General features: G+C 36.6%; 10 protein-coding genes and 1 long non-coding RNA gene across 18 annotated transcripts; 7 read left to right on the top strand and 4 right to left on the bottom strand.

Annotated features, from left to right (window-relative positions):
• Nucleotides 1-4,970: 4,970 nt before the first annotated feature.
• On the top strand, nucleotides 4,971-6,435 carry LOC130727528 (uncharacterized). Its single transcript, XR_009015327.1, has 4 exons — nucleotides 4,971-5,240; nucleotides 5,424-5,613; nucleotides 5,713-5,772; nucleotides 5,902-6,435. It is a non-coding gene; the product is annotated as an uncharacterized LOC130727528 (long non-coding RNA).
• An 8,166-nt stretch (nucleotides 6,436-14,601) lies between these two features.
• On the bottom strand, nucleotides 14,602-19,622 carry LOC130727527 (indole-3-pyruvate monooxygenase YUCCA6-like). The gene is made up of 4 exons (XM_057578682.1): nucleotides 18,470-19,622; nucleotides 17,366-17,614; nucleotides 16,138-16,260; nucleotides 14,602-15,613 (listed from the first exon to the last, which is right to left on the bottom strand). Exons 1-4 carry the CDS (start codon nucleotides 19,169-19,171, stop codon nucleotides 15,386-15,388), a joined length of 1,302 nt encoding a protein of 433 aa, XP_057434665.1. The 5' UTR covers nucleotides 19,172-19,622; the 3' UTR covers nucleotides 14,602-15,385.
• Nucleotides 19,623-34,247: 14,625 nt separating this feature from the next.
• On the top strand, nucleotides 34,248-39,712 carry LOC130710747 (uncharacterized). Its single transcript, XM_057560102.1, has 7 exons — nucleotides 34,248-34,317; nucleotides 37,103-37,251; nucleotides 37,525-37,608; nucleotides 38,146-38,218; nucleotides 38,512-38,591; nucleotides 38,698-38,903; nucleotides 39,441-39,712. The coding sequence occupies exons 1-7, from the start codon at nucleotides 34,248-34,250 to the stop codon at nucleotides 39,688-39,690; spliced, it is 912 nt and encodes a 303-aa protein (XP_057416085.1). The 3' UTR covers nucleotides 39,691-39,712.
• A 14,893-nt stretch (nucleotides 39,713-54,605) lies between these two features.
• Nucleotides 54,606-57,501, top strand: LOC130727525 (BURP domain protein RD22-like). Its single transcript, XM_057578681.1, has 3 exons — nucleotides 54,606-54,726; nucleotides 55,150-55,258; nucleotides 56,318-57,501. The coding sequence occupies exons 1-3, from the start codon at nucleotides 54,688-54,690 to the stop codon at nucleotides 57,268-57,270; spliced, it is 1,101 nt and encodes a 366-aa protein (XP_057434664.1). The 5' UTR covers nucleotides 54,606-54,687; the 3' UTR covers nucleotides 57,271-57,501.
• A 4,900-nt stretch (nucleotides 57,502-62,401) lies between these two features.
• On the top strand, nucleotides 62,402-64,826 carry LOC130732190 (transcription factor LHW-like). Of its 7 annotated transcripts, none has more exons than XR_009016959.1 (6): nucleotides 62,402-62,615; nucleotides 62,711-62,836; nucleotides 63,230-63,301; nucleotides 63,931-64,020; nucleotides 64,130-64,191; nucleotides 64,451-64,826. XR_009016959.1 is itself a non-coding variant. In XM_057584297.1 (6 exons), exons 1-4 carry the CDS (start codon nucleotides 62,604-62,606, stop codon nucleotides 63,966-63,968), a joined length of 243 nt encoding a protein of 80 aa, XP_057440280.1. In that variant the 5' UTR covers nucleotides 62,402-62,603; the 3' UTR covers nucleotides 63,969-64,020; nucleotides 64,130-64,191; nucleotides 64,519-64,826. The 7 variants fall into 7 exon arrangements, 6 of the variants coding, with proteins under 6 accessions (XP_057440280.1, XP_057440279.1, XP_057440278.1 ...); XM_057584297.1 differs by having other exon boundaries at nucleotides 63,235-63,301; nucleotides 64,519-64,826; XM_057584296.1 differs by having other exon boundaries at nucleotides 63,235-63,301; nucleotides 64,489-64,826.
• An 8,935-nt stretch (nucleotides 64,827-73,761) lies between these two features.
• LOC130727524 (protein ANTI-SILENCING 1) lies at nucleotides 73,762-85,825 on the top strand. 2 transcript variants are annotated; one of them, XM_057578679.1, is made up of 12 exons: nucleotides 73,762-74,384; nucleotides 75,145-75,313; nucleotides 76,167-77,005; nucleotides 80,412-80,438; nucleotides 80,598-80,690; nucleotides 83,894-83,972; nucleotides 84,107-84,197; nucleotides 84,413-84,478; nucleotides 84,763-84,868; nucleotides 84,979-85,095; nucleotides 85,187-85,278; nucleotides 85,455-85,825. In XM_057578679.1, the coding sequence occupies exons 1-11, from the start codon at nucleotides 74,034-74,036 to the stop codon at nucleotides 85,238-85,240; spliced, it is 1,992 nt and encodes a 663-aa protein (XP_057434662.1). In that variant the 5' UTR covers nucleotides 73,762-74,033; the 3' UTR covers nucleotides 85,241-85,278; nucleotides 85,455-85,825. The 2 variants fall into 2 exon arrangements, with proteins under 2 accessions (XP_057434662.1, XP_057434663.1); XM_057578680.1 differs by lacking the exon at nucleotides 84,413-84,478 and having other exon boundaries at nucleotides 73,764-74,384.
• An 8,954-nt stretch (nucleotides 85,826-94,779) lies between these two features.
• LOC130727523 (protein ALTERED PHOSPHATE STARVATION RESPONSE 1) lies at nucleotides 94,780-99,471 on the top strand. Its single transcript, XM_057578678.1, has 4 exons — nucleotides 94,780-95,886; nucleotides 96,000-96,175; nucleotides 96,381-96,604; nucleotides 97,245-99,471. Exons 1-4 carry the CDS (start codon nucleotides 94,992-94,994, stop codon nucleotides 98,035-98,037), a joined length of 2,088 nt encoding a protein of 695 aa, XP_057434661.1. The 5' UTR covers nucleotides 94,780-94,991; the 3' UTR covers nucleotides 98,038-99,471.
• Nucleotides 99,014-99,340, top strand: LOC130710736 (uncharacterized). Its single transcript, XM_057560090.1, has one exon. It carries the CDS (start codon nucleotides 99,014-99,016, stop codon nucleotides 99,338-99,340), a length of 327 nt encoding a protein of 108 aa, XP_057416073.1.
• Nucleotides 99,472-108,146: 8,675 nt separating the features above from the next.
• LOC130732188 (two-on-two hemoglobin-3-like) lies at nucleotides 108,147-109,638 on the bottom strand. The gene is made up of 4 exons (XM_057584292.1): nucleotides 109,404-109,638; nucleotides 109,145-109,275; nucleotides 108,751-108,895; nucleotides 108,147-108,674 (listed from the first exon to the last, which is right to left on the bottom strand). The coding sequence occupies exons 1-4, from the start codon at nucleotides 109,538-109,540 to the stop codon at nucleotides 108,578-108,580; spliced, it is 510 nt and encodes a 169-aa protein (XP_057440275.1). The 5' UTR covers nucleotides 109,541-109,638; the 3' UTR covers nucleotides 108,147-108,577.
• Nucleotides 109,639-115,409: 5,771 nt separating this feature from the next.
• Nucleotides 115,410-117,532, bottom strand: LOC130727522 (uncharacterized). Its single transcript, XM_057578677.1, has 2 exons — nucleotides 115,790-117,532; nucleotides 115,410-115,541 (listed from the first exon to the last, which is right to left on the bottom strand). Exons 1-2 carry the CDS (start codon nucleotides 117,033-117,035, stop codon nucleotides 115,516-115,518), a joined length of 1,272 nt encoding a protein of 423 aa, XP_057434660.1. The 5' UTR covers nucleotides 117,036-117,532; the 3' UTR covers nucleotides 115,410-115,515.
• A 1,823-nt stretch (nucleotides 117,533-119,355) lies between these two features.
• Nucleotides 119,356-121,207, bottom strand: LOC130727521 (glycine-rich cell wall structural protein-like). Its single transcript, XM_057578676.1, has one exon. The coding sequence runs from the start codon at nucleotides 120,832-120,834 to the stop codon at nucleotides 119,572-119,574; it is 1,263 nt and encodes a 420-aa protein (XP_057434659.1). The 5' UTR covers nucleotides 120,835-121,207; the 3' UTR covers nucleotides 119,356-119,571.
• Between the last annotated feature and the right edge of the window lie 8,230 nt (nucleotides 121,208-129,437).

Below are 129,437 nucleotides of genomic sequence, written 5' to 3'. Positions count from 1 at the left end.
AATTTTAAAAAGCATGAGCATGAGCATGATAATGCTACAAGTAATTGCAAGACCACTCTACAAAGGTGGTTCAGTCACTCAAAAAAAAATTACAATTCACTTACATATCAATTAAAAAAGACATGTTAAATTAAATTGATTATGATAATTTAATAAATGATTTTGCATTTCAAAAGGCTCGAAAAATAAATTTTAAATAAATAATTATTTTTACATAAAAAGTTTTAACTAAGAAATATTTTTCTAAATAAAAAAAGTCTCACTTTAAAGTTAACTTTAGGTCTCATTTAATCTTAGGCTGAGTTAGATAATAACTTAATCAAGCTATGTTAAATGCTCTAAATAAAATAAAAACCTAGCTAAGAATTATACGAAGTTAAAAAAATGGGAAGGTGAAATAAGAAAAATCAAATTCAATACCCAATTTAATATATGTTTCTAGTTGTAGGAAATTGGAAAGTCAATTTTGGTGTCTATCTAATTCTAATGGCTTCGTAAGAGGTGATCAATTCATTTCATTCATTCCATGACAGACATTCCATGGAACTCCAATCATTTGATTCAACCCCTAATCGGAGATTGAGAACAATATGTTGATGGATGACTTTTGTCGTTGACTAATAACTGCACACCATCTCACTTGATGTTGACTTCTCTCATCCACCATTATAAATATATATTGATGATCATTTATTTATATGTTAAATTTGATCATTTATTTATATGTTAAATTTGATACAAATTAAACATTAATATTAATACTATAATCAAAGTCTCTTATGTTTAAATATTTTAAAAATATAAAGATGCAAAAATGTTAAATGTTGTAGATAAAAAATTTGTGTATAGACCAACATATTTGGTAGATAATTAAGTTTATTAAGCTTTTAATCATCTGAGGTTTGATTTTTAAGCGATGTGTATGAAAAAAGATTTGTTAAAAAAGCTCTAACCGCTTAATGTAATATCATGATCTTAAAAATATTAGTCTTATAGCTGTTGGTTGTGTGATATATTAGTTGAAAATATATATGTATTGAAAAGATCAAGGGAGAATTAGTTAACAAGATTAAAGTCAGAGAATGAATGATGTAGTGGTCCATATATATAGCGAAATCCACCGCAAGGTGTAGTGATCAAAGCCGTTAGAATAATGAATAATTTGGAGTTTTGGACCACACGCAATTAAGGCCTTTTAACCAGCATGGTCCTGGATCAAGTTTAAACTAATTAGCTTCCATGTGCACCATGTGTTTGTGAATTTCCCTGCCAAAGCTTGTGGATGTACTACACTATAGTCTATATTCCGTGCCTGGACCACCTTAATATTTTTTGGTTTTCCTAAGTTGCAACACTTTGCGATTACGAGATACTAATTTTTTTCTCAAATTCCCATTAGAAGTAGCTGCTTCAAACTGGTTGACAGAAGCCTAATCTCATTTTGCTTTGATTGAAACCTGAAGTGGATCGCTTTCCAACACATTACAATACACCCGTCCTCATCCTATTAATCCAAAATTAATTCTTAAGTGGGTATTGGGTTATGTCTTAATTAATAAAGTACATATCTTCTGTTTTCTTGGCTAATTCATGGGGTGGGTGTGTATGAGTACACATATATCCTTTTGGAGGAAAATATAGGGCCAAGATATTAATTGAATGGAGTACAATATGCTTATGGTGTAAGCTGTTCTTGCCTAGGGTAGAGAAGACGAGAGCTATAGGACGAGAGGGTAAGGTACGTATAGATTATGCAACTTCTCTATGCCTGTTGTTAATCTGATTTATGCTAATAAATTGTTCCATGGAAAGCATAAGATAGTCCAAACCACATAAATACCGCTTGTTTTTTTTTTTGGATAAGCATAAATACCGCTTGTTTATTCCATTATGGAAAAGAGAGACTTATTTTAGAGTAAAAACATTAACATCGGTTATGATGTCGACTTTATTTCGCTATTTATCATCAGCCAAACCGACACAAATTCTTGATTTAAAATTTCGATCCACTAAAGACCAACGCAAAATAGTGTCGGCTCACCCTCCTTAGCGACAATTTTTAGTTGACGTTAAAATCAAAGGCTAGCATAGGTCTACCTATCATTCATTAGAGGTTGTTCATAGCCTAGCATAGGTCTACCTATCATTCATTAGAGGCTGTTCTGGTCTATCCCTTAATTAGTCCCAGAAGTTTGCGTAAACTTGCACAATGTTACGATGCTAACATTAAGTGGTTTCTCTGTTTGATTATATTGTTTTAATAAGCCCCACCTCTCTACCACCCCTTGACCTCAACTCCCCCACCCACCCCACATCTCCCCTTCAAAAGCTCATAGTTTCAGACCCTCACCGAACCTCTCCGCTACTGCCGGAGTCACTAGGTGTGACCAAGCCACCTCTTCAAGCTTCATTTGCTCCTTTCTTGCACTTCGCTAGGTTTATGCGTCTTTAGGACTGAAATTACGTCTTTATTCCCTGCTCTCACAAGTGCTTAAGATTTCCTAAGATGATTGCCTAAAATAAAATTGTTGATGGAATTGAGTTTTGTTAGCAATGAACACTACTAGAAAACAGTCGAATTAAGACGGAATTTTGCGACGGGAAAATATTCCGTCCCAAAATAATTACTTTGAGACGTAATTCGTGACGCTTTGTCGTCGCAATGATTTTAAAAAAAATAATTTTACATTTTGGGACGGAATATTAATGTTGTCACAATTTAGGGACGAACTTATATTTATCGTCGCAATTTGGAGACGGACATCAATATTCCGTCCCAATGTAGACATTTATTTTGGAGGGAAACATGGCGCCAACTTTTACGACGCAATAATTTAATTACTCCGTCCCAATATGAATGTTTTATAGAAATATAATATTTGGCGGGACGGAATTTATATAAACCGTCACAATGTTGAGACGACATTTATTTTCCGTCCCAAATTAAATATTTATTTTGGTGGGAAATCAAGGCGCCAACATTGGTGACGAAATCTTTTAATTATTCCGTCTCAATTTGTGACAGAATGAGCGATAATATTCCGTCACAAATATTTTTTTACAATAGATTCATTATTGTGGGACGAAATTTTAATTCTGTCACAATTGAGAGACGGAAATATTTTATTTGTCGTGATTTAGGGACAGAATATAAATATTGTCACAATTTTTGTTTAAAGTTTTTGGTGGGAATCATGGCGCCAAATTTTGGGACAAAGTTTCGTAATTATTCCGTCCCAACTAGTGACGAAATCTGCAATAACATTCCGTTACAACGATTAATTAACAATATATCTATTAATTTGTGACACAATATACATTCTGTCACAATTTATGGACAGAAATATATTAATTGTCGCCATTTAGGGACGGAATATAAATGTCGTCCCAAAGTGTTTCTAAATTTTTGGTGGGAATCATGCCGCCAAGCTCTGAGACAGATCTCGGTAATTGTTCCGTCCCAACTAGTGACGAAATTTACAACAACATTCTGTCACAAGGATTTATTAGCAATATATATCTATTAGTTTGGGACAAAACGTACATTCTGTCACAATTTAGGGACAGTTTTAAATTCTCCGTCGCAATATGGGGACAAAAATTGATATTCCGTCCCCATTTAAACATTTATAATTAATGAAAATCATCTTGGACCCGTTAACCAATATTTTTTGACACATTAAAAAATTAATTAAAATTGTAAAATGAATCATTTTAATATTTTACTATTTTGAAAACAAATACATATTTATTATAATATTAATATTAATTTTCAATTTTATTACTTGGTCGGTCCATATACAGGCTTGCTAAGCCTCACACTTAAGCGTTGCAGACTATGACCTATGATAGGCCAACTTATTTACTGGACCGACCCAATCTAGTTCGTTTATTTTCTTCAGAGTTGTCAACTTGTCGAAATGTATAGATATGGAGTTCTTGATATTGTTTGAGAACGATAGCTAGATGATATTTTGATTCACAAGTATGTAAAGATGGCAATAGGAAAAGTTACAAGATGAGACAAAGACTAGTATTAATTTTATGATTTATGTAATATTCTTTTTAAGAGAAAGTAAAAAATTTTAAATTTAAGTTGTGTCTTCTCAGCTTCATCTGATCAGAATCAAATGTTCATCATCCTTATTTTTTCCTTGCCCATTTCACTTTCTTATATTTTTTGTGCTTGTTTAACAAACATGTTGGACATGAAGAAGCTTACCCCTTCTAGTTTTGTTGCTACCCTAATTGAAAGTTGCTCTTCAGAGGTGCCTATTGGAGTTTGGATCGTGGTTCAGGGGGTCTCAAATCGAAGGACCTTCCAGTGAAGTTTTGAGTCCAGAGAATGAGTTGACCGTTAGCAACGATCGCCTCAGTGTCGTTAAGGAGGAAAAAGAAGCAGTAGATTGGCTTCCATGGTCTCTTTGGAGATCCGAGTGTTCTCCATTCAACGAGAATCTAAAGAAGTTTGTGTATTCCATAAGGGATTTTGACCATTTGGGAAAATGATCCGATGTTCACATTTTCAAAGCTAGTATGCTTTAGACGTCGCAAGCAATCACTCTTGAGTCGTGGATACTTTAACTGATTTTTGACAAAGTGAATCATTTATAAGCTCACATCAATGAGTTAAAGGCGAGGAGGGTGCAAGTCAGTAATAATTTTCTAGTCTAATCTAATTATTATATAGTTCAAAATACTAGATTTTGCTTGGTAAAATAATAACACACTATTTCATTGCATATCATTGCCTAATTAGACAATTAATTAAAAAGTTAGTTAATTAAATATTTATATCTCATCTTGATTAATTAATTAATAGTTTTACCAACAATTTTTTTTTTTCTTTCAACTTCATAAACCTATTCGTTTTATAATTTCTATTATTTTTTCACAAAATAATACAATAAAGTAATAATATTATTATTAATATGTATATTAATTATTAAAACAAAACAAAAAAACACAAACCTAATAGAGAGAGCCGCATAGGAAAATAGAAAGAAGAATCGCTGCACAACTAGGTCGCTGAAATCAGGTCAAACCCGTGTAGCAGTCTGCGATTGCTTTCGCCGGTTGCCGCTAACGGTGGCGGAAGAGAGATCGAGACCGGTGCCGAAGGAGAACAACGACAATCATGATTCATCTCTATTTGCCTCAAGACTGTCTCCACCATACGCTCCGTTGGTGCCTCCGTCGCCGCTTCAATTTCCTATGCTTCTGAGGATCACAAAGATCAGGTACTACTTCCCTTCCGCTCAATCAATCAATTAGTAGATACTAGATACAATACAGTTCAATACTCAATTTGGCTGATTTTACTATTTTCCTTTCTAGTTGCTTAGTTCATTTGCTCATGTATGTATCTGGTATCATGTTCCTTGTAATTGTTTTTTTTTTACTTTCTACTACATTGTGGGCAGGGAACCTGGGCTGGATTTGATAAACTAGAGATTGATCAATCTACCTCCAAACATGTCATGTTACTTGGTTATCTAAACGGGTTTCAAGTACTTGATATGCGGCTGATATGGTTGAGTTTGATTCATTGAAGAGGAGTGGAGATGAACTAGGGTTTCCCTCAACAAAATTCAATGCCCTGCTACCGTGTCTGTGAGTGGCAAAACAGGGGACACTGAAGAAGTCTCATTTTCTTTTAAGATTATTTCTTTGGATTATATGATCATCAATTGATGTCTTTTCTTTAAGCAGATTCAGAAGATAAACATGAAGATTAAGTAGGAAAGAGGCACAAGATACTCTTAAGGCAAGGTGCAATTTTAATGACCATTTATCAAATTATTGTTTCTGATGTGCATGTATATATACTTGTAATTACTATGCATGCATTTCTTACCTTTTAGTAAATTTCAAATATCAACTCCACAAACATTTTGGCAGGATTTTCACAAATCGAAGGTGGCTAGGACATCGATGTTTCCTGCGACTTCATATAGTCCACCTGAATATTCTTTGAGTCAAGATGTGATTGCAACTATAGGGAAGAGTATGAAAAGTTCTGCAGACAACCTCATGCAGTGGCTAGAGGGATTTAGTTCAAGGCTATCCAAGTTGGAATCATGCTGCTATAATCTTAACAAATCCATTGGATAAATGAAATCTGAATTAAATCTTGACCACGGGGTGCAAGATTTAAAGCTCAAATCTCTTGAAAATCACCTTCAAGAAGTAAGTCACAACTTGAATTGATAATATCTGTAATAGCATTCTAGCATTCAAGTTATAATACTCTATGGTTTCATTCATTTTGATGTTATTGATGAATTGTTAGAGTTCTAGGTTTCACAAATACAATAGGTGTATTGAGGTGTATTGCACTAATGGTACTGTCCTCGTACAGTAGGTGTATTGTCCTCATAGTCCGAAGATCTTTTGTCATGGATGTGCAAGATTCTATTATACTCTGTTCATGTCTTTGTAATTGTTAAACAAATGCCCAATACCTTCCATGTTAGTGATTATTAAGCTTATTTAACTACACCTGATTTTTTGGAAATAGAGAAAGAGAGAAAGGGAAACTCACCTCTTTATATTCCTCAAAGGGCCTTGAAGGAATTCTTATGGCTAACAACTTATTTGTGGCCTAATCCTATGTTGTGGAACAATTTTTAAGGCTTAAAACCTTTAATCCAACATTTTGAACCGAACCCATTCCAGAAATTGTGGCCTTTTATGTTATTTTAGACCGCAATTTATTCTATTCGATTAGGCAAATTGCCCACTTGAACTTCAGGCCACATTCTGGCGGCTGTCAGCGATAGTAAATGCTGTATTGGTAGTTTGTGACAGAAGCTTTTCGTCCCAACTGTCATCAGAATTTTTTTTCAAATCTTCACAATTCTGTGACGGAATTTATTCGTCACAAAATTTGGGACGGACTATGTGATTTTCAATTCTGTCACAAACCTTTTTTATGTCCGTCACAAATTCCATCATCAAATTATTACTCCCTCCGGTCCTATTTATAAGCATGAAAGAGAAGAAAAATCTTGGTCCTTTTTATAAGAACCAAATGAAAGTTTGAGCTATATTAATTAATTTTTTCCAATGATGCCCTTATTAATTCTAACTTGTAAAATGTGTCTCATTAATTATTCTCTTTCTTTTCCACTTTCCAACACTAATAACAAAGGGTAATTTTGGAAGTTCATTTTAATTTAAGACAAATTTAATGCATTTTATCTAGTTTAACTACATTTCTTAAACTATGTGAATTTTTTTTTTGTTGCTTATAAATAGGACCGGAGGGAGTATTTAAAATTTTTTAAATTATTGGATTCCGTCCCAAAAGTGCGACGGATTAAAATTTGCCGTCACAAAATGTTAAATTATTTCCGTCACAAATTGCGTCACAAAATTGTTATTTAAAAAACTACTCCCTCCGGTCCTATTTATAAGCATGAAAGAGAAGAAAAATCTTGGTCTTTTTTATAAGAACCAAATGAAAGTTTGAGCTATATTAATTAATTTTTCCAATGATGCCCTTATTAATTCTAACTTATAAAATGTGTCTCATTAATTATTCTCTCTCTTTTCCACTTTCCAACACTAATAACAAAGGGTAGTTTTGGAAGTTCATTTTAATTTAAGACAAATTTAATGCATTTTATCTAGTTTAACTACATTTCTTAAACTATGTGAATTTTTTTTTTGTTGCTTATAAATAGGACCGGAGGGAGTAATTTATTATATCCCGTCTCTATTTCCGTCTCAATAATGCGACGGACAAATATATTCCGTCCCAAAATTTTTGCGACGAGCAAAATCGCGACGAATTGTTTTAGTCGCCAATTCCGTCCCAGAAAAGTTTTGAGACGGAAATTTTAACTACTGTGCGACGGATTTTTCCGTCTCAAAATAGTGTTTTTGTGGTAGTGGAATCTCTCTCAAGGTTAAATTTCCTTGTTTTGTTGTGGTTTGGCTCTTTTTCTATTTGCAATCTCATATATATGCACTAGTACTGATTTTATGTATATTTGCTTTTCTTAGTAAACTTGTTTTTATAGGTGTGTGGATGTTTGTGTGAATCACTTTCCAACTCTCTTATTTGATGAGCATGCATTATTTAATCTATTTTTTATGATTGTAAAAAATTAAAATAAATAATTATGGTTTGGTTTGTGGCATTGAAAAGATTCTTAGAGTTAGTATAATTGTTAGGACAACATTAGTTCCGCTGAAGCATCCAACTGAGTGGTTGCATTCATTGCTCTTTAGCTCTTTGGGCGACCTTTTGGGTTGGATTTATGTTTTATTGAATTAAAAATGATGACTCTATTTCTATGTTTATGCCAAATTATATTTAGATTTAAATTGTAAATTTTTTCAATATTATCTTATATGTTATATATATTCTTTAAAAATATTAATATAAGGAGGCTGGGGTAGCAAAAACTTGATTAGGCTTTCGCTAGGTTGTAGTTGGCAGCTTATTCCAAGAAGATAAGTATAATAGACCTTGCATATGATCTTTCAAAACAGATTTCAAAGCTTGAAAGATTGCATGGTTGAGAAGCTTAAGATGTAAAAAGATGAAAGTGTTTGATCTAGTGGTGGATCTTCAGAAAAATCTTTGAATGAGTCAATGTAATAAGACGAGTTAATTATATCATATTATATAATGTTATAAATTTTTTAAATGAGAATAATAGTTTATCCATGTTTTTTTTAAATAGTTTAGCTAGAATAGAAAAACTTATATAAATGATTTAGGTGCTATAAATTTAACACGTCAATGTAAATTTGGTAATGAAATTACATTATTTTGAGGTCCCTAAATTGTCATTCTTATGCAAGCCAAACCGTACCCATAATTTGGAGATACTAGACGTAAGAATTTCAAATTCGACATATTGTTAGACCTAGTTAAGAACGACCAATTTAAGTTCACGTAATAAAATGTGATTAATTGATGTGTAACCCATCATAAGTTTTGCATTGACAACTAATATTTTTGTCAGTCAGATCATGTTAATTAGCATCAGCCTATGTGGTCAGTGGTCACCACTAATATTTAAGAACGAGCTTCGATTGCATTTCAGGCGAGTTACCTTGAGATTTTTTTTTTGAAATATGTTGCCTTGAGATTAACATGTAGTGAAATGAGAGATTGTATATGTGGATTATTAAATGTAAGAATGCATATATTTATTGTATGTGAAATATTATTTTCTATATATAACATCTCTTATGTTTTAGCTTGATATGTTTAATGGCATTATTAATTATTAAAGATTTGGTATGGGATGATAGATGTCATGTGAGAAGGGACACAAGTAAGGAATAGGGAAGGGCAGTTGATGATATTTAAGGCCCAAAGGGGGGCCCGAGTCATGATTTATTGGCAATGTGATAAAACAATTGGTAGCCTCTCCTTCGCTTGTTTTGATTAAATGCGCTGCACAATATGAGAACTCTTTGACGTGTGTGCTTCTGTCATGCAATATATATGTAAGCAATTGCAATTAATATTCCTAAAAATTAATAATATATCCTAACCTACTTTCCATGTTGATATACATAAAAGAACTATATGCATTGTCAAATTCTTCAACATTCCGTTACATGATAAGTTCACATCATATTATATATATGATATATACAGATACTGATATACATACCCAATAGCCACTTCAAGTGTTATTGCATGCATGTAGGGGCACCCATATGATGACTCATTATTAAATTTTAGAAGTATACTACCATGTTCCTTTTATTGTTTGAAACAAGAGTACAAGACAATGTACACGGTGATGGCTTAGGGTGCGTGCTCTTTTTGTTGTAAATAATTTAGTTAGTAGTCACATTAGGTGGTTAATAAGTGTATTTAATGGGTGTGTTCAGTATTATAAGTAATTAATATGTGTTGTGTATTGAAACATAGTATGTAAATGTGTGTGTTCAATAATAATAGAGCGAGTTGATTCGCATTCATTCAGTTATTCTCTTTCTCTGTGTGTGATATTTTATGAGTGAGTAACTGGTTTTCACAATCACTCAATTCACTCGAGTGAGGTGTTCAAACACCCTTAATATGTTATCCACTTATGTATGAGAAAAAAAACCTAGCTATACTCAATTGGAATTAATTTTTTTGAATAACAAAGTTGGTTTTACGGCTCTAACACGATTTTTAGGTTGTTAAAGGAAAGCAAGTTCTCCACATTTCGAAGTGCAAAGTTAATATGAGGTTTATAATTGCGACAAAGGAAAACGTGAGGTACAAATGACAACTAATATAGGTTAACTTTGGTACGGTAAAAAATTATATTAGTGATTTTTCTTTGGGTTGTCGGTTTAGACACCGGTTATTTTTTTTTTAATTTTAGTATTTTTTAACATAATATTCTTGTGTTTTGATTGTGCTTATTTTCTTCTTCAACTTTTTTATTTCTTAACAAATTTGTTATGATTTCTTCTATAACAAATTTTTATAATTTTCAACATTGTCCTTTATACAATAAATAATGAGTTGAAAAGTTTCAAACTCTCTCATTTTAAAAGGGTGCCAAAGGAAGGAATGCCCTTTTATACATTCTCTTCTTTCTAACATTTCCTATCATTAATTACCCCTCGAGTTTAATTCAAGTGTTTATCAAATTTTCGCATGTTAACAATTATATCTTGTTTTAGTTTGATTCCTTTTCAATCTTGATGCTTGTAATACAGTTTATTTGAGCTCTTACTTCTTTCTTCTTAGTGCCTCTTTTGCTAGGCTCTTAGCCCTTGTTGAAATCACAAGAAGTTATGCTAAATTTGGGGGTAAAAAAAGCGATGTTGGAGCTGTAAAAAACGGTAGATGCTTTAGAAGCACAAATTTGGAAAAGGAATAAAATAAACACTAACAACATTGCGGTTCCAAGTTTCTAACCTTCCATAATTGACAGTTTGACATTGGAGTAGTGATGTTGACTCTAGACATACTCATCTTTTTTCCTTTTTTGGACAAATAGCTCGTGCCTTTTCCTATTATGATTATAGAGATTCAAAATCAAATCAACGTACGTACGTGATGACTGACTAGCTAGTGTTTAATTATCTCCATTATGTCACTCTGCACACTGCTCTTTTTCTCTGACAAAGCTGAATGGCAGAGGCAATATTGAAATCACTTTTCGAGCTAAATTATTGCTCAAAACATACTGTGGGTCATCAATTATGGTAAGTGGTTTATACTTTATATAATGCGTGTTTTTTAATTTTCATGGTTGCAAAGGAAGTGAATGTGAAAAAAGTTACTCTACTCTATACGTGGTGGTGTTGGCTTCAGTGGTACAGTTAAAAACTGTCACATGGTGGTGCAGTTGAATGAATACCATTGGATATAATAATTAAAAATTGAACGGATATGATCTAAAAAACAAATTTACTGAAATGACTAGAATACCCAAATGTACCAACCACTTCCCCACCAGATCTGACTAAGAATACCCATGCCTGATGCTGCTGCAACAATGGTGTCGCAGTCGAACGCTTGGGATTCGATGGCGGAGACTGTTTTGTTGGAAAGTTGCTGCAAGATGATGCTCTTCGATCGTGAGGGAGAAGAAGGGGGTGACTACGACGTCGTTTGAGAAGTGAGGAAGGGGAGGGAGTTGATGTAGTTGGCTAAGAGAGGATCGGCGACGCAGAGGTGGTTGAGAGCGGCTTCGATTTCGCCGGTGGAGGTTAACGGCTTTGAAATGGCGGTGGTAGAGGGTGTTGTTGAAGGCTCTGGTTCTGGTTCTGGGTCTGAAGGCTCCTAAGCCCAACCTTCCACAAACAGCTAGTGTACAAGATTGAAGTTATTTTTTTCAAAATAAAGCATCAATCATGAAAAGATTGAACCTTTTTCCAAACCTTCCACCAAAAATGAAAAAAAATCAAGCTTTCTTGTTCAAAACAGCTTCAATGAACAAGATTCAAGCTTACTTTTGTTCAAAATAAAGCTTTAATAATAAAAAAGATTGAGCCTTTTTTTGTGCATGTCACTGTTGGTGGTGACAGATATGAAGAGAAAGGACAAGGTGGAGGCTCTGGTGGTGGGTTCGCCGGAATGGTGGAGGCTTTAGTGGTGGTGGGTTCGCCGGAATGTAAAAAGTAAGAGAAGAAAAGATAAGGATATTATTGTCTAAAAAATAATAATTAAGGGTATTACTGTCATCACAGTCTAAAATTATAAGTGAAGCACTGTGAGTCAGTTTGTAACTGACCCACCAAAGACGCCATCATATGTGCTAATGTGCACATGTTTGTTTTTACAATTTGCACAAGTAAAAATGTTTGGTGAACATCTAAATGGTAATGATAGATATATACAAAATGAGATATAGAGAGAATAAAAATAAGAGAGAAATGTAATATATACAATGTAATTAAATAATTGCTAAAATTTGTCTTTATTCTTAGGGCGTTTTCAATTAGGTTTATATTCTTCACTTTGTCACGGTTAAACCGTCGTTATATGGTCTTTATCCTTCAAGTCATTGACCAAAATCATGGCTAGTACGTCGGCTGTTGGTGAATTGCCGCGGTGCGATGGTTATAACCATTTGTAAACATACAATATGATGCAACACATCATTACCCAAAAGTTAAATTTTTTCTTAAGATTCAATCATGAGACAAGAGAAGCATTGGAAAAATTTACACAAGGAGTGATCTATTGGGTGAACCATAATCAAAGCTAAAAACTCACCCAAATAGAAACACAAAAACCCCATAATGTAAATAAACGTTTGTCTAATTAATTCAACCTTTCACATCGATCCATTGACTTTTTGTTGACCTCAGTGCAAATAATCTTTTGGGAGGGATGCAACGACTTTTTTACCACCATAGTGTAGTTTTGGAACATATTTACCATTATAGTATACCTTTTTTTTTATTTACCAAACTAGTGTAAATCGCCACTTAGAGTGGCGATATATATATTTTTTTGTTTTTTTTTAAGAAATCGCCACTTACCGTGGCGACACTTTAAATTTTTATTATATTTTTAAGAAATCGCCGGTACTAGTGGTGACACCTAATTTTTTTTTTTGACTTTCTATTGTAGTGACGGAAATAAATCCGTCACAAAAGTCTTAATTGAAAGCAATCAGTGACAGAATATGGAGAAAGAAATTTTCCGTCGCAAAGGATATTACGTCCCAAAATCCAAGAGAACAATATTAAATAAATTAGCGACGGAAATTTGAGAAGGGATTCTACCGTCGCAAAAGGGTTAGCGATAAAATATCTTTTTTGTGACGGATAGTTTTTCAATCCATGTTCTGTCACTAATTCTTTTAAATCATATATCAGGATTTTGTGACGGATTTTTTCTAGAAAGTAAAAAAAAAATAAAAAATAAGGTGTCGCCACTACCAGTGGCGATTTCTAAAAAAAAATATAAATAATTTAAAGTGTTGCCACTAACAGTGGTGACTTCTTAAAAAAAACAAAAAAAATATATATATATGTATCGCCACTTAGAGTGGCGATTTACACTAATTTGGTAAATAAAAAAATATACACTATAATGGTAAATATGTTTCAAAACTACACTATGGTGGTAAAAAAGTCGGATGCAACAATGAAGAAACAAACAGAATTCAGTTTCTTGTTAGATTTAATTTTGATATTTAAAAACTATACACACTACTAGCCTCTCATAATTAATTTTTACTTCATCCGTTTCAAAATAACTGTTAAGAAAGAGAAGATACACACATATTAAGAAATTCAATTAATATCTTTAACTTTTTAAAACATACTATAATTTGTTTATCTATTTTACAATTTAAATTGTATTTTTATCTTTCTTCATTTATTTTTCTCATAGGCGTATATGTAGAAACATCAATTAATGCTTCATTGAAATTTTAAGTGGACGGTTATTGTGAAACAAATTTTTTTTTTTAGCTCTAAATGGACAATTATTATAAAACGAAGGAAATATTATATTGAGAAACTTCCCGCTTAAACTTGCAATTTCTAACTAGATCATTGAAACTGAACATATAACTAGTAGTATCTTTTTTTGGAACATAATTGAATCCAAAGATGCCAGTAAAAGAGTGGTTGCAATGTATTAATGCCAAGCCACATATTCCTGTTGTTCTTATGAGTTATGAGCGGTGTTAATGAAGTTGGTGAGTAATAAATGTCATGACCAATCCTACTGTAATTCCCTTCCCTGCAAATTGAATTGGTACGTTCTGGCGGTTTAATTTCAAACGCACATTCTCAAAGAAAAAGCGTGACAAAGTGGTCCTGATTCCTACTTGGAAAGATGAAATAATCATTTCAACAACGAAACTGCATGGGAATGGTAATGAAAAGGGTACAAGCAATCTAGGCATCTAGCACTTCAGCCTCATATAAGAAAAGGTTCTGTTTTTCCCCAAAGAGTACTCACAAAATAAGTGTAAAAATTAATTCATACAATAAAAAAATACATATCGCTTGCGGTTCCTAATTATGTTAAATGTCGGTGAAATTAGTTCACTTGATAAAACATTACTGAATTTTTTAGCTGATATTTGATACAATAAGGAACCATTAAATGTTTTTTCTTCTTCTAGGAACTAACTTACGTTTACACTTTCAGAAACGATATTAAGCATTCACCACCGGTGGTTTGTTTCCTTGTTAGTCATTTCACTTTCTACAAAGAGTACACACGAAATAAAGAAAAGAACATTATAATGTCACGAACCAAACAATTGAAGCATTCACAATACCAGACAGCCAACCAAAAAAACATCAGAATGTCATACTCCATTCCACAAGAACAACAAAAATGACATCAAAAAATGAAATATTATGTCACAGCTTTCTCAATCACATGCCAAAACACTTGCTCTATTGAACATCTTCCATAACTCCCTTTCCCTGTTCCTCTCTACCTCTCTGTTTTTCTCTCTGCTTCAATGCACGTACAAGAAGTACAGAGAGTTAAGGGGGCCCCCCCATGAAAAAACCACAAATTTTCTTTCCTTCAACTTCATTTCAACATCTCGATCTCAATGCATGTTTTGACACAAAGTGTGAAATTACAGTGAAACCAAAATTACCATAGACACGCATTTGCTTATCTGATTTTGGCTCACTGTGTTTTTCTCTCGTGTATCCAGACATGCATTCATCCCGAACATAATGAATGCAATGGAAAACTTCCCATGATTTCCTTTCACTCTTGCCCACTTCTCCATGCCCATGCATTGTGGAGCTCCATTTTGGTGGTACTAGCATTGTGCACATGTGTGAGCTAGTGTGATGATAGCACCACAAAAAATCTCTGTTTTCCATTCATGTGCAAACTTCAATATCAATTATGATTTTTTTCTTTTCAATCCCCTTCTTCTTCTCTTTTGTTTTCTTAGCCAAAACCAAATATCAATCATGAATTTGATTGTGGCAAAATTGATCGAGCAAAAACAGCTATTTCCTTTGCCTCATCACCTTCCCAACACCGTTTAATATCATCAGCAATTTTCTTGGCGTCCATGGATGCACCTAGTAGTCCCTTTTTGGTAAAACCCACTGCATAGAGTCCATTTTCACCTTTCCACCCATTTGGGAATGGACTCTTTGGGAATCCATCTTGCTTAGAGAACATATTCTCTTCCTGCAAAAGTATATACCAACCATTTCAAATATATCAGTTTCTGCTGCTTTTTATCAATTTCAGAATTATTAACCCTGTATAAAATCAATTCTATTATGAATGAAAATATTAATGTTTGGTATACTAGAAATCTATTTTGATAGAAGCTAAAGAGAGTAGAGCTCAGATTGAAGATAATTAATTGTTAGATCTTACAACTAAATTTCATAGTATTAACAAATAAAAAAAATTATTTTTTCATAAATGCATCCAAACATAAATTATTTCACTTTCCGAATGTTAATTTTAACAAAATCAATTGTGACATATAATCCAAACACGCACTAAAACACCCTTCTATAGTTAATTGATTCTAAAGTCAACATCAGTGTTTCAAGATTGATTATGATAAAACAAAATATCAACAAGCTAAAATGTGTTTTTGTTCTTTTAAAAAAGTGAACTTAATTGCTAAGCATTTGTATTCAATATTATTCAATATATATCTGAAAGAAAAGAAAGGGTAAGTGATGGATGTATCATACCTTAAGCCAATAGGGCACATTGCTTTTGTAACCAGTTGCTAAAATGATGGCATCAAAATTTTCTGTCCTGCCATCTATGAATTCCACTGCATGATGTTTTAGCCGCTTTATACCTGGACGCACCTGTATCAATATTGAGTTTGACATGCTCAGATTTCATTCGTGCTTTGTGTTTTAACACCCCAATCTAATGAACATTATTAAGCATGATTAAGATAATGACTGATGAACATGTTTTGTCGATTAGCTTTCGGATTTTTCTTTATTTTTTAGAAAAATAAAAAATTCCCAACCTTGTGCTATTGCGCACGATTTGATTGAAAACAAAACACAATGATGGAAGATCTTGCACAAATAAAATGAGGGGAGTAGGGAAGCAAAGGAGTCATTTCATTAGGGAAAATGTTTCCCCAACACCCAAATTGAAATAGTGGAGATGTTCAAAGTAAGATAGGAAGAACAGAGAAATAAATAATAAATATGATATAAAAAAAGACTTAGAGAAAAAAAAATAATGTTATTATGAAATAGTGTTTTCAGTTTCGATTTAGTTTGAACGATTACATATCAAATTGTTTCATTAAATATAAGAGGGTCTAAGTTATAGTCTTCGTCTTTCCTCGATTTTAGTCCTTATATTTCAAAATGTGCCGACGTGGGGTTTTTTAATTCACTTAATTGGTTTTCTAATTATTTTGTGAAAAAATCAAAATAAAAAATATTTTAAAACTTGAAAAGGATATTTTTACAAAATTGAAAGACATGATATTCTTAAATTCAAACACCAAAACAGAAATTATCTCCAACATGTTTTGGAATTTTAATTTAAAAAATTACAAAATCAATTAATAAGAACAGACGTTTGTTTTATAAAACAATAATCAAAGAAATTGATATCTTTATTTTGAAAATAGCTTAATTTTAGTGCCTCTTTTTCCCTCTACTTGTAAGCACTAAAATCATGTTGTTTTATAAATAAGAGGGATGAAATCCACCAACATATTTAAGCCAATAAAAAAAATTAAGAAAATGCATGCTTCACTTGATTAAAAGCAAAAGAAGAAATTAGGTACCGCCAATAGTTATTTTAGAAAAAAGCTAGTGTACTCTAAGTTAACATTGTTGAGTAGTGACCCCTCAAATATGAAGATTTGGGGTCATGAAAAAAAAAGTAGAATCTGAATAATAGATAGATAAAAAGGCATATGATGAGAAAGTAACAAAGTACCTTAATGTCTCCACCTTTAATCTTGGCAAGGGTACCCACGTCTAGTACAGGGGTCTTCCCAGACCGGTTTTTAAGCTCAAGAGGACCCAACTGAGGCCGGTCCAACCCGAGCCGGGCCGTGTCGCCAAGCATGAGCCATGACACTATCAGCAAGAACCGGTCGACAATTCTTATGGGCAACCACTTGAGCAACCACATGGACAACCCGAAAGTTGATTTTCCCAGCATCTCTCGTGGTAGGACGTGTACCTTAAACCATACCAAAAACAATTTCAATTTCTCAATAATTTCACCACCTTGTAAATCAAATTAAATCAACTTCATTATACACTATGCAGAGAAACAATTGTGTATAAAATATAAAAAAATTGTGGGGTAAGAAAAGGAGCAAAGGTACGAGGACTTTGGCCACCTAATTTTATGCAAGCCATGCTCTGTGTGGGGATACGAAAACACTTCATGGGGGATGGGAAAGATGAGAAAAAAGAGATTTTGAGTGCCAAAAATCACCATCATATCCAAGCTGCACATGCTTTGAATCTAAGAAAGTGCAAGATCAAATTTTTAAAGATTTGTTTCTGAAAATTTAGTACTTGAAATCTTATGAATCATCTTTAAACGACAGTTGTAGCTTGAATGACCCTCGCTCAATAAAGTGCATGTTTGAAAATTCTTTTATAATTAATTATAAGCTCTAAATCAAATCTAGTGAAAAGATTTTGTGTTACAGAGTTAGTTATATGCTAGCAATAGTGAAAAGAGGCCAAAGTTGTGGAAGACAAGTTTGAACACTATATTTTGTAAATATTGAGTTTATTTAAGAGGAAAAAAATCCCATCTGGAGTTAGCAAACCAAGTTATGCATATTTCCAAAATTGACAAAAGTCACAAATAAATTTTCAAAAAAGATGTAGCAATATTGCTGTGCTTAAATTAGCTTTTTAATATTTAATAAAAAATTCCAAATCAGGAGGGACATGAACTTTTGAAAAGAAGAAAAAAGAAAAAAACTTGCACAATTTTTTTCCTTCTTCATTCTCTCTGCATAACAAAACCATTTTCAGAACCAGAGAAAACACAAGAGTTCTTAGTTGTTGTTCTTACCGTGTCTCTTGCAACAAGAGAAGGAGTAGCATTGTGATTGCAAAGATCCAAACACACTTCCATGCCAGAATTTCCACACCCCACAACCAAAACCCTCTTCCCTCTAAATTCCTCACCACTCTTATACAAACTAGTGTGCTTTATGGAACCTCCAAATTCCCCTGTTCCTTCAATCTCCGGCACCACCGCCTCCGCATTCTCTCCGGTGGCCACTATCAGCCACCGGCAGATATACTCCGTGGTGATCTCCGCCTTGTGGTCAAAACTCTTCAATCTCCAACACCCTAGCGTGGTGTCAAATTCAGCATGCTTCACTGTCTCATTGAACCTTGGCCTAATCCCATACCTCGCTGCATAGCACTCCAAGTATTGGATGAATTGCTGCTTTGAAGGGTATGTTGGGAAATCTTCAGGGAACTCCATGAAGGGTAGTTCACAGAATTGCTTTGGCAAATGAAGACGAAGACGATCATAGGTTTTGAGTTGCCATAAAGAAGCTATGCAATTGGATCTTTCAAGGATTACACTTGGAATGTTTTTCTCTTTGAGACATGCTGCTGCTGCTAGCCCTGAAGGTCCTGCTCCTACAATCACTGGCCCTGGAACCCAGACACATCTCTCAGTTGATGATGGTGATTTGTTCTTCATGAATAAAGGGTCATGAGCTTGCTTCCCTTCAATTTCTCTCAGGTAATAGTCCATCAAGAATGCAATGAAGAAGAACAACAAAAAGAAGAAGAGGAAAATGGAAGAGTTTGATAAACCAAACTCTGATTTTTCTTGTTGGTGAGGGTGAAGACAGCAAGAGTTAGCTAGGAACAAACACACTTGCTTTTGTTGAAGGATATAAATAATAAGGGTGATTGAGTTAAGTGGTAAAATTTGAACTCTGATATATAAAGAAGGATTAGGCTTGTGAAGAAAGTAAACTTGCTTAAAATTAGGAGTGGATTAAGAGGGTCTTATCCACTTTGTTAAAAATGAATTTTTCCTTCTCTCTCTCTAATTGTTTCTTGGTGGTAGATATGGATCAATGGAGGAGGGTTAAGCGGAGGGATGAGCACCAACTACGGGGCTAAATCAGCATTCATAACAGAGAGAGAGAGAGAGAGACTGAGAAGGATGGTGATATCTCTCTGCATACATATATTCCTAATGCCATGACACAAGAATTTATATGGACAAAATCCAAGTGGTAGAAACAGAACTAACACTAGTGGGTCATTTTATTATATATATGTATATAAATATATATATGTTGCTATTAATTTAATTTGAATAACCACCCACGCATAAATCAACCAACACATGATATTGTATATTCTGTCTCAAGCAGATGTATTCGAGTTCCTTATCCAATATGTTACATATTTTGTAGGAAAAGTTTTGCCGCTCATAATGATTTACCCGACTCAATCAGGATGTGGCGGTTGTTGTAGTTAAAATGAGTTGTTTGAACTTTTAGTGGTTGTTACCACACCCAGATTAATTAAAAGTGATTTTTTGAACTCTTATAGATTTTTTGAAATTATGAGGCAAATTATACAATAAAATAATTTAAAATACAGTAATCATAAAAAAATCAGAATATTTAGTTTCTTTTGTGATTAAGGTTGAGGATTTCCCAGTTTTGACCCCAGACAGAAACGTCACTGTGGTCGTCAACATTAGAGATTTGATTAGGAGTGTTTTGAAATTTGAACAACATAATCATTCGTTTTAAGCACTCTTAATCGGTTAACAATATCCCAAGAAGATACGAATTACAGTTACAAGTTTTGTTTTAACAGACAATAATGATCTAGAAGATAGCTCAAAGTAATCATTCTCAGTGGAGGATGTGGAGTGACTCAGCTTGGGCCGGGTTTTCAAAGTTGACAAGAAAAAAAAAACAGAGTGAAAGAGGTTTGACAAAAAAAAGAGTGAAAGGATCGGAGCTATTTCCTGTCTTTCTTTTAAGAGTATTGTTTTCTTAGATGTACTTGAAAAACTATATTTACTTTGTTGTAGGTAAGTTGAAATTTTTTAGGTGTCGACTAAGAGTATCAATCAGCATAACTAGAGATTAATCACTTCCAAGTTGTAGGGTTCATTCAAGAAAGTTGATTTTGCCTCTTTTAATACATCATTTTTTAAAAGGATTTTCTAAATGATACATGAGAAAGGTTGAGTTTTTTTTTTTTTTTGAGAGCAAAAGATAATTTATTGAATAAGAAGATTAAACAAGCAAAACCCCCTAGGAAAGCCACCCTTAGAGAAAGGGCCTCATTAAAACCTTACAAGGGAAAACTCATTAGGGAGAAAACCAAGTGAAGGAAAAAGAGTACCACAATCCCTAAGAGAGCTTTCAAATAAATAATCCATCGTCTAATTATATTTTTTTGAAATCATCGTCCAATCATATTGAAGATAAGTGAGTTGAAATTTCTATATTTTATTTATTTATAAAAAATCATATTGGTACATTGAGTTGTGAGTTAGTAACCCACATGAGTCATTTAGACAACTCTATGAAATTAAATTTTTTGATTGGTTTTTAAAATTAAATTACAAAAATATGAATGGCTAAGTTAATGTTAAGATTTAAACAAATTATCTTAAATTACTTTTATTGGATAAGAATAATTTTTTAGAAAAGTTAATAAGTTTAATACTAGTAACCATTTTTTTAATCCAATTAAGTTAAATGTGCCTTATAAATAGGAAGATAGTGAGCTGTGAGCATATCGTTAACAACAATATTCACGTGCTAATTATAGCTTGTGTGGAAAATTTGATGGAAATATAGTATAAAGTGTTTGAAGTTTATGCTAAACCATTCCTACAAAGCTCAACCTTTTTAGAAAAGGAATGTGCTGATTAATTGATCAACAAAATTATCACATCCTTGCCGGTTGCAACCGTTATTTAATTTCACGAATTTGGCTAAATTTCTTCCCTTGGCTTAATCTTTGTAGAGTCCTACCTCTTCCCATTTTAAGTTGCACTACTATCTCCAACCATATGCTAAATTAGATTCTCAAAATTTGTGGCATTCGATTGTATTATCACTTTGGTTGATTCATTCGATTGAATAATTATGACAATGATATAAATAAATTGAATTAACTTTTTGTAATTTGCAGTTTATGCTAGGCCATCCTACGTACAAAGCTCAACCTACTTAAAAGTAACGTGCTCTTTAATCAACAATTATCACATGTTTTCTGTAAGGACTTCCAAGAAGGTTAATTCCTTGCAAGTTGCAACTGTTAATTGCTGGAACATTTGTCAGTTTTTTGTATTGATGATTTATAATTTGCACTATCTCTAACATAAAGCCGGAAGAAAGCTAAATTAGCTTTTCAACATTTGTGGTATTTGTTTGTATGATCTCTTTTGTTGCTTCAAAATAGATTTAATTTGTTGTCAAAATGTTTGCTACTTGCTAGCTAAGATTTGATAAAATTTTGGACATGGTCCTGGATTATATAGCCTTCTCTCTCGTTGATTGGTGTCATAGTCATATATATGTCTAAGTTGTGTTTTAGCTAAGAGCGGGTAGTTTATTTAAGTATTACATAGTGTATTTGATTCCTAAAGCAATATTTTAGATTCTAGGTTTTTAGGTAAAAAAATATCTATTAGGAAAGCTAATTCCACAATTATATATAGTGTATACTCAGAGTTCGTTCATGATTATTGTTGGAAATTCAACTATGATTAAGATGTTTTACATTGAATAAAAAAAATTGTTAAGCGCTTTTGTATATCAAATCTATAGTTTTTTGTTACAAATTTATCTCAAAATATTCTCTGAAATGTGAGCTTAAGAATTAGCATTCCAAGGTTTGCTATAAGTTTTATAAATTTCTTTCTATCTATGATGGATTCCCAAACATGTAACTTAATTACACATTATTTCTATAAATTTTATTCTCATGTCAATGAGAGAGAACCTTACATTCCCATAGAAATTAAATTTATTTCCCACTAACAATCTTTCACTACATATTTTCTATTTTTATAGTTTTTAATTAAATAGTTTTCAAAAACATTCCTTAGAATAGTATATAGAAACCAAACATAATTATTTTTTATTTTACCTAGTAGTGACATTCCTAGAAATGAAATTCCTAAGAAATATCATTTCTTCTAATAGTATTCTACAACTTGAAATTAACAAGCTTCCTCTTAAGATTTTGAGGGGTGAATGTGATGTCTAATTTGTTCCAAGCCTAATGTGTAAAGATAGCTGTATTCCTCTTATCCCTCTCAAGAGGGATTCATATCCTCCCAATTCTAAAATGAAAATTGATGAAGTTAAGTTTCAGTACTACCTAACTATTGATAGAATTTTTTTTATTTCTTTAATTATCAATAATAAAAAAATCAATGGCTATCATCGAAACTTGGCATGAGAGATCTATTTCCATATCACCTTTATTAACCCTTAAATAAATTTTGCTAATAGAAAGTGTTTTTTTGAAACTACTAATAGAAAGTTAGTACTGAACTAATATATAAACGAAATTGATGAAAGTAGCCGAAAGCTATTATTATGCATGGAAATTGATGGTACTATAAGGGGATTATTAATATAGAAAGCAAGGTATTAACATTAAAGAAGAAAAAGAAAAAGAAAAGTGGATACTATGCTTTGTAACACTACTAGATAGTCCCTCTCACATAGGAACTGGATTTAGAAATACCCTAGTCTATTAACGTATAGGCCTATGCCTATGCCTTAAATTCATTTTTCTTTTTTAATCTTCTGTTAATATTATTATTTTCTAAGGACAAGTTAAGATTGAGTTACTTCGAAGGTGGGCCCCTTGAAAAGTTAGGTTCACAAGCCCAATTGGACCAATAAAAAATTGGTTTGACAAAATATACAATAAAAAATGGGCTTTCTTAACCACGCCGGTTGCTAAGAACCTCACATGACCCACTATTGTGGGCTCCAAAAGAGTTCAACAATTTTTTAATTAAATAGAATATTTCTCACGCCAACTCTAGCTATAGTTCCACTATTAAACAGTTTTTTTATTTCGAAAGAAACATTAAACAATTAAATCATTATAATATGTAAAAGGAGTTTCAAAATAAATAAAAAAATTGGAAGATAATAAATAATGAACACAAGGATCATGTATTGCTCTTTTAACTTTATAACTTTTGATGAACATAAATTTTAAGTAAAATTTGTGTACGGTGTAAGGGGTGTCAAAGCGGGCAACCCGCACCGCCCCGCCCCGCGCTAAGCCCGCATAAAAGCGGGGTGGGGCGGGCTAGCCCGCATGAGACGCGGGTTAGAAAAGTTCACCCCGCCCCGCGTAATGGCGGGTATGCGGGCTCGCGGGCTAGCCCGCACAAAGGAGAAAATTAGTTTTTTTTATAAATAAAATGGTTATTTTTTCCTAAAAAAAACAAAATTCGACCCAAATCACCCAATAATAAATAAAAACAAAAGCTTGCACTGTGATCTCTTTTTAGCACACAACACAATAACAAAACTTGCGTACATGAGCTGTAACAAAGCATGCTATCAAGAGGTGCAAGCACTTTGAGATTGGCGGTGACAAGAAGGGAAAAGGAACCTCTCTGTTCTAGGTGTTCAACTACTACCATTTTGCAGTTTTCCGATTTGTTTTTCGCCCATTTTGCTTTCCATTGGCTGGCTTTTTAGTCTTGCAAAAATACTGTGTTTGAGAAATGTTTTAAATATCAATGGATGATTTCTCCTTTTTGTCATAGTTGTTTCAATTTAAAAAAAAAAAAAACAAAACTTGCTATTATATTTGAATAGTCAAGCATGGTAAATTATATCTGTATAGCAAGTTGCAGCAAAACTTGCAAGCAACATAGGACAATAGCATTAGCGGTCCCTTATATGGTTTTACATGAGTCTCAAAGTGCATAAAGGAAATACAAATGCATGAACATACTTCAGCTCTGTTAAAATGATTGGGTAAATAATTGTAAAAATTTGCTACTCACCTTGTGCCATATCCATATCCCACGATCCTCAACAGTATTCAAAGATAAATGCCCTTTTGCACCATAATTAATTATGAAGTTTAAAAAAAAGGGAAACTGCGGGTTGGCCCGCCCCGCTGCGGGTTGACCCGCAATATTTGCGGGGTGGGGCGGGGCGGGTTGCATGATTCGCGGGCTCATTTTATGTGGCCCGCCCCGCCCCTTTTTTGCGGGCTTGCGGGTTGAGCCCGCGGGCCAAGCCCGCTTTGACACCCATCATGATTTCTTCTTATAAAAAAAAAGTATATCATGATTTCCTTCCATTAAGTTAATACTTATGGTATTCATGAATTATTATGATATTATATTTAAAAATATGAATTATATAATAATATATTTTTATAAAAATAAATAAATACATTTTTTAGGGCAAAATAAATTAATCATATTGATAATAAGTGACTTTTTTTTTTGTAACATTCATTATAACAACAACAAATTATATTTCTTTTAAATAAAAAATAATTTTTTTTTTCTGAAATCACCAGGAAACTTGTTCTCTATTAATTAATCAGAAATCAGAATAATCTGCAGCTAGATGGAGAATAATACCCTCTAGGGTGTCTGCCACCAAGTACAAAATAGGAAAATATGCTTTAATTTCTTTTCCAAAAATGATTTACATGGGGAAAATGTAATTTTCGTACGCAAATATAATTAAAGTGAAAGGACGGTGTCAAGTGTGAAAAGTTCAAATAAGGTAAGAAAGTAGTATCTTCACGCTGAAGTTTCTGAAAGAATGCAGAGCACCTTAATTCTTGCGCTATTAATACTGTTGTGATTTATTCTCATTGTTAGTATATTATTTATTAGTATGAGTTTTTTGAAAGTTTTTAGAATATACTTTTTGAGCCAAAGTAAGATGAACATTTGTTTAGTAAAAAAAAAGATGAACATTTGGTTTTGGTATTTGAGTGAGTTAAGAAACACGAAAGAAGTGTATATATATCGCTTTTTTAAACACCTTTTATTTTTCAATGAGATGAGTTTCTTGGCATCTAAGTGTAGAATGGTGTCTTCTTTCATGGAAAAATTTATTATGGTCATCTAAAAACTTGTGTAAGGTTGTACATTGACCTTTTGACCCACTATAGCAAGTTTAAAAAAAAAAATCAAAAAACATATTTTCTTAATTAAGCATTTATTTTTAATTAATTAAAAAAGAAAACATTTATCCTTAATCTTAATCTGTTCCTCTTCCTCTTTATCAAAAAAAATATATGTTCCTCTTCTCTCTCCCCCTTCATCACCTCTTCTCTCTTTGTCTTCCCCACAGACCTTTCTCCTTCATCTCCTCTGTTATTCTCACCAACAACCCAAAAAAATCCATATCTGAAAAAAAAACCATCCAACCGCACCGGCCTTCGCCGTTGGGGCTGCATCTCCGTGGGTGGCCTTCGCCGTTAAGCTGCATCTCCCTCTTGATCTGGATCTCGTTCAACAGCCGTGGGTCGAGAAAGAAGATCTGAGGGTGATATGGATTTTGGAGAGAAGAGGCGTGACGACGGTGGCAGAGAGAAGAAGCCCATCGCACCCCATCCCACCCTCACCCCCAACCCCGCCCAGAAACTAAGCCCAAAAACCCAACCCAGAACCAAAGAGAAGATGAAGGAGCAAAAATCAGAGGTGCGAGAAGGAGAGCGATGGAGTGACTGCAGAATATTCGTCGCACAGATCTGGTTCCCATTAGATGGAGCGCGCGATGGAGTAAGCCTTCTACTCTTCATCAAGATCTGATTTTTTTTCTTCTGTTTTTAGCCCAGAAGAGACACGCCCAGGTTCTGGGTTGTTTATGGGGTCGTAAAGTGGTGTTTGGAAGCCGAAAAATTGGGACTTTGTGGGGTCGTATGGACGTGTATGACGGTGTGATGGAGGTTACTTGAACTGAGGGCGGGAAAGCTGTGAGTGGTGGGGGTGGAGGCGTTGCGCAGTGCGGTGGAAGGCGTGGTGGTGCATTTGACTTCTCTCTGTCAAAGATGAAGAAATTTGGGAAGAAACTTAAAACTGTTGAAGATGTTGACAGAGAGTGAGCGTGGGTTTTTCTTGGCTGAAAGGAAGAAGGAGGTTGGGATATGAAGGTGGTGTTGCAGATCTGGGGAGTTGCGGTGGCTGGGAGAAAGAAGAGGAGGAAAGGGTTAGGGTTGGGAGATAGGGACTGGAGATGGGAGGAGTAAGGTGAGGATGATCTGGGGAGTTTTGCAGAAGAATTTTTTTTTTGGGTTTTAATTACTGAGTTAATAATTAACCTAATCCTTCATTAATCAGTTTACTAATATATATGTTTTTTTATTTTAAAAAAAACCTACTAAACTTGCTATTGCAGGTTAAAAAGCAAATGTGCAACCATGCACAGGTTTTTAGAAGTGTATAATAAATTCCTCCTCCTTTCATATTGTGCATTGCTCTTCTCTTTTTCCTTTGCATCCTCATAAAAAGCCAAAAGAATTATCTCTATTTTAAATTCATTATAGGAAGGTGCCCTTTTTTTTAGGTCAGGAAGGTGTTCTTATATATTTTTACATATTTTAATGAATATTAGAAGTTCCAAGAGTGGGGAGGATTCTTGTTTTTTGAGTTTGGGTTCTTCAAATATTTATCCATATCCATATTTATAGTAATGGGTGCATCATATTCTAATTAAATAAGGAAATCGGGAAACAAATCAATCTAGAAAATAATCTAAATAAGATCAAAATATGATAAATATATTATAAGATATATTTTTCATATTCTAACAACAAGTTTGATTTTTTAAGTTTGGGTGCTTGTTCTTGTTTTGGGTTTACAACAAGAAAATCGCTCAATAGCGTCGGCCAAAGTCCTAAGGATTTACATTGTGATAAATATATTATGAGATATCTTTTTTATGATATCTTAAAATATGAAAAAGATATCTCATAAAATATTTATCCATATTTATAGTAATGGGTTGAATCTTAATCATAATTAAATAAGGAACAAACCAATCTAGGAAATAACCCAAATAAGATCAAGATACTCTTAGATATGATAAATATAGTATGAGATATCTTTTTCATATTTTATCAGGAGAGGTTTTTTTGGGATTTTGATGCGTGTTCTTGAGTTTGTTGTGGGTACACAAGAAGAAAAGCGCTCAATAGTGCCGGCTAGAATCCGATGTTAACAAAAGAAAAAGTCGATACTACAACCAATTTACCATTGACATCGAAACTGTCGTTAAGTGACTCGAATCTAATTTGTAACGTTGGCCATGCAACTAACGTAAGTAGTTAGTGATGATTTAGTAGACTGAGTCGTGGACCAACAGGATGGGACAGACCAATTCAACTTAGCGGTAGTTATAACTAATGCTAAGTTGGTCGGTGAAATTAGCGTCAGTGGTGAACAATCCCTAACTGATGTTGGACAGACGCTAAGTTGGCCGGTGATTTTAGTGTCTATCATAGTCGACACTATAGCAGTTTCACCAATGCTAAACAGCGATGATCATCTCATGCTAAACTTAATTAAGTTTCCATTTGACACTTTTTGTCTGCTTGGCTGATGTTAAAAGGTGAAAATTAGTGTCGACAATTTTAACACTAGAATGAGTATTTCTTGTAGTGGTTTGAGGGGTTTGACTTTTTGGATTTTCATTCTTGTTTGTGAGTTTGTTTATATGTTTTTTTATTAATATTTTTTATTAATTATCTAGGTGTAATTTACAAATGTCAGTCACGTCATGCTCATTATATGACGTGAATCATGTCACGTAAGACTATTCTGTTTTCGGTGGACTAAAATCAGTAATTTCAAAAGTTTCATGGACTCAAATACATTTTTACTTCAACAATAAACTAAATATAACTGACGATATAGTTAGAGGGATAAAAAAAATATTTAACTCTATATTGTATTACACACTTATCTTAAATTTTATTAGTTCACATATAACAGGCTAACTCACTCTCGTGTGCGATGTACGTAAACAACCCTTATTGATGTTTGACTTCCCTCAACTTTCCAATTTTCAACTTTTGTATTAGGTTGTAATCAAGCAACAACATGTATAGAAATCGATGTCTTCTTCTTAAGTTTAAGACATTTGAGCTATGGAATAACCCACTTATTTTGTTGTGAAAATAATAACGAAGTTAGGAAAACAATTAAGTGAAAAAATTAAAAAACAAGGCACAACAAATCTCTTGAAAGGAAAGTGCAGCCGATCTCAGAGATCTTTTTTTCTTTTGGAAGATACAGGAGCGGAACAATCAACCTATTGATATTGGAAGACTCAAAAGATTCTTCCAGTGAATCATTTCTGGGTCCAATGGAATTCATAGGTATAGGAAGAAACCCCGTCAAATAGAGATTTTTTTTTGACCATTTTCGATTGTTAATACGATATAGAAGGATCGCTACTACAAAAAGTACTACATCCTTGATCATAAAATATCGATTGCTTGTTGAACCGTGTGAATTGTCTGAAAGTAGGATACTCCAAATTCTTGAGTCCAAGAGTTTTATAAAACTCTCTTGATGGAAAAAAATGTGAATGAAAGATCCTGTTGAATTGAATTGGGTCCATAAATATAAGAAATAGCGAAAATTCTTGATCTCTTTCAATATCTCTCTCAATTCGAAAATCCAGGATTTGAATTGATGTCCTTTCATCGAATCTTCCTAATTTGCATTGATTTATCCGAAATATTTCACTTCAAATGGAATTTGGTTATTCACCACGTACGAGGATCCCCGCTAAGCATTCATGGCTGAATGGTTAAAGCACCCAACTCATAATTGGCGAATTCGTAGGTTCAATTCATACTAGATGCACGCCAATAGGAACCTCCCTCCAAAATAAGTTTATTATCGATTTTTTGTTTAAGAATGACATCTTATTGGAACTCTGCAGCAGCCATGTTTAGCTATAGGAAACCAAAGGATATGACTTTACACGAAAAAATCATTGCTTCCACCATTGTATATGGAGTTAACTTACATATAATAGACACAGAATCATCATGGGCCATATTCTCCACTTCTTCTCATGTTTTAAAAGTTAGCAACTTTAATCATTAACTGGTTAAGTATAAAACTATATTAAGGGTTGATTAGACGGGCGTGGGAGTGCAACTTTTCCATGATTTAAAGCACATTTGTCCTACAAGAGAATAAATGATTTCAGGTAATAAACTATAGGCATTTATATGAGCGAGTTCATATATTCTATTTGTTTGAAAGCTCAGTTTCATGATGGCATGCATGAACTCTTGCTAAGTAAGGCAACCGGATCATCAGAAAAAGAATCGCTTTCCCAAAGAATAGTTTGGAGTCCAAATATCTCCCATAATCTACACTTATAGAGACACATGCACTTAGCTACCTCTAATAAATTAAATTGAATTCTCATTCTTAAAGAAAATTGCAATGGATTCAGCAAAAGAAAAATATATACAAAAGAAAAATGCAATGGAAGCATACTATCCAAGTATCCATAAGTTTACTAGTTCTTAATTTATCTTCTATCTTGTTCCTCATTATTATAATTGCACAACTTCGTTAGATTCTTCCTGACTACTTTATTTATTAGATTAATTCAAAATAGAGTTAATAAGTTTATTATATAATTAAATAGCTTGTGAAGTATTGTGGGAAAGCTTTTATTTTTAAATTTAAATGTGAGTGGTGAAGTACGAATTTATTAAAAATAAATAAAGTACAAAGGAAAAGACTAATTTTGATGGAGCTCAGGAATATCATTGCCCACAAGCATAAGAGCATGCAAAAAGTCCAAAAATATAACAATCCTCCAAAAACCTATAGTCCAACAAAAAAACAAACCTTAAATAATTTCAAGAAGCTGGCTTTAAGAATTTCATAAACACCAATGTTTCCATAACCTTTTAAGCCAACCACCAATGTCATTCTAAAACTAACTACCAAAGCCCATAATACATGGCTTACTGAAAGAGTGTTACTATAAGAAAAATGTTGATTACAAACGGCCTTTAACGTTAATTATCGAAAAAATCGTTGGCTATACTTAATTACTAACCACCAATTGACGACAAAATAGTTGTAGGTATCGGCCTCGTCCGAAGCAAAAGTAAAATGAGCATTTTGCGCCATCTAAAACCATCACTATTCATAATTTATACGAAGGCGAGGAGAAGAAGTAAAAAAGAAGGAAGTGTGAGTAAGAGGTTTCGCAAACTTCTATTTATAGCTAGGTTACTGGAAAGCTTTTAAATTTTGGGATACTTATAGATTACTCAAGGAAAAAGTCGTTGGTAGCCCACGGAAAAACTTTCAAAAGCCCGCCAACTATATCCAATTTTTTTAACCTCGTTAAGTTACCTACCCACGACCTAGGTCATCAGTAATTAAATAGTCATTTTAGTATATTGATGATTTAGGTTGTTAGTAGTTTGACCATAACTAATCCCTCAAAAACAAATTTAACATACCACCAAATGATTGACGGTCCGTTAGTAGCCTTTTTTTTCTTCAAAAAAATATGTTATTGACGTCTGAACTCTGAACGTCTGTAACAGCAAGGTTTTGCAGCAGTTTTCAGGTTTCCGCTAATTACGTGTTTTCTTTAATGGGCTACCATCAACATGAGAGCAACTATGTTCGCATGAGGTCAAACTAATTAGCCAATTAGCCACCCAATGTTGAACTAACTGGCGTGCATCTGAATAAAACGTCAAACTACAATTAGCAAACAGACTATCAAGGCAAAGGATAATACTACTCCTCAAATACGTACCATTAAAGACACTATCACAACAACACTTTCAGATAGTCCAAGTCTGAAAAACAAACACATGTAAGGATAGTTGATCAATAATGGAAATCCAACATCTAAAACTACCGACCTCCTAGAAATCCTGCTCAGGGTTGTGCTTAGCGTAAGTCAGTTTCAAGCTGGCTCACGTGGTCCAATTACCTTTTCTAGGGAGAAGACAAATTTGTCTTTCATCACACAAAATTTTTCCTTCTTTCTCCTTCTTTCTCTTTCTATCATCACTAGAAAATCGAGGTGAACATCCATATCAAACCCAGAAAATCATGTTCATCCCTAAAACTCAAACCCAGATGAAACTCTTGTTCTTCATCTCAAATACAAACAAGAGAGAAAGAGAGGAAGGGAGAACATAAAAGGGGAGATGGAAGTAGAAGCTTCCTAGATCTGGAATCGAACCACCAGGCCACCACCGCAGATCAAGCTTCAAGCCACCGCCGCAACGCCAACCGAGCCACCACGGTCGGATCGGGCTTCAAGCTTTCTTTTTTTTTTTATTTCATTTATTCCCCTACTTCGCTTTCGGACCCTTTTCTCTCTCTCTCTCTCTCTCTCTCTCTCTCTCTCTCTCTTTGTATCCTGAAGCATTGTGTCTCTACTGACTCTGAAGCCTACCCATTGTTGAAGCCCTTGATCTGCACCACTTTCCCATGGATAAAGCTAAGATTTTTGCGTTTTGGGGCGTGAGGGTTGCAATGTGAGGGAAAGTTTCCACCTTTTCCAAGGCCCTATGATGGTGGCTTCCATTTCTGAACACCCATTGAGGTCCTCAAGGCAGCAACAAGAACAACATTAGCAGATAGCGTCAGAGAAAGACAACAACAACAACAACAACAACAACAACAACATTAGCAGACAGCGCCAGAGAAAGACAACAACAACAACAACAACAACAACAACAACAACAACAACAACAACAACAATGGTAGCATTCCAAGAAGAGGCAAAACCATCTTTACGTCAACAACAATGGTAGCAACAACCGATGACATGTTGCTGAAGATGGGGTTGGTGGATAGAAAGTAATAGGGGTATTTTGGTAAAATAATATATATTTAACAAATGAGTTATTTTAACATTAATTAATCTCAATCATTAAAATTTTAAAAATAGGTTCAAATGCTCTTTTGGTCCCTGTAATTGTAAAGGGAATCAGACCTAGTCCTTGTAAAATTTTCGCATTAAATTGGATCCCTAAATATTATTTTAATCCAATTAAGGACAAAGTGTGTTTGCGTCTAATGTGTCTTAAGTTTTACCCGATCAACTTTTCCATTTTCTTTTGAGAACAAAATGATTTATTGATAGAAAGAAATACCATGAGAACAATCCTCTCATGTAGATTGAAAACAAACCCACACCAAAAAGAAGATCCCGAACACATGTGCTATTTTGGTGTCTAAAGGCCATATGAGAGAGCCTCATTAAAACCCCCATATGAAAAGGCCATATGAGAGAGCCTCATTTAAAGGCCACATTTTATGATTAATTGAAAATCAATATTAATCCATGATAAATCGTCTCAGCCCCAATTAAGCCCTAATTAACTCATCTCAGCCCCCATTGAGCCCCAATTTGAACCCTAGAATTGTGGAAGAAACATGTACATCTCTAATCTCTTCCGTTTCAACCTTGATCGCCTCCACTTCTCGGAAGAATTGAGAGAGGTTTAGGTCCTCTGTCGGGTTAAGATTCCATGCTTCAATGTCAAGATCAACATCTTCAAGATCCTTCTGTGCCTGTTTCTCCATTCAAGTGTTCAACATAACTTAGGAACGAAAAAAATTTAAAAAAAGTCACTTGAAAAATCTGACTGAGTAAAAATTAGGACACATCAGACAGAAACATAGTTTTTCCTTAATTGGATTAAAAAAAAATTAGGGATCAAATTTGATGCGAAAATTTTACAAGGACAAAAGTATAATTCCCTTTACAATTACAGAGACCAAAAGAGTATTTGAGCCTTAAAAATATTACATCCAACAGTGTAGATTAAATTAGACCACGATGGTCCAGTTTTCAACTAGTCCATCCATACACAAGACCTAGAAATGCCCTATAATTTCGAAACCAAAGTCCTGCTAAACAGCCCGAGCCTCCCTACAACCTCGAACGCAATGCATGATCGACTCCACTTGTTTGGTTGGAGGGGAATGAAGGGGAAGGGAGGATTTTTTTATTTAATTTAACATGTTTGGTTCAATTTTTAAGAGGGGGGAGAAGGGGAATGGAGGGGACCAAAACCCCTCATAACTCAATTATGTGTCCCTTCCAAAAGTGGGAGGAATAGGCGGGGAAACATTTATTGGATAGAAATACCCTCATATGCTATTAATATTGCCAGTTCACCGAATCACCGCAGGTTGGGATTTTTAGTGCATCTGACATTTCCTTTCCAGTTCTCATATATAGAACCTCTCGATCGGTTTAACCATTTCTGTGAGTGAACTACACCTATACGTTTCGGTGTTACATTGTTCCATGTCAAAAGGTTTTTACGTCGTTGAACAACACCACTCGCTCCATTGTTCCTTACCAATAGTCACAAAAACTTTGATCTTTTACATACACAAACATTAACCAAAAGCTTTTGCATAGTTGCACAAGGCAGGTTTGACCTTCTACAACAGGTATTTTAGGATTTTAAGATTTTTCAGAAATTTAAATAATTAAATTATTAGAGTATGATTAGTGAACTTTCAAAATGAATTTATGGTGCTAACTTAATTTACTAACTTAATTAAATCAAAATAAAATTAAACACAATATTATCTTCTTCCTCATCCCTCCTCCCATCTTCTTCTCCCAAAAACCCACCACCACCACCACCCCCCCCCCCTCTCTCACCCAACACCACTGCCAACACCGAAACCCCCCAAATCCATCGTGCTTGATGTTCTTCGTCTTCTTCCTGTCACTCTCTGGTGTTTCCTTTAGTTGTAGGGAGTCGAGGAAGAGACTTCTATGGATTTCTTAGTTTGATTGGACATGGTTGGGGCTTTGGTTGGAAAGCTTGGTTTCGGTGGTTTCGGTGTTGGATATGACTGTAATGGAACAGGTATGGATAGGTTATGGAGAAAAGTGGGGTTTCAGATCTGGTGGTTGTGGTAGTTGTGGCGGAGGGCGAGGTGGTGGTGATGGTGGTTCTGGTTTTTTTGTTATTCATTCAATTCAGTTTTGGCCTCTGGGTAAGCATGGAGGAAGAATGGTGGTCTCCTTCACGATATCTTCTCTGATCTTCTTCGGGGACAGACCGAGGGGATCGATCTACGACGCGAGGGAATCGCCGCGCTGACCTCGCCGTCGGTGACCCGCCGGTCATCCTCGTAGTTGCACAATCATTTCTGAAGCCAAAAATCCAATAATCATAAACAAAACAAGAACCCCCTCAATCATTTTATGTTTTTCACATATAAAATTTTTCACATATAAAAAACCAATCGTTATATGGATTTGGGGGATGTTGGTGTTGGTGGTGGTGATGGGTAAGAGAGGGGGAGGGGGTTGATGGTGGTGGGTTTCTGGGAGAAGAAAATGGAAGGAGGATGAAGAATAAGATAATAGCTGCTTGGATCTGAAAGTTTATTTCAATCGGTACTGGCGTGTTTCACAGATCTGGAATTGAAGGCTAATTGATAGATCCGTCATTTTCACGAGTTAAGGGGAATCGAAAATTTCAGTAGTGGTGGTGGAGATTCTGTAGTGTTGGGTTTCTGATGAAGTGGTAGGAGGATAATCTATTCACTAATCATACTCTAATATTTTAATATTTGAATTTATGAATAAACCGAAATTACTTATAAACATGTCATAGTAGGTAAAAAGTACATGGTGCAACTATGCACAAGCTTTTGCTTGGGCATAGTAAACGTGTCCGAACATCTACTACCTTACAAAGGAAGGATTGGATTCTACTGTTCATGCACCAACTTTTTTTTTTGGTATGGGAGAGTATAATGGGCTGGGCCTATTGGATGATGAGCTGGCCTCTTTCACTGCTATTCATTCGCCTCTGCTCTTCCTCTTCGCGTAGGCACATCGTCATCTTCCGTTATACTCACACTCACACTCCTCTTCCGACGACGACGACGACGCCGTTTCACCCTCCACCTCCATCCAATCCACCAACCGTCGTCTCGACTGCATGCTCCAGTTCCTCGACCGGAACTCTCCGCCAACCACCACCAAGAGACATCACTTTCCGGTCCGGCACCTCTACCGGAGTTCATCGCCAACGGCGGAGGCGCTGGCATCTTCCGACCACCGGTTCGCGCCGCGGGGCATCTCTCGTGGCCGCCGAGTCACGAATTGAGGCGGCATCCTCTGCGTGAGACGCAGATTGGGAAGTTTTTGAGGAACATTGCCGCCACCGCTCCGTTCATCTGCAAATCGTCCTTTCGTATCTCTTGGTGCTGGATTTTGCATAAAATTGCAAGCTATAACCCTCGAAATTTCATCTACCACTCGTCCTTTCCTTAGCATTCCAGGATAAAGGTGCACCTACCAGCTTCAGCATAGCCATCAAGTTGTTTTTTGTGCTATAGGATCTACACTCTAAATCTAGAACCCTATATCGTGGTCATCATATCATGCTGCAAAAACCAGCTGTCGAATTTGCTTTATAGGTTGGTGCCTACACTCTATTTTGAATGTTGCCCTCTATACTGTAAGCAACAAATTTCTCCTATAAATCTTCTTTGGCTGAATTCTGGCATAAAGTTGGATCTATAACCCTAGAATGTTCATCCAGCACCCATTCTCCTCTATCCGTTAAAGCTACGAAGGTACCTACAAGCTCTCAAAACCAGCTGTCCATTTTGCTTTACAGTTGTGTGCCTAAACCCTACATCCATCTTCATGGTCTTTACAACTTGACTGATTTCATGCACCACAAATTTTTGCCTATAAATTGAACCATTGTCTGTGAGGGTTTGTTGTTCGTCCAGTTCTCCCTATTTCTGTTGCCCTCTTCAGTCAAGATTCATAATTAGGACGTTGGTATTGACTAAGATATATACTTGGGTCTTTGGTTGATTGCAACTCTTTCTATATTGTAGACAAATAGCGATTTTGATGCCAAACCAATGGTTATGTTTTTGGGTCAGTACTCAACTGGTAAAATAACATTCATCAAACATTTGCTTAAAAGTAGTTATCCAGGCAAGTAATTTTCCTTTCTCTATATCCTGTGTGTGCATATGTTTGGCGCTGCTTATAAGTGTATTATAAATATTTGTTTCTGACTTTATTTGTTGTTGATAACTCAAGAAGACCTTGCGAGATCAAATTGCATACGTGTCGCTCCCTCAGCGCTTCTCCTACGTGGCTGCTTCTCAACATCTCTGTCCACATGGCTTCTTCTTATGCATTTGGCCACCATGTTCCACTCATTGCTTGCTTGACTACTGACTACTTATCTGCCCATTGGTTTGCCATTCAAATAGCATACACGTCAGGAGCTTCACATGCATGTGCTGATGTGCACATATCATGGCAAACCTTGCTAATTTATTAGCATTGATCAATGGTTATGATTTTGCCAATTCTTAAAACTTAGCATACCATGACACCTGGCTTGCCATAGAGATATGTAATCCATCTACCATTGGCTGTACTTCAGATTGTTATCAGCAATACTTAATTCTCAGCATTTCTTGATGACGGTAAGCTCCATTTGAAAATTGAATTCTCAATTCTTATGAGTTGGTCCTAAATTTTTCCTGCCTATGTCAATGTCATTGTATGTACACGCTTCCGTATATAAATATGTATATGTTTGCTCTCCATTTTGCAATTTCAACTCCTTTAGTCACCCTGATTGTTGTATTTGCTTGAAATTTGAGTTTACAAGGTGTTTGATGATGTTTCTTCTCTATCACGAGCTAAGGAGACATGGAGAATCTTAGTGAAGGTTATCAGGGCATGGAAAGGTCAGAGATTAAGTGGTAGCAAGTTAGCATTCACTCTCGAGGTTGTTCTCATGGACAATAAGGTGACATATTCTTCTCCTTTGTATTTTCTGAATCATGTCAGCATATATAGATATAGATAATAATTTATATTTTTTCAAGGGATGTAAGATACATGCTACTTTCAGCTTTTGTTTCTGTTTGGTGTTCTACTTTCTCTGGATTTCCTGCTTTGCATTATCACCTACGGTTTCTTATCCTGTTCCATTATCATACAATGTTTTAGTTTGTGATTTGTGGTTACATTTACAGCTTTCTGTTGATTTGTGAGTTTAGTTTAATGTCTTGGTTCTCAGGAATTTCACCTCAAGACATCAGAGAGGGCCATGCACACACATGCTTCTTCATCATCGACACTTCAATGCGATGGTTCTCATAAGGTCAATTTAGGTCATACACTTTTAAGTAGTTAACATTCATTACATCACTGTGTATTGTCAATGTCATTCAATACTCTTATACCCAGTTTATGTGAATTGCATTGGTTATAAAGTTTATGGACCTGCATTTTCTTGCTTTAGCTTCCTGTTACCAAATAAGTATAATTAGTCTCAGGGAAACTCCAATTAAAACATTTAATACAATATGTAGAATTTTATGTAAACATATAACCAAATTTGCATTAACCAACATGGGTTTTTTTTATCATGAAACATGCTTAACTTTAGCACTCATAAATGATAAAGCTACAACATTCCAGCTTTAGTCATATTACCAATCAAACTGATTTAGTTGGCATGTGGTGAGAAAGCTTTAATTAGGTAAACAAGCAAGGCATTGTGAAGTCACTTTCTCATTATCTCATTCCAAGTTGGTTATTTCTAACCAAATACTAAAATTTTGGTGGTGGGATCCTTTTGTAGAAATTTGTAGAAGATCTTTTCTTTCTCACCTTTTTGTACAACTTCAATTGGTAGCCAACAGGTAAATCTCATGGATATCATTTATATGGGGTGCAGATCAAGTTTATTGAACTCAAGTTGGCATGTGGTGAGAAAGCTTTAATTAGGTGAATTATGATTTTGTGTTTGTTGGTACTGAGTGAGTGTTTCTGGCTCTTGATAACTCAACTGCTAGCTACGTACCCCATGTAGTACTTTTTTCAAGTATCAACAATTCAACATTAATTTAATATCAGTTGTAGTGTTAATTATGTTTTTTGAGCTGCCTCACTATATATGATTTCGTGCAAAGGTGTTCTTTATCCAATTCTCCCCGCGAGATATGTTTAGAAAAAGATTCTTCAATTTTAGACCACCTTTCATTTGCTCTCTCTGTTTCAGGGATATTGACAACTTTAGATAATCAATATGAAGAATTGCGCCTATCAATAATTGAGCTCTGCTTTGTTATTATGGATCAGGTAAGGACTTGGTATCACTGGACAAAATAATATGTTCCTTACTTTCCTATCTTGAAATGATGAATAATAGTTGGGATTGATGTTAATTATCTGATTATCTTATCAGGTATGGGCCTCTGGTTTCTCTGCAGCGTTTCTCAACAAGAATAGGGTCTCTACAAAAGGACGTGTATTCTTTGATGAATCCGGCATTAAAGTATCAATTAGTAGTGATGCAGCTGCAGGACCCAAAACTGCAGCAACAGAAGCAGCTTCGCTATTGATACCAAAGAATTTTTTTGAGGTTATTCTGTATCTCCCAACTGTGAATAGGTGATGACTCGAATCATTTTTCTTCTAGATTATGTGGGTATTAGACCATTGTTGATAAGACTAAGTTGATAACAAACTACCATCATACTTCAATGGGTAGCAACTAACAATAGAGATTCAAATGTGAGAGCACAGAAGCATATAAGGCTATTAAGTGGTTGTATTGTTGTTAAAACTCTGGAATGAAACTTGAATAAGAGTTACTATGGAAATAGGTTCTCTTGCAATGCTGTTTCTGAAGTGGAATGTTATAAATTTAAGATTTTAGGGAAATCTACAACTGAAAAGATGTTGCAATTGCTCTTTTCACCTATAATGGAATAGTCTGTTGCATTAGCTATCTCTGGTGTTGGTTCTCAGGATATGGCCAGTCATTGAGAAATTTGGTATAGAAATTTCATAGTGGAGATCATGCATAAATATTCAATTTCTGTATACATATATGGTTGGCTTTATCATAAAGAAAACTAATCATTCTGTAGTAATTTATCATTTGAAATCTATGCTCCTAACTTGAATGATTTTATTCAAGTGTAGGAGGCTCTCTAATTTTTTGAGCATGTTATCAACAAAGCAACCAAGTTGTCTGCAGTTATACATGTATAGTTCTGCAGACATGGTTATATCCGTTGTTTCAGTGGAATCGTTTGTGGAGGCACAGCATAGGGCTGGACATGATGTGAGGGCATGCAATTTTGTGTCCTCACCCCATGTTGACCACTTTAGAAATGATCCAAAATTGTATACTTCTCAGCTAAGTAAATTTCTAGAGGAGTGTGTTCAATAATTCTTTACAATGCTTGGCTTACTCACACAACATATAGTTTATTCTTGAAAGCCAGCCATTAGTGATTGTGGCTAGGACTATATAAAAAGTCAAACCCTCAAAGGGGATTATATAATTGTCACTCACATATTACAATTGATTCATTGATACATTAATAGTGCAAATGAAAGACAGTGCAACTTTCTCTTGGTTGTTTCTTCTGTGTAGGATGGGTGCAAAAGCATTATTTTGTTAGTTAATGGCAAATATCTTTTTTATTGAATGATACCTGTCTAATCAATATCAGCTAATGTTCACGCACCTGAACTCTTGGATACATATTAGCTGAAAATTCTTGGATATGGGGCCAAATCCCTTAAGATCATCTTCCCAATGAAGGTCAAATTACATCTTACCTTTTCAATATTTTCCCATAAATTTGGTTACATGACGAAACTTTCCTATGTATCCTTTTTGTAGTTTATGTTTTTATTTAGCGGCTGGCAGATTAAATCCCTAGAATGAGGATAATGAAGATGCACATGAAATTTGAAATTTGTGTTTTGTGTCCGTTTAGGGAGTTGATCCTGATGCACATGAAGAAGATGAAGATAATGATGTTGAAAATGCAGGCAAAGATCATGATGAGACAAAACTTATCTCTGTATATGGTGTCCAAAGACTGATTTATGGCAGCCACTTTTATCATGTAATCAAACTCAGTTGCTTTTTATTTCTCTGTTCTATCAAAGGTTGAATGAACTTGCTGCTCCAATCATATTTATATGCTCCCTCTTTAAGGATAACATGTAGAAACAAGTAGCTGCTCAGTGCGTTTATTGACTTTATTCTTAGTAGTTAGTATCTGTCAAAGAAGAGTTAGTATATAGTTAATATTTGCATTTTAGTTTTGATCTATTAAGTAGATTGTATCCAAGTAGTATTCTGAATGACTGTGTTTTTCACTGCCATTGATATTTTGCATGTTTTATCAAATGATATAATATAAGGATTGATAATATTTTACTGTCAATTTTTATATATTTATGGCAGGCCATATATATCTCAGTTTTGTATGCAAGCTTGCTCTTAAAATTCTAAGAAATTATATTTATCACTAACTATCAATCTAAATCATCTAAAGCAAATTAGTGATCAAATTGTCCCGTGCGGGCAAGAATACTAGTGGTTCTACATAGCGTGGTCATTAATATAAATTGATATTACGGTATAAATAGCAATTAACACAGGTATGATATGCAAATATTTATTTATTATTGAATATGGACTCTAATTAAATTATATTCCAACAAATTTGGACAATATTTGTAATTTTTATCTTATTTTAACAAATTATCAAATTAAATCTCCGTGCATCGCACGGGTTTAATCCTAGTTAATACCATAAGAACCTTTTTTTAAGGCAATGCCATAAGAACCTTTAAAACACTTTTCATCAAACCAATTTCTTATGTAGCAATATTAATACTGACGGGAGAGATTATAACGAATGAAGTAAATATGTTTCAGAATAAGGGTCATAAAAGTAATTATATATATTTAAACATTTATGTGAACAGAAATAAAATAAAAATATTTCTCCTCTCTTCCCTCCCCTCCCCTCCCCTTCTTAACGAAACACAATACTATTTAAAATCTCTTCCCTTCCCTCCCCTCCCCTCCATTAAAATTTCTCCCCTCCCATCTGTTGAACCAAACAGTGCGTTAGTGTGACACAAACTACAAACGTTATTAGCAAGCACCCTCTTATGACATTTTTTTGAACGTCCCTCTTATGACATTAAAACTCGGTCTTGTGATGGGCCTTTATGACAAGCTAACCAAATAAAGAAACAAATACGCTCATGAACACGAGCTGCAAAATTTCATTCCAAGTGAACTGAGACAAAGGGAACATGGATAGACCATAGCGTTATTTCTCCTTCTAGTCTGTCTGATCCCAACTCCCCCACAAATCTTGGGTCGTGTCACAAAAATCATTGCACTCCTCTTAATCGTGATGGGTTATGACACAATAATTAAGAACTAGATCTAATCTCATATAATAGAGTGAATTTTTTCTGAAGAAAATAAAGCTACCAATCAATTGTCATATGTAAATGTAACTTAAGAAAAAAGAAAAATCAAATTCATGATTAATTTCTTTGTTTAGGCTCAATATTTAATTTAAGAATTCACTCAATTCATTCAACCCGCCAAGGTTCCAATACTTGTTATTTAAATTTAACCCACCAGCTAGCCATTTCTAGTAAAACCTATCTTTAAATGAAGTGGATTTGACATTATTTTTGCTGACGGGTCAACCCGTATCACTTAAAATTATTTGAAAGCATGACATGGTAAGTTAAGATGGATTGAACCACTTTACAATCTCTATGAACTCCCTGTCATCTTCCCCCTCAATGGGTGTTTGTTTGGTATGGAAATCGAAATTAAATTTTGATGATTTAATTGATTAAGATTGAGTTTGACGGCTTACACACCACCCTAGCTAGATAGGACAAACAAGATCTAGATAGCTCAATCTCAAACCATGAGTTAAGGCACTTTTTTTGTTTTATTTTTTATGTTAACTTTAATGAGCTAATTTCTTATCCTATTCCAATGCGCAATAGCTAGCTCGCAATCCTTCTTCCCACTCTCCTTGGTCACAAGTCACAACTAGGATCTCTTTTTACCTATGCATGTTCACAACTCATAACTAAGCAGCGGGTTTATCTAGCTAAAAATGTTGCTTTTGTCCACTAATACCTCTTTTTGATAGACTTTAGTAAGACCATATATATATTTTTATCGGTAATCTTTGGTGGGGGAAGTGGTATCCACTAACTGAAGCCAATTTTTATTCCTTAATGTTAAATTAGTTCAATATTAAAGCAAGTCAATTGTCATGGTGTGGGTCATTAATTAAGGATGTCAATTTCTAGCGAGAATGTTTTACATTTGGCAAACTTACAATGGTGGGGCGGTTTGCTTATTCAACCCCCTCATTGCTGCCATGGGCTTAGTTTGAAATTCCTATCAAATATGAGAAATACTACCAAATTTCACTTTAACCATTAATATTCTCTTGACAAAAAAAAACCATTAATATTCTCTTTTCACCCTCTCTTTTTAATTGGATTGAATTCATTTGAGATTCATTAAATTATATAATCTCACTCCTAATTTAATATATTCTGCACAAATTTTAACCAATTAATTTAATATGTTCTTCATAATTTGTTTCCAATTAAAAAACGGGCTGTCTCTTCATAATTTATGTGTTAGACTGTTAGTGCTAACCTCTTTATAAAATATATGTTGTGAGCACAAGATAAAGTTATAGGCAATATGTTTTTGGCAATAAATAATGATATTGGATTATTTCTTTTCAGTCTTTGCCCTAATTCATTGGCATGTTTTCATCATAATCAATGATTGCCAACTCGGTTGCGGGATTATGTCATAAATTAAACTCCCAAAAATCTTCCGTACAAATTTATGGAATTTAAATATGGTGGAAAATGATACAGCAATGAGTAATCTGCATGAAGAAAATACTCAAAAACTCAAATAAAAAAAATTATCAAGTACTTTTACCGAATTTAACTAGTTCATGATTGAAACCTGCCTTGATGTTAATGTGAAAGGTACTACATGCCTCAGGTACTTATTACTTGTGCATAAATGATAAAAATACTCTTTCTAACATTCTCTTCAATGCACTTCATATAACTTAATTATTTATTTATTAAAAGAAGATTAATGACATTATGTCAGATAAAACTAAGTGTTTACAGATCTTTTTAATATTAATTAGTAAATTAATAATTTGTTGATGTGTCGGAAATTAATTGGGTGCATGTGTAAAACAAGTTTACACTGTCAGTGCACCTTCAATTTTCTCTATTAAAAATTTTCTTTTAAAGTGAGACAATTGTGTTATTTTTTTTGAAAAAATTATTGCAAGAAATCTGTTGGATGATGTGTTTAGAAATGTGTGTTGGTACTTAGTACTTACTAGTTACTTCCATTCATCATACTTAGTGTTACGTTTGATTCACATATTTCAAGGTATTAACAAAAAATTTAGAATAAATCACATTGAATTTAACTTAGATCGGGAAAACATGATTTTGTAGGTTATCTTTAATGTCAATCCATATGAATTTTAATGAAAATGCAAATATGCACTCTTAGGTTGTTACTTATATGCATGTTGGCTCATAATCAGTTGATAATGAGAATCTCTAGATTGTGTGTTCGATTCCAGTGGTCAATGTGAGGATGGTGTTGGGGTAATATGTAAGAACATTTATAAACAACACGTGATCCCAAAGACATTCTCTGATTCATGATGGTGACTGAAGTTGGACTCACTCGAACTTTTCTATTCATAAAATAAAGGCTTAATACATCAGAAGGCCCCTGAAATTGTAAAGGGAATCAATTCCAGGGCCTGAAAAATTTTCGCATCAAATTGGGTTCCTAAGAGAATTTTTTTAATTCAATTAAGGACAAAGTGTGTCTGATGCTGAAGTGTAGCCTACTTAGCTTTTCCACGTGACATTTTAATTTTTCTTTTAATTGAAAAATTCCAAAACTTAATTGATGTGGCTTTTATCTTTTTCTTTAATTAGAAACTAATGTTATTCATTTATTTTTAATTTCATCTCATTTCAATAAAAATAAAACCTATTCTAATTAAACCTTAAAACTAAACCTAACTAACCTAATCTGGAAGGGGAAAAAGCTGCAAGAGAAGGAAGAAGAAAGCAGAAGAGAAGGAAGAAGGGAAGGAGAGTGATCCCGCCACCACCGTCGTTGGCTTCTACCTCGACATCAACGCCTCCTCCTCCGATCTCCACCACCACTGCTGGCCTCTGCCTCGACCTCAACCTGGAGTAAGATTTTGGATTCTGGGTTTCGATTCCATTGTTCCAAACCCTTCTCCTCTTCTCTTTCTCCTTCTATCTCTTACTCGTGTTCGCTTTCTCTCTCTAGGGCAAAGCTTCATCGCCGTCGCAGCCATGAACATTCCTTTGACAATAAGAATTTATGAATAATTAGTGATGCTTTTGGTTTGATTCTGGGATTGGTGGTTTTTGCAGGTGGGGTTTGGGGCTTAATTGGGGTTTGGGGTTTTCTTCTGTACTTGCTGCGTTACTTCTTTCTAGTTATTACTTTTTGTAATTTGCTTTTTTGTTGTGTGAAGGAGAAAGATGAAGAAGGAGAAGGATGAAGAACGTATTTTGAATTTAGGGTTGATTGGTTTTTTGCTGCGTGAAGAAGGAGATGAACATTTAAAAGAAGAAGAAAATAAATTATGAATATTTTGCTTAATTGGAGCTGAGATGATTAATTAGAGATTAGTATTAATTTACAATTAATTTAAATTAGAGATTTTATTATGTTTTTTACTTAAATAAATGAGTTGGAATTAAAAAATAAGTTTTATCATTTTTATAATTAAAAAAAAGCCACGTGTAATTGATGACTAGGACAAAATTGAGGTCTAGCAGCATTTGGCCTTAATTGAATTAAAAAAAAATTTTTAAGAACCCAATTTGATGCGAAAAATTTTCAGGCCCTGAAATTGATTACCTTTACAATTTCAGGGCCTTATGATGTATTAAACCTAAAATAAAAGGTTGTTACTTGTTCTCAGTCCTCACCTCCGGTCATTTTTTCTTGGGTTAGACGTTTCCATTGTATTTTTTCTTTTTGATCAAAGACGCTTCCATTGTATAAAATGCACTTCGTAAATATTGGCCCAAGTGTTTGGCCCAAGAAATTTTAACATGGACTGATTAATTTTTTTATTTGGGCTGCATTTTATTTGGTTAAACCCATGATAGATTTTAGTTCATTTTAGGCTTAACTATTTGAGCTTTTGTTTTTTGACAGTTAGTCTCAAACTTAGTTCCAAACTTTTATGATAAAAAAAACTTAGTTCCAAACTTTTTTACTTCTTATGATCAATACCTTTCACTTTTATTTCATTTTAAATTTATAAATCCTTATTTTTTAATTAAAATCTTCACAAATTCAAGCCAATCATTGTAGCCGTTTTTCACATTAAAACTCACAAACTAAACTATTAAACTTCAACTAGAAAGGAAAATTCTCAAATATCCTACAATTCTTTTCAAAAGTTTACTGCATTTCTAACTTTTTAAAGTTTAAAAATTATTTTATATCCTCTGAAAATATTTGGAAATAAAATGAAGATTTAATGATTTAATGTATATCATCAATATTTGGGATCGGAGCTACAGAATGGTATATATTTCTTTCTTATTGTGTCTTTGATCGAGACTCTACCTACGAACTTTTGTGCAATTGTGTGTATGCAGTCTTCATAGCTAATATTAGGGACCTGCGCTGTGAGAAATTCGGGTTGCCCATTCTCTATGGAGGGCAATGCGCGTGTGCAAATTTTTTGGCCAAGTTCGGTGCTCATCAAGACGTTGGCTTTGTTCTAAATCAGTACCCAGCCTTTGACATATCTTAATCATCATATCTCTTGGGTCTTGGCGGATGCTATAGGAGTTTCCCATGTGCTTAGTTTGCTTTCAGGTGCTTTGTTTTTGTGTTTTTTCCTTTTTGACCCTCTTGTAAAAAAACATTCTTAAATTAAATGTAGAAAGACTTGATTAATTAAAAATAAAAAACTAGAGAAATCAAAATCACAAATAGTTTAAATATAATTAAATTAAAGAGACAACGAGTGAAATTAAGCAAATTTGGTATTCCTACCGCACACAAAAAAATTAATGTAAACAAGTGCAATAATATTGATTTGGACCAATGTACCTAGGGGCATGTCCAGGATTTGCTTGTTGGGGGGCGAAATATAAGACTAAAAAAAAATTCATTGAATATTATATAAACCTTAAATAATAACAAATTATTTAATGGCTTAATCCAGTTTTTGGTCCCTAACCTTTGTCATAAATATGACTTTAGTCCCTCGCCGGAGTAAAGGTGAGGATTGGTCCCCAGTTTTTAGCAAAATGATTGACTTTGGTCCTTTCGGCCGGTTGGGTCAACGCCGGAGCTCCAAGAAGCTCATGTGGCATTGCCACGTCATTTAATGAGCTTAGGTGGTTTTTCTTTTTCTTTTTCATTTAAATACAACTCTTCGTTCTTTCGTAGTATTAAATTTATCTATTATTGTATCAATGAAGATTTTTTCAGCAATTTCTCTCTCGATATATACAACCAATAAATTTATGAGAAGATCATCTTCGATTTTGTTGCAAATATGAAGTCTTAACAACTTTCACTACCGAAAAAGACCGCTTTGTAGATGCTGTTGAAACAGGAAGTGTCAAAACAAGACGTATCAATGTATCAACTAATTTCCAGTACGACTCAGATAAACTGAATTTTTTTCCTAAATTAGGATCTTGAGAAAAATCTGAATGATAATGTCTCAGTTGGAACGACAAATTATTTAAAATTTTCCTTATGAGGATCTAAAGCTGAACTAAGTATGAGAAGTTCAACTACCTATGCATTAAATCTTCTATTTAATTCAGATAGCTGCAAATCAATTGCAGAATAGAATACATATATTCTATAATTATGTTCCATATCTCCATCTTGTTTCTTATGACAACCATTACCCATAAAATAATGGGCTTTCACGTCAGGAACTTCAACTTGATGAGTATCACAAAATGTTATAACATTTTCTATATAAAAATACCTATAGTCGGTGAAAATTTCAAAATTCTTGGGGGGCAATGGCCCCTGCCTAGATACGCCCCTGAATGTACCTAAGAAATGTAAAGTATTCTTTGAGTAAGATAAATGTTCTTTTTTATAAATGCCTTGCATCTGAGTCTCGAGGTTTTTCTGTTTTAAATGGAGCGCTATCTCTCTATCCTAAAATTTATGTAAAAAAAATGTAACAAAGACAAACTTAAGAGTCAGTTTTCTAAATATAGTCAACTCAAATCTAGTTACGTTCTTAGGGCCTGTTTGGTTTGCCTGTTTTCTATTTTCATTTTCACTGAAAATAGAAAATAGGGCTAAAAACACGTTTGTTTAAATTTTTGAGAATATTTTCTCCGGAAACGTTTTCAAAAATAAGCCCAAAATTGAAAATAAAAAAAAGTCGTTTCCGTGTTTTCGTTGAAAATGAAAATGAAACAGTTAAAACGCGGTGGCATGTTTGTAATTTTTAATACATTCTTCTTCTTTTTTATTTCACTCGATGTGTGACTCATTTGCCTGACCCGATACTCTTTCCTGGTTTCAATGCATTGTGTGTCTCATTTGCCAACCGCCAAAGTTCACCGTCCTCACTTTCTCTGGGTATTTGCAATCGGTGAATGCTTTAATCTGTGCAGTGGTGCTAATTTCTTCCTTCGAGTGTCATTCTATTTTGATGTGGATCAATATCTTTCCAGATTTATTTCTTTAATCTTCAGACTTCAATGGAATGAGTCTCCTCTTACTGCGTTCCATTTTTAAGACGTCAATGGATTTTCTTTTTCTTCTGCAACATCACGAAGCTTTTCAAACGAGAATGAAGCTTTCTTCTATTTGCACACGTCAATGGAACTTTATGCAATGTTTATCCGTGCCCCTATCTTGTACACCACACAAATGCCATGCTCTGCATACTTAACTTTAAGTTCAATTTTTTTTCCATATGTTGATAAGTTCAATTCCTTTTTCTTATTGAAATTCCACACACACATATATATATATTATATGTAAATTGGGAGCAAATATTTATACATGTTCTTCATATTTGTCATGGAATGATAGCTAAAGTGATATGAGTTATGAGACATATGAGTTGGGTGAGAGAGATACAAGGATTAATCTTTAAAGAGTGTCATTTATCTTTTCGTTGTACTAAAAAATGTTCTTCATATTTAAATTCAATCAGTATATTTTTAAATAATATTTTTTAAAAAATATATTATAAGTATATCAATCATTAATATCAATAGTTTTCATTATAAATTTTATTCATAAATTTTTCATAATCTAAAGTTTGTTCATAAATTTAATATAAAATATAAATTATATAGTTCAATTGAAAATGGTTAAACCAAACATATTTCCAACATTTTCATTTTCTGAAAACAGAAAATAAGAAATCAAACCAAACATGTTTTTTAAATGTTTAAAATTTGAAAATGAAAAGTGTTTTCAGAAAATGAAAATAGAAAATGAAAATAGAAAAAGGGGGAGAAAGAAACGTTTAACAGCAATAGTACGGTCAGTATCAAATTATAGAGTTGAAGTTTGCTAGGCACTTCAAGTTTAGTATTATAAATTGTTGCCCCAAAATAATGTTCATACATCATATTATAATTTAACCTGAACAGGCAAATCATAAAGGAAGGAAGATAAAACTTGCCAAAGAGATGTTGACAAAATGTCTTAGTGACGAAGAGGGTAAAAGAAAGAGGAATTTTTTTGTTTGTTCATACCAACAAGAAGGCAACATATAATTATTGCAGGTTGTTGAATAGCCATTTTCAAATATATCACCGTATCAAGCTATTGCTCTCTATTATAGCCACGTCCAACAATGTGTCCATAAATTCACAATTCACAATGTACAATTTTGTGTGTTTAGATTTTCTTTGAATTTGACGTCCATCTTTTAACTTGATGAGGCAAATTCGTGCTTTTCAATCAATTTTAAGCTTAGTGTGATAAATTTTCATTTTTTCGATTGCATTTGCAGTTTTGCACTAACTAAACATACACTAAGCATTGCACTCCCCACCACTTCACAAATCACCTATATATAGAGATTTACCTTATTAGTGATTTAGATCTTTTAATTTGTTCTCGTTTGAAGTATCATTCCTGCGTAGAACAGTTAAATATTTTAATCACACACTAATCTAATAGAAATACAGTACTGAGAGATGTTTTTTTAAACCTATGGAGGATTCCTAGACAAAACAAAAATTTATAAGAATCCTTGGTGATCCGTATATGAAAAGGAAAAAGACGGTGTGAAGAAAACCAGTGTGGCCACTGGCCAGAAATAATGAGACACAACCCCAGTCTGCCTCTAATAAATTGAAGTAGTTATTTGTTATAGAGATTAATTTCTATGCACCGACGGTGTAAAAAGTTTTACACCATCATTCAATCACAACCTTCCATTTTTCTATTTTAGATATTATTAAATTCAAAATGAGATTAATTTCTATGCACCGACGGTGTAAATAAGTTTTACACCATCATTCAATCACATCCCTCCATTTTGTTAGCTTACAATTAATTTTGAATTTAATAATATCTAAAATAGAAAATGGAAGGTTGTGATTGAATGATGGGGTAAAACTTTTTACACCGTCGGTGCATAGAAATTAATCTCATTCAAAATTAATTGTGAGCTAACAAAATGAAGGGATGTGATTGAATGATGGTGTAAAACTTATTTACACCGTCGGTACATAAAAATTAATCTCTTTATTATATGATCCACTAACATCCTATAAAGTCAATAATTTAAACCGCACTTGATAAATGAGGGTGTAGCTCCAAATCTGACGTATTGATCATTTATATACCTGCATTAGCCACATATCCCCAACACTTGGGCACTCACTCCACATCCTCATGTGATGTAGGCGTGTCTTTTCTCTGAAACTATGATTATAGCTATGTTTGGCATGTTTAGCTGATAAGTTAGCTGAAAGCTGAAAAGCTAGCTGAAAGTTTATAAGCTAACTGATAGCTGAAAGCTGATAAACTAGCTGAAAGCTGAAAAGCTACGTGATTGAAACAAAAGTGTTTGGTAAAACTAGTTGTTAAACAAGCTGAAATAGTAAAATGACATAAAATGACATACTTGTATAATTATTTTTATATTTAACATTACTTTATTTTCACATTAATACCTATATGATATTATTATTAAAATTATTATCACTTTAAATGTTTTTATTAACTCAAGTTATTTATCATCTTAAAAATATAATATTAATTTTTACTTATTTTTATTAATATAATATTTTTAATATCTGTGGTGCACAGCGGTGTGGCGGGAATGGTGGCGGGAACTGCATACGTAAGTGTGAGGAAAAAATAAGTATAGTGTTTTTATAAATATATAAGGGTAATGGTGGAATTTTAATAAAATAATAAGGATAAAAATGATAATAAATTTAATAAGCTATAAGCTTTAAGCTATAAGCTACCTGAGATAGCTTATAGCTTAAAGCTTTAAGCTACTGAAATAAGCTCATTCACCAAACACTTTTGAAGAGCTTTTAAGCTAGTCAAATAAGCTTTAAGCTAATCAAATAAGCTATAAGCTAGCTGAAATGGCATGCCAAACATAGCCTATGTTTGACATATCATTTCAGCTAGCTTATAGCTTTTTTGGTTAGTTTAAAAACTTATTTGACTAGCTTAAAAGCTCTATAAAAGTGTTTGGTGAATGAGCTTATTTCAATAGCTTAAAGCTTTAAGCTATAAACTATCTCAGGTAGCTTAAAGCTTATAGCTTATTAAATATAGTATCATTTGTATCCTTATTATTTTATTAAAATTCCACCTTTAGCCTTATATATTTTTTACTAAACATATTTACTTATCAGTTATTACACTTGTCTCATATGCATACCATTCCCGCACACATGCAAATAATTAGTACTACTTTGGAATAAAAAAAATAATTTTATATTACAAATTATTTGTTTTATTCTATTTAATTTAATAAAAATATAAAAAATTAAATAAGTAAAAATTAATATTTATATTTTTCAGATGATAAATAACTTGAGTGAAATAAAAATATTTATAATAATTTTAATATTAATATTATATAGGTATTAATGTGAAAATAAAGTAATGTTAAATATATAAAAAAATTATACAAGTATGTCATTTTACAATTTCAGCTTGTTCAACAGCTAGTTTTACCAAACATTTTTGTTCCAATTACATAGTTTTTTAGCTTTCAGCTAGCTTATCAGCTTTCAGCGATCAGCTAGCTTTTCAGCTATTAGCTAGCTTTTAAGCTTTCAACTAGCTTATCAGCTAGGCGTACCAAACATAGCCTATATTATGATCCATGTTTTGTGTTAAGAAAAATTACGTTTAATGTTATATTTCTGTAAGTGAAAAATAAATGTGGAATAATTGTACACACAAATATACAACAGTGTTAGGCTAGTAATTAGCATATATCTATTGAGTCTGCATGCATGTTTTTTATTGAAACGTGAAATATACACTTGTGTTTACAAAATGCTATCATCACTCACAATTCATAATCCAATTATATCTAGAAATTAAGGAGATAAAAGACTGATTTATCTCGTCTTTCATAGCAAGCTCCCACTTGCTAGAATCTGCAATCCAACATGCTTCTACATAATTCTCTGACTCCCCTTCATCAATTAATAATATGTAGTACATGTATCTCCTATTAGGCGCGCACATGAGGTCGAGAAGACTTTTTCAATACAAGAGTTGAAATAGGAGGCCCTAATGTGGCAAACTTCTACTTAATACCCTGTTCATTTGATTCCTATGAATAAGGGTTCTCAACTATAGAAATTCCTACGACATCTTCTTGCTCAGTAGCTCAATTTGTTATGAATTGTTGATGCATGTGATATGCTTATCATTGCACATCACTCTTTCACTGAAGATTACATATCCGTTGTGGACCATCTTTTGGTTTTTCATCATCCTATAGGCGGTAGCCAAACTTATCCTCATCATAATCAATAAAAAACACTTGCATTGATCACTGATGCGCACATATGCTACACATTGAAAAACTCTAAGATGATAGAGTTTTACTTCTTTTCCGCTGCATACGTCTAGTATTTTGTGCGGTTCCCCAATAGTAGCAATGGACCTTGGTTGATCAAGTAAGTTATAGTGTTGTCGGTCTTTGCCCAAACTGCTACGGCAAATTTGATTGCACGCGCAAACTTCTAGCTCTTTCAATCAATGTTCGATTTGTACAGTCAGCTACACCATTGTGCGGTCCTCTCCATTTTGATTTTGATTGTATGCTTATAACGTAACTTCTTAAATCTCGTGCCTTGCCATCATCATTTTTAATCTTTTTTATCTTCAAGTTGTCTCATTTTTTACCATGGTTTTCCACACCTTGACAGCTTCAAATACTTGAAACTTATATTTCAGAAAGTATACCCATACCTTTTTGAAGTGATTATCGATAAAAGTCATGAAGTATTTCTTCCCACCAGTAGATGAAAAAGTAGTTAAACCCCAAACATCAGAGTAAACAAGCTCGAGTATTTATTTGGGATTCCACCACTTTTCTGAAAGCTTATTCTTTTATGCTTTTTAAGTATATAGTTTTCACACATATCAATTTCTACTAACTGAAGACCTCATAGTTTTTCGTTTAGGTGCATGATCTTGATTTCTTTCTCACTCATATTGAAGTGCAATCCAATGACGTGCTTTTGATGCCTTGCAAAGAATATCACTCATTTTAATTACGTGAGCAAATGCCATTGCACCTATTGAAATCTTCTAAAGATATCACCATGGAAGAGTGTCGTAAAACCTTCACTAGTCAGTTGGCTTACTAAGATTAAGTTCTTTGTTAGGCCGAGAATATGTCTGACATTTTTCAACTCCCATACAAATTCATCCAACTTAATCTTTACTACACATTTGTCTACAATCTCACATGATTACTCGTTACTAAGGTATATAAACTTAGCAAGGTTTTCAGGAACATCATTTTTTAAGAATATTATTTTTTCTGCAAAATGACATGAATGCTCCGGCGTCTAACACTCAAGACCATTCCTTGCTTTTTAAAGATCTGTCAATGCATCACCTCTTATTAAGCTTATAGCTAGCGACATTTGCCTCGCTCTTCACCTGCTAAAGTTAATTTGTATAAAAACAGTTTTAATTTGTGAATCATGTTTTTCTTGATTCACATTATACACAATAATAAAATAATAAGTCACTTCATGACATTTAAAAGGGTCTACTAATTTTGAAGATGTATGATTCAAAATTAATAGATATGAGGCGGATTTTTGTCTTCAACAAGTGTTAATCTGATCGAAATACGATGATGGTTCCTCCTAATGAGTGATTTTTCAGGGATTCGATCTTGTAACATTATCCTTACAATGATCTAATTTGCATGTCTACCACTAGACCAACTTCCATCTTGTTGGTCTATAAAAGTGGAAGCTCTAATTAAAACATTTAAAAATGAACGAATATTATCTTAAAATTTGAAACACTCATGACAACATGGAATAGAAATTAAGTTAGAAATTATAACTGCGCGCGATAGTCCTTTCTCCCGGCCCGCCCATTCCTGCAGTGAGTCAGTGTCGATGGCTATCTCTATCTCACTTTCTAATCTAACTTATTCAACCACGACAGTAATGGAGATTTAAGTGAGTGAACCTGGGGTAGTTGAAGCTTTTAAATGTGTGATAATATGGTTGGTAAGCTGCTGTTCAAGCAACCTGCAACCCTTTCTAGAAACATACACACCTCCTATTAATTAATTATACTCCCTCCGTCCCTTTTTAAATGTCGTTTTAGTATAAAACTCTCCAACCAAGATAGTGGATTATTAGAGTTGTTTTTTCCATTCTACTCTCTCACATCCCAATCATAAAGTCATAAATCTCTCCAACCAAGATAGTACTAGATTGTTAGTTTTTTTTTCCCACTCTCTCATATCATTAAACCACCTACCACTCTCACCCAATCATAATGTCATAAAGGTCTTCATAGTTATTAAGAAATTTTTTTTTATGGAAAATGTGAAGTGGAGTTATTGAAAAAGTAAGGATATAATTGACAAAATGGAACCTAAAACATCAAAACGACAGTTAAAAAAGAACAAAAAAATTGTTCTAAAACGACACTTAAAAAGGAAAGGAGGGAGTAATTTACTAGCAATATTATATGATATCCGTGCATATATAAATATGAGAACATATATCATTCTATATCTCCACCTTCACTTTTATTTTGTAGGCTTTGCTAATTCCTAGTATGGAGTATCCTCTTCTATCCGTTTGTGCTTTACTCAGTGTAAGCTTCACAGCTTCCAAACAATCAAAGCATGCTTATATAACTTTTCTTTATGCTTGACTTGTGTTTTGATCAATATTTGCTTTTCGTTTGAGGTCAATGAGCATATGAGATCCTTCTCCTTCATTTTGATAATTTGCATGTAAAAAAATCATTATTAGTAGTTAATTCATGATATATGTCTCAACTCTCAGTTCATTCAGCTGCTGGGCCAGCAACAAGTTAATTAAATATTTGACAATTTGCCCTATAAATATTAGTACGTACACAATGTTTGGAAACTCTATCTTCCAAGTAGAAGTGATTTTGATTGTAGTTATAAGTAGAAGCTAATGCATCTTAATTGATTTGTATAATATTATCTAAAATATGTGAAATATTCGAGAATGTCTATGTGAAATTGAGAAAAATTTAAATTTGCAGGTTTTGTTGGTGGCTACCAGTCATGCTGCCTTACCTCCTGAACTATACTGGAAGTCTGTCCTTCCTACTACACCAATGCCAAAAGCTATCACTGATATCCTTTACCCAGGTAACAGTTTACCCTCGATCAATTAATTAATGGTAATAGTTTATGAGTGAAAACCCCTATAAATATGAATTATGATGAAGATATGAACTTCTCTTTGTTTTTTTGTCAACAAGATGAGAGCTTCTTCAAGGTGGGTTGGTGGTATCTCCTTCTCAGCCCATAGTGAAGGTGGCCCAAGTTCTTTGATTATTATGTTTCAAGAGCTAATTCTTGAAAAAAAAAAAAGCTGATTAATAAATCGAATATATTTTTTGACGGTAAATTAATAGATGAAATATAGAAACGTCTCTATATATGCTTATAGGCTTGTGGGGTTTGCAATATATATAAGTGTTTTTGGGTTTTTGTCGGCTTGTTTTATTAGCTTAGTTACAGTACTCATGTTAAGAAGGTGGGTTGGTGGTATCTCCTTCTCAGCCCATAGTGAAGGTGGCCCAAGTTCTTTGATTATTATGTCTCAAGAGCTAATTCTTGAAAAAAAAAGCTGATTAATAAGTCGAATATGTTTTTTGACAGTAAATTAATAGATGAAATATAGAAATGTCTCTATATATGCTTATATGCTTGTGGGCCGTGGGGTTTGCAATATATATAAGTGTTTTTGGGTTTTTGTCGGCTTATTTTATTGGCTTAGTTACAGTACTCATGTTAAGAAAAGATGTTTCACAATACTAATGTCAATATATTTTGCTTTAAGAAAAGGAATATAGAAACGTCTCTTAATTTAAGTGGTTTATTAGTCCCTTGGGAGAATCTGTGTCATAATAAAATAAAATAAAATAAAAAACAAGATTTAACCTTTTAACTCTTCTTTGTTTGTTATGATTTAAGAGTAGAATAATCGTATATATAAAGTAAAAATAGTATATGATTTCATACAAAAAGGATTTTTCCATTCATAGATATGGACCTAACATGTGGTTTGGTTAGCTTTAGTTTCTGGTCAAGATTAACATGGAAATGGAACTAAACTTTATAGTTTAAATTATAAAGTATGGAACTATTTACTTCATGATTAACCTCTGATCTGATCAACTAACAATTATAATGACTATGCAGATTGGGTGGAAGAGAAAAGCACCAACGTGGGTGTAGGAAAGGGTGGTGTAAATGTTGATGCAGGGAAAGGAAAGCCCGGACACACCAAAGTGGATGTTGGAAAAGGAGGTGTAAATGTTAATGCAGGAAAAGGAAGTGGCGGTGGCCACGGCGGTACCAATGTCAACGTTGGCGGTGGAAAAGGTGGAGGAGTTTCAGTCCACACAGGCCACAAGGGAAAGCCTGTGTTTGTTAACGTTGGCTCAAAATCCCCATTTGATTACGTTTATGCTGCAACTGAGACCCAATTACACAGTGATCCCAATGTAGCACTCTTCTTCTTGGAGAAAAACTTGCACCCTGGAACAAAAATGAACTTGCACTTCACCAAAACCTCAAACAAAGCCACTTTCTTGCCTCGTATAGTTGCAGATTCAATACCCTTTTCATCTGAAAAGGTGGAACTTGCATTGAACAAATACTCAGTGAAAGCCGGGTCAGAGGAGGCTCAAGTCATGAAGAACACAATTGATGAGTGTGAACAAAAGGGGATTCAAGGTGAGGAAAAGTACTGTGCAACTTCACTTGAATCCATGGTTGATTTCACCACTTCCAAGCTTGGGGAAAATGTTAATGCTGTGTCCACTGTGGTGGACAAAGAAACAGAAAAACAAAGATACACGATTGCAACAGGGGTGAAGAAATTAGAAGCAGGGGACAAAGCTGTTGTGTGCCACAAGCAGAATTATCCATATGCTGTGTTTTACTGTCATAAGAGTGATAGTACAAGGGCTTACTCTGTGCCTTTGGAGGGTGATAATGGGGTTAGAGTTAAAGCTGTTGCTGTGTGCCACACAGACACATCACAATGGAACCCAAAGCACTTGGCTTTTCAAGTGCTCAAGGTTAAGCCAGGGACCGTTCCAGTTTGCCATTTTCTTCCTGAGGATCATGTTGTTTGGGTTTCCAAGTAGATTTTTCTTTGGAATCCTTTTGTGGTGTGCTTGAATAATTAACCAGCTTCAGTGGCATCATCACTCAGCTACTGAATAAGTTGCACTGTTTAGTTCTAGGTACTATTCTAGCACTTGTTGTTTAGATGCTCATGTACCTGGCTTCATATATGTATTTTCCTCTAATGCATCATATATATGTATGTTCTGAATACATTACACTATGGATATATACATGTGATATTAGTGTGATTTCTTCTTTTGCTTTCTTATAAGTTATAATTTACTGATCATCAACTGTTAACTTGTTATATAAATGTAAGAGGACATTATTATAACACTAATTCTCACATACTATAAAAAATTATTCGTGTAATACGGATGACAGCTACAATTTGTGATAGATTTTGACCAACATAAATGGTAGAGCTTTATTACTTTGCAGTTTGGAGCATACAAAAACTACCACAGACTATAAGTGTCGCCCAAAAAACTTGGTTCATGAATTGTCGTTGCCCACAGTATAAATGACATGAGGGAGACGGTTATTTTCACTTAGGGCATATTTAAATTGATGAGTCAAAATGCAATATAATGAAACATAATGTAATGTAATGCGATAGAATGCACCAAAAGTCATTTTCATTGTTTGGATATTATTTAAGAGTTAAATATGTTTCTAGTTCGTGACTTATACACCTGAATCTAAAATGATTCTTGAAAATAAAATTATTTCCTGAAATTTTTTGTTTGGTCTAAAATAGTCCTTATAACATCATAAAGCTTATGTGACAATTTTTTACCTAGTCAGCACTTCACATAAGCTTCCATGTGGGCTTCTCACATATGTTTGGTCCCTCAACAATTTCTTCCATCAAGTTTACTCGTTTTCCCTTTTAAAACCCATAAATTCATCTTAACCTAGAAACTCCTCCATCTTCTTCATCTTCAAACCCCATAAACCTAGAAATTCTCTTGATGTTCTTCCTCCACCTCATCCTCTCATTCCCACCCAACATCACCATCACCACCAAAACTGATGTAGATCTAATAATTTTTTTTTTGCAACATTTTCATTGAAAGAGGGTTTGTGAAAATCGTCTGAAGGGTGTGCAAATGGCGTTGGAAGAGAAGGAGACCACTAGTTTACTAAAATTGGAAAAGGACTTGCAGGAGGAATGTGGTTGAATCCTTAATAAGGAGGAGGTACTATGGTTTCAGAAATCTAGGGAGTAATGAGCTCGCTTTTGATATATATACTCATTTCTTTCACACACAAACTGTTATAAGGATGAAAAGAAACAAATGTCCCATAGTCTACGGAGCAAGGAGAGTTAAGTGATGATGCTCACACATTTTCTAGCATTATTTTGTGTATGATTGTCATGCTAATCTTGTAGTGTTTCCGGTTAGGAACGTGGCCTAGTTGTGCACAGAGGGAGTGACGAAAGAAGAGGTTATGACTTATGAGGACAATGTTTTGGATGAATTCATTCAAAGTGGGGTTCAGATGGGTTTCCAGTCGCACTTCTTTAAAAACACTACTAGAAAATAAACATTTCACATCAAGGTTTTCACATCGGTGGATTAAATACCTGATGTGAAAGATAACGCGGTGACAATATTGAAATTATAGTGAACTTTTATGAGAGTTTTCACACCAGTTGAGAATATGTCTGATGTGAAAAGTAATTAGTAAAGAGTTTTTATAACGGTTGATACAATAAGCGATGGAAAAGTTAAGTGTGGTGACATTTTTGAAATTTTGATGAAGTATATTTCACATAGGTTGAGAATATAACCGATGTGAAAAATCAAACATTTCACATCAGTTATAATATAACCGTTGGGAAATGTCTCTCTTTTCTTTTCAAACTGAAACCCAACGCATCTGAAAAAACCATTAACGAGAAAACCTAAGTTGCCTACGCTCTTGCTCCACTTTCGCCGTCGCTCCCCGTTGCTCGCCGTCGCTCGTGCTCACCCTCCTGCACCGTTCACTTTCTTTCATTCTCCTCTGTTCACTCTGCACAATTTCTTTCTTCCTTCTTTGTCCTCCATGGAAGAAGCAGTAGCGGCAGCGGGCACCGTCTTCTCAGAGAAAAGCCAAGAGGAAGTCTCGAACCTTAGCTTCTGGTGACCTGAGCTCGAGCGTCTCAACTCACTCTCATGGAACCCCACTTTTCCCCAACAAGATGATGACAACAATCCCTTTTCCCTCTTCATTGGCTCCAATGAACTCGAAGGAGGTAGGTTCATTCCTCTCACCCCTTCTCTTTTATCTTCCCCAACCTTCTTATACTCTCTTCGCAAATCTGCATTCTCTGCGTTCTGGGACGTATAATTATATATATGTAGATTTTGTGTTATGCGTGGATGTTTGAAGAAGCTAGGGTTTATGATATAATCTCGAGAATTAAGCATTTATATAGTTGTTATTGTCTGAAGGTTCTGTTTGCTTTGATATTGGTATATCCTTATATGGGGTATGAAATTTTACATTGAGCTGCTTTTATTTTGTAGGTTTTCTTTCACTTGAGGAGATTGATGAGGCTGATTATGGAATGGATATTCATAAAGCTGGAGATGACAGCAAGAAGCAGGTGCCTAACCAGGGCAAAAAGTTGAAGAAACTGAAGCAAGATGATGGGGTTGATGGTGCTCGTAGTATCGACGATGTGCCGGAAATGCAAACCGATGGGGAAATCGCTAAGGATGAGGGAGTGAAGTCTGAGGTGAAGAAAAAGAAGAAGAAGAAGAATAAAAACAAGGCTGCTAGAGAAAACCTGAAGCTCGAGCCGCAACCGGATAGTGGTGAGTGGTGATTACTTGTTTAATTTTAAATGAACCAATTAATGTTAAAAGATTGGTTTCTGTTTTTTTGATTGTTTTTATAATGTTGGTAATTGAAGATGAGGAAGACACAATCCACTAATGTCCATGTCTTCTTATAGGTTTAGATGTTGATGTGAAGGATGATGTTGGGGAAGATAGCATTGATGAAACTGAATTTTATGGATGGAATGAGTTGAGGCTTCATCCTCTTCTAATGAAAGCAATATACAAGCTTGGCTTTCAGGGATTATAATTGTTAGAAAGTCCCACAAAAGCTAGCTCAAGAGTTTAGGTTTGCACTACCCTTATAAAGGCTATCTATGCTCTATCTCTAGCCAATGTGGGACTTTCTAACACACCCCCTCACGTCCAGGACTGAACAACCTGGAACGTGGGATCAACAAGTCTCCACAACAAACAACAAATGGATCTAGGATAGGCTCTGATACCATGTCAAATAACCACTTTATCCCAAAAGCTTAAGCTGTTGGGTAAAGGCCACATCAATGGTTTTATATTATTGTGGATATTAATTCAAATATTAAATCTAGCTAATAGATAGTGATATAGTGCTATTAGATAGAGGCTAGAATAAAAGATAATAACTGATTTAGTTATTATGATAAGAAGTTATCTTTTAGTTATCTTCTAGTAAGTTAGGTCTTTTATATAAGACATGTATTGCTTTCAGTTTTAATTAAGTCAATAATATATTTTCCCTCAATCTCTCTCTCTACTCTTTCACGTTATTCTCTATTTTCTCCAACAACTTGGTATCTAGAGCACGTTCCGATTCTTGGACCTGCGGGTCGTGAAGATTGAAGCTGCGTGTTTCAATCTTGTTTAAACGGAGCCAAACACAACCTCTAATTGAAGCTGCGAGTTTCGAGGCCTGTGATAGGTTTGGTGGTTTAGGGTTGCTGTGAAATTGTGTGTTTCGAATCTGTTTGGCTCGGTTTTGTTGAAGTGCGATTCTGCGAGTCTCGTCCTTCATCAGAATTGTAATTCTGCGATTCTGAAATTGGTGGAAGCTACGAGTTTCAGAGGTTCCTTCCCTACACGCTGTGAATCTCGATTTTGATCAAGAAACTGAAACCCTAACGATGGCAAGTAGCAATCTGCCCGGAGTAAATCTCCCAATTCTAACTGATAAGAATTGGGATCGATGGAATTCTCAGATGAAAGTTCTATTTGGGTTTCAAGATGTTCTTGATGTTATAGAGAATGGTTTTCAACCACTGACCCAAGACATACTGAAGAGGTTCAACATGGGGAATTGTCATCCAGTAACAACTCCATCTGAAGTGAAAATCAAGTTGAGGAGAGATGATGAAGGGGATGTTGATGCATCTCTGTACAAGCAACTTGTTGGTTCACTCAGATTTTTGTGCAACTCAAGGCCTGGTATTTCCTATGGTGTGGGACTCATCAGCAAGTTCATGTGTGCACCTAAGAAATCACATTTGGCTGCTGCCAAAATAATTTTGCGGTATCTGCAGGGTACTACAGATTATGGAATATTGTTTCCAAGGAAAAAGAAGCTTGGAAAGGAGTTGGAACTGGTTGGCTGCACAGATTCTGATTATAGTGGTGACTTGGATGACAGGAAAGTACTTCTGGGTACTTGTTTCAGCTGCATGGAGCTCCAATCTCCTGGACCTCAAAGAAGCAACCTGTCATTGCTCTTTCCTCATGTGAAGCTGAATACATAGCAGAGTCCTTTGCTGCCTGCCAAGCTGTTTGGCTTGAAGAAATGTTAAAAGAAATGGGTTTTGTGACTAAGAAGCCAATGGAGCTGATGGTTGACAACATCTCAGCAATTAGTCTTGCTAAAAATCCAATTTCTCATGGAAGAAGTAAGCACATTGAAGTCAGATTTCACTTCCTGCGTGAACAAGTGAATGGAGGGAAGCTGGAGCTGGTGTACTGCCCCACTGATGAGCAGAAGGCAGATATCTTCACCAAACCTTTGAAGACTGAAAGATTTGTGATCTTAAGGAAAGAGATAGGTGTAGTATCTCTTGGGTATTTGAATTAAGGGGGAGTATTGTGGATATTAGTTCAAATATTAAATCTAGCTAATAGATAGTGATATAGTGCTATTAGATAGAGGCTAGAATAAAAGATAATAACTGATTTAGTTATTATGATAAGAAGTTATCTTTTAGTTATCTTCTAGTAAGTTAGGTCTTTTATATAAGACATGTATTGCTTTCAGTTTTAATTAAGTCAACAATATATTTTCCCTCAATCTCTCTCTCTACTCTTTCACGTTATTCTCTATTTTCTTATATTCTAACAATAATATTAACAACTTTGACGAAATGTTATGAAATTATTTAAGGGAGAAATACTGGTTGTTCACTGTTTTTTCTTTCCTGAATGCACAGATTGTGAGTAAAGAAGGTGGATTGCTCTTAAAAGATAATTGTGAGGGAGGGGCTACTTGGGCATATGAGGTTGGCTCACAATCAATGGTGTGCCCTATCATAGTTGAGGATCTTAATCCTCCTCGTTAGATGCTAGTGGAGGTAGTGACTGATGCTTTATAAAATTACAAAATTGTTTATCCTTAATATATTTCAATGATAAATCTTTAATTTGTTTGCTTGGTTTCTCTTGACAGATGCTCTGCGAGGAACGAGGTTTCTTTCTGGAAATAGCTGACTTAATAAGAGGATTAGATTTCACCATCTTGAAGGGGGTCATGGAAGCCCGCAATGACAAGATCTGGGCACGCTTTGCTGTTGAGGTAATACACCTGAAAGGAAATATCAAATAACTGATAGTAACTACCAAGTATAATGAACTGTCTATAGTATAAGTCAACATTTGGGGTAGCCTCTAAATCTTGAGCATTTTGAGCTATGACTGAACTGTGCTGAAATCGGGAGCATTTTCAATTTTATTTCATTGAAGCAAGAGTGGCAGGTATTAACTCTTTGATCAAGTGTCCAAGAATGGTGAATTCACTATTAAGGGAATTCTTTTTTAGTTCTTAATTTTTTATAATTAGTCATTGTTCTACTATAGTACAATTAGTTACGCTGGTTCTGAACCTTTGTTGGATGTGGCTCTTTCATAAAAGCTGATTGCTCTCTGTATTTGCCATGTTGGTATTTTTTTGTTTTGAAATTCAATTCAGTGCAGAATCAAGAACCTGCAGTTGATTTTGAGACTGTTGTAAATGTGAAGCAGCAACATGAAGTTAACATTGGTAAGATTCTAAGTCAATGGGAACTGGGAATGATTCTTAGAAGAACATCCATGCTGGAAAGTTTTAAATCGCATTTAGACATAGCTATAATCACTTTTAGCGTTTTAGTGTTTTTTTTTTCGAAAGTGAAAGATAATATTAGATAAAGAGAAAGGAACAAGCTAAAGAGCAACCACCCCGCGAAGGGAAAGGAAACTCACCCTCTTCAAAAACAGTGGAGGGAAAAGAGCAAGAGCTCTATCAAAAAATATCTATACAACACCCCCCACAAACTCCCTATACCACAAAAGTAATACCCCAAACCAAACCCCTAAAGGCCACAAACAGCACCAAAACCCCTCAAAAACCCCTAAGAGAAAGCCAACCAAGCCAAAGAATTGCACCATCATAACAAGCCACTCCTACCAAAAAAAGACCAACCCTTTGTATTATAGTAGTTAGAAAGATTTGAATAAGCATGTGAATAAGTGAAAGATTTGAATCCCATGATGACATGCTGACTCTTCTCAGATGTTGTTTTTTATTTATTGACATTAAGCACTTTTGTCACAGTTCAATTTGCATTCTCAAGTTTCTTTTTGTCAATCCATTTTCTTTTACTGAGTTAATTTCATACTGGATGCTTGCAGGAGCATGTGAAAGCTCGCTTGCATGTTACTACAGGTGATCAAGATAGTCAAGTAGTTCTCTCGAGTCTTGAGCGCATTGATACAAAAGATGTATGGATGATTTCTCCTTCTTCCATCTTTTTTTATTATTAACCAAACTTAGTTTTTGAAAGATTATATGTTTCACTATTTTAATATCAAAGTTCACTCTAAAATGTAGCATCAAGGATAAAAAAGGGATAGACAACTCATGGCCCTACAACAATGACAAGGCCTAAACAGGTGACATGCATTTCCCTTTTTTTCCTATGTTACTTCTGGTTTACTACTGGGTGCTTTCCATTTAACTAATATACATTCCTCCCGAGTTTCAAAAAAATAATTATATATACATTCCTCCCTCTGAAACAACCAGTTTCCATGATTTATTTGCTACATGTTCTTCCTAGATCAAAAAGGGTTTGGTTATTTTTAGCTTTATCAAAGTGCATGTAAACAAAGTGGTGGCTTTGACATAGTGTTGCTCAAAATTGTGTTGTAGATGCTCTAATCTCCCTCGCGTCTTTCTGGGTGCAGCAGGCATGGCTAAGACAGTTTGCTCTCTTGCAGTGTGGCTTTTTGCTGGTTCGGCGATGTTTTTACTGCGTTTTCCACTGTGTTTTTGCTGCAACAACTCTGTTTTCAAGTTGTGTTCTTTGCTGGCCCTATTGCAGTAAGATGGAGCAGTGCCTGTATGATGGATGTTTAATTTTCTTTTTGATGATGCTGCGTTCGAAGTTACAATATTGCTAATGTTATACACACTTGTTATAAGATTGCAGATCATAGTTACAATATTGCTAATGTAATTTTTTCTCTTATGCTCAAAGACTGAAGTGAAATACTTTTTAATTTTGTTGGTTTTGAGTTCGTGTGGTTCTGCCTACAGGTGTGACTTTTTAATTGATTCCAAACATAATTGTTTTTTTTTTTAAATAAAAGGGATTTCACATCGGTTGCAATTCGAAGCCGATGTGAAATATATAGTTTTCACATCGGTTGCAATTCAAAGCCGATGTGAAATATGTACTTTTTCACATCGGTTATATCAGATGTCCGATGTAAAAAAGTATTTTTCACATCAGTTACAATTCAAAGCTGATGTGAAATATGTACTTTTCACATCGGTTATACCAGGTGTCCGATGTTAAAAAGTACTTTTCACATCGGTTGCAATTCAAAGCCGATGTGAAATATGTACTTTTCACATCGGTTATACCAGATGTCTGATGTAAAAAAGTACTTACCACATCGGTTGTATAACCGATGTGAAAAGGTGAGGACATACTACATCACCTTTACTTACATCGGACGCAAACCGATGTGAAAAGTCGAAAATAACCGATATAAAAAGTATTTTTTCTAGTAGTGAAAGTACTAATACTTAGTTGGAGTTGCGGTTTGTAAAATTGTTCCAACCATCTCGATGTTGCCTTACATCGAGCCTTACCTTCATATGCTCATCATTTCCATTGCATAATAGCGGTGAGTCCAACTTGTACGCGTTGCTCACATTTTTCAGAAGATATCCTCTATGCTTTGAGAGATTATTGATGCTGAATATAGATGGCAACTATAATCGTCGTTATGCGACTATGGGTTGTTGTGTGATCATAATAGATCGTGGATAATTGGATTTACATGTTTTGAAGGAATTGACATTGCTCTTCTAGCAGAGCTTATGGTGGTAATTCGTGGTCTTGCCATGGTCAAGCAGGTTGATGCTCGCAAGCCTGTTTAGAAGTGGTTTAGAGGCTCACACAAAAAGATTCCTTAAATTTTCACTCGCGTGTTACGTTTTTATCAAAAGCAAGTAGCTTTTAAATTCCTATTTACAAACATAAAAAAACAATAGGATTCCTCCTCCGCTTGGCAAAGCCGACACACCGCCGCTTGTTGGTTCAGAAGGACACCTCTCCTCAATAAATTTGTAAGACAGGGAATGCGATCCCGGATACAGCGCCAAGCAAACGCTTTGACCGTCGGTGGTGCAAAGGAATGCCACACAGTGTTGTAAATATGGTCCACCGGATCAAGAGAAGGTTCCTGCAAGAAGTTGTAAGAAGATTGAACACTATACCACCCTGCTGTGTTTGGCCTCCAAACCCATTTGTCAGAAACACCTTCCGAGAGGGAGAAACGATTAACCTTATCCAACATCTCACCAAGCCAAGTATTTTCCCTCTCCCTCAACGGCCGACGCCAAGAAAGCTCCCACTGCCAAACAATGTGAACCCAAGCTCCACACTGAGCAATAGTAGCACGTTTCAAAGAGGATAAATTATAAAGCCTATAATGAATTTCACGCAGTGGTCCAAACCTTGTCCAATTATCAAGCCAAAACTTCGTCTGATTTCCACTTCAAATTACTTAATTTAGATGATTGGAATCATAACGACCAAAATCATTTTTTTTATGGGCCGTTGGCCCTCCCAATTATAAAAAAAAAAAAAAAATCATTTTTTTTAGGTTACAACGCAGTACTGAAATTACATTATGTTCTTGCAATGAACATTGATGAAAGGTATAGTACCTAGAGAGTGGAGAATTGCGCTAGAGAGAGAATGCTGAATTTCATGTATGATTTCATCCAATGAGCAAAAAGTCCCTTACAACTGATAACTACCTCCTATTTATAGAGCTCGTGTACTACCTATTGGGCCAATTGGGCCTCCGAGATCAAGGCCCAATTTAAGGCAGGGCCCCGCCACGGGGCGGGCTATATGCTGGGCGTTGCCCCTCTAGGGGCTCGCCCAGTCCACTAGTCCACAAGACACCGAGCTCGAAGTATGAGAGCTAAGTGTGTCTTTTAAATGCCTTTACATGTGTCCTATTGTACACTGGGATCTAAGCTGTCAACATGACTTGAGAAAAGTGTGGTAAACTATATCGCCAACATGGCGTGAGCAAAAGGAAACTAACATCTTTAGCCACCCAGTCCACTGACTTGGCGAGCAACCCGAGCCGGCAAGCCCACAAGTCCACAAGTCCACAAGCGGCGAGAGCGATTGCTCCGTGCTGGCGATTAGCTGGAGCAGGTACATGACCGTTCGCCGGCGGGCATCATTCTGGAGCGTTATATCGCCATTGGATATTTTGTAAACCATGTTGGAATGCTCTTCGCCGTACATTTTTTGGTCGTCGTATTCTTAATGCTTAAAAAATTTAAGAACGAGTTTCATAGTTTAACCCCCCAACACGCCGGAGTAGTAAAATACTCAACATCCTGAGTGACCAAGCACTCGCCTTCCACCTTATTCACTCGCCGACCTTATATCTTGCGCTGTTTTTCACGCGTCATATGATTGAATTACGCCTAACGATTTCGTGCATTAATTTTAACTAGGACTTGTTGCTTGGTATTCCACCACCAAGACTTTAGACGTTTTCCCCAAAGGCAGAAAACGGCCTCCATTCTCGAGGGCTTTGCCCGGGGCTTTGCCTGCTCGGGGCTTACAATGCTTGGATCCCAATGGCCATTTGGGGGTCCCAAGACTTTTGCCTAGTTAACGGCGCTCGTCGTATTCTGGCGAGACTTACCCAGCACATCGTTTACGGGACCGACGATCACGTCAGACTTTCCGGGGGGTGATTCCCAGGCGTCAAAGGCCATTTGTGGAATCGCCGCCACCTTCAGGGTTCCAGCAAGCCCCTTTGGGGATCAAGCTTGTCCCACTTAGTGATCACCGTAATTCTTTAAGTCGATCGGCAATTCCGATCGTCAGGGAATCCCTGGAATTTTTGGACACGAATTTCGTGAATTTTCGTTTTATTTTATTGATGGAGCGCCTCATTAAAAAACTCCTTTCGGAGAAAAAGAGCACGCTTTGTTATTGTAATACATTGGAGAATTTGGAAACACTTTTCAGAAAATTTTAAAGATATCTGGCTCCGGCGACTCCGCCTTGCTCGCTTTCTCGCCTGCGATCAACTATAATAGTAGCGCAGGCTCAAACCATTGAACGACCGAGGTAGCCGCCTTCCATCAAGCTCTTCTAAATGATAGGCCCCATTACCAAGAACTTTAATAATGCGGTAGGGCCCCTCCCAGTTAGGAGTAAGCTTATTTCCCGGGGCTCCCGATCGCCACTTGAGGACCAGGTCGTCGACCTGCATATCTCGGACGCGAACCCTGCTGTTGAACTTTGCCGCCACGCGCTGCTTCATCGTTGTTTCCCGAATGTGCGCCTCGTCACGTGTTTCCGACAAAAGGTCCAACTCCGCCGCCATATTGGCCTGATTCTCCCCTTCAAAATCTGGCTGGGTTCGCCATGTGAAGTTGTCAATCTCCACTGGCAACATAGCATCAACCCCATAGGTCATTCTAAAGGGGGTTTCCCTTGTAGTGGATTGCACAGTGGTGTTGTATGACCATAGCACCACCGGGAGTTCCTCCAGTCATGCTCCCTTAGCCTCCTTGAGCCGTCGCCTTAATCCACGCAGGATTACCCTGTTTGCAGATTCCACTTGCCTGTTTGCTTGCGGATGTTCCACAGAGGCAAACCTCATCTGTATGCCCATTTCCTTGCAAAATTCTCTAGTTTGATTGCTTGAAAACTGGGTCCCGTTGTCGGATACGATCGCCCTTGGGATCCCGAACCTGCAAACAATTCGCCTCCAGTAGAAGTTGACTATTTTTGCAGAGGTTATTTTGGCCAAGGGCTCGGCCTCAATCCACTTAGTGAAATAATCCACCGCCACCAATATAAACTTCATTTGCGACTTGGCGATCGGAAAAGGTCCGACCAAGTCCACGCCCCACATGGCGAAAGGCCACGGGGCGCTCATCGTTACCAGCTCCTTTGGCGGTGCCTTAGATAAATCAGCAAACACTTGACATTTTTTGCATTTTTTCACAAAGTCCATGCAATCTTTCCTAAGGGTGGGCCAGTAAAATCCCGCCCTCAACACCTTGCAAGCCAAAGATCTCCCTCCAATGTGGCTTGCGCACACTCCCTCGTGCACCTCAGACATGATCGCCTCGTACTTTTCTGGCGGCACGCATTTTAACAATGGCGCCGAAAAACCACGGCGATACAAGTGTCCGTCGATGAGAGTGTAGTGGCTCGCCTCTCGCCGCTGCTCCTTTGTGCATTGCTCTACTTCCGCCGGGTCCCCCGCCAAGATAGACAATATAGGCCCCATCCATGTCTCCCCTCTGTCCACACATGCCATAAGCTCGCCTTCAATGCTGGGGAACGCCAGCGTTTCCTGAATCACACTTCTATTGTTGCCGGGCTTTCGCGTGCTCGCCAATTTGGCCAACGCGTCCGCCCGCTGGTTTTCAGTCCGAGGAACATATTCCACCACAACCTCTTGAAAAAGCGTCATCAAATATCGCACTCGCTCCAGGTACTTGATCAGATTAGGATCTTTGACCTGGAAAGTGCCCTTCACTTGATTCTCCACCAACTGCGAGTCCATTCTTATCAACAAGCTCCCGATCTTTACCTCCCGCGCCAACTTCAACCCGGCGATGAGAGCTTCATACTCTGCCTGGTTGTTTGTGGCTTTGAACTCAAATTTCAGCGATTGTTCCAGTACTAGATCCCCTGGTCCCTCCAACGTTACTCCCGCGCCACTGCCGCTGCTATTGGAGGATCCATCTACAAAGAGAGTCCACTGTGTGTCTACTCTTTCAAACCGATCTGGGGTTAATTCCACCACAAAATCAGCCAGCGACTGTGCGCCAACCTTGCCTCGTTTATCATATTGCAACCCATATTCGGACAATTCAACCGACCAGGCGACCAATCTGCCTGACAAATCCGGTTTTTGTAACACTTGTCTCAGGGGTAAATCCGTCCGCATCCTTACTGGAAAACTCTGAAAGTAAGGTCTTAACCGCCGGGCGGTGACGAGGACCGCTAATGCTGCCTTCTCGATTTTCTAGTATCTGACCTCTGCACCCTGGAGTGTGTGACTAACAAAATAAACAATTCGATGTTCGCCATCAACCTTCTGCAATATCACAGAACTCAGAGCACTATCGCTCACAGCAAAATACAAATGCAGCGGGTGTCCCTGTATTGGCTTCGACAAGATTGGTGGCGACGATAGGAGTTCCTTGAGGCGAACAAAAGCTTCCTCACACTCCGCCGTCCACTCAAATGCGACATTCTTGCGAAGACACTTGAAAAAAGGGAAAGATCTGTCACCAGACTTAGGAAGAAACCGAGATAACGCTGCTATTCGCCCTGTTAAACGTTGGACCTCCTTCACATTAGAAGGGCTTTTCATCTGCTGAATCGCCTTGCATTTATTTGGGTTTATCTCTATTCCTCTGGATGTGATCATGAATCCCAAAAACTTGCCACCCTGAACACCAAAAGAGCATTTCTCCGGGTTGAGGCGCATATTGTGCTTCCTTATCTCGCCAAATGCTTCCCCCAGATCTTGATGATGGTCCAAACCACGTACCGATTTAACAATCATATCATCAACGTAAACCTCCATGTTTCTTCCCACCTGCCCAGCAAACACCCTATCCATCAACCTTTGGTAGGTCGCCCCAGCGTTCTTTAGTCCAAACGGCATGGTGCGATAGCAATAATTGACTCTGGCGGTCATGAAAGCCGTTTTGTCCTCGTCTGCCGGGTGCATGCGGATCTGATGATAGCCAGAATAAGCGTCCATCAAGCTAAGCAGTTCGTTGCCCGAGGCACCATCAACGAGGCTATCAATGCTGGGAAGGGGATACGAATCTTTTGGACATGCTTTGTTTAAGTCTGTGTAATCTACACACATTCGCCACTTCCCGTTCGCCTTCTTCACCATTACGACGTTCGCCAACCACGTCGGATACTTCACTTCCCTGATGAACTCTGCCGCCAGCAACTTGTCAACTTCCTGTTGAACCGCCTTTCCCTTGTCTCCTCCCAAGCGCCGCCTAAGTTGTGAAACAGGCTTGACACTTGGATTCAATGCTAGTCGATGGCAGATGAAGTTTGGATCAATTCCAGGCATGTCTTTGCAGCTCCAAGCAAACAAATCTAAGTTCTCCCCAAGCAGCTTTGTCAGGCGCGTCTCCTGCTCTTCTGTCAGTCTGGTCCCAATCTTCAAAGTGCGATCGCCAAACTTTAGCGCCTTCGTTTCTTCAATTGGCGTGGGCCTGTTTACCCGCCCCTCGCCACGTGGGTCAAGATTTTCATCCAAAGCTTCAATTTCATAACATCTATGACCGACCAACGCACTCTTCTTGCTATACAAATTAAGGCAATTATTGTAACACTCCCTCGCCATCTTCTGGTCCACCTTCAGCTTTCCAACATTTCCACTGCTTAGCGGATACTTGACCGCCAAGTGGGCCGTTGAAATTACAGCACAAAGGCGATTCAATGTATTTCGCCCAATGATGACGTTGTAAGATGCCACCACCTGGAGAACCAGATACCTTACCTTCAAAACCCTGGCACACTCATCTTCCCCGAATATTGTGTCTAGATCAATGTATCCTCGCACCATCACTTGCTCCCCCGCGAAACCTACCAAGGTTCCCGCATATGGAGTCAGATCACTGTCAGTTAGTCCTAACTTGTCGAATGCATCGCCATAGATGATATCAGCCGAACTACCCTGATCCAGGAGTACCCTTCTAACGTTGAAACTGTTCATCCTTAACTGCACTACGATCGGGTCATCCTTATGAGGCTTTATCCCCTCAAAGTCTGCCATCGAGATTGTTATATCAGGGTGTACGAATCCAAAAGCGACATCATGAACGGAATTAACCGCACGAACATGGCGTTCCCGCGCCGCATGGGTGTCGCCACCGCCGCCAAACCCTCCAGCGATGGTGTTTATGGTCCCGACGGGCGGTCCTGAGTGTTGAGCGAACGTGTCATCAGCTCCTCTTGCGGCGATAGCCGCTGATTCTTGCTTTTTCTTGCCCTTAGTGTCCACTCGCTCCTCCTCTCGCTTATGCGTTTTGTTGTGATCGCCGTTGTTGCGCCACTGGCCTTGGCGATTTCCTTGATATCCCGCCCGAATCAACTTATCAATTTCCCGCTGCAAAGTCCAGCAGTCGTCTGTGCTGTGCCCGGCGGACCGATGGAATTCACACCACTTCTTGGGATTGGCGTCTCGTGATTGATACTTAGGGGCCTCTGGCTCATCCACTAGATTTGCGCCCCTCGCCTCACGGAGCATATCCGTTAATTCAGTATTCATTACCATGTCAGCTTCCTCCCGCTGGCGATGGGACTTGGATTGCCATGGCCGGCGCTGTTCATAGTCATCACGCCGTGGATACAACTGCTCCTTGGTCGGCCTCAATGCCGGCTTCCCTTTATCTTGCCTCTGCTGCTTGCCATCCCCCTTATCTTCGCCATTCTTATCTTTTTTCGCGCGCTTGGGCGACGTGTCGCCCTTTTCCAGCTTCGCGCGCTTTCTTTTGAAAGCGTCGTCCTCCTCATCAAGAATATAAGTGCTGGCGCGAGCACGCATCTCCTCCATCGAACGCGCTGGCTTACGTGTCAATTTACTGTTCAATCCTCCCGGTAGCAAACCGTTTTTAAATGCTAGAGCACAAGCTCGAGGCTCCTCGTCCTCAACCTTGACCGACGCTGCGCTGTACCTTGCCATGTACTCTTTCAGTGACTCTCCTTCTTGCTGGCGAATATTATATAGGTCATTGATCGTCACCGGCTGATTCTTATTCGCCGAAAATTGCACTAGAAACTTTGATGAGAAGTCTCTGAAATTCGAAATCGATCCGTGCGGCAAAGTTGTGAACCACGCCATCGCCGTCGATTTGAACGTCGATGGAAACATCCTGCACTTCACCGCATCTGACGCCGCAATTATCACCATCTTCGTATTGAAATACAGAAGATGATCCTTCGGATCGGAATCTCCGCTGTAAGAATCCAGAACTAACGTTTTCATATTATCCGGAATCGCCACACTCTCGACATCATCCGAGAACGGACGGAACTCAGCCACGGAATCTGCTTCTTTGCTTCCATCGTCCCGCTGCTCGCGACGGTAGAAATCCAACTGAGCCTGTAGATGCTCATTCCTCTGTTGGATGTTGCCAATGCTGCGCATCAGATGACGCCATTGCTCCTGTGTCACCGCCGGCTGTTGCTCCGGAGCAGGTGAATTCTCTGGTGAGCGCTCCAGAGATCCAACCTGTGAAGGCGATGGAGGAGGTGGTGGTGATGGAGGAGGAGAAGGCGGCTGTACTCCCGCCGTTCGTACCGGAGAATCCAGGATCACACGATGAGGCCGCCGAGGCGGCGAAATTCGCTGTCGCACCGGTGAATGATGCTGCCTCCTGCGTCGAGTCTCCATCCAAACCAAGAACGATGCAAACTCGATCGGAAAACGAACACCGGTTACAGAATCAAAATCAAAAGTCCAGAGAATTGCCTAATCACAAACAGAGATAACTTCCTGCACAATCAATCCACGTGAATGGGAGTAGAAAGTTTACAGTCCCCACAGACGGCGCCAAATGTTCTTGCAATGAACATTGATGAAAGGTATAGTACCTAGAGAGTGGAGAATTGCGCTAGAGAGAGAATGCTGAATTTCATGTATGATTTCATCCAATGAGCAAAAAGTCTCTTACAACTGATAACTACCTCCTATTTATAGAGCTCGGGTACTACCTATTGGACCAATTGGGCCTCCGAGATCAAGGCCCAATTTAAGGCCAGGGCCCCGACACGGGGCGGGCTATATGCTGGGCGTTGCCCCTCTAGGGGCTCGCCCCGTCCACATTATATAAAAATGTAATCAAGCCTTTATTATTACTTAAAATAAAAAAAATCAAGCCAAAACTTCATTTCTTTTTTTGAAAACTACACAAAATTCATTTATTAGTACAGAAGATCAAATTCGGCGTCAGGTGTGCACTCTTCTCCGCGCAAATGCACCGTGTTAGGGTTTTAGGCAGTTACTAGTCGATTCCACTGCCACCCAATGCCACACCACCGCTTCTCTACAACTCTCAACACCATTTATTCTCTACAAAGCATTGCGCTGTCCTTCACGCCACTGCATTTTCGGAATTGAACTCGCCGTCGTGTTGAGTTGCTTCTTCTATCATCGGCGGTTCTCTTTCTTTCCGGCATCGGAACATGGCGGAAGCAGGGGAAGAACCGGAGGAGGAGCTTGAGTTCAAATGGGGCAAGCCGAGAGGGGTTGGTGTGAAGAACAAGAATGTGCGATTTTACGAGTCGTTTACTTACGACGGTGTGGACTACGCTCTCTACGATTCCGTGTTCCTTTTCAAGGAGGGTGAACCCGAGCCTTTCATCGGGAAGCTCATCAAGATTTGGGAGAGTGCTGATAAGAGCAAGAAAGTTAGGGTTCTGTGGTATTTTCGACCCTGTGAGATTCTCAATTTCTTGGATGGATATGAAACGCTTGAGAATGAGTTGTTTTTGGCATCTGGTGAAGGATTAGGGCTTGCAAATGTCAATCCTCTGGTAATTTCAACTTTTTCCCCTTTTCATAGTCGAAATTTCACTATATCTATATCTCTTTTGTATCTAATGTAGGGTGTTGTAACATCGATTGTTTGTTTCAAGTAAATAAGGTTTCATTTGAGTCGTGCGTCTGATGAGCTAGCTTCACTAGGATGTGGATATTCTCCGCTCGAACATGATTGTCTCTGGTGTAAGATACCGATATTAGACTAAATAAAATCTTATATGAGGTTTTGTAGGACTAGGGTTATACTATGCTCTTCTGATATTGGAAATTGGACAAACAAATACTAGAATCTCTGTTTCCTCTCTACAATGTGTTTAGTTGGAGTATAGAGGGTGGCGTGATAATGAACACTAGTTTCTATTGTTTGGGCTTCAGTTTCAGTATTATTGTTCAGGTTCATTGTTTTTGAAGATGGTACTTCTGCAATACTGTGTTTGTATCAGCTTGTAACATGAACTTTCAATAATTTGAAGTGTCATATTTATGCAGTAGTATTGCAATTGTATTTAGAAGTGAATTTCATGATAGCAAGGTATATCACTGTATTTTGACTTTTGTTGGGGGTTTTGGTCAAATGGTCAAATCTGAATCTTTATCACTGTATCGCGTGTGTGCATTTAATTTTATTGGAGTTAGTGTTTCCTTTAATGGTTGAAGTATAGCCATACAAATTTTCATGGTTTGAAGATGACTAGCAATTTCTAACTTCAATTAAACTGGCTATGTTTTTGTTCATTTTGTTTTTCACACCAGGAAGCTATTGCTGGCAAATGCATTGTTGTTTGCATTTCTAAGGACAACAGGAATCCACAGTTATCAGATGAAGAACTTCAAATGGCTGATTTTGTTTTCTCTCATTGCTTTGATGTTGGAAAGTGTGAAATATCGGATAAGATAGATGATAAGATCGCTGGAGTTGAAGGTATGCCATTAAGTTTGTTTCAGAATTATTCTCTGAAGTTCCTCGTTTTGTTAAGATGGGATTACACTTACAATTGTGGTGTTTCGTTAGAAATAATAATATAAAATACCCAACAACTTAATCTTTTGGTATTATTGGTTGTTTGACTTGGTATTAGAGCCTCTATGACCAAACGGTCTAGAGTTCGATCCTTATCTCCCCCAATTCTTCTAATAAAAAGTTGAATTTCAGCACGCGGTAGCTGGACCTGTGCATTGCCCACACTTGAAGCTCAAACGGGCTCTTGCGTGAGAGGTCGTGTTAGAAACAATAATATAAAACCATTTATGTGGCCCTTAACTGCTTAAGCTTTTGGGATAATTGGTTGTTTGACATGTTTAGGGTTGTTCTCATACATTACCACATGAATTTTTTTTTAATTCACCTATTTTATGCTCTGAGAAATTAGCTAAATTATAGCTTTGTTAGTTCTTTTTTAAAAGAAAAAATTTCCATGTAACAGCCTTTGTCTCTTTATGATTGAAACTGAAGTTGTCATATTTGATTATTGAATGTAATTAAATAGAGAGAAATTTGTAGAAATATTCTTGTTTTGAGAAACTTGTAAAGTGAACTTTCAAGCTCATGTTCAATGGGATTTATTTTGTCATGTTCCTATACGTTTTTCAGTTGAATCTATCTTCAAACTATTTTCAATGTTTTTTCTTGGCTATGTTTCTGTTTGTTAGTGCGCTAAAAATTTCGTTAAGAGATGTTATTGACCCTAAATCATTTGCAATAAGTGTATTTCTGCTTAGTTTTGAGTTTTTGAATTTTTCAATAACTTATAAAGTTGTTTCTCTAACTGTTGCAGTTAAAAATATTTTTAACAATTTAGATAGGCAAAAGCTTGTTGGTCATGTGAAACTTGGTTTAGACGAGAAAGAAGTTAGGGGGAACCTCATGGCAAGTAATGAAGCGGTGGCTCTTTCGAGTGAAGAAAACAGCAGGCCTTTGATTGAAAAACCAGGTGGAAAGTGTTTTGACACATTAGTTAGAGATAATGCTTATTCTAAGCCATCGTTGGGAGAAAAACCTACCTCGAGCTTTGGCTTAAAGAAATCAAGTAAATCTAATGCTTTGAATACTAGTTCCGGTGACAAGACCTTTCCTCAAGCTAAAGAAAATGGGACTCATAGGGCTTCTCTGGTTAAACAAAAATCATCTACTAAACTATCACTTGGTTCCAAAGATGCCTTTGAAATGAAGGAAAGCCCTAGAATAGGGGGAAATGTCTCTACGGGGAAGACCACTCCAAGGTCTAAGGTTGATTTTGAAAAGGATGAACGTGTGGTTGATGGTGTCACTGATGGGGAAATTAACAAGCGATTGGTCGGGGACAAAGCTTATGAGAAAGGAAAACATGGTGGTTTGAGTAAAGTTCAGAGTGAGAAGATAAAGACTAACGTGCAAAATCGAAGAACGCATGATGATGATGTGAAGAGTGTACCTCCATCTTCATCAAAGGATGAATATAAGCTTCAACGAGAAAAGGGTTTTTGTGATGTGGAGGAAGTCCCTTCCAAAAAGCGAAAGGTTGACATGAAGTCAACAAAAGTCTCTGGTGACAAGCCGTGTAAAGAAGCTTCTACAATTCCTCAGAGCGTGGATCACAAGCTAGATTCCGGTGTAACGAAAGTTACTCGACGCCCTGTAAGTTGCAATGCAAGCACTCTCATTTTGTCTTGATTGTTCTTGTTCTCTTGACACACCGTATACCTTAATACTTCAACATATGACCGAATGAACAAAATAGTGTTGTCAAAATTTGGTTAACCTATACGGCTAGTCTTTAGCCCAATTGTATCTTTAATGCTTGGCTTAAACATTGTTCTTGTTGGGTTAATATCTTACATTAACTAGACTTGGCCCAATTGTTTCGGGTTTAGAGTTTAGGGTTTAGGGTATAGTCTATACACTACCAATAAACAAGAAATTAGCATATCATTGGATTTCTCAAGTTTATTTACATGCCCTTAAGTTTTTTGATAGGTTCTTAAATGAGTGGCATCATAAGTTCATGTTTTATCACCTAAAAAGAGGAAGGTTGAATTTTTGGGATGTTATATGAAAATTTGGATGAATTATCTATGTTTAAACTTTCTCCCCGATTAAGTGGTTATCAAACTAATATAGTTTCGAACTTTATAGTGATAGCGAATATTAAATTGATTGTGTTTATGGGTTGGGTGTAGAGTCTTTGCTATTTTGAAATGCAAGTTTAGCCACAGACACAAATTCTCACTAAGGTGAAAATTGAAGAATTATTATACCACTATTCTCATGGTTTAAGTAGTTTGGGTCCATCATACTCCCTAACCGATAGACTGGAGATGTCAACTTATGAAGCATGGACATAGAGATGAACACGGACACGACACAAATATTGACATACCGACATGTGTAATGTCTAAAATATGGACAACAGGACACCACATATATGTGTGTGCGTGTGATAGAGAGGGGGTGTGAGAGGGAGGAGTAAATCTTAACCATCCATGTATGAATATTATATGTTGGTCAAAATTAGGTCTTCTCATGTTTTCACTTATTATGCCCCCAATATTTTTACATCATGTCGGGTACAAGAGTGAACTTAGGAAGATGTGACACACACTCAAATGAACTGTGATGGTGACATTTTTCTTTGGTTTTAACTAATGTTTTTTTAAATTAGTTTAAATATAAAATGAATTTTTTTTAGAGTTTTTGTCATTCATTCGTAGATGAGGATATTATGATTGATGAGTCGTCACCCAAGACATGATAAGATTAGGAATGAAATCATTAGAAAGAAAGCTAGGATAACTACCATTATAGAAAAAGATGGTATAATATTGTCTTAGAAGGTTTTGGCATATATGGAGAAGACCCGTAGAGCACTGATAAGAAGAGTAAACCTGGTGGAGAATAGAGTTAGAGGAAGATCGACGATAAATATAGTTCAAATCATTAGGAGACATTTGAATTTAAACGGTCTATCCACATGATTGGATATTATGGTACTATTTGACCCATGTAACCAACCTCACTTAGTGGGAAGACTTCCGTTGTTGTCAAGCGGTCAAGAGATTGAAATTGTTTGTCATTGAAATATTGCGGTACTTAGCAGAAGTAAGGGATTTGCACAAAACTAGTAAAGGAGTTTGTTATGGGTTTACTCTACAGGTTCGAGGTATGGCCATTTAACAATAAATTTTCCTATTTGAATTAGGACATGATGTGGTTTTGGGAATGAATTTGCTGGAAAAGTTTGGGAGATTAAAACAAACTTTGGAGATTTGACTTTTGTAAATAGTCGTAGTTAGTAGTTACAACAATAACAACCAAAGCTATTTCTCCCTTGCTAAGCTTAGCTACACGGACTAAATGTTGCCATATTGTCTAATCATAATGTCATGAACCAACTTTACCAAAAACTTAAGCTTTTAAGCGAAGACACCTAAATGATTTTATATTAAGCTTCTATCACGCTCTCATGCGCAACGTGGACACCGGACAACCTACCTTGTGCTGAAATTCAACTTTTTTTTTTAATAAAATAATGGGGGAACCAAGAATTGAACTCATGGCCACCTGATCATGGAGGCTATGTTACCATGGTAGGAAGGGTTTGGGAGTTATTTGTTACAACAATAGTAACTAAAGCTATTTCTCACTTGATACGATTAGCAATGCAGATCAAATGTTGTCATATTGTCTCATCAAAATGTCATGAACCAACTATTCCAAAACTTGAACTTCTGAATGAACACACATGAATGATTTGATATTTTACTTCTAACAAAATTATTTTTAATGACAATTAAAATCCAAATCCTACTTCATGGTTTGACGTGTAGTTTTCCGTAGTATCCCTGTACTTGTGTACTTGTAACTATTGAACTATCTTCCATTTGATATACTATCCTTACTAATGCTTTTGTGGGTCTTCTCAACTCATGGTCAAATCACCTTGAACGAGACCACTATCATGCCCACAGTTCGTGCTTCCAAACTAACTCCATAATGCTTTCGTTTATGGTTTATCTTGTCTTGTGTGTTTACTCACCTATCGTAATATTTTCATTTTTGCAACATTGAGTTCTTTTTTTTTTTGGCTTTTCACCGCTTAGTATTCAGTCCCTCATAAAACGTTGCGTTTCACAATTTAGAAGTTTTTCAATTTTTTCGTAATTTTTTGTAAATCGATGTACTCCTTAAAATATTATGTAAAATTGAGTTTGAACTTTGAAGTATGGTCCGAACTTGACCAAAAGAGGATTGGTTTGATCCTCTGATGCACATACATGCCTGGGAAGGGGGGTGTCTACGTGTCGGACACGCGTGCGACATCAGCACACGATGACATTTGCGTGACACATGTCAGAAGTGTCCGAATAAAAAAATATTTTTTTGGCTTGTAAACGGCTCAGACACAGCTTGAACACCAAGCGAACACTCCTCCATGGCTAGACACCCAAAGTGTGTGAGTTCTGTCTTGGGATTGTGTTTTGTTCCATCTGAAATTGTGTTGCTATTTTTTCCCATGAGTTTTGTGTTTAATTCTGTGTTCACATGAGTTCCTCCCCCATTCTTGTGATTTTTACTGGTTTATTTGAACTTTGAACCCAGTACACTATTTTTTATCCATGCCCTATTCCCCTTGTTTTTGAAAAAAAATATATTAATTTTTTATTTTTTAATATATATAAGCCTTGTTCCGTGTCTTACTTTTTGGATTTTAGCCGTGTTGTAGTGTCCTTGTCGGAGTCCGTGCTTCAAATTGATCTGACTTCTAAAGTACTGGATTAAATAGGGCAGTTTTCATGGAGATATTGCTAGATTAAAAGTAATGGAAGGATTTTCTGGTTTCATGTTTCTTCTTTCTATATGGTGGGGAATCCTCTTGTAATTTTTTTTAAAGGAATGAATAGATTTTATAAGTTTTGGTTTTACACATTTTGTTTTAATGTGGTACTTATTTTTTGTCATTTATAATTTCTTTTTGACCTTTCTTCTTCTTTGCATCAATTCATGCAGTTTAGTTTTCTTATGCATTTTTTTCACTTTGTGACAGGATAGGAGCAAGTGGTTTAAGGCGATGGTAAGTTTTCCCCCAAAACTCTATTCTTCTCTTCTAAGACCTTCAGTTTATTCAATTTGCTTGTAGGATGTCTTAATTAAATTTGTCTGATGGTGCAATTGATTGAGATTGAGTAGAAAAAGGCTGACTTATGTACGAATGGTCTTATATAATTTTCAGCCTTGGGAGGATAAATCGAAAACTGCTTATGAGCAAAGAAGAGTCGTTCTATTTGAAAATTTGGATCCATCTTTAACTTCATCAGAAGTACAGGTAATGATCATTCCAAATTTCTGATTTCTATCCCACATTCTTTCAGGAGTTTTATTCTATGCAGAACGATTCCTTCGTTAACTAGAAAGCACGGATTAGTTTTTTCTTGTCCTTTCTAGATTATATTTGATTTGGAATTGGAATAAAAAATGATTTATTTACCTCTATACAATTTTACTGAACTTTTGGATTTCATCTATGGTAGTTTTTTCTTTTTCTTTTATGTCACTGATTTTATTGGAGTTGTTTTTTTTCTTCAGTCTCACTTATCACGTATAAAATTGGGGTAGCATGCTCTCAAATCAATTTTTCTCTCAAGGGAATTGGATATAAAACTTCGCATGAGTTGCAAAAGTCATACCTGAATTAGAATAGTCAAGTTAACATTCATGGGATCAATGGTGGCTAGTGGCAACTAAAGAAAGAAAAACCAAGGCTCTTTCAGAAAAAAAGATTTTGGAATGAGGGTTTTGGGACAATCAAGGAAGTCCTAAACAAGATGGCTAAAGGGATTAGGAAAGTGGCCAAGGAGATATTAGGAGAATTGAGGTGGATGGGGGGGAGGTTGGGCCTTCGAGTTAAGATTCTTAGCGTCGACTTTGCATTATAGGCCAAAGTTAAGATGTGGGTCAGGTTTTGGATCATGCTGAAAATAAGCCTAAAATGTGGCTTGTATGTCCTCTCGGAGAAATAAGAAAGCAGGCTAGAATTAGTAGTAGGATAGTTATGTACCGGTTATTTAATTATTATCATGTCATAGGGACGTTATATAGGAGTTTTTTTAATTGTATAATGCGAAGTTGTGATTGAGGTAGTTATTTAGTGGTTATAGCGGTATGTGGTGTAGTTATAGGGGGAAATGGGGACAATTTCTGTGTCTATTATGTTTTTTCGTGTGTAAGGCTGAAAATTATTGTCTCAGGAGTGCTTTGGCTCTAAGGCTGGCAGATAAATTTCTCTACCAGATTGTGTACTTGTGAATTTTGTGTAATTCTGTACATTTCTGTTTCAAACCGACAAACCCTATCATTGGTCCGACAGAAGATATGCACGGAACCATGCAGAAGATGATGGTGTAATTGCAGCAACATGGGTCGGTTAGTAAACAATTGGGAAAAAGGGTGAAAACTACAACAATGGGAGATTCATCTTCAAAAGACCAGCCTTCTCAAGCAAACTCAACAAAACAACAAGATGATTATTGGGATGAGGATCAAATGTCAATTACGAAGGTAGAGTTGTCAATGTTTGATTGGAAAGACCCGGTTGCATGGATAACGAGGGCTAAAATTTATTTTCAACTCCATAATATATTTGAGGAAGTCAAGGTGCGGCTTGCCCATGTTTGTATGGAGGGTGCAACATACGAGAAGCAGGCGTGATTTGGGTCAGAAAATTGGTAACCTGAGTCATGACCCAAAAACTCATGAAAGTTCGAAGATCATGTCGGGATCTCAATCCTGCAATCCTGCTTCTCGTGGGGGGGGGGGGGGGGGGGGGCGACGAGAAGCAGCCACAACCTCGGCAGGCGTGATTTGGGCCAGAAAATTGGTAACCTGAGTCATGACCCAAAAACTCATGAAAGTTCGAAGATCATGTCGGGATCTCAATCCTGCAATCCTACTGAAAAGATCACAATCCTCCTGCGGTCTGAAAGATCCCTGATCCTCTGTGATCTTGATCATGAAGCATTCCTCGAATTGTAGGAGCATGCGATCTTGTGATCAACATCACGGATTCGTGATTATAACAACACACCATAGCAAGTATATAGCTTCCATGGTTGACCTCCCCGTCTTAATAGTTAAAACCAAATTGATTTTTTTGAGATGTAAGTCTCTTGTCTTAATCTTCAATGCTTAGCTTTCTTCCACACACAGCTCTAGTTCTCCTTGACAGTCCCCGTTTCTCCGAGGCTTACTGTCTTTTTTCCTTTTCAACCTTTGAGATTCAATTTGTATTTGCTCCTCTGCTAGTTTTGTTCTGTGTCTCTCTGCTGGTTTTGTTATGTGTTCAATACTTTGATAGTTGTTCTCTGTGCTGTTTCATTTGGAGAGTAAAGGGCATGTATCCGTCCTGCTTCCTAGGCTTGCGGGATGAACTTATGCTATCGACTTATGTTCCTTATGAAAACTTATATTATGACCTATGTCTATGGCTATGTATTTTCGGTATAAGTGTACTTTAATGATGTGAATGTCAATCTGGGTTATTTTCCTTATCTATGTAATTTTCTATTAATCTTATGAAGTACAATTTTTCTTTTTACTAGGATCTTATGATCCGATGTACAATCCCTACAATTCACGATCTTTCATCCTCTCCCAATCCTAAGTAAGATCTCGATCTTGACATCCTTCCATGGAGAATGTCGAAAAAATACTGAAGGGGCCAAAAGGGTTTGCCTGTGGTTTTCATTGATTTGGAAAATGCATATCTTGAAGTTCCTATATATAGAGGTTTTGTGGAAAATTTCATTCAAGAAAGAAATATATTCACATTTGAGCAATTAAATATGAGAGGTTTACTATTAGTGCTAGAACATAAATGTGAAAGATGATAGGAATAAAAGAACAAAGACAAAATAAAGAGGCTGAGTTTGATGCGAATAGAGTTGGAGAGCAAGGAACAAAGACCAAGTGGTGCTGTGATGGATGAAGCTGAAGAGCAAGGGGCTTATAGGAAATTACTAAATTTTACTGGAAAAGATGCGGGTGAGCATTGGGTTCGTTGGTTTGTATTTGTTAAAATAGAAGCTGTTGCAGTTTGTTTATTTTTCTTCAAACAGAAACCTAATATTACTTTTAGCCTTTTAGGAGGGAAAATCAAGAAAATAAGTCAGCAAAAAATAGGTTCAAAAACTCAAACAACATGGGTACATAAGGGTTTTTGGCTTTTTGCCCACCCGAAATAGTAGTGCTGTAATGGCCATGATTCTTCACAATAGCACCTTCTGCCGCTATTTAAATCCTTGACTGTGACACTATGGAGTCTTTTAGCGGGTGGATGCTGTTCCACACTGCTCTGCCACTATAGCACACAACATGCATGCTGCTGCTTGTGTTGTATAAATTTTGTAGAATGATTTGTCTATATCTGTTGTTGCCTTTGCAATGTCTTGTGTCAATGTTTTCATCCTGTTTGTTATTATCTTAATAAGCTATCAATCTCTAATGTGCTTGATTTACTGTTCTAAATCACAGGATATTATTTCACATGGCTTTAAAGAAAGCTGCACTGCACAGATGATCCCGCAAACCACATATTCTAGTCCTCATTCTGGTGAGAACTAGAGTCTTCGGTTATATTTCTCTCCCTTCTAGGATAATGTACTTGGATACGTTTCAAGGATTTGTGGTCTTCTAAAGTGCTTCACTTACAACTAACAATGTTGTATTTCTTGATTTATGATACAGGTCAAGCTTTGGTAATATTTCAAAGAAAGGAAACAGCAGAGTTGGTTATTAGAAAATTAGAGGATGGTTGTTTCTTAATGTCAAATGGGCGGTATGTACTCTGCTGAGATATGCATGATAACTACCCTGACAACATAAACTTCAATATGATATTAATCATGCACAAGATACATTTATAAACCATGATATAGATATATTAAATATTTTGAATCATTACTTATCTTGTGATTGTTTTTATGATTTTTCTACATCCCATATTTTGTGTTGCTCATGTGGCCAAAATAGCCTTTGGTTCAATATGGACAGGATCTTCTGCTGGGTTGGGTTTGTCACAACAATTTGGTTTACCAGACTACATTCCTTTCAATGCCAGTGAGATTAATGCAAAATATACATTTCATATTTTCTACTCATCTTTTGTGTTGAGTCCTATTACTATTTATACTAATCAAATTATGAAACTAATTTAAGACTCTCAATAATAAGGGGAAAATGTATATGAATAAGGAAATAAAGAAATCAAAAATAATATAAATTACCTTAAATTACTCTCAAGTCTTAAGATATGATTAAGACATCATAAGAAATCTTTATATTCTAAAAATATTTACCTCATATAGATTGTGTACTGAGTATTTGATTGTCTTACTTGGTAGACCACTTGTTGGAAGAATTGCGCTTCCTTTCTTTCCCGAAAAGAAGCCAACATTTTATGGCCATCTTGCTATTGATCATCTTCGACTGCAAATGCAACGTGAGATGGTACAGTACCTATTATTATTTCCTTTGTATTCATGCCCTAATTATCGGAAATATTGCTTACGTAGTTGGTTCATTTTCTTTTATTCGTCAATCTGATTTTGGTTGTACAGAAAGATGCTGTATCTACTTCACATTGTTCTCAGCCCAACAATATAGAATTTGATATGGCCGTAGAATGGTGCTTACTACAAGAAAGAGCAGACAAAGCATGGAGAATGTTGTATCAGGTATAACATTCTTGAGTAATGGTTCAGAAATTTAGAGTTCTGGATTACTATTTCACATTGATCTTTTGTTATAATGTTTTTACTCCTTAAGCAACAAGGCGAGGAATTGGGCAAACTCAAAGCTAAGCTGAAGTCTAAATTCTAAGCGATCTCCACTAACCCTTTACTCTTGCTTATTTGTTGGTAAGTTCTCCTTTCTCAAAGAAACATCAAATGAAATGTTAGGATCTACGAATCTGGATTTGGTTTTGCAAGCATATGTTTGATTTTTTTGAAGAAGTGTTTTGATCAGAATCCTGCACAATCGTTGGCTTCTAGCATGTTTTGAAACTGATATGATTTCAATCTTCCCTTGGCAGAATCTGACTGATTTTATTCACTGAGACAGTATGAGCGGCGATTTTTCCGGTTCAGCAGTTGTAGATATAGTGCACCTGGGGGTTCAGAGTTAGGAACTAGCGTTTGTTCCATACCTTGTACTGCGAGTCTGCGACTCCCATGCAAGCTGCTGACCATTTTATTGCCCTGTACAATCTGGCGCTGTTAATATTCTATGTACAATATCAAGTCATGATGGGAAACGTTTTAGTCTGGTCATATCCAGAAATTTTGCCTTGCTTTCTCATCTGTCCCTCATTTGCTGCCTCGTTGCAATGTAGAATTGTCCCTGTACTTTGCACTTATATTTTTTCATCTTATGTTCTTGTGTATATAATCATTTTCAATGTCACTCCTGCCTGAAGTTATTTTTATAGTTTTCGAATTATAGAATCTAATGACATGCGTCAAATAAGTTGCGTCTATAATTGGGAGTAAAAAGTGATGCTGCAATGCAAATATGATAAACGAATAAAGAAAAAGTTTGTTCACTCAAGCTGTTAAAAGTTAAACAACAAGACAAAAGAACCTTAACTTCGGGAGTCGTCATCATTGTTGAATCATTCATTTACTTCCAAATGAGTTAGGATAGTAGTTTAACATTTCATTGTTGAATCATTCATTTACTTCCAAATGAGCTAGCATAGTAGTTTAACATTTCGTTTCTTAAACAAGTGGCTTAAGGTTTGATTTCTAACTTCTGTGAATGAAAAATATTCAGTGGTAAGCCTCTACCCCTTAGTGTGTTGTGACCTGTGTAGCTTTTGAGTGACAAGCACTCATAACAAATGTGGCTCAATGACACCAAGTGAAGTCAAGTCTGCATTTATGAGATCCGTAGAGGAAGAGTGAAACCAATAAGAAAACTAGAATTACGAAGGAGGGAGACTCAAGAGTGAAACAATGCATTGGGGGAAACCGTGAAAAAAATAGGAGTCAGCATCTTAGACCTAAGAGCTGTCACCTGCCGTATCTGCCTTTTGCAAAAAATAAAAAAATGCATGAGAGCATAATAAACTTTATAGCTTTTACAATAAAAATACTTTATGATACAAGTGCATATCATTTTCTTTTTTAAATACAACCCTCACAAATAGCCACTTGCTTCTCTTAGGACTTGTTTGGTACGCCGTATTAGGCATGATAGTATAAGTTTATACAATATATTATGAAGTTTTTTTTTTTGACAGCAGTATATATTATGAAGTTATCCTTTGTTTGGTGATCACATTTTATACATCAATCTCATCTTATACATTAAAATAATGGATTATTTAATCCACCTTGTAATTCCGGTTCTCGCACAGGACAAATGTTCTACGCGATGCTGGGACAACCGGTTCGACAACTGACTAACAGTAACAAGACCAGCAAAATAATAAAGAACACAGAGGATTGATAACCCAGTTCGGTGAAACTTCACCTACGTCTGGAGAGTTTGCACCCAAAGAAAGAAAATCCACTATCTCAAGATTCAGGAATTACAGACACTCATGAACACAACAGTTCATAGTTCACTTCCTAATCTACCCAGTGTATTTATACATAGTATCTCAATCTAAGTATGAGAGCCCCTCTCCCTTTCTCTCAATCACTGCCACAGTGATTGGTAACAAACAATCAACAATCAGAGTTTGAAGAATCAAAGAACACAGAACAAAACTTTGCTTTATAGAATCAGGGAGCAAAGTTTGTTCACTAGTAACAAGGACAAAGAACAATGAACAACCCTAAAACACTTGATCTCTCTCTATTAGCTTTTGTGGTCTTCATGTTTTAGGTCTTCATCATTTTATATACTTCAGCAGCAGCATAGGCACTAGGGTTTGCTTGGGCTGAAGTAACAGATTGCAACAACCATCAAATCAAAACTGAATCTCCAAAGATCTTGTTGCGTTTTTTCCAAATAAAGATAGAAACAAATCTTTTATCAAAGATTGTTTCAACAAATAACAACCCACAATTAAAACCCTTATGGTACAGCTACTTGAACCTCAAGTAACTTATAAAAACATATCTTCATAAGATCTTCAAGGGCGCACAATCACGTTCCAAGCAAAGGACTAATGTCCTAGCTTCACGAAATCAGATGTCAAGGCATCTGCTTCGACATCAGGTTGTTTTTTACAAAATGGAAGACAACAATGTAACAACACACCTTATAGATAATGGATAAGGCATGATAAGAGTGCAATGTATAAGCTACTTGAATATATCTAATCAACTGCCACCACAATCTTCCTCCACCGCCACTGCCTCCACCACTACAACCACCACCATCGTCGCCGCCAGCATAACCACCCTCCACCACCACCGTCGCCGCCATCACCACCACCCCCACCACCACCGCCTTCACAACTACCGCCGCCACCACTACCACCACCACCACCACTGCCGCCGCCACCATCACTGTCACCGCCGCCGCCACCACGCTCTACCTCCACCACCACCGTCTCCACCGTCGCTGCCACCACAACCACCCTCCACCACCACCACCACGCTCTAGTCATCGTTATCGCCACTATTACCACTACCGCCGCCGCCACCACCACCGCCGCCGCCACCATCGTTGATACCTTCATACCATCACTGCCTCCGCCACCACCAACACCACCCTCCACCACGACTTTCACCACCACCCTCCACCACCACAGCCACCATCATCACCTTCAAATACCACCAGTACCACACCGCCAGTGTCGCCACCAAATTATACAGTGCATGACCAAACGCCGTATAGTAGGGGTGTTCATAACCGAACCAATCCAAACAAAACTGACAGACCGATCCAAAAAAACCGAAATCCAATCAAACCGAAAATCGAACGGACTGAAAATTGAAAAAACCGAAATTATTTATTGGATCGGATCGGATTTCGGATTTGATTTCCAAAACCGAACCAATCCAATCCAAACCGAACATTCACAAATATGTATACTTTTAGTTATACATATATCCCTCCATTTACACTTACATAGTACATATTTATTGTATATATATTGATTGTATCACACATGCTTATTTATAAAATGGCTTAATTGCAACTTTAGTCCCTGACGTTTACAAAAACCACTATCTTAGTCTTTCACCTAATTTAATTACAAGACTAGTCCCTCACGTTCCCTCCTGTTTGCAACGTTAGTCCTTCCGTCCAATTTTTAACAGAGAAGGCTTATGTGGCAACGCAAATGCCTCTCATGTGACCAAGAAAAATGATTTAACCACACTTTTGGTCCCCTACTTATACATATTGTGTAATTTTGGTCATTAAAGTTCAAAAATTGCATCCAAATTAATAAAAAACAATAAAGAAATAGAAAATGATAACTATTCATCTTCTTCAAAAATTGCACTCAAATTTAAATTTATTTTACTATGCCTGATTATGATTTTATAAAATATCTATTTAAATTCTTATTCAGTAATGTTTTGACCTAATTGTTTCTCTTTCTATCCTATTTAATTTAAATTGAAATTATTTATCTAAAATCCTCCATGTTTTTTTTTCGATATCTTTTATAAGTTGAATGTATTGATTAAATATATTTTTATTATTCTATAAAGTATAAGCAAATCAATACATATATTTTTAATTATTTAAAATTAAAATTTATAATATTATGCATGTTTATGATTTAATAAATATGTAATTAAATTTGAAGAGTATGAATACTTATCATTTTCTGGTTTTTTTTGTTTTTATATAAATTTAAATGCAATTTTTGAACTTCAAGGACAAAAACTACATAATGTGTATAAGTCAGGGACCAAAGGCGCAGTTAAATCATTTTTCTTGGTCACATGAGAGGCATGTGCATTGCCACATAAGCATTTTCTGTTAACAATTAAACGAAAGGACTAACGTTGCAAACGGGAGGGAACGTGAGGGACTATTCTTGTAATTAAATTATGTGAGGGACTAAAATCGTGGTTTTGATAAACGTCAGGGACTAAAGTTGCAATTAAGCCTTTTACGTTTTAATAAAAAAAGTTCAAGTAATTATTTGAACTATATACATGCATCAAAGTAAACAATTATAATCATAATTTAAAAATATGTTGACTATGTTATAATTTATGAATTTTATATTAATGTTATAAATTATGTATCGTTGTATTTTTAATATATTATATATTTTTAAAATTTATACAACACAATTTCAAAGTATAAAAAAATGAAACAAAAACCGAACAATCCAATCCAATCCAAACCGCTATAGATTGGATCGGATTGGTTCGGATTTGAATTTAGTAAAAAATCCATTGGATGACAAAATCATAAAACCGATGAGATCGGATCGGATGATTTTTCTCCTCAAAACCGATCCAATCCAATCCGCGAACACATATAATATTAAAATTTTATCAGGTCTTATCCTATCAGGCCTAATACAATCAGACCTTATACTATCAGGTCTTATAACGTACCAAACAGACCCTTATTTTACAACCTTTTTTAGTTTCGTTTTCGGCCCATTTATTAAAGCTCCTTTTACAAATATACATCATTAACTTCAATTTCATTATGTTGTTCAATTTTTTTTTACAATCTCATCATATTTGGTCAATGGTCATTCAATTCTAATTATTATTGTAACATGTCTTTTTACTGACCCTGGTTAATTCACCAATAGTTAATAATTTTGATCAATTATGCTTTTTAAATTTCAAATAATTAGAACTCACAAGTAATAATTTTAAAATGATTTGGATACATTTGAAACTGTTGCGTTTTCCAGGTGTGTTTTGTTTTTGTGGTATTTTAAATTGTGAATTAAACATTAACAAATTATATGGTTTTCCATTTAAAAACTTTAATTAATAAACTATTTAAAATTGAAAAGAGATTAACGATTAATGATTGATAGTTTCAAAAAAAAAAACGATTAATGATTGATATTACCAATTGATGAGTTAACCCTAGATAACAAAATGACCTAAATTAAAATTTAAGGATTAGTTAAGGTGAAATTATAATTATGATGTTTATTTGCAAAAATTATAAAATATAGGGTCATTTCATGCATCTTTCCCACATAACATTAATTATTACACTTATTCACATCAATAATATTGCAATTGGACATATGTTATGAATGACTTATGAGAGGTTGAGTCATTCACTTATTACCCCTCTTACTCAAATTTCATTAGTTTTAAAAATGTGTTTACAAGCACTTTGACCTACTCTATAGAGTGTCAAAGAGAGAAAGTTGGTAGTTTCTATCAAATTATAGTTTTCTCCAATTCTTTTCACAAGAATTTTCGTGATTACTCTTTATAATTGGTAATATGTGTTATTCTTTATCATTAATATGAAAAAGGTACACACTATTTACAAAAAGTTCTCAATTAGTTTTGATGAACATGCTATATTATGTATCATATTCTTCATCCCAATCTTATAATCTTCACTCTTGTCGAACTCTGACAGTAGCATCGTGTAAGCTTTGCAGGCTTCTGCATCTGGTTGCGTGTGCATAGTTGTTGTTTTTCCTTCAATAATATACCTTTTGTTATTTTTTTCCTCTAATCTATTTGACGATTTTTTCTCTGTTATATAGTCTTTGACTCTTGGTACGTTCAAAAAAAACTTTAGTCTTTGATTTTATCTAGCGTGAGTCGATGGAGGTGAAGTTTACATGCACCATTCAATTTAATATTTTTAAAATTTTAATAGTTGAGATTAATACATTTAAAAAAATAGTTGAGATTAATTAGTATAGAAAAATTCATTTAATAAATATATAATAAAAAATTGACTCACGTGGTGCAGTTTACATGCACCGTTTCATTTAATATTTTTAAAATTTTAATAGTTGAGAATAATTAGTATTAAAAAATTCATTTAATAAATATATAATAATTTATTAAAAGACCCCTTTTACTATTGACTCTCTCAACTATCCACTCACACCATTGTTTACGGTGACATGCCAACTCTGGCCACGAACCATTATTTCTAACGGCAGCTTTTACCTCATGGCTGTCATTGCATGACACTGCCATCAATGCACTTTCCGGCACCGCTCCACCACAACTTTGACGGCGTCGAGCCCCTCTTACTTTTTCTGTCAACGACCTTCATTAGACACCGCTCAAGCTGCAATTTGAAACTCCATCGGTAGAGGTCTTCATGGAAATTAGCGACCCGGTGTTGACGACTCCTCTTCCAGAGTCTCCCTCGAACCTTGCAAGTTTGGAATAACTGGATCTGAAATTACAGATGAAGTATAACCACATATAGTAAGGGTTTGAATCGGCACGGTCGACGTTTGTAGATCAGATTTGAAACCTCGCAGCTTGGAATTAAATGAAACGGTGCCTTTCGGAAAGCTGGATATTCAAACTTCAGAGGTACATGAACAAGACAAGGATGAAGGAATTAAAATGATGAAAACTTGTGTGGGGGGAAAGAAGGGAGAAGTAGAGCACACAACCCCATTACCAACAACGATGACATCTAACAATGTTCATAAAATCAAATGGGAAACCCACCCTGAACCTCTCGCAACTCATCAACCAACATGATAAGAAAGAAACAGATCTGAACCAATGAAGCCCGTTAAAAAAAGCAGAATTTAAATGAAAAATGGTTTGAGAATCGGGTAGCATAGACCTAGGAAACCCGAGGAGGAAGATTTAGATCTAAATGAATGAATGAAGAAAACATAGGAAAATGTAAAGTGAATGCCACGACATGGTGATAATAAATACCGAGAATTGCAGCAGGCCACAGAGGAATCAAATCACTGTAGTTAAAAACTAGGAACAAAAATTGAGATCTTAGCGAAGATCTAATTGGAATTAACTCTCTGCTTTTGAACGTCTTGATTTTGGAAAGATAGGATATGAGTTGATGATTTTCTTCTTTTCCTTTCCCTTTTCAAGTTTTTGCATTTCATTCATTGGGTTGTAAATTCATTCTTTCATTACTTTTTTAGCGGTGGCCGGTGGGGGTTAGATCTGAAGGTAAATTAAGAATATTTTGTCTCATCAATAAAAATTTAAGGGTATTTTTGTCTTTGGCGAAACTGCACCACCGTAGTTCACTTGTATAAGAACCTACGGTAGACACAACCATAGTCTTTCGTAAAGTAAACACTTTTTTAATGTTCTCCTATAAGAAATTGTCTCCATGGGTTAAAAGAGAGGCTAAAATCTGTTTTAATGTCAGTGGTGTATAAATTACTGAAGCTATGAGTGAGAAATCATAGCTATTAGTTATCAACATTCAACATCTTATTAGTACAAGAGGCTTTGAATTTACTTACGTCGCATAATACACATTCAGTATTTGTTTTAATTTCTTGTACAAGTGATTGCCATAACATATCAGAATAAGATATACAAGTGTGCTCTTTTTTTATACTAAAAAAATCAACTTTATGGACATTTTTCAATATTTATGTTTGGTATCAATCAGGAATGTTCATGGTTAAAAAAAATACGCACAAGTGTTAGTTTTTTTTATATATACAAAGAAAAATACGCTTGTGTATGCTTATCAAAATAAGAAGACATACCTTTCGTGTGCATATAAATATGACATGCACGTTCTCATATTTATGTGCATACGAAAGGTGTGGTTCTTATTTTTTATAAGCACGCAAAGCGTATTATTTTTGTACATTCGAAGATAACACACTTGAATGATATGCTGGATTGATAGAAAACATGAATCATAATGAAGTGGAAAAAAGATAAAGATAGGAATTAGAGAGAGAAAATAAAAGATGTTATGAGTGATATGACTAAAGAGAAAAAATATAAAAATAAAGTGAGATGTAAATAAAGTGAAAAATAATAGGGGTGTCCAACACGAACTGATTCGCCTTAAATCGAACTAACCGTTCATTTTTGTTACTAGGTCGGACTGGATTAATTGCGGTTATGGGCGAACCACAAAAATGGGTTCGTATGAGTTCAGTTGGTCGATTTTTGATGGGGTTGCATTATGGCCAAAGTAACTATTTTGGAAAGCATATACTAGCATAATCCTAGTTTCATATTTGGCCATTTATTGAGCGACGGTCCCAAAAAAGCCTCTCTCACGCCTTTGTTGTGTGGCTTAACCTAGCCACCATTAATTTTTTCTCATTTACTAAACCGTAGGCAACCTTGTCTTTCTCTCTTAAGCCAAATCAAACCACGCAACTTCTCTTCTCCTTCTCCCACCACTCAACAGCTAACAAGCCCTAGCCTATTCTTAGCCTCTCAAACTCAAACCCTCTATGCCGCAACCAACCATACCTTGTGATCGTTGCTTCAACCCTAAATCGGTCTAAGAACTATGAGGAGGAACCTTCACTGCGCATGTCTCACTGTCACGAACAACAATCACAGGCCTCCGTCGCGAGGATAACTCTAGATCTGAGATATCACACTCTTCATTCTCTGTGTCAGCCTCGTTTGGCTCTGTCCCCGCCACGCCATCAATGTTTCATTGAAGTCCACCAAGCTATGAACGTGTTGTAAAGCTTCTCCGCCACACTATGGATTCACCTCTGGGGTTGGTATTTGGGGTTATCTCACTCTGAATGTTTATGTAGAGTCATCCCCTACCTTGCGATTGAGATTTGAGGTTATTTGATATTTATGGATATGTTGTTTAATTTATTCTTAATAAGCGTTTTTCTTTTTTGTTAAGATTTTATTTGTGTTGTGCTGTATGGATTCATTTCTTTCATCCTCATCTTCTTTTTCTTTTTCTTTTTTGTGATTAATTTTTGGATTGACAACCCATGCGAACCCACGAGGTAAAATCGAATCCGAACAACCCGTAACCAATAGACGGATGGTGACAGGTCTGGCGGTTTGATATTTTTCAACCGATAAAACTAACGTTCCTGACCCGAAACCGACCACCAAACAATTCTAAAAAAATGATGGAAGTGCAAATGAATCATAACTCGTTATATTTTTGTTGTTGGAAGGAGGTCAAAGCCCAAAGAAAAGAACACTACACAAGGGTAGACATAGGGAAGGTTACTCCCGAGACATCAAACAACAATAAATTTGAGCAACTAGGATGGGCATGATCTAAAACATGAATACCAAGCTCCATCCCATGTGCCAAACCCGCAAGCTTATCAGCAAACTAGCAAACTGATTAGCTTCCCGACACACATGAACCCAACACAGAGATGAAATCACATAAAATCATGAAGTTATAGAGTGACTTTTAATTATGGTGAAATTGTAGACCACTTTTAATTATTTGTTCATAGCTTAAAACATTTGTTTGTTTGTTTAAAAAAGTGACCGTTGTTTATAATTGGCATGACAGAGGACACCCACTAAGGAAGGAAAAACACTATACACACTTCAATTTCTTACTCTCTCTCTCTCTCTCACCGAATAGAAAACGAATCTTTTCTCTGCACTCACCACTCTCCCTCTCTCTCTTCATTGCTCTGTCCTCTGTACTCTGCACGAACGTGTCAGTCACCATTCATTCACCCACATTATCTTCAATTCGACGCCGTTTTGCTTCCAAACTCAAATCTCACTCCGAAATGGGTTGCGCTCAGTCAAGGATAGACAACGAGGAATCAGTAGCTCGCTGCAAGGAGCGCAAGAATCTCATGAAAGACGCCGTCGTTGCTCGTAACGCCTTCGCATCCGGCCACTCCGGCTACGCCATCTCTCTCAAAAACACCGGCGCCGCCCTCAACGACTACGCCCACGGCGAGTCCCACATCGACCTCGAAATCCACCCGCCTCCACCTCTCGACAACGGTTCTAGCCCTCCGCCTCCTCCTCCTATGGAGGATAATCTCCCTCCGCCGCCTCCGCCGCTTCCTAACTTCTCCCCGGCATCGCTGAAACGCGCCGCCTCCATGCCTGCTGTGGCTCTGCAGCTCCACCGCCAGCTCTCCCCCATCGCCATTGCTGAAGAGGGGGAGGAGGAGGAGGAAGAGGAAGATGGGGCGAATGTGGACAAGCTGGTGAAGAAGAAGGGCGCTGCCGCCGACACGACGCCGGAGAAGATGCCGGATTCGAAGAACAACTTGGCTTGGGACTATTTCTTCATGGTGGATAACATGCCAGGACCTTCTTTGGATGGGGAAGATGAGAACGAAGGTGAGAATGGACACTTGCAGGAGGAGGAAGAGGAAGAGGAAGAGGAGGAGGTTGAGCCTAAGACACCGGAAATGGTGAAGGTGCGCCACCATGAAGATGAAGATGAACATGAAGGGGAGATAACAGAGACGGCACACATTGAGCATTCCAAAACAGCACCAGCTGATTTTAGGAGAGCAATTAAGGTGGCTCCTTCTGTTACTCTTTTGCAGATTCTCAATTCCCTTGATGATCATTTCTTAAGAGCTTCTGAAAGTGCTCAAGAAGTTACCAAGATGCTTGAGGCTACTAGATTGCATTATCATTCCAATTTTGCTGATAATAGGGGTAATTTCATTCATTCAACATGAGATATTGTGGCTGGATCAATCCCTTGTTTTTTAGTTGCTTGTTAGAATTGATATGAATGGTTGAGCTAATTTGCAGTGACATGAACACAGGTCACATTGATCATTCTGCTAGGGTTATGCGCGTGATAACTTGGAATAGGTCATTCAGGGGTGTGTCCAATGGTGATGGTGCAAAAGATGATGTTGATTCAGAAGAATTTGAAACTCATGCTACTGTTTTGGACAAGTTGTTAGCCTGGGAAAAGAAACTTTATGAAGAAGTGAAGGTTGGTGTCTTGTTCCACTTTTGACATTATACATTCATTGAGTCATTGGTCTTGTTAGCTTGGTCATTGATCTTCCATTTTGTTTTCACTTTTCCACTGAGTGTAGCTTTTATTGTTCCACTTTTGACATTATGATACTTTTTCATTCATAACATGTAGCCTTTATTGAATGTCTTACCTTCTAAATTTGACTCATTGTGAACAGCAAGGTGAGCTTATGAAATTCGAATATCAGAGAAAAGTTGCAATTCTGAACAAGCAGAAGAAGCGTGGCGCCAGTGTCGAATCATTAGAAAAAACTAAAGCAGCTGTTAGTCATTTACACACAAGATATATTGTTGATATGCAGTCTATGGATTCAACAGTTTCAGAAGTCAATCACATCCGTGATGCTCAGTTGTATCCCAAACTTGTTGCTCTTGTTACTGAGTAAGTATTGCCAATGAGAAATTAAAGGGATATAATGGCATTTTACCTTTGTCCCATTTTAGTAGCTATGTTATCTGGTCTTTGTTGGGGTGTGTAAATAGCTATGATTGAATGAAGATCAGTGGAAGAAACTTGTATCATTGTGAATTTCAACTTTCTTTCACTATTGACAGGATCATCCTGAGTTTCTAGCTTGATGACCTAAGTTAGTTTTAGATGTGAAATTTTAAAATAAAATTGAATCCTGCAACAAACATCCTAGGAATTAGTGTTTCAAAATATTTTAAACAAAAGGATATCCCAACCTAAAAAAGCATTTTGTGCTGGAGTTTAGTACTTAGAATTTCAATTTGTGTCATTTAAATTCTGAGCCTGGACACTGAACACATGACAAAAAAAATCAATTGATTATTATAAGATATTAAGAATCATGTGACTTCACATGTCTAGTTTCCTACTTTTCAATTTGCTCTGATACTGACCACTACTTGATCTAAAAACTTGAATGTGTGCTGTGTGATTGTTTTGTCTTGCTACTATATGCTGTTACCCACCAGGTTCTTATTTTAATAAAAGAGAGTTTAAGGGAGCAAGCAGTATGGATGGATCTTAATCATAAACCTACTTGATTTCTTTTCAGGATGGCCAACATGTGGGAAAATATGTGCATACATCATAACAGCCAGCTGAAAATAGTTACAGACCTCAAATCTCTTGATATTTCTCAAGCTCCTAAGGAAACAACTAAGCATCATTATGAGCGTACGGTGCAACTTTGGAATGTCATCCAAGAATGGCATTTACAATTTGAGAAACTCGTGACTCAACAGAAACACTACGTCCAAGCCCTTAATAGCTGGCTAAAGTTAAATCTCATTCCGATTGAAAGCAACCTAAAAGAGAAAATCTCATCCCCACCAAAAGCCCAGAATCCACCCATCCAAGCCCTTCTTCATGGGTGGCATGATTATCTTGACAAGCTTCCGGATGAGCTTGCAAAATCTGCTATATCCTCCTTCGCTGCTGTGATAAAGACGATCATAATTCAGCAGGAGGAAGAGATGAAGTTAAAAGAGAGATGTGAGGAAACCAGAAAAGAATACTTGAAGAAAAAACAGTCCTTTGAGGAATGGTACCAGAAGCATTTAATGAGGAGGGGACCTGATGAAGCAGATCATGAAAGAGGAGAGGAAGTGAATACAAACAATCCGGTCTCGGAGAAACGGTTTGTTGTTGAGAGCTTGCAGAAAAGATTAGAAGAGGAAGTTGAATCTCACCAAAAACTTTGTATTCAGGTGCGAGAGAAATCACTCCAGAGTCTCAAAACTCGGTTGCCTGAGCTCTTTAGAGCATTGTCAGATTACACCCATGCTTGTGCTGATGGTTATGAGAAACTAAAGTCAATCACACAGCCCCGAGTTGCTGTGGCGTGACAATGTAAGATATTTTGTTCTCTTTCGAGAAGAAGTCTATGTATTTCAAACCTGCTTTGTCCTCCTCACACAAGAAGGCATAGAAACTAGACATGTAGATTTGTCAATCTTGTGTGAAAATTTTGCCATTGTTTTCTAAGTTATAACCTTTGATGATGGAAGCATATTACTAATAGCATCTTTATATCAGCATTTCTTTTCTCAGGATCTATTTGGACACCTAGAAGCTGCTAATAAAAGTTTCTGAGCAGAATTGATTTTGTTGTTAGAATCAATTATCGAAAGATTTTCAAACATGCACAAAGTGTCTGATATTTGTCTTAGGGTAGTTGCAGTGTAAAATGTTATCAATTTATTGGTAAACCAAGTTCATTTAGTGTAAAATTCAAAGGATACTATCAACTTGCATTAGTTTCAACTTTGTTTTTTCAACATGTGCAGTGGTAAAACAATTTAAAATCGCCAATCAAGTTCAGCACACAATTTGTCTGAAACTAATGGCAGGAAATAATTCAATATGCAACTTGAGGTAGCCGAATCAGCATGCATAAGCTTATAAAAGTAGAAAATGAGGTGATATAATAGAATTATAAGGTCCTTATCCAATTAGATTGGTATCACTCTTCAAGAAAAAAATATTATTAATCTTAACATTTCATAGAACCCAAGTGAGAACAGAGGTAGACAGCGGCTAGCAAACAATGACTAGTTCAATGGTTTCACTTTGAAACTTCCAAAGTTTTATTTTTCTTTTAAACAATGACACATGCTTGCTTTGGTTGGTGGTTGAAGCTTAATTTCACCCCCATCATATTATTTATATTGGGGGATAAGATTAAGAATCCACAATTGATCAAAGAAAGGGACTTTTCACCTTCAAAATATAGGTAGTTTCACATTGGAAGAGGCTCCCTTAAAGAAGGGCCAAAAGGGGTATAAAAAAGAATCCTACCTTGGTTTTCTTAGCATTTAGGTAATGGATATGAAGAAGCAGTGGTTCAGTTCAAGAAGTCAAAGGAAAGAAAACATCAGGTTTGGTCGGAGCAACACAAAACCCCACCACTACCATGATGATGGCACAAGAACAGTGTGGCAGATGCTCTGGAGAAAACTGAAAGGAGACAGGAAGAAGAAAGTGTTCAGTTCTTCTCCTGCTAGAGGTGATGGTGTTTATGATGAAGAAACATACTCAATGAACTTTGATCAAGGAACTGGGTGGATGGAGCCTGATAACATTCCTCGTTCCTTCTCAGCTCGCTTTGCTGATCCTTCTTGGATCTCACCATCAAAACTTGATTGGTGAAAACTTGATTGGATCTCATCATCACACTTTTGTGTTTTTCTTTTTTGTGCTGTTGTGGATAAAAATGGCACTTATGATATGTATTAGATAAACATTGATATATACATAGAAAAGTTATCATTGAATGATTATCTTTGCTGGTTTCAAAGTCCAAAAAAGTGATCAAATTGCACTGAGTTTTTTAGTACATATTTGGTTTCATGATTTCCACCCAAGTTAAGAGTTGTAACTTCTAATCAGAATTGATTCTAGAATTTTTTCAGGGTGGAACCAAACATCCTATTAATTCCTTTTGTTTTGACAAAAGAAAACAGGACTGGGTTCTGGATTTTGTCTTATGTTTCTTATAGTTAAAGGCATTGTGTTCTGAGTTTTGGATATGATCTTAATTTCTGGTTTTGACTTGTGTTGGTTCTTTCTTTCTGGCTGTTCAATAATGTTTTCATTTTGTTAGTTGAGAGTTGACCCCATGAGTTATCATATTAATTAGTTTGTTTTGCTATGCACGGGTAGAAGTCTCTGATAGCGTAAAATCAATTCTAAAGGACACAATAGATGTATGAAAGATAATATCAAAAATTGATTTCAGTCTCAAAATTAATTTTGTTAGAAGCTAGAGACAATAATTTTGCATTGAACATAATCCTGAAATTTATAATTAGATTTCACAACATTACATTACAAAATCCATTTTTCATAAATCAAATCAATTTCAATTTACGTTTATCAAAATCAATTTTACCAAAATCAATTCTCAATCAATTTCAAAACACTTATCCAAACAAACATAAAAAAAGACATTTGAAAGCTTGAATGTTTCAAACTTCTGTAGCTTACTTTAGGCTTAGGTCAAAATGAAGATGTGGACAGAACTCCTGAGGCTCTTCCTTTAATATATTCGTTAGTAGAACTACAAGACATGGATAAATGACAAAAGAATCTTGTGGTACTACTACTAGGACTTGATATATTTTAGGGAATAAATCAATAGCTAATATTTAATGAATACACATGTGAAAATTTTATGCAAATTAATTATATACCTCTCTATAATTTTTCAAATATCGTTTAATTTTTATCTGAAGGAACTTCAATTATCCGTATAGTGCATAAGTTATTTTTCTTGAAGAATTTGGAACCTGAATTAGATCATCATTCATGTCAGATCGCGCTAAACATTGCCTAAAGCCTAGAGACTTTGTGTGGCAGCACTGCATGTGAAGCACTTCTGGTATCTGTTTGGAGTTTTTCAACACCGAAAGTTGAATGTACATTTTGAAAGAAACAAAATTTAAATGCTTTAACTTGAATTGTAACAAAAAGAAAGCTCCAACTCCTTAGGGTGGAGGATAAGGTGCAATAGGATGTGGGTCTTGCACCAGTGCAAGATAGGTGAGGCCCAATTAGATTATGCCATCTGGCTAGGTGTGGAACTGGTTACCGTATTTGACTGTTAAAGGATAAAAAATTTATTTTTTTAATTAAGTGTGTATATGACAAGAAAGCCCCTTCATGTTTTGGTTCCTGGCCGGGTCGGGTATCATGGGTCAGGTTTCATGGGTTGAATATGGGTTTGATGTTTCTGCTTGAGATGGCTTGAGACATGTCGTGCAATCCCTGATTTTGATGGATTGAGGCCGTCGTGCGGTGGTTGATTTGGTCGGAGCCCTGCGATGGTGGATTTGGTCACTTTCACGTAACTATTTCTTCCACCGCCACTACTAACCGAGTGAGTGAGTCTCTTCCAACTCTCTTCTTCTCTTTCTTTTAACCAAAATGGTATATTATGTTGAATCATGGTTATGTAGTTGGTCTGAATTCTAGTCTGGAAATGATTTTGATTATTGTAGGTTATGTTACCCTTGATTCATGATTTTACTACCAGTGCTTCAGGAGACACACTTCAATCTCCCACTGTAATACACACAATCAGACCTCGTGGTCGACCTAGAGGGAGGTCCAAGAAAAGGGGGATCTTCCGCACCAGATCTCCCATCCTCTGCTAGTCATTCTCAACTGGTATCTACTGCGAACTCTACAAGTGATAGGCAGCTCTTGGTACTACCAGCGGAATTGCAACAACCTCAGGGGGTGATGACACGGGCCCTTAGTGCTCTGACTATGATATCTGCTTAGCTCTCAGTTTTCCTTCTATTGAAAGTAAGTACTCATTTTATAGATGGGATTTGTTGGGTTCGCAGCTGAGCCACATGAACCAGAGCAGTCTGCAACTACCCACAATGTGCTCAAACTAGATCCAAGAGAACTACCCACGTTATTATCTTACAATCTTAGAACAATATCAGCCACTGAATGACAAAAGAAAATAAATTTTATGAAACAAAAAGGAACGGAATTTTAGACATGAGGAGGAATGGTGAGGAATATATATGGTTCAACTCATTCCAATGGAGATTTTGGCTTCTGTGTGTTCGGTGGAAATGGTGAATTGGGTCAGTAAAGTATATTCAATTGGGTCAACCCATAAGGGTAAAAATGGTACTAACTAAATCATTTAATTCTTTTTTTAATTACAACCGGTCAAATATACCTGTTAAAGCAGGTATTTTTTTGTCTTGCACCATGCAAGACCTAGGGTGCACTTGCACCCTAACAGCCACCCTGTAAATACTACATGGAAGGATAATTATCCTTTGACATGATGATGCCGGTGGATTGCAACATGAGGAAGAAAGAGCATTAGAAAAATAGAAAGATCATACGTGATAAGAAAAAGGAAGAGATATAAAGTAAAATAAAAGTGAAAAAAAGAGGTAGAAAGGTGTGAAAAAGGTTGTAATTTCTACTTAATAGAATTAAGTAAAAGAATATGACACTCTGCCAATAAAAAATACAAAATGCTTATGTTTTTCTTAAGAAAAAAATCAGTTGCCTGCTAATTAGGGGTTTGGTAGTTGGTCACGCTACTTATTATATTATCTTTGTTTTTTAAGCATACTTATTATCTTATCTTCACACTCTAAAGAAAGAAGGGAGAAATATAATGAATATGTAATAAAAAAAAGATGGAAAATATAAGGAAAAAATGAATGAAAATGTGATGAAAAAAAAACAACCCGGTAAATGAATCAAAATTCTTATTACAACCGACAATGACTGATTAATTACTGTATGCAGAAGCAAATTAAAGGGGTACTACAAGGCAAGGGTCCCATGTCCGGGCTTTATCTTAAACACAAAAGTGCAGCAGCCTATATGATAGTTAGATTGTTAGAACCTTTGCCAAACTGGATTAGCTCCTCTCAACTAAATTGAAATATCTATATTCATAAATATTTTAAAAATTAATTAATTTAATATATATGAAGATAGAAAAGATCCAAATCCTGTCAAATACCTGGTTGTTTGGAATTTTTTTAGTATTAATTTTAAAATCTAGAAATTATGATAATTTATTTGTGTAAAATCGATATTTTTTTTAACGGTAAAATCGATTATTTTAAAACTGAGTTAATTTTTTTTTGATAGGCATAAAACTGAGTTAATTAAGTGATCAATGTTTTATAGTCATAGTTATCTATGTTGCACTGATGCACAAATAAGGTATACAAATACGTGTATAATATACTTTGCACGACCAAGGATCTGACCTTTATTCTAATTTTGCGGCTCAAACCTAATTTGTGACCTGTCATATATCAAACTTTAAGGTTTGAGTTGTCATAGGCTACTCGTAGATGAATAATGTGAATTTAGTAATAAATTGATGCAAATCGTTGACACGAGTAGATAGAGTAGTGAAGTTTTATATGTGTGATACATGTAAGAGTTTCATTTTTTTTATATACATAAAAGGAATAAAATTATAAATAAATAAAATTAGTTTTGGTTAATGCGTACCTAAGAAGCACTCATAAAATGAAAGTTTTTTTTTTAAAAAAAATTAATTAAAGGCTTAATACGAATCATACTATATGACTTGTGCTTTGTTGGTTAGTCTTATTAGTACGTGGTGATTTTTTATGTTTCATGTAAAATAACTTTATTTTTATTATTAATATTATACATATGCATTACTTATGTATGGTTAAAATTTTGTACACAATTAGAATTGTGTGAACAATTTTGTGGTGTATGGTCAAAATTTTATGAGCAATGAAAATTCCGTGCACAAATCCAAATTGATATTGATATGAATAAAATAATAAAAAAATTCATATTATGAACATGACTAAAAGCAATATATATATAGCATTTTATCAGGTCATAGCTTCATAAGCCTAAGATGCTAACCTATTAAAATAAAAATGACTAATATAGATGTATTTTATCATTGATATTATTTTTATGTTAGAAATTTCTTATAATAATTTGATATTATATACTTGCTTACATATTTATATATTTGAACAATTTGACTTATATTATAATTTGATGATATAAATCTATTTAGAAATAAGTTTATAGCCTACTTAAATAACTTATTATGAAATAGTATTTTGTTAAAACTAAAAACAAGTCGCAATTGAAATAATTTAAGGGGGACTTTGTAGGGTCTGACTTGCTAAAAATACTTAAATGACCAATTCTTTTTGCATTTTTTTTTCTGAATTTTTTGTTTTAATCTTGAATTAACTATATCTGTATTTCTATTATCATCATGTTTTTATTATTTTTTTGTAATAGAAGATGTTAGGATGCTAGTTCATGTGTTAGAATTGGTACCCATGAATAGAGGATGAACGCAAACAGAAAAGGAACTATCTTGAAACTTAAGATTCTAAATGAAAGTTTTTTTTAGTTGCAAGAACCACATCACTTTCATTAATATCCAAACAATATTAATCCTCATCAAAGGGCACATCATCTGAACTAAAAACAAATTCAAGCAAAGCCAACTACAAATATTGTAATCCGTGTTATGTGAGAGTTTGCTCAATGCCAGCAAAAAAAATAGTTTTGCTCAATATCAGCAAAAGAAAAATAGAACTAAAAAAACATCAAAATCCTAAGTTCAATGAGCGTGCAAGACCCGCCATCTCCAGCAAGATCTCTGCGACCTCTCTAGCTCGACGGGCAGCAACATGCTGCTTCTCTAGCTCACGGTGATAGAGGCAGAATTGTTGAGGGTCCTGGCGCAGGGTGTTACAACGCGGTGAGTGGGTACAACGATAATCAGAGCAATACACAGTAACGTCTGCACCCCCTCTGGGTGCAAACCACAGCTGCCTGATACAAGTGCGGCTGGCATGTTAGCCAGCTAGGGGCGTGCAGATTTCTGCAGGTGCGGGTCGTGTTCTTGACAATATGGCTTTCCCTGAAACCGGGGATTGTTACACCCCGGGTGCGAACAAATGGCAGGGGCAGCTGGGGGCGTGGAGCTTGATGGCCATGGTTTGCCATGGTTGACAAGGGATACTGTAACTGAAACGCTCACTACTAAAAAAATGCTAAATTCCTTCCGATTTTTCCTGCGGATTTTTTCCATAGAAATTCTTATAGATTTTCCTACAGAATATACGTTTTTCCTGCGAATTTTAAATGTGAAAGAAAAATCGTAAGAAATGTTAAAATTTCCTATGAACTTTTTCTCAAAAAATATTTGCAGAAAGTATCTACAGGAAAATTAACAAGTAATCTCTTTTGTATTAAAAAGCCACAAGAAAATCAGCAATAAATGGTATCTTTGGATTTACCTGCAGATTTTTTCCTTGAATATTCCTGCCGTTTTATTTATGTGAATTTTCCTTCAAATTTATTTTAGATCCTACCGTCCCACATATACATACAATTTTTTCCTGCAGATTTTTATAAAGGATTTCCTATGGATTTATACCCCTATTTGCTATTGATTAAATGAGCAAAAGTCTCTTACAATTGGTAACCACTACCTATTTATCGAGGCGGGGTTAGGCCTCCGTGTGCGAATGTCCTTAATGGGCCTAGCTGAACGAGGTCCAACCTACTGGCCTAGGGACCCTCCACGAGGCGGGCAGGACCCTGGGCGTTGCCCCTCTAAGGGTTCGCCTAGTCCACAATTCCACAAGACACCGAGCTCGAAGTATGAGAGCTAAGTGTGTCATTAAGAAAAACTACAACTGCCTAACACTTATTCATCATGTATGTAGAAATCTAAGTCGCCAACATGGCGTGAGAAAATAAAGACCGAGCGTCCTCAACCCACAAGTCCACAGGTAAAAAGATATCTTGGGTCACGGGCGCGAGAAGATATAGGGCAAGCGCCTTCAAGTCGCAAGTCGACGAGTCCACATGCCTATGTATCTACAACTCCACGTGCCCTTGGCCGCCATCATTAACCGGCGATTGTGGTGAGTTTGGTCGCCTCAATGAATCAGCGATGAGAGAGAAATTAAAGAGTCAGCGTATCTTTGAAATATCAAGAACCCTTTTCGAATCGTCACATCAAGTCACATTAAAGGCCAAATCATAGGACTCGGGCCAATCAAATCCTACATCTTGCCTTAAATGCGTTGTTCGCTTTCTCCAACACGTCGCATCCACTCGAGACCATCATTGCACCGTCATCATGAGGCCTGCCCTTTCATCATCCCCATGCGAACCGCACGCGCCCCATGCCAACAGTCACCCCGTGCCTATAAAAACCCTCTACCTTCATCATTTACCACTTTCCAAACCTCCACTTCTCTCATCTCTAATCTCTTCCTGCAAACCTCCGGCAAGCCACCGTTCCAGCGTCGTTGCAATCTATCCTTACCTCTACCCTCTGTTCACTTTGTTTCCCGGTGAGTCCCTTTTCCCCGTCCTCTGCATTTAGTTTTTCAAATTTTTCAGTTTCCCACTACCTTCTTCATCATGTCTCCTAAGCGTCGCACCAGAAATCCCCCCCGGAACCCTACTCCGGCGTCACCCCGATGCTAAGAAGAACCCTCCGAGCCCGGCGGAGTTCCCCTCGACGTATCGGAGGTCAGAGCTTTCCGGCTCAGAACCTTCGCATCCCTCCCAACCCCCGTCCAATCCCCTCCTCCGCAGTCATCCATCGACCAATCCTCGGAGTATGACTACCGGGAGGCCGTGCTAGACCTTATCGAGGAGATTGACCGTTTCTGCTAAGGAATTAAAAATCATGTTAGTCTGTCCTTCACTTTTAATAGCTAAGGAAAAAGTTCATCTTTCACTCTTAGTATCTTGATTTATTTTTTTGTGCGTTTGCCTAATTTGAGTATATAGAATATTGGTAGGCTTTGTTGGGAAGTCCACTTCACTGGTCTTCATGACTTGAAATGGATCAATCTCTCTTTGTTGGCTGAGGGATACCCTTGTTGCACACCAAAATTTGAGAAATTGGACTACTGAATTGTTAGGGTTATGTGCTAGTGCTATAGGTAAGAATCAGATAAAGCTTATATGAATGAAATAGCTTGTATAACATCTCCCATTTGGTTTTTAGAACGAGCACATTAGCAGTCCACACTTTTGAATATATTATATATATATTAGCAATTTATAGTTTTAACTTGCTAACGTACTCCTTTTAAAAGGTAAAAAACTACTGTGGTAAACCCCTAAATTAAGAAGACACACACACCCACACCCCAAAGCTAGCTTGTTCTAGGAGTGTAGGACCTTTTCCTGAACAGACATTTGTCTTGCTCCCATTTCTGTACCTTCCAAGTTCTGTTTGGTCTTTGTTTAATTTATACAGAGTGGAATATGAATTTAAGTTAATCCTGATATTTAATTTAATTAGTAACAGCGATTTTGTTTCTTTTGTATTATACTAGTTTTGCTTATAGGCACTAATGAAGATATGGTATATTCTAGAGTGTTAGAATTTAAAATAGTTAGAAAGGATATAAACTGGAAATGAGCTGTGTGGCTCTAGATGCATTGATATAAAAAGTGGTTTATTAGATGAAGATGATTCGAGTTGGTAGAAGGTAGCAAACTAAGTTTGCTGCTCAATTAGATACATTGCGGGATTGCCTATTTATAGGCTTACACAACCGACTCCATAATGCAGGTTAATATAGAGTTTCATCTCCATTTGCTATGGTTTTAAGCAGGTTTTGTAGGTTCTATTATTTCCTCAATTTTTTCTAAGATCCACTTGCTTGACTAGTTGGAATCAAGACCTATGAGATCTGATACAGGGTTAGTTTCTTCTCATCTAAATTGAATATCAGATATAGTTAAACTTAAATCGTCTAAGACTACGTACAATGGTTGAATCCATTCAACACCCTACTTTTTCACTTTTTACACTCCACCTCATCTTCTCTCTCTTTTACCTAATAATTCAACACTCATTCAACTTTTACTCACTACAATGGTTTTGTTTAATAAAATTCAACACCCTACCCCACCACTTTTATTTCATATTCTTTACTTTCTTTTATGTTTTTTGTTTTTGTGATTATATATTAATAACAATTATCGATTTAAATTAAATTAAAATAATTTAGAGTTACTTTTTTTTTCTTTCTAGTTTAGTAATTTTATATTCTTAATTAATTTTTTCTTGCAAGTCAAAAAAGATGACATATAGGGATAGTCATTATTAAAACAAGTGAAATTACAAAAAACTTAAAATGCAATACAATACACTAATTAAAACAAGAGTTTATTGGAGGCTAAATAGAAAAACAAGAGGGAAAAATGTCGTTTTTTTTTCTGTGTCCAAATCAAATGAACCAAGTCTCTATTTATAGACAAAAAAATGATGAATTTTGGTGAAAAAAAATTAAATAAAAAATTAATTTACTATGAAATAATTGACCCCAAATAATTAGGATGAGATAAGAATCTGGAAATTACAACAACTAATGAGATTTTGCCATGTGTACTGAGTGAGACCAAATCACTATTCATTCAACATTTTGAATTTATTCAACATGTTTAACATTGAACACTATTTTCAACATCCCATTGGAGTCATTCAACACCCATTTAACTACCTCATTGCAAGTAGTCTAAGTTGTTTGGTTAATGTGTATAGAGGAAAAAGTAGAACAAGCTGAAGATGAGAAGATCAATGAAATATTTTTGAAGTTTTTAACCTTGAGAAAGTAATTCATTAAGAAAGTAATGTATTTCAGAAGTTTGGAACAATTTTAGATGTACTTCGCCATAAAGTTTCTAAGAAAGAGATGACCATGCAAAACCGGTAAAAGAAAACTGAAGCATAACCGTGAACAGTGGTAGTTTATTTGTTAACAAATATTTTTGTTGGTCATCAAATTTATAGTGCATTTAAACAATTATTTTCTCATTCTTCTTTGCTATCATTCAATAATGCTAGAAGTTTTTACATGGACTGGGTGCATTCTTGCATGGCATCTGAAAGTTTTGATTCTTGAGCTCAATCCCGGCCACAATAAAATATGCAGTGTGCCTGAAAAGCAAGGTTGTTAATTGTTATATATGAACGTTTATTATCATGAATCCAATAATTAAGGAGGAAAATGAACCTGAAGAAATTCATCAATTTGATCTTGGAGTCATCATCTATATCTGAACTAGTGTCCACTGCTTGTTGCATGTGATGTAACCACCTCTCTGCAGCTTCATGTGTCACCGGAAATGCTCGATGTCGAGCAATTAGTGCAGGATGCCCTATCATATCCAGAAACATAACCAAATGTTTAATTTAATTTCTAAATTTTGTGATCCTATTTCTAATTTCTTTTCTAAATTTTGTGAACCAAAAACATAACCAAACATAACATCAGACGAATTAAAGCGACAACGACCGAATATCAATGGATCCTATTTGTCGTTTTTTTGCGCCTAAGATTTAATTTAATTTAATTTCCATAAATCTAATTTTGACTGAAAAATTTACAAGTGTGTAAGCTCGATCACCTCTTCTCTGAGAATACAGGGGAGGGCCTCCCATTCTCTGCACCAAGAACTCATACTGGTTTTGAATTGCTATTTGCTTGTCAGAATTCGCAAATATTAAATGAAACCACTCTTCCTCATCATCATACACCCTATACCTCAACTCAAATTGTCAAGAATCAATAACAAAACAAAAACAAATAGATGATTTAAAATCTCAATTAGATGCAGGGTATACAATGATACAACAATCAAAGTTAAGAAAAGAAACACATGGGACCTGTTGTAGAAATTGGTAGAGAGGCTGATGAAGGTTTGAAGGCCGAGCTTTTCAAAAAGATTGGTGTCATCGATGGCGAAAGCGTTGGATGTGAGAACTCCACTCCATTCAGAGGCCTTGTGTTGAAGACTCTGCATCTTTGAAGTTTGTTTTGCAAAGCAGAGAGCATATACAGAGTTTGTGGGTTAGCGTGGATTGCACGGTCTTATTATACATGATCCAATATCATCATCTATTGGTTATGAGCTAAGAATAAGTGGGAATTAAAAAAGAAAGAGAGAAACAAAAAAGATTGGTGGGCATTGCTTCCATTTTTCAATTCCGAGGTAACAATGTCGTTTTCAAATTAATTACCTGTGTACTCTCCCTGTTTCTTCCTCAGTTGTTTTGATTAAACAAATTACTTTTGTTATTGCTTCAAGACAATTACAACAGTGTGAAAATGATGGGGGAAAAAAGACATAAGAGTAGGAAAGTTTCTATGGAAAGTATACTTTTGATTCCTCAACCATGTTTTATTGTTTTCACTTTTAAGGATATTAGTATTTGTCAGAAAAATGAAAAACATCAAAAGGGAGAAAAGAAAAAATGGAGTAAAATACACTCCCCTCCCTTGAGGTCTATCAAAATGACACTCAACCTAATTTTTAACCAAAATCTACACTCCACCTCACTCAGCACTCACTCTAACAAGTTAACTATATGTTGAAAGATGCTAACGGAATATTCTTTTTAACTTAAATATTTAAATAATAATAAAAATAAAAATAAAAGTATTTTATTATTTTTTATTTGAAGAAGTTTAAGATATTTAAAATATTTAATTTTTTTTGTTATTTTTATAATTATTTAAATATTTAATTTTATTAGTTTTGAATTAAAGAGAATATTTCGTTAGCATCTTTTAACATGTAGTTAACTTATTAGAGTGGGTGGGGTGGAGTGTAGATTTTGGTTAAGAATGGGGTTGAGTGTCATTTTGATAAACCTTAAGAGAGGGAGTGTATTTTGCTCATTTAAATTCTTAGTCATCTCAATCTCATTATTAAACATGATTGAATTATAATTCGAGAGTACAATAAAAATTTAAAATCTAATTCATATATCTTGAAATTATACATCCAAAAGATAAATTTTATGAAGAAAAAAGCCATCTAATATTATAAGACTATATTATGAGAGTATTTGTAGCTTTGGTTGACATAACACAATCAAGTAGTTTCAAATAAATTATTATAAAAATATAATTGTAAATATCTTAAATTTTTTTAAACACAAAATAATAAAGATTTTTTTAATTTTTAATATTAATTAAAATTTTAAATCTATTAGTTTGGAATTAAAAAAAATATTCTGTGAGCATCTTTTAAGATGTAGTTAACTTGTTAGGGTGAGTGGGGTGAAGTGTAGATTTTGATTAAGAATGAGGTTGAGTGTCATTTTGACAAATTTCAAGGGAGGGAAGTGTATTTTACTAAAAAATTGAACATTTGGGTAAAATATATCTTTTATATTATACATTTTGTTTATAAAGTATGAACTGGTCTCCCTAACTATTATTTAATTATAATTGATGTCTCTTTTATATGTGAGATTGAGTGTCGGATAGGGATTATGTCAAAATTACCGCGCACTCACGGATAAAAACCCGTTTTAGGTAAAATTATCTGCACTCATGGGTATCCACGAATTTATTTAATGAATATTTCCACTATCTATATATTAATGGGGCGGATGTGGATATTGAGGTATCTATACTTATGGATACCCACCCGATATATATATATATATATATATATATATTGTGATAGACGCTATTAGTAAATTAGTCTTCTCATGGTTCGAACCCTGGACCCTTCACCCTCTCAAACCCCTATGTTCTCTAGCTCTTACCACTTGACTTAACCTTCGGAGACACCCACCTGATATATAAAATATTAAAATATCTTAGATATATAAAGAGATGTATATTAAGTCTATTATATATAAAATACTAAAATCTCTTAGATATATAAAGAGATTTATATTAAGTCTAATATATAATGAATTTGTGTTTGAGTTATAGTTCTCCTTCAAAAAAACTTGTACAATGGTAATGGTAAATGGAAATACTTAGACCCTAAAAATGTGGTAGAAAATAAGTATTTTCCCAAAAAATGTGGTACTTGGGTGTCTATGGATATCCATAAATATTTTAAAATTCAGTTAAAACTCATTTAATGGATATCCATATGGGTATAGAGCGAGTATGAATATAAATTTTGATGGGTATATATTACTAATGTTTACCCGTACCTATTAACATCCCTAATCCCTAGTGTCGTAGTGTTGGGTAAGGTAGAGATCACTGACAAGTTATTTAAGGTAATAAATGACACATTTCAAAGGTTGGCATATGAAGATGCAAGGTACTTCGAAGTAATCCTTTGTTTATTAATATTTATAATTTTAAAGTTGTAACAGATGTATTAAGAAATAATATTTAATATTCTTGTTTTATAAAATTATTATCTTAACTTTCTATAATGCAACACCGATTTGTTTCCAGTGACATTAAGATGTGATTCATATGGCAGAAGAGTCCAAAAGTACCATTCTTCATAAGAGTTGGGAGCCGCCTAAGGTACACAAGTGGCTGTTGACTTGTATACACAAGTTCCAGATTTGGCCATCAGGTAATATAAAAATAATGGAAAAATAATTTAGTCTTTTTAAATAAAACACCGTAATTGTTTTTTATTAAGTCCGGCGACCCTCCACCACCATTTTTCCGGCGAAATCTTCACACCCACCACACCATTTTTTCCGGCGAAGTAGTGGTGGTGGCGATATAAACAAGACCGCTTCAGAATCTTATCCCCACCACTCATCTCTGCAATAAACCACTAAAGAAAAGACATGGGGAGATCACAATAAGAAATCTTCAACTAAATTCAAGAACCACCGTTACAAAAAAAAAAACACCTAAGAACCACCAATATTCAGATTCACAGAGCCACCCATGTGTAACACCAGAACTAGAGTCTTCAAATAATAAATCTGATTATGATGAATAAGAATATAGCATAAATGAACGAGATTGAAAACCATAACCCTTTATTTGATTAAGATTGCAAATCAAACACAAAAACATCAGCTTCCTTTGCTCCTCTTCTCCAATCACCCCAAAATTTATCCTTCCATAAACAATGCTGAAGGAAATCAATTCCGTGACTATTATTGATAATGAAATACCCTATATATACAACTTACCTAGTTTACTAACAATAAATATTAAACCCTAATTACAGGCGTAATTACAAAGAGAATAAATAATATCCTATTCTATCACACCCCCGCAGTCGAAGCGGGAGGTTCACCGACGCTGAGACTGGAACGAAAATCATCAAAAAGAAGCCGAGGTAGGCCCTTAGTAAAAATGTCCGCAATCTGATGACGGGAAGGAACATGAAGGACGCGAGCCTGGCCACGCGCGACCTTTTCCCGAACAAAATGGATATCCATCTCAATATGTTTGGTACGCTGATGGTGCACTGGATTCCCAGAGAGGTAGATGGCACTAACATTGTCACAGTGGACCAATGTTGCCTGAGAGAGAGGAAAATGAAGCTCCAGAAGTAAATTGCGGATCCAGCAGGACTCGGAGACAACATTAGCAACACCGCGATATTCAGCTTCAGCACTAGAGCGAGAGAGAGTGGGTTGCCGCTTGGAGGACCAAGATATGAGATTGTCACCGAGGAAAACACAATAACCAGAAGTGGAGCGTCTGGTGTCAGGACAGCCCCCCCAGTCAGCATCAGTGTAAGAAACAAGCTTTTCAACCGGGGAGGGATACAAATGTAGCCCATAAGTCAATGTGCCACGAACATAGCGGAGAACCCGCTTGAGGGCAAGCATGTGCTCGGTGTGGGGTGCATGCATATGTAAGCAAACCTGCTGAACAGCATAGGAAATGTCAGGACGAGTAAATGTGAGGTACTGTAGGGCACCAGCAAGGCTCCGATATAGGGAGGCATCCTCACAAGGAGTCCCAGAGGAAGAACTGAGCTTCTGCTTGGTGTCAACCGGTGTAGCAGAAGGGTTGCATGAGGCCATGCCGGCGCGAGCAATAATCTCAGTAGCATAAGTGCTCTGACTGAGGAAAAGGCCACCTGCATGTCTAGTGATAGCGATGCCAAGAAAGTAACTCAGAGGACCGAGATCCTTCATAGCAAACTCGGATGCAAGAAGTGCCATAAAGGATTTGCGGAGATCATGCGATGATGCAACCAGGATGATGTCATCAACATAGAGAAGTATGTAGGCAATATCAGAACCCTGCCGGAAGATGAAAAGAGAATGATCTGAAGTGCTGTGCCGGAATCCAATAGAGGAAACATAATCAGCAAATCGCTGATACCAAGCACGAGGCGCCTGTTTCAGACCATAAAGGGACTTCTTCAGACGGCAGACATAGTCCGGGTGGTGAGGGTCGCGGAAACCCAAAGGCTGATGCATGTAGACAGTCTCATGGAGATCACCATGCAGGAAAGCATTCTGGACATCCAACTGATGTATGGGCCAAGATCTGGAGAGAGCAATGCTGAGAACTGTCCGGATGGTAGCCGGTTTCACCACGGGGCTGAATGTCTCATCACAATCCACACCTGCAATCTGAGACCTGCCATCACCTACAAGACGAGCCTTATACCGCTCAAACAAACCATTAGACTGCTTTTTATGGCGAAAAATCCACATGCAACGAATAACATTAACATCACAAGGACGGGGAACCAACTCCCACGTATTATTTCTAATAAGAGCATTAAATTCAGACTGCATAGCGGACTTCCAATTTGGATCGGATAAGGCTTGTTTTGGGTTACGAGACAAGGGTGAGATGGACGGGTCATCAATAGAGACCGAAAGACTAAAAGGATTTTTAGGTTTGGAAATGCCGTGCATGCTACGGGTAGTCATGGTCCGTACGGGTGGTACAGGAGGGACCGGAGGCAAGGGCAAAGGTGAGGGAGAAGCGGTAGGGGAGACGGGAGCCGATAAGGGAGGCGAAGAGTCAGTGGGACTCGACGGCTGGACCGGAGGGTCAGGTGGGCGGGAGGATACGGTTTGCCAATGGTGGATCAAGGAAGGAGGGAGGTCCTCGGTGAAACACTCATAAGAAGGGGCAGGAGTCAAGGATAGGTCAGCAAAAGGAAATCGGGTTTCATAAAAAATGACATGCCGCGATATTAAAATTTTTCTGTGTGACAAATCATAACATTTATAACCTCTGTGATTCATCGGATACCCTAGAAAAACACACGGAGTCGATCGTGGTTGCAATTTGTTTATTGTAGCGGAAGGAAATAGAGGAAAACATAGACAACCAAAGACACGTAAGTGGGAGTAGGAAGGGTCGCGATGATACAACAGCTGAGTAGGAGAATCATTTTGAAGAGTCTTGCGTGGCAAAATGTTCAGAAGATATGTTGCCATTTGAAGGGCATGATGCCAAAATGAAGGAGGAACTGACGAATGAGCGAGGAGGGTGCGGATCATGTTGTTAATGGTGCGAATTTTCCGTTCAGCTTTGCCGTTTTGAGAAGAAGTGTGAGGGCAAGAGAAGCGAAAAATAAGGCCATTAGCATCACAATACCGATGAAAGGATTCATTGTCATATTCACGTCCATTATCATATTGAAGACATTTAATATTTGCTGAAATTTGTGTTTTAATAAGTGTAGCAAGAGTAGTAAACGTTTCATAAACCTGAGATTTCTTGCTAATCGGAAACGTCCATAAAAAATCAGTGTGATCATCCAAAAACAAAACGTAATAACGATGACCAGCAGTACTTAAAACAGGAGACGTCCATAAATCACTATGCAAAATATCAAATGGTCTCAAAGTAATAGTTGCAGATGAACTAAAAGGCAACCGGACATGTTTGCCTAAAACACAAGAGTCACAAACAGAACTAGAACGCGAAGGTTCACAAAAAATAAGTTTATTATTCCTAAGATGGTTTAAAGCTGAGGAAGCTGGATGACCAAGTCGATTGTGCCAGACACTAGAAGCAAGACCAGCAAAGGGAGAGGAACGAGTGACTGGGTAGAGGTCGCCGAGGCTGTTACATCTCAGGAGAGGCATCCCCGTCTTGAAGTCAGACACCGAGAATCCAAATGGATCAAAAGAAACAGAAACATTATTGTCAGTAGTGAGTTGTCGCACAGAAATTAAGTTTTTAATAATTCGCGGAGTGTGCAAGACATGATTGAGTGCTAAAGGTTTGTGAGGGGTAGGAATAGAAGTGTATCCTGAACCCTGAATTGGAATGCCCTGACCACTACCAACTATCAGTTTCTGATTTAAATGACTTAAATTAGAATAAGACGTGAGAGTACCTTGAGATGCCGCAGTATGGGACGAGGCGCCAGTGTCCATGTACCACGTGGTGTCTGGAGGAGTCAAGGACATGGTGTGCATGGCAGCAGCGATATCAGTGGGTGCTGGAGAAGCAGTAGCGGTGTAGGCCTGAGGACGCGGACCTAAAACGCCGGGTTGCTGCGGAACACCCATGGGACGCGACCACTGAGATGTGGGGTAAGGACAAGGAGGCATGCCCCAAGGGGAAGGAGCCCAACCAGGGGGAGGAGCCCAACCCCATGGATTCCAGGATGCCAGCGGTGGTGGGCGCCAGGGTGGAGGAGATGCAGTAGAGGAACCAGAGGAGCCAGGTGATCCAGGATAACGGGAGCCACCTTTCTTCCTAGGTTTACCAGAACCACCCTGATAATTGCGATTTTGCCCTGACCCATAACGATGGTTGGAGTGGCCCTGATCGCTGCGGTAGGTGGGGCGCTGCTGAGAGGAGTCAACGGAGGCCGGTGGACGGGAAGCAGAGGTGTGCAAAGCAGTCTGAGAGGCCGGACCTGACATCCTGGCGAGACCAGATTCCTCTAGAATCAACATGGAGCGGACCTTGAGGAAAGGAGGCAAAGGCTCACTCTGACGGATCAGGGTGGCAACACCACGGAAAGGCTCAGTGAGACCAGAGACCAACTGGAGAACAAGACGATGATCACTAACAGGGGCACCAACATTCCTCAACTGATCAGAGATATGTTTCAGACGTTGACAATAGGCCGAAACATTAGGAAAATCCTCCATGCGAGTGGAGATGAAATCCTGGTCGAGAGCGACAGCACGAGAGTTCTGATTGTCCTCAAACAGAGAAGCTATACGGTTCCAAGTATCCATAGCAGTAGAACCTTTCTCCATAACAGTGGCGAGAAGATCGAAGGAGATGGTGGAATAAATCCATTGTTTGACAGTAAAGTCAAGAGTGGCCCACCGGGCATAGGAAGCATCGGTGCGCGCAGGAGGCTCCATGCCAGCTTGAGGAATGATGTGGTGGAGCACTTGAGTGGCGTGAGCATGAGTTTCAAACAATTCAGCCCACATAGCATAATGGTCCTTGTCGATCTCGAGTTTGAAGGGAATGTTGTTTTTGATATTGGTGACAGCAAGGGCCGGATGAAAGTCCGACTTGGCAGACGCCGGCGGGTCATGTGGAGTGACCACAGTAGTAGCGGTGTCATTTGTGGGGGCACCGTTCGGAGAGCCAGGGGTTGAAGCGGACGTAGCCATGTAACCTGCAAAACAGAATAAGTAATGTGTGTTTTTTTTTTTTTAAAGGTTGCTGCAGGTGTGGTTGGACCGGGTTTTAATGAACCGGTCTGGTCGAGCCGGGCTGTGTGAACCGGTCGACCAAACAAAAAACAAGAAACACGTTTGGGAAGGGGAGGGCGGGTCGGGTTTTGGGGTCCTGGCTTGGACGGGTCGGCGGCAGCCAAACAGGGCAGCGACGGAGAGGAGGGGCCGACGGGGACGGCGTAAGGGACGGCGGAGGCCGGCGCTGGCGGCTGGGTGTCCGGTCGTTGGATTTGGTCACGGGAGGGGTTGCTCGAAGAGGCACGCGGGCACAAGGGGAGAAGGCCTTTGGAGGCGTGCGGTGGGTGCTTCGATGGGAAAAGAAGAACCGACTGGAGCAAGGTGACCGACGGCGGCGGCGGCGCTGGAATAAGGGGAGCGCGGCGGCGGCGGAGCGGCTGCGATGAGAGAGAGAGGCAGCGGCTGGGGGGGGTTTGGAAGGAGAATTAGGAAAAAAAAAAAAAAATTAGGTAAGATGTGAAGAGAGGATCTGAACCTGCTCAATGATACCATGAAGGAAATCAATTCCGTGACTATTATTGATAATGAAATACCCTATATATACAACTTACCTAGTTTACTAACAATAAATATTAAACCCTAATTACAGGCGTAATTACAAAGAGAATAAATAATATCCTATTCTATCAAATGCAACACAGTCCAAGATCTTCTTGCACCCAACAATGAAACACGGTTGGAAAATGGGTCTTCGCCGGCGAGCGAGGGATTTTCTGTCCAGATCTGAATAGAGTAGAAAGAGATGGAGGAGGAGGCGTTGTGGGTTGCGACGTCGACGGCGAGGACGCCGAGGAGGATTGGGCTCTGGAGTCGTCGCCGGGTTCCCTTGGTGGTGGAGACAGCGTATCTTCGTTGACCTGTATGTTCCCTTGGGCCATCTCCGTCGACGGTGGTTGCCCCTCGAGCTGCCTTCTCACAGTCCATCATCATTTTATCTCACTCTCTGATCTTCGATCGCCCTAATCTTCATCTCCCTGACTCTCTCGTTGTCCCCCCCCCCCCTCTCCCTATGTGTGTGCGTGACAGCTGGTGTATGTTGGGGTTGAAGAGGGAAGAAGTCTTTGATCAGTGATCTGGTTGGAAAAGAAAGGGCCTAGGGTAGATTTCTCCACCACACCTCTGTTTGCGGAGTCACTGTAGATTTTTTTCCAAAAAAAAAAAAGATTTGGGTAACCGGTTCTGAAACCTGTATATACAGGTCAAGTACCACTTATGTAACTTTGCACAAAGATTTACTTGTGTACCTTAGGCGGCTCCTAAGAGTTGTGAATATATCTGACATAGCTTGTCTCCATTCAGAGTTCTTTAGCCAACAATGATATATACACACCTCATTTTTTAAACACTTCATTTTCACCTATTTTTGTTTCTATCTCTCTTCTCTTATCATCTGTCACATCTCATATTTTTTCTCTCTTACTTTTTCTTTTCTTCCTATCTCTCTCATCATTCCACCTCTATAAGAGGTGTGTAAATAACATTTTCCTTCTTTAGCACATGTGATACACTTCCACATGGGTTGGAAGAAGGGTATATACTTAGTACTGCACTGAGCTGCATAGGATTGAAAATGCCAACAATATCCGCTCGAAATATCATCGGGTGAGTGGAAGAGAGAGATGAAGGCTTGGGGGATGGTAGCTCTGTGTATACAAGTCTGTGACATTGTTTGTGGGTGAAGTCGTGGATTGTGAAGGATTAATTGTTGGGTTTTGGGGTGTTACGTGAGAATTGGAGTTGAGCTGTGAGTGGATTAGGGAAGAAAAGTAATGCTGATATTTTTCATTGTAAATCATGTACAAATTTTACACATAAATATTTACAAATTGTAATGAATGGGATAAATTCAAAATAAAAATTTGAAATGAGTAATGAATTGTATGGAAAGAATCTCTAAAATGAGAGATGATCGTACGTACGTTGAGGGTTAATTGCACATGCAACAAACTAAACCAAACAGGTTATAATGCATGATCTTTCCCCTCGTGGACCCAATATTTATTGACATTTCATCTTGCAACATAAATGCAGGGTACATAAGCACTCCTATGCAATAAATGACCCAGCTACCTTCGTTATTAATTTAATTAGAACACTCCGATCACGATTCACGATCGAGCTTGATGTTGAAACAAGAGAGATGAACTTGATAGATATAGGCATGTTTATTCAATGAAGTGGTTTGATCATCACAAATTTGGAAAGTTAAGTGTCAACAGATGCACCAAAAGTTCAATTTATTGCTAAAAAATAGCAGCATTAATTTAGAGAAAGACATTTTACAAGCTTTGTTTCCCATACGTTTAAAGTGACATTAACATGTGATACAATAGAGACAACAATAGCTTGACTGAAAATATAATTGACAGTTTCTTGAAGATGAAACAAAAAGTGAAACAAATTGAATAGAGGATGAAAATTGACAGTTATCAACAACAATGCTGCCAAGCTACTAGTGCACACTACCAGCACCAACTCCACCACCAAATCCAGCGCCTCCGCCAGCACCAAAGCCACCGCCAACTCCAAAGCCGCCGCCTCCACCAAATCCACCACCTCCCCCACCGCCTGCTCCACCGCCCACGCCTCCTCCTTTTCCAAGCCCTCCACCAGCTCCAAAACCTCCACCAGCACCTGCTCCACCTCCAACCCCACCTCCTCCTCCAAATCCACCTCCTCCACCCGCACCACCACCAGCTCCACCACCTGCGCCCGCACCACCACCAACTCCACCTCCAGCACCTCCACCAACTCCGCCACCAACACCATGGCCTAATCCTCCTCCAGCTCCTCCGCCAAACCCACCTCCTCCGCCCGCACCACCTCCTGCACCACCACCAACTCCACCACCTGCTCCAGCACCACCACCAACACCATGACCTAAGCCACCTCCAGCTCCTCCACCAAACCCACCTCCTCCACCTGCACCACCTCCTATACCTCCTCCAGCTCCTGCACCTCCTCCAACTCCACCGCCGGCTCCTGCACCGCCACCAACTCCCCCTCCCCCTCCTATACCACCTCCACCTCCGGCACCTCCACCAATGCCGCCACCAACACCATGACCTAATCCTCCTCCATGACCAAGCCCGCCACCCGCACCCCCACCAAGCCCACCTCCGCCTCCTAGACCACCACCACCTCCTGCCCCGCCTCCAATGCCACCACCAACGCCATGGCCAAGTCCACCACCTGCTCCACCTCCTGCCCCTCCACCAATGCCATGACCCAGCCCACCACCCGCACCACCTCCAATCCCGCCTCCGCCACCTGCACCTCCACCTCCACCAATGCCACCTCCAACTCCATGACCTAACCCTCCACCATGACCAAGCCCACCACCTGCACCACCCCCAAAACCACCTCCAGCACCACCCCCAAAACCACCACCACCTCCCAATCCACCACCTCCACCTCCCCCTAAACCTCCTCCACCACCTAACCCGCCACCACCACCAAGGCCACCTCCTCCTCCAGCACCTCCACCAAAACCAGCACCTCCTCCTAAACCTCCTCCTACACCTCCACCTCCACCGAACCCACCCCCACCACCTATCCCACCACCTCCAAACCTTCCTCGTTTAAACCCTCTCTTGAAAGCATGAACAAAATGCTTTTCATCCTTCACTTTTCCAACGTCCCCTTCCACGAAAAAAGAAGTAGCAAGTAGAATGCACAATGCAAACACAATGCCATTATTTGTGACAACTTTCATTGTACGTAATGAGAAGGAAAGAAACAAACAAAGTGGTAGCTTATAAGTTATAAGCCCGTATATAATAACTGAGATCAGTGCATTGAAGAAACGAAGGACAGTGAGGTTATATATACTGAAAATGAGACTCAATCAACTCACCTGCCAAATTTGAAAGGAGTTAATGAGGCTCAGCTGTCTTGGATGTGTGACTTAATTGTCTTCCAACTGTCCTCTTCCCTTCCTTCAACACGCTCTGGATTGATAATTGATTCAACTCACTGTTAGTTTTAGGGATCACAGAATAGTGTTGAATGGTGGTGGTGTGGTTAATTTATTCCCTGTTGTATTATTGGTTTCAATATTTCAGACGCTTTTTCAGTTCATGGATCGAAAAAGATATGCGGATTTCATTTTTTTAAAGAGTGTGTGAGTTGGCGCCATTTCAAGTGTGTTGAATCAAGTTGTCTATTGGGGGGTTTTTAGCATGTTTCTCTGTGATCTTCATTAATGCCAAATTAATGCTTTCACCAAACACCCTCTTCAACAGTATGCATCTAGCTTCATGTATCAGACAAATATGTGTACTACTACATATTTTACGCTTAATTAATTCGGAGGCAGTGAGGGAAAAAAATTAGAAGTAAAGATAACATAAATAGATTTGATATTTGAGAAAGAAGTCTGGATTTTTTTTACTCATTTTAGGATAGAAAATAATACACAGAGATGATATATGAGAAATTGAGAATAGTAACTATGAGTCACCAGTATGCATCCCTACAAGAGTTTTAAATTATTAACAACTTCTTCCATCTCATTTCCATCTCATTTTTACTGTTTAAATTTATATCTTTCTATTTCTTCTTCTCTTATTACATCACTTAATTACTTTTCATTTATCTCACTAGTCTTCCTATCTTCACTAGGTGTGTGAGTGTTTCTCAAATGTCGATCAAACTCCTCACACAAATATTCAGAGGTATGTAAGAAAAAAAAAAAAAAGTAAAAATAAGAATAATGCTTTTTTCACACACTAAATACACCTCCACCAATTAAGATAAAGAAAAAAAAAGATATGGTAAATGTCTAAATGATGTGATAGAATTTTTTTTTTCAAGGCATGTGATAGAAATACAAAAGAGAAATATAAAGATAAGAAAATAAATAAAAATGAGATAAAAGAGAAATTTGAGTGTGAACGAATTAATGCTCTAAAGATAATATAGATTTGATTTGAGAATTTTTTTTGAAAACAAAAATTGTGGATTTTTTACTCGTTTTAAATGGATAAAAAATAATATATATATATATATATTATATTTTTGTGTGTTAAATGTCATTTATATTTTCATAATGCAAATATATCTAAATGTTATGGATACGTACCGGCGATGCACTAATATAATTTAGGTAAATTCTGTGGTACCCATAAAATATTTTGGGTATGGTACCCGCATTGAGTAATTTAATAGATGATTATTATTTTTTTTAGGTAAATTTTACATTTTCGCATTTCACTTTCCTATTCAATTAATTTCATCTCATGAAATTTGTTTTTTAATGAAAAATGATTTAGCTGTAGAGATGAACGATTATGGTTGAGATGCGCGTAAAATAACCATGATTGACGGATGAACAAAGCCTAAAAAACACAACCTACAAATCTCATGTCTCTATGAATGAAATGTTGCATCACTACGATAAAATAACATCAAAATTATAACTTGTACATGCTTCTTTATTATTGAATTATCTCATTTTGGGTACCATACCTTGATTTGGGTTAAGGTACCGTAGCAAACACCTATAATTTAAGAATATTTAAATCTCTATCTCTTTTGTCATAAATATTTAAAGGATCTTACATATGTAATAATACTAGTACTTTTTACCCGTGCGATGCATGGAAATATTCACTTTTAGTTGTTGTGTGTTTTTTTGGTTTAAATATGTCTTTTTTAAAATATATTTTGTTGATTAAAAGATATAAATTTATTTTAGACTATTTTCTTGAAAGTAATTTATCTTATACTATAAATTCTTAAATTTTCTTCTTTCTTTTTACCAAATGTTTGTTTTTGTTTTTTTAAGTTGTTATTTTGCTTTTATCTTTTGTACTTGTTGTTTTAAATGCTAGATTAATATTATTTTTATATATATTGAATAGTCTATCACAGGGAGTTGAAGTAACATGTATGTGTTAACCATATGTGTTATGTTTTTGCAATTGACATTATTACATTGAGAATAAAACTGAGTGTGTAATATTTCACATTTTTTGTAAAAATATTTCCTTCATATGACCTTGCGAAATATCTCTTTGTAAACTACATTTGAAGTACTATGAAAATTGATGTCATCACTATCGCAAATGAGAAATTTTAATCTTTTACAATGAGTGACTCTAGAGAATGCTACATATAACTGGTCATGTGAAAACACCAGTTTTGGAAAATATAACCTCACCCTTTTTAAAGACTGTCCTTGACTTTTATTTATTGTCATGACAAATTAAAGAGTGTGCATAGGCAAACCTGAAGAGTTTATTGTGTTTAAAAACTCCGGTGTGTGGATATAATCTGGGATCTCATAATTGTTGTATGATAAACATGTGTTATCAACACTCAAATAAGTTTTCTCTTTTCCAGGAAACAATGATATCATGTATTCATTCAAACTATCAACAATCTCATTAGTAGGAGCTAAAATAGCACGATGTTGAAAAAATTGGATCTTTGTAGTTTTGAAGCAAAGATAGATAAGTAGACTTGACTATAGAAGCCATTGGATCACCTGAATGTGAGACCAAAAATTCCTAAGGGATGTCCAGGATTGTTTCATCTTCTATCTGCTTACCTGCATTTCCATCTCCTATGCTTAAAAATAGTGTACATGGTTTATGAAATGGTTTATAAATCTGAGATGCCAAATGTTGATTTTCTAACAATTACTATATATTACTATATATAAAGTAAAAAAGACACATGGGTGGGCAGAAATAGAGAGATTAAAAAGTCACTCTCATAATAGAGGTAGTGGCAAGTTAGTACTTGAAGAACATTTCTAAAATTATATTAAAAAATATTAATTTATTAATTTAAGTACCTTTATTATTCAATTGTAAGTTTCACTGTTTCAAAAAAAAAATCACTAAAAACCACTTTGTATTCCATCACTTTGTTAACTCCCTTTTGTTTTAATTTAATCAAATCATCATTTGCACATCAATACTTGTGCACAACCCCTACGTATTAATTGACATCGGTTTTATTTTTTTTAATAGACTTAATGGTGTTACACAATCTTTAGTTAAAACAAAAATAAAGAGACACATGGGTGGGTAGAAATAGAGAAGTTAAAATGTTACTCTCATAAGAGGTAGTGGCAAGTTAGTAAGAATATTTCTAAAAATATATTAAAATATATTAATTTATTAATTTATGTACCTTCATTATTCAATTGTAAGCTTCACCAAAATTCCCTTGGGATTTCATCACTTTGCTAACGCCCTACGTTTTAATTTAATCAAATGATTTGCACATAAATACTTGTGCACAACCTCTACACATTAATAGTCTTTAGTTAAAACAAAACAAAGAGACACGTGGATGAGTAGAAATAGAGAAGTTAAAAAGTTACTCTCATAAGAGAGGTAGTGGAGATGGAGGTCTAGGGTTCGAACCCTGAGAAGGAACATTTGTAATTACTAACAACTAACCACTAACATTTGCCTATAAAAAAAAAGAGGTAGTGGCAAGTTAGTACTTAAAGCATATGTCTAAAACCATTAAAAAATATTAATTTATTAATTTATGTACGTTTATTATTCAATTGTAAGCTTCACCAAAATCCCCTTGGGATTCCATCACTTTGCTAACTCTCCTACGTTTTAATTTAATCAAATCATTTGCACATTCATACTTGTGCACAACCCCTACGTATTAATTGACATCAGTTTCAATTTTTTTAATCTTAATAATCTATAAAGCTCATCCACCAAAGTGAGCCACATTGTTATTTATTTTCCACATGCATGTTTTCATTCTATTGGTTGTTACTATTGAATTTCCAAATGTCCTAATCTTATTGGTCCACATTGATTAGTTTTCATTGGTTCAAATTAATGAGTCAATAAACCAATAAATAAATTATTAAATCAAACGTATGAATTTTTTTTACCTGAAATTAAATATCCGTTCAAATTTGAGTTTCAAAATTTAAATTATATTTAATGCGGATTATGCCAACCTATTCATGGCACAGGTGTAAACGACAATATCTGTGGAAATAAATAAATAAGGAATGTTTGGATAATAGCTGATAAATAAATAAGGAATGACTTGAATCATTTCTAAATATGATTATACGAAGACATAATGGCACATGAATAACAGGAAATAAATTGTCAATATATCAACCTATTACTGTTTTATTTTTTTCCACGCATTTTAATTTTAACCGGTTTTACTTTTTTTTTTTTGAATAACAGGATGCTTCATTTTAATTACGTTTTTTTCCACGCGTTTGAGGATTGCATTTGCGTTTGAGAATTTTTTTTCTAAATAATGCAAAAAAATATTTTTAATTAGCAAAAAGGGGTACTAAAAACAATATTTAGCAAGATGGGGTACTTTGTTGGGTTCCGCAATTAATGTTGCGAATTGCAAGTCTGAAAAAGTAAAAGCTGATTGGGAAATGATGGGTGAATGATGGGTTGCAGGGTGATTGGAAAATAATTGCCTTATGATTTTGGCCGTGTGTGGGAGCCGCATGTTTTCTTGCGAGTCCAACTTGAGATGCATGGGGAAGGGCCACGTGCTGACTGACTGACTCGAGGAGGAAGGGCCACGTGCTGACTGATTGACTCGAGGAGGACACATTGATGGGGAGTGGGAGCCGCATGTTTTATTGCGAGACCAACTTTTCAGGGTGAATGATGGCACAATGATTCAGGTGATATGGGGCAGGGTGGCAGGGTGGCAGGGGAACAAGACAGGACCCGTGAGTCTGGCTGCATGGGGAAGGAACGTGGCAGCTCTGATTTGACCATGGAACCGCAATAAATGTTGCGAATTGTAGTGTTTTGTGGCGGTCTCCAACCCCTACAAATAGACCGCCACTCTCCCAACTCCCTGAACTCCAACTCCCAAATCTCTTAACTCTCACAACTTTCTCCCAACTCTCGACCAATTTTCTCTCAACTCTCAAAGTGTTAATTTCTTTGAACTCTCCCCCCTCAAAATAAAGGTATTTTCTCTACTCTTTCAACCTTTACTTTGAAATATTTTTTTAATGGTTTTGTTAATAATGATATAAGTAAATGACTAGTTTTCATATGTGACTTGATTATTATTACTAACTATATTGTATAACTTTTATTAATTATTAGCATTAAGTTTTGTTACTTAAATTATTTTAGAATTATTATCATTAAGTTTTGTTACTTAAATTATTTTAGAATTATTATCATTAAGTTTTATTAAATTATTTTAGAATTATTATCATTAAATTTTATTAACTATCATCTTTTATTCATTATGTTCAATAGGTATTGTAAATGGCCGACCAAGAAGTGGTCAAATTGGGTCCGAGGAATGATAGTGTGTTGTATTTGCAAAAAGATGGCAAACACGTGTCTGTTGGTGCGTGGAACCAAATAAATAGAATTCTGAAAGTGAGAAAATATCGGGATTTTCGAGATTTTATTCCCGCTGAAATTGTAGGCCACCTTCGTCAAGCCGGATTTTACGAAGCTGCCTTAGCTGGGTCTCTGAAACTTGACAAAGTTTTAATATCAGCTATGGTGGAGCGATGGAGGCCTGAGACACACACGTTTCATATGCCGTTCGGAGAGTGTACTATCACTCTGCAAGATGTTGCTGTTCATCTTGGCTTACCCATTGATGGGAATCCTGTCACCGGAGTTACTTGGTGTGATTGGTCTGAGCTTGTAGAGGACTTGCTCGGAGTGGTGCCACCCGCCAGTGCTATCAAAGGAGGTGGCTTGAAGTTGGTTTGGCTGGCTGAGCAATTTAATTTTCATAATCTAGCCGGTGCCGACCCGATACTTTGAGGAGACCGCAAAGTATAGTTGGGGTTCAGCCGTACTAGCACTTCTCTATCATGAGTTGTGTTATGCAACTGGTGCTTCACGTACAGAGATTGGCGGCTGTGCTTATTTGATACAAGTGTGGGCATGGCTAAGGATTCCAGGAATCGGCCCGGATCCACCGAGGTTGCACCGTGGCCTCCCACTCGCGGCAAGGTATGCACATAATTTAAATAATAAATTTCGTTGTTAATTTCATGTCCTTAAATTCAAACATTACGGTTCATTCATTTTTTATATATTAAACAGATGGAGGGACCCGGATCCGGAAAAACCAATAAAGTGGGCAAAGAAGCAAATCGAGTGGTGGCGCACCAAACTAGACGATTTGAGTTCTAATGACGTGAGTAGCTTGTCGGACTTTGCTTATCTTTATTTTCATTTAAATTCTTATCCTTCTTGTGTATGTAGTTTGTGTGGAAGCCGTACTCTGATCGTGTTCTCAATGGGCTTCCGGAACGTTGTCGAGAAAACATGCATTTATGGAGAACTGTGGTGCCAATGGTACTCTATCACATTTCAGAGTGGCATCAACCGGATCGAGTTATGCAACAATTCGGGATGTTTCAACCTGTACCGGATGCACCGTCTCAACTTAATGAAATGCATGATATTTCTCTAAAAGGGAAGGAAAAGCAGGATTGGGTACATAACATGCGTGGTTTTATACAGCTGTGGTCGGAGAGGCACCAGAGGTTGGCTAACCAACCCGAGACTAATACTCTTGTTGGGCCAAATGATGAGTACATGATTTGGTACGACAAGTATTCCGTTCGTTGGTTGACGCGTGCGGCTGCAACAAGGGGGCAAATGGTTATTATTTTTAAATTGTTGTGTTATTTTTACTTCTGTATTCATATATGTGCGTAACATCCTCACTCTGTTATTAATAATGTAGGCTATGCACGTTCAGCATGTATGGTATGGACTGACACCTGAAGGTCGCCCACTATACACGGATCATGACCTTCAGAACCAAGGCTCGTGCCTACACTTGCCATGCAATACAATACCGGATCCCACTCATGGACAGCATCGGACTATGGAGACACACGCAACCACAAATGACATACCGCGACTGGAAAAGAAGAAGGGGAAGGTCTTGGAAGACGGCGAGAATCTCAGATTCCCGAACATGTTATTATTCAGGGGGGAACACTACCACCTCCACATGGACAGTACTCATTGTACCCCCTTGATCTGAATGAGACATACCGACCATACTATTATGGGGCGGGGTCATCTGGGGTTCATGATGATCAGGAAGAGACACCGATGCAGATGCCCGAGACTCAAACAATGTATGGATCTCAGCCATATACTCCCTCGGCACAATTTGATGGATCCATGTCTCAGCCATATATACCAACACCGCATTTTGACAGTTCACAATCTCAGCCATATGTGCCGGCACCGCCTTTTGATGGATCACACTCTCAACAATTTGTGTCATCAACAAATTTTGTTGGTGAACAGTCATTTGCCGGGTCACAACATGGCTATGACAACTTTCAGACACCGCCAGTGCATATGCAGGACGTTAGTCCAGATACTTGGAATCCAATGGGTGACTGGGATGGTGTTGCAATTCGTGAATTGCTGGATCCTCCTCGACCGCAATTCTGGCAAGATATAGACCCTTCGCAGCTCCAGCAGACACAGGCTAACTTCCAACTGGACTTGAACCGTGCAGCTGCAGGGGGAGACCCAGATAGGCCATAACGCTAAAAGGCACAGTATATGGTTCTGCAAGAAGCTCCTCATCAACAACATGTCTACCACCGTCTTCAGTGGGTCTCGGTTGAGTAGACGACAGATACGTCGGCACTGACATTGATGAACTTCCAGCTTCAGTAACTTCAACATACAGCTCCAGCTGAACCATATATGATTGCTGACTAAATGCATCCATCATGACTTGAACATCAACATTATCAACTATCTCAAAATGCGTAAAAAAAATGGGATTCGGTGTCGTCATAAATCTAGAGCTGACTCTAGAAATCATCTGGTTCCTTTGCAGCTTCAACCTTTCGTGGATTTTCTTCTTCAAACGGTCGAAGGTAATGTTTCGCTTCAGATGCATGGACCTTCTCCGACCTTCGAATATGGCACCTTGGTCGCCATGGACAACCCTGCCATCGTAATACACAAAAGTAATAACTTGATCCATTGCAAAGGTTTTTTTCGTTACAGAAACGTTCTGAAATGCAGGAGATTGAAGTTTTGAAAATATTGAAGTGTATTTTTCGTAGAAGAAAGTTATGAGGCTCAGGAGTTAACTTATAGTGTTTTGAATTCGCAAAAATAATTGAGAATCCAGTCAATCTCGCTTATTTTGTCATTTTGTATATCCTGGATTCGCAAAAAAAATTGAGCATTCAATCTTAGCCATTCCTTTCCCTCCATGTCAGTACTGCCACCTGAAAAGCACCTGAAAAGCACTTGAATTCGCAGGTAAAGTCGCGACACCAATAACGTGCAACCTGCCACCCTGCCACCCTGCCACCAT

This window comes from Lotus japonicus, chromosome 1 (genome assembly GCF_012489685.1).
Source record: "Lotus japonicus ecotype B-129 chromosome 1, LjGifu_v1.2".
Lineage (NCBI taxonomy): Eukaryota > Viridiplantae > Streptophyta > Magnoliopsida > Fabales > Fabaceae > Lotus > Lotus japonicus.
Note: the sequence above shows the minus strand (reverse complement) of the source record. Positions and strands in the feature narration are given on the sequence as shown.

What these genes read in the sequence shown, in the direction of transcription:
- LOC130710747 (XM_057560102.1), top strand. Translation starts at nt 34,248, where the DNA reads ATGGTTGGGGCTTTGGTTGGAAAGCTTGGTTTCGGTGGTTTCGGTGTT. An exon ending in ATATGACTGTAATGGAACAG is followed by an intron (nt 34,318 to 37,102) that starts GTATGGATAGGT and finishes TTGAAATTTGAG; the next exon opens with TTTACAAGGTGTTTGATGAT. An exon ending in AATGCGATGGTTCTCATAAG is followed by an intron (nt 37,609 to 38,145) that starts GTCAATTTAGGT and finishes TTCAATTGGTAG; the next exon opens with CCAACAGGTAAATCTCATGG.
- LOC130727524 (XM_057578679.1), top strand. Translation starts at nt 74,034, where the DNA reads ATGGCGGAAGCAGGGGAAGAACCGGAGGAGGAGCTTGAGTTCAAATGG. An exon ending in GCAAGTGGTTTAAGGCGATG is followed by an intron (nt 80,439 to 80,597) that starts GTAAGTTTTCCC and finishes TATAATTTTCAG; the next exon opens with CCTTGGGAGGATAAATCGAA. An exon ending in ATATTCTAGTCCTCATTCTG is followed by an intron (nt 83,973 to 84,106) that starts GTGAGAACTAGA and finishes TTTATGATACAG; the next exon opens with GTCAAGCTTTGGTAATATTT.
- LOC130732190 (XM_057584297.1), top strand. An exon ending in GGGCACGCTTTGCTGTTGAG is followed by an intron (nt 62,837 to 63,234) that starts GTAATACACCTG and finishes AATTCAGTGCAG; the next exon opens with AATCAAGAACCTGCAGTTGA. An exon ending in GCAACATGAAGTTAACATTG is followed by an intron (nt 63,302 to 63,930) that starts GTAAGATTCTAA and finishes GGATGCTTGCAG; the next exon opens with GAGCATGTGAAAGCTCGCTT.
- LOC130727521 (XM_057578676.1), bottom strand. Translation starts at nt 120,834, where the DNA reads ATGAAAGTTGTCACAAATAATGGCATTGTGTTTGCATTGTGCATTCTA.
- LOC130727525 (XM_057578681.1), top strand. Translation starts at nt 54,688, where the DNA reads ATGGAGTATCCTCTTCTATCCGTTTGTGCTTTACTCAGT. An exon ending in CCGTTTGTGCTTTACTCAGT is followed by an intron (nt 54,727 to 55,149) that starts GTAAGCTTCACA and finishes TTAAATTTGCAG; the next exon opens with GTTTTGTTGGTGGCTACCAG. An exon ending in CACTGATATCCTTTACCCAG is followed by an intron (nt 55,259 to 56,317) that starts GTAACAGTTTAC and finishes ATGACTATGCAG; the next exon opens with ATTGGGTGGAAGAGAAAAGC.
- LOC130727527 (XM_057578682.1), bottom strand. Translation starts at nt 19,171, where the DNA reads ATGGACTATTACCTGAGAGAAATTGAAGGGAAGCAAGCTCATGACCCT. An exon ending in CTCTTGTTGCAAGAGACACG is followed by an intron (nt 17,615 to 18,469) that starts GTAAGAACAACA and finishes GTATGGTTTAAG; the next exon opens with GTACACGTCCTACCACGAGA. An exon ending in TTAAAGGTGGAGACATTAAG is followed by an intron (nt 16,261 to 17,365) that starts GTACTTTGTTAC and finishes ATATTGATACAG; the next exon opens with GTGCGTCCAGGTATAAAGCG.
- LOC130710736 (XM_057560090.1), top strand. Translation starts at nt 99,014, where the DNA reads ATGGATATGAAGAAGCAGTGGTTCAGTTCAAGAAGTCAAAGGAAAGAA.
- LOC130727523 (XM_057578678.1), top strand. Translation starts at nt 94,992, where the DNA reads ATGGGTTGCGCTCAGTCAAGGATAGACAACGAGGAATCAGTAGCTCGC. An exon ending in CAATTTTGCTGATAATAGGG is followed by an intron (nt 95,887 to 95,999) that starts GTAATTTCATTC and finishes ACATGAACACAG; the next exon opens with GTCACATTGATCATTCTGCT. An exon ending in CTTGTTGCTCTTGTTACTGA is followed by an intron (nt 96,605 to 97,244) that starts GTAAGTATTGCC and finishes ATTTCTTTTCAG; the next exon opens with GATGGCCAACATGTGGGAAA.
- LOC130727522 (XM_057578677.1), bottom strand. Translation starts at nt 117,035, where the DNA reads ATGGCTACGTCCGCTTCAACCCCTGGCTCTCCGAACGGTGCCCCCACA. An exon ending in CCATACTGCGGCATCTCAAG is followed by an intron (nt 115,542 to 115,789) that starts GTACTCTCACGT and finishes TCTGACTTCAAG; the next exon opens with ACGGGGATGCCTCTCCTGAG.
- LOC130732188 (XM_057584292.1), bottom strand. Translation starts at nt 109,540, where the DNA reads ATGCAGAGTCTTCAACACAAGGCCTCTGAATGGAGTGGAGTTCTCACA. An exon ending in TCTACCAATTTCTACAACAG is followed by an intron (nt 109,276 to 109,403) that starts GTCCCATGTGTT and finishes GTTGAGGTATAG; the next exon opens with GGTGTATGATGATGAGGAAG. An exon ending in AAATTGATGAATTTCTTCAG is followed by an intron (nt 108,675 to 108,750) that starts GTTCATTTTCCT and finishes CTTGCTTTTCAG; the next exon opens with GCACACTGCATATTTTATTG.